The sequence below is a fragment of the Lithobates pipiens genome, unplaced genomic scaffold (assembly GCF_037356315.1).
Source record: "Lithobates pipiens isolate NorthernLeopardFrog02 unplaced genomic scaffold, aLitPip1_a1.2 Scaffold_16, whole genome shotgun sequence".
In the NCBI taxonomy this organism is placed as follows: Eukaryota; Metazoa; Chordata; class Amphibia; order Anura; family Ranidae; genus Lithobates; species Lithobates pipiens.
In genome coordinates, this window is record NW_027507748.1 from 303,508,892 (window position 1) to 303,630,808 (window position 121,917).

General features: G+C 43.9%; 1 protein-coding gene across 1 annotated transcript; it reads right to left on the bottom strand.

Annotated features, from left to right (window-relative positions):
- Nucleotides 1-38,596: 38,596 nt before the first annotated feature.
- Nucleotides 38,597-113,930, bottom strand: RSBN1 (round spermatid basic protein 1). The gene is made up of 7 exons (XM_077481562.1): nucleotides 113,438-113,930; nucleotides 77,866-78,545; nucleotides 60,832-60,969; nucleotides 56,097-56,239; nucleotides 55,462-55,629; nucleotides 55,044-55,152; nucleotides 38,597-42,185 (listed from the first exon to the last, which is right to left on the bottom strand). Exons 1-7 carry the CDS (start codon nucleotides 113,871-113,873, stop codon nucleotides 41,823-41,825), a joined length of 2,037 nt encoding a protein of 678 aa, XP_077337688.1. The 5' UTR covers nucleotides 113,874-113,930; the 3' UTR covers nucleotides 38,597-41,822.
- Between the last annotated feature and the right edge of the window lie 7,987 nt (nucleotides 113,931-121,917).

Below are 121,917 nucleotides of genomic sequence, written 5' to 3' on the forward strand. Positions count from 1 at the left end.
TATTTTGGTTATAATTAGGCAGGTTAGTAATAAGGTACTGTCTCTTTAAGAAAATTACATTAGGTTTGGGTGCTCCAATAGGAATCCAGGGAAGTCTCTGGAAGTCCCTGGGGAGATTTAAAAGGGGCTGCTGAGGGTTTTTACTTCCTCGTGCAGAGGCCGGACCCAAAGGAGAAGAAGCTCCCTCCCTCCCTGTCGCGGTATTTTTTATGTGGTTGGGTCACCCCGGATTCTGGCGGGGACGTATTTCTTTGTTAAATAAAGCTTGATTAGCATGTGTTCTGAAAACTGGGCAAAGGTTTTGCGGTATATTTATTTTCATCTGAATGTTGAAATATTATGTTTATATTAAAAATATTTGAAACCAATAAAATTACTGCGGCCAATTTTTCCCAAAATATGGTTTGTGTGTGTTTATTATTAAGTTTCAAATGTTTGTATCCGGGGAACTAAGGTTAAGAGCGAGGTGTGGCCTGCTGTTCCATTATGACTACAGTGTACTCATCTTCTGATGGCTACATCCAGCAGAATAATGCACCATGTCACAAAGCTCAAATCATCTCAAACTGGTTTCGTAAACATGACAACGAGTTCACTGTACTCCAATGGCCTCCACAGTCATCAGATCTCAATCTAATAGAGCACCTTTGGGATGTAGTGGAGCGAGAGGTTCGCATCATGGATGTGCAGCTGACGATTCTGCAGCAACTGTGTGATGCTATCATGTCAATATGGACCAAAATCTCTGAGGAAGAGATTTCCACCACCTTGTTGAATCTATGCCATGAAGAAGGCAGTTCTGAAGGCAAAAGGCGGTCCAACCCGATCCTAATAAAGTGGCCATTGAGTGTATATGAGCAGTAACAAGGGTAACTTGGCTGATCTGTAGCAGGGGAGTGGAGAAACCTACTAAATGGCAACAAAGTCTAAGAAGTTTCCAACTTGTCCCCATGCACTCAAAACAGAAAAATCTTTTTGGGCATAGAGTTGCTTTTTAGGATTAGGTGATGGTTTGCTATGATTAAACTACATTCCTTCTTCGGGTAACACAATTTGTCCATTTAGGAACATACTAAAACTTTGAAAGCTGGAATCTGCCTGTGCAATAACTCCTTCATGTTCTCTCAACAAGACCCTAAGCCCTTGTACACACGGTCGGAGAATCCGTTGGAATGTGTCCTATCGGACCGTGTCGTCAGATAATCCGACTGTGTGTGGTATGCATCGGACTGATTCCGTCGGACCCAATTTTCCAACATGTTGGAAATATTTCCTGACCAACTGGGCCGATCGGACATACTCCGATCATGTGTAGAGAATTTTGATCGGACCAAGTGCCATGCATGCGCAGATCAAATTCCTACATCAAAGCTATTGGCTACTAGCCTGAATATAGTCCCATCGTAACGAAATTACGTCATCACGTTCTGAAAGATCGGATTTTTCGCCAACTTTGTCCGACCGTGTGTATGCAACAGTTTCGGACAAGATCCGACGGACAAAATCCGACGGGCAAAATCCGACCGATTTGGTTGTGGAAATCTCCGACCGTGTGTACAGGGGCTTACAGATATATGAAATGTAGGACTCTTGATAAGCAATAGGCTATGTTAAGATTCCTGTGCACAAAAAGGGGCGAGACCATAGCGGACTCACGACAGCTCACAGCGGGGAAAAAGCAACAAAGTAATTTGATCTTCTTAAGGTAAACTTTATTGAGAGAATTCACAAAAATCTAGAGGGGAGGCCACAGGTGTTACAGAAATCTTCACCTGTGGGGCCCATTCCTCCACATTAACAAATTGTCAAATTAAAACATGACGGCTGTATAAAAAGATAGAAAAACAATGTTGTACATTAAAAACGATACAAATATCTGCTGTTGAACAGGGAAACCACCCTCCCTCCAAACCCCAGTGATGTCCTCCTATAAAATGTTGAAAAGCCAGGTTCAAAACAAAGCAACACTCTCTTAGAATATTCTCATCACCCACACGGAACCACAATACAGGGTATAGTCTAATCAAAAATGGCCAGCAAAAGGGGAAATATATCAGATTCCCAATCAGACACTCTGCAAATCAGCAGCTGGCATAGCATGTATGAGGTACACACAGTCTAATGATGGGTTATGTAGAGTCTGCTGGTGCGCAAATAAAGGATATCCTAAAATGTCAATCCACACGGCATATCAGTAATGCCGCATACACACGATCAGACTATCCTTTTTATTTCCAAAAGTCCGGTGGACTTAGAAAGAAGTTTTTACTCAAAATTGTCCACCTGACTCGGCAGTCCGGCGGACAATCCGCCCATCTGTGTGCTTTTGAAATGAACGGACTTGCCCACACACGGAGAAAAGTCAGTTCATTTTGAACGCGGATCCAGGTAGATGGGACTAGCAAAGGAGGGCAAAGTTGCCGCCTCCATCGGCGAGATTGACACCTCGCTAGCCCTGTCACCTGGTATGGACTTAAAGGGGAAGCCCTACGCCGAAAAAACATCTCCTTTATTTGCGCACCAGCAGACTCTACATAACCCATCATTAGACTGTGTGTACCTCATACATGCTATGCCAGCTGCTGATTTGCAGAGTGTCTGATTGGGAATCTGATATATTTCCCCTTTTGCTGGCCATTTTCGATTAGACTATACCCTGTATTGTGGTTCCGTGTGGGTAAAGAGAGTATTCTAAGAGAGTGTTGCTTTGCTTTGAACCCGGCTTTTCAACATTTTTTAGGAGGACATCACCGGGATTTGGAGGGAGGGGGGTTTACTTGTTCAACAGCAGATATTTGTATAGTTGTACAACGTTGTTTTTCTATCTTTTTCTACAGCTCTCATGTTTTAATTTGACAATTTGTTATTGTGGAGGAATGGGCCCCACGGGTGAAGATTTCTGTAACACCTGTGGGCCTCCCCTCTAGATTTTTGTGCATTCTCTCAATAAAGTTTACCTTAAGAAGATCAAATGACTTTGTTGCTTTTTTCCCCGCTGTGAGCAGTCGTGAGTCCGCTATGGTCTCACCCCTTCTTCTTTTTGTGCACACTAATTTATTCTGATACGTGGGAGAGGGCTCGTCATACTGACGTATTCATTTTTGATCTTCGTTAATTTCAACAATTTTTGGTAGATTGACGAGTGGATTCAAGTGTATTTTTACCTTTTTTCTATGTTAAGATTCCTGCATGTCCTTATCTTCAAAAGAGACAGCAGCTTTATTCATACTAGGTAAAAGATCTAAGTTTCCTTCATATAAGGTTTTTACTGTACCCTCAACCTACTGTATGTCTTTCTATATTTGCCTTGTTTTGTTCAGCACACCCAGAAGGAAAACAAGGTGTGTCATTGAGAGGTAACTGAAGTGCATATTGGAGAGGCTTCTAATTCATTTATAAGTGCACCTATAGTGTTGGGAAAAGAATATGCCGGAAATAGGGCAGGAAAAAAAAAAATCTCCCTCCACCTTTTTTCAGGCTATACGGGGCTCAGGATTTATTTGAAGGTGTAATGTATCTGTTGTACAAATATTTTTTTTTTATTAGTATATGCACTAGCAGGAAGACAGTCTTTTAATGATCATTGCCAAACTAGTTAATGTTTAACTAAAGGCAAAACATTATTTTTTTTTTTAGTTTTAGACAGAGTGGAGATGAATTACAACACCTGTTTTTTATTGCTACCTCTGCCCCCATTATGGAAATCCACCCTATTTGTCTTGTTTACGGTTATAATCAAAAGTGAAAGAATTGATTTACTCTTCGTAACTTCATCTTTCACATTATGCAAAAACATTGGGATAACTTTACTGTTTTTTATTTTTTTTAAAGCACAAAACTGTTTTTTTTAAACGTCACCTATGGAGATTTTTAAGCGTAAATGTTTGACGTCATTCCATGAGCGGGCACAATTTTGAAGCGTGACATGTTGGGTATTAATTTACTCCGCGTAACATTATCTTTCACAGTATAAAAAAAATTGGGCTAACTTTACTGTTTTCTTATTTTTTTTATTCAAAAAAGTGTTTTTTTTTTCCAAAAAAAAGTGCGATTGTAAGACTGATGCGCAAATACAGTTTAACAAAAAGTATTGCAATGACCACCATTTTAACTTGTAAACACCAAGTCTGAAAAATATGGCCTGGTCTTTAAGTGGCTAGGAAAAAAAATAATAATAATAAAAATGGCATAAATCTATCCCCTATTTTGTAGACACTATAGCTTTTGCGCAAGCCAATCAATATACGCTTATTGCAATTTCTTTTACCAAAAATATGTAAAAGAATACATATCGGCCTAAACTGAGGAAAAAATATGTTTTTTTTTATATTTTTGGGGGATGTTTATCATAGCAAAAAGTAAAAAAATAATGCATTTTTAAAAAAAATTGTTGCTCTTTTTTTGTTTAAGGCGCAAAAACTCAAAAATGCAGAGTTGATCAACTACCACCAAAAGAAAGCTCTATTTGGGGGAAAAAAAGAAACGTCACATAACAGTGCAATTGTCAGTTAAAGTGGCGCAGTGTTGAATTGCAAAAAATGCTTTGGTCGGGAAGAGGGTAAAATCTTCTGGGGCTGAATCGGTTAACTCATAACCTGCTCCCAATCTAGGCCTCAATCTAAGCAGTTTATGCCACTAACCCCCTATGCCCAAATTTCCAATTGTCCATTCATTTTCTGGTTCCTTTCATGTGTTGGCCAATGGGATCGTTTGTCCTCCACTCCACGATCGTTCCTACGGTCGTTCCATCGACCATGTCTTATGGCTTTATATACACTGCGCATGCGTGAAACTCCACTCTCAGCGTGTCATGATGCTGGGGTGTGACCATCTCTCTTCTGCATGTGACACACACGGCGGAACATTCGGGAGGGACAACATGGCGGATTCGGCGGATTCCAGGCTGCCCTGCGGTGGTTTAGCTCATAGGAGGCACAAAGCAACCCCCACGAGCAAGAATGAGATGGTGGAGATGGTGCGCTTCCTCGAGAAGCATGACTACGACTGCAAGCTGTGCAATTACAAAAGGCCCAACAGCCGAAAAAGGACAGTATTTTGGAGAAGGTCATCGCCGTTTTGCAGGGTGATTTTTCAGTACAACAAACAAAGGACCAAATTAGAAAATTATGGTCTGATCTTAAACACCGTGAGCAAGACCAGATGGAGTCCATATATAAGATTATCCAAAAAAGTAAGCAATATTTGTATCTAACCAATATGGTTATGTGTAAATTAGCTGTCTGTATATGTGCTTTCTCCAAGTAGCTCAAAAGAATTATATATAATGTTTTCTATAATCTTTGTCTGAATTGTTATTTTAAAGATGAAGTAAAATAGAAAGCAGATACAAACATTCTTATTTGGTTCTGTTTTTGGACATTTCTTTATTTTTGTACCTAATTTTTACCTTCTTTCAACAGGAGGGCACCAAAAAATGAGGCAACAGCTAAGTCACCAGAAGGGGGGAAGGGAGGCTTCCCTCGCTCCGGCTATAACAGGGGAGGCAACAAAGCCATCTTCCCACCAAAAACGTAAATGACAACTTCAAACACACTCATTTAGCCACCAAACAGGGGTGATTCTAGGTGGGCCAAAGGCCATGGGCTTAGGGCAGAACTTAAGGGGTAAAGGACTCTATGGCTGCTGCCTGGCTCATCAGTGCCCATTAATGCAGCCTTGCCAGTGTAGACATGACTAGAAGAAAGGCCTCGGGATCACAGTCACACAGAGTCAAGCCTGCTAGAATGATCATGATATATCCCCTATCCCATAGGAAAGGAGAGGGGTGGGGGCAAATGCAGGACTATTTCAATGTTGGCACTTATCCAGTGTTTGCCCTCTGTAAAATTACATCATCTTCGCTTTTCAATGCATTTTTCACTGTAAAAAAACCCCACAGTGCAGCATGGTGGAGTCCACTAGTCAGGAGCAAACAATGTCATCAGACCAAGTGCAAGGTTGGTCATCTAATGTAGCATAATTGATGCTAGAAACAGATGGGGCTAGGGGTGGCTTAATGAATGGTGTATTGTTTCTTTTTAGAGGAAAGTGAGTGTGGTCATCTCACCCAGGATGTTGGTTTGGAGGCATGGGAACCGAATCCTGGACCCAGCACAGACCTGTCTGTTGGGCACGGCAAATCCCCTGACGCAAGTCACACTGAGGGCCAAAGTGACCCCAAAGAGGAATAAAGTATTCGGGAGCCTCTTTTTTGCGCAAGTCAGTATTCTTGGAATCTGGCTTCAAATGTGTCTACATGTCAAGTGTTTAGTTGAACAAAGAAAGAAACTCACTCCACACATTAGCAAAGTATGTACTGCCTTAATATTAGCAGAATGAAGAGGTGGAAGGAGCTGTCATTGTCATGGATCTGCTACCTAGGGGTTAAAATAGTGCAGACTAATTTCAGTGATTGGTAACAGGCTGCCTTATTTAAACACCTCAGCAGCACTGTGTCTTTGCTGTCTGGTCTGCAGCTCATACCTGTTCCAGTGACTGCCTGTTGCTGTGATCCGATCTGTTTCCTGTGTTTGACCTGGCTTGTTTGACTACGATTGATCTCTGCTATCCTGGCCATGGTCTGCCTTGTAACCATGCTCTGCTCTACACTGCTTGATATCCTGTTGCCAAACTTTGCCTGTATCCTGACCATTCTCTGCCTGTCGTCTATATTTACATCTGATCATCTGTTACCAAACCCGGCTTGTCTGACTACGTATTCAGTGTCTTCCCAGCTTACCAACCTGCTTCCTGTTTCCTGCTGCACCAGCTGAACTGACAAGACCAAAGACGAACCAGGCACCCATACACTGCCAGGCTCTTGCGGCCACTGTTGCAACATCGGTGGCCCTTGGGCCGAGGTTGTACGAGACAGCCTTCCCACTGCACGTCAGGCTCATCCAGCAGGTACGTAACAGTCATTTTTGCTAGGTACCCAAGGTTTGGAGTCAGGGGCACCAGGGCAAAGGTTACTGAGTAGTTGCAGTGTGTACATTCCTAATAGTGTAGGTGTCTGAAGGGCAAGCAACAATAGACTGTGTAGGGAAGTATTTCCTGAACTTGAATAGGAACTTGACCATAACTCACTATGTAGGGCCTCAGCCACTACAAAGCCATCGTTCCCTTAATCCTTTTTTGTCTTCTTACTAGGTCATGATCATCCAAGATGCACAATTGGCTGAATGAGTGCAGATATGTTGCATTGTTTGAAGGAGCTGGAGCAAATAAAGGAGGCTACCACTGCTTTACAGCGAAGAATCAAAGATTGTGTAGACATGTTTGCAAAATTCTAATTTCCTCTTGCCTGTTCGGAATTTTCTTGTTCCACTTGTTGGCTCCTGTTTGCACTTTTAATATTTACCATGTTTTTCGGACTCTAGGTGCATCACACGGTCGTGTTTTCTGTATTTTACTCAGTCTAAAAATGACTGTGTGAATTACTAGCATTGAAAATGACAACATCACCTGTGCCAAATTCAACAAATATAGAAAACATGACCTTGGTTTGCATCTTGAGAAGGAGAGTTGGGAAACGCTGCCCTATGTAATGTGAATTGTAATCTTTCTGTGTTTTGAAGAATAGCAAAGCCAACATTTGAAGATGCACACAAATTGTGCCTGGACATTCTTATTTCCCTCATGATCCCATGCCTATAATGTGTGTATTTTCATACATATAGTTTGCCAAAAGCCACAAAACACACAGTGTGTCAAAATGTGCTATCTACCATCACTGGGTATCAATGGATGTGTTTTGGGGGTGCAACCCCTTCCTCATAACTATAGAAGTTGCACCCCCAAAACACGTCCATTGATATCCCATGATGGGAGCTAGCACATGTTGACACAGTGTGTGTTTTGTGGGTTTAGGAAAAAATTTTTTTGTAACCACACACATTTGTGGGATGGGATCATAAGGGTAATTTAAATGTTATGTCTCTACGTGTGCGGGACTTCCAATTTTGGCTTTTAAAAGGGGGTAAGATCACCCCATATGAGGAAAGCAACATCCACATAGTCTTGGGATACTAATGTCTCATTTGGCCTTCACTTTACCAAAATCAAACTTTGTACAGTGGGGATCGAAAGTTTGGGCACCCCAGGTAAAAATGTGTATTAATGTGCATAACGAAGCCAAGGAAAGATGGGAAAAATCTCCAAATGGCATCAAATTACAGATTAGACATTCTTATAATATATCAAAAAAGTTAGATTTTATTTCCATCATTTACACTTTCAAAATTACAGAAAACAAAAAAAAAGCGTCTGCAAAAGTTTGGGCACCCTGCAGATTTAATATCTTGTACTGCCCCCTTTGGCAAGTATCAAAGCTTGTAAACGCTTTTTGTAGCCAGCCAAGAGTCTTTCAATTCTTGTTTGAGGTATCTTTGCCCATTCTTCCTTACAAAAGTGTTCCAGTTCATGGCAAAACCTTCAGTTTACGCTTCTTGATGTAATCCCCCATGGATTTTGAGGTGTGTTTAGGATCATTATCCATTTGTAGAAGCCATCCTCTCTTTAACTTCAGCTTTTTCACAGATGGCATCAAGTTACCATTCAAAATTTGCTGACATTTTATTGAATCCATTTTTCCTTCTACTCGTGAAATGTTCCCTGTGCCACTGGCTGCAATACAACCCCAAAGCATGATTGATCCACCCCCATGCTTAACAGTTGGACAGAGGTTCTTTTCATTAAATTCTGTGCCCTTTCTTCTCCAAACGTACCTTTGCTCATTCCGGCCAAAAAGTTCTATTTTAACCTCATCGGTCCACAGAATTTGTTTCCAAAATGCCTCAGGTTTGTCTATATGTTCATTTGCAAAGTTCAAACGCTGATTTTTGTGGTGAGGACGTAGAAGAGGTTTTCTACTGATGACTCTTCCATGAAGACCATATTTGTACAAGCATCTCTTTATAGTGGAATAGTGTACCACAACTCCAGTGTCTGCCAGATCTTTCTGGAGGGATCGTGCAGTCAAACGTGGTTTTTAATTGCTTTTCTCACCATCCTGCGAGCTGTACTGTCTGATATTTTTCTTGGTTTTCCAGATCTTGCTTTAACTTCCACTGTTCCTGATGACTGCCATATCTTAATTACATTCCGAACAAGAAGATATTGACATCTGAAAACACTTTGCTATCTTCTTATAGCCTTCTCCAGCTTTGTGAGTGTCAATTATTTTCAGTTTCAGTTTTCTAGACAACTACTTAGAAGAACCCATGGTGCTGATTGTTGGGGCAAGGTCAGATGAGTCTGTCCATTTAAAACCTTGGAGATTGACATCATCTGGTCTTCACAGACGATGATTGAGAACAATCCATGACACTGTCAGGTCTCAGCTTTGCAAAGGGGGCAGTGCATGCTATAAATTCTGCAGGGTGCCCAAACTTTTGCAGATGCCATTTTTTTGTTTTCTGTAATTTTGAAAGTGTAAATGATGGAAATAAAATCTAACTTTTTTTGACATATTATAAGAATGTCTAATCTGTAATTTGATGCCATTTGGAGATTTTTCCATCTTTCCTTGGCTTCTTTATGCACATTAATACACATTTTTACCTGGGGTGCCCAAACTTTCGATCCCTGCTGTAAGTTCCTGAGTTTGGGATGTGTATCTAATGTTTTGAAACATGCCTATTTAGCCCCAAAAAAGGGAAATAATGCAAAACATACATGTAATACGCCAAGATATTGGTTTGTTTTAAAACCTTAAAACCCACATGTGAATGTGCTTGGAGTAATTTTTTTTTTACTAAACAATGTATGGCTTATTATGTCAAAGCTCAATACCAGTGTATTTGTTAAGTTGTTGTAGTTACAGTGACAATCTGCTCTAAAATGTGGCCAACTCCTACAATTTTTAGTCCTCCCAAAAAATTAAGAGAGTTGAAAAGCCATAATGTTTTTGAACTTCATGCATTCGATCCATTAAGATCAAAAACATTGTGTATGTGTGTGTGTGTAGCAGACCCACAGCAAACCATAATAGTTAGCTGAAGAAGATATTGTCACCTCATGTAGCAAATAAGGTACATTTGCACTATTGGAGAAAGTGGCCAAAATAAAGCCCATTTGTGAACATATTAGACAGATAAAAAACACAGACAACAGTAGTTCAAATGAAATATGATCTGATTTATGATCTCGAAAATATGTTAGGCATAATCAGCTACAATTTGCTGCCAAGCCACTGCTCCTCTTCCCACAAAATAATCTAGGTATTTCTGCTGTACATCTCTGGCAATTTGTGAGGGCAATCCAGCACGGACATTTTCAAGAGCCGTCAGCACGCCCACAGACGGCCGAGCTGCAGCCTCTTCAGCTGGGCCTGCCACTGCAGGGTCCACGTTACTTGGCAGTGAGGCAAGGTAGCTAGTCAAATTCCTCCTTTAAAAATTCTGTAAAATACAACAACAGCACAGGACTACATGGTTGATTTTGTAGAGTGTCAGGTTGTATGGGGTCAAAAACATCCGGAAACAACTCGATAGGATGCCAAAGGTGTTTTCAACCACTCTTTTGGCATGAGAGAGCCTGTAATTGAAGATTCTCTTCTCTGGGGTGAGGTTCCTCATGGGAAACTGTTTCATCACATGTTGCTCCAGAGTAAAGGCCTCATCTGCAACAAAAACCAAATCGAGGCCCTCAACATTCTCCTCAGCAGGTGGCAAGTTTAAGGTGCCATTCTGGAGCTGCTTGTAGAAATCTGTCTGCATAATCACTCCTCCTTTAGACTTAGTTAAGGAAAATATGCATGTAGGCCAACAAAGGAGCAGGAAAAGCTTACAGCATGCATGAGGACAAAGAGGAAATTTACAGCATATTAAAATATTGATAATTATGTAATCAACAATCAAGAGAATACATTAGCAAACATTAATACATAGAATGTGATCTCAAAGGTAAAAATGTACCCGAATATAGTGCTTCTGCAGTAACGAAAGGTGGCTATGAGTCTTTGTTCTAGAGTGATGGCTAGCCTCATGCATGTGTCTTGATTCTTAATATAGGGGGTCACCAATGCCAAAAGTTGGTGAAAGCAGTTGAAGCTCCTGCAGCAAAGGCATAAGACATAATTGGTCACGGCTAAGCAACCAATTTTTGGTCCAAGAACTCCTCCTCCTGTTCCTGGACTGTACTTGGGTCAAAGCAATAACTCGAAGCCGAATAATAGCACGTTCTCCCCTCCAATTCTGCAACATGGCTGGTTGACGAATGGCCAGTCAGAAACAAACTGAAAACCATGAACTAAAAAGCGCAAATCAACACTCACCAAATTTCTACTATCACAAAATTAGCAGAAGGAGCCCAAAGGGTGGCGCTTGACAATTGAACTTCCTCTTTATCGTCTTGTAGTACGTCTAGTATGTCACTATGTTCGTGTTTGTTGGCTGACAATTGTGTACCATTTGTATGCAAGACAAGTTCATGGCACACGCCCTTCGGACAAATGTCTGGCGCTTTGTTGGCCAACAATCCGATCATGTGTACGAGGCTTTACACTGTCTTTGTGCCCAGCAGATATGGCACCCAAACTAACACATTGTGGACAAGTTTGTTTCGCCTTTTGGTCTTTTTGGCCTTTTCTTGTGGGTATCAGATACAATTGGAGATGTGTGCAACAAACAGGATGCAGGATGTGAACAGGTTTTCCTTTTCCTACTAGAGGCATATCATAAAAGGCTTAGAAAATCCCTAATCATAGTACCTGCCAGGCAAACAAGACTTACAGGAGAGAACTTGTGAAGATATTCATGGTAAAAAGAAGCCCCAATGCTAATATGTTGTCAGAGGTCCAGTTGACAAAGCAAGTGTACACTTGCAGCCATATCAGTCCAAAAATAGTAGGATAATCAAATTTAGAGCCTAACTAAAAAAAAAAAAAAAAAACACAATTACCTATTTTCGGAAAGTGCCAGCATACAAAATAATGTGAAATTAGCTTGATTCCTTGAATAACAAAAATAAATGAAGAACCTTGCCCTAACAGTTTCCGGTACTACCTAGTGCTTTTTGAGCCTATATACAAGAGTATAAAGAGAAAAGTGGGACTTTAAATGAAGCATGTCAATTGAAAATAAAAATAATGAATACATGTGAGTAGATAAAACAATTAAGATTTAATTTATAGTCAATAACAGGGGTTATTGACTAAATTAAATCTAAATTTTATATACTCACAAGTATTCATTATTTATATTTTCAATTGACATGCTTCATTTAACCACTTAACAACCGCCCATTGCCGATTAACGGCTTCAGGGCGGTTGTTTAACTCTGAGAGGCCGTTAATTAACGGCCTCCCAGAATTCTGCTCTCGCGCGCCCCCTGGGGCGCGCACACGAGAGCATCCGTGACCGCTGGGTCCAGTGGACCCGGCGCATCACGAATCACGGTAAACGGCCGCTCATCGCGGCCGTTTACCACGTGATCGCTCCGTCAAATGACGGAGTGATCACTTGTAAACAAGCCGGCGTCATGTTATGACGCCGGTTCCTCCCTCCCCCTCTCTGTACCGATCGGTACAGCGGAGGGGGAAGAGATCGGTCTCAGCAGCGATGTGGGCTGCATCTGCAGTGCCCACATCGCTGCTCACCGAAAATTAACCCCTTGATTCCCTGCATTACTCTGCAATACCCTGCCATTACTCTGCATTACTCTGCAATACCCTGCCATTACTCTGCAACACTCTGCAATGCCCTGCAACACTCTACAATGCCCTGCAACACTCTGCAACACTCTGCAACGCCCTGCAACACTCTGCAACGCCCTGCAACACTCTGCAAAACTCCGCAACACTCCACAACACTCCGCAACACTCCGCAACACTCCGCAACACTCCGCAACACTCCGCAATACCCTGCAATACTCCGCAATGCCCTGCAACACTCCGCAATGCCCTGCAACACTTCGCAACGCCCTGCAACACTCCGCAACGCCCTGCAACACTCCGCAACGCCCTGCAACACCCTGCAACACCTTGCAACACTCTGCAACACCTTGCAACACTCCACAACACTCCGCAACACTCCGCAATACCCTGCAATACTCTGCAACACCCTGCAATACTCTGCAACACCCTGCAACACTCCGCAACACTCCGCAACACCCGCCAATACCCTTCAACACTCTGCAATGCTCTGCAACACCCGCCAATACCCTGCAACACTCTGCAACATCCGCCAATACCCTGCAATGCTCTGCAACGCAGTACTCTGCAACGCCATACTCTGAGATACCCAGCCATACTCTGAGATACCCAGCCATAGTCGGTGATACCCTGCAATACCCAGCCATAGACATCCCCCCCCCTCCCTCCGCCCTCTGGTGCTTCTACCGAATCGCTAATACGATCAAAGCCAGAATCTTTTTTTTTTTTCAGGCTTCCCAGCTTAGAGGTGAGATGCGGGGTCTTATTGACCCCACATCTCACTGTAAAGAGGACCTGTCATGCCATATTCCTATTACAAGGGATGTTTACATTCCTTGTAATAGGAATAAAAGTGATCAAAAAAATTATTTTTGGGGAAAAAAATGTCAAACTAAAATAAATAAAGTAAAATGAACAATAAAAAAAATGTTTTTTTTTAAAGCGCCCCTGTCCCCATGTGCTCGCATGCAGAAGCGAACGCATACGTAAGTCCCGCCCACATATGAAAACGGTGTTCAAACCACACATGTGAGGTATCGCTGCGAACGTTAGAGCGAGAGCAATAATTCTAGCCCTAGACCTCCTCTGTAACTCAAAACATATAACCAGTAAAAAAAAATTTAAATCGTCGCCTATGGGGATTTTTAAGTAGCGACGTTTGGCGCCATTCCACGAGCGTGTGCAATTTTGAAGAGTGACATATTAGGTATCTATTTACTCAGCGTAACTTCATCTTTCACCTTATGCAAAAATTGGGCTAACTTTACTGTTTTTTTTTTTTTTTAAGCACAAAACTGTTTTTTTTCCCAAAAAAAGCATTCGAAAAATTACTGCGCAAATACCGTGCGAGATAAAAAGTTGCAAAGACCACCATTGTATTCTCCAGGGTGTTTGCTAAAAAAACATATATAATGTTTTGGAGTTCTATGTAATTTTCTAGCAAATAAATGATGATTTTTACATGTAGGAGAGAAATGTCAGAATTGTCCTGGGTGCTCCAGAACACCTGATGGTGCTCCATGCATGTTGGGCCTCTGTATGTGGCCACACTGTGTAAAAGTCTCACACATGTGGTATCGCCGTACTCGGGAGTAATAGCAGAATGTGTTTTGGGGTGTAATTTGTGGTATGCATATGCTGTGTGTGAGAAATAACCTGATAATATGACAATTTTGTGAAAAAAAAAAAAAAGTAAAAAGAATCTTGATTTTGCAAAGAATTGTGGGAAAAAATGACAACTTCAAAAAACTCATCATGCCTCTTACTAAATACCTTGGAATGTCTTCTTTCCAAAAAGGGGTCATTTGGGGGGTATTTGTACTTTTCTGGCATGTTAGGGTCTCAAGAATTGAAATAGGCCGTCAGTACTTCAGGTGTGATCAATTTTCAGATATTGGCACCATAGCTTGTGGACTCTATAACTTTCACAAAGACCAAATAATATCCACCAATTTGTACTTATTTTTACCAAAGATATGTAGTGGTATAAATTTTGGCCAAAATTTATGAAGAAAAAATTACTAATCTGCTAAATTTTCTAACAGAAACAAAGAAAAATTCATTTTTTTACAGAATTTTCTGTATTTTTTCTTTTATAGCACAAAAAATAAAAAACCCAGCGGTGATTAAATACCACCAAAAGAAAGCTCTATTTGTGTGAAAAAAAGGACAAAAATTTCATATAGGTCCAGTGTTGCATGACTGAGTAATTATCATTCAAAATGCGAGAGCACCGAAAGCTGAAAATTGGTCTGGTTATTAAGGGTGTTTAAGTGCCCAGTGGTCAAGTGGTTAAAGTCCCACTTGCCCACTTTTTTCTTTATACAATTTACCAGGGATGGAAGCATGCCATTGCTACTTGGTACTGTGTCAGGTCACTTTTCTCAAACCTATATACAAGAGGTTTAGTGTCTGCTCTAACTGCCAAAGGGGGTTAACTGTGTATCACAATACAAAAAAAAAAATTATTTGAATAAATATATAAATAAATAAATGAAAGGAGAAGTCCAGCCAAAGCTCGTTTGGTTGTACTTCTCCTATGGATTACAGGAGTGCAATTTGTTTTGCACAGCCACTGGGCACTTAAACACCCTTAATAACCAGACCAATTTTCAGCTTTCGGTGCTCTCACATTTTGAATGACAATTACTCAGTCATGCAACACTGTACCCATATGACATTTTTGTCCTTTTTTCACACAAATAGAGCTTTCTTTTGGTGGCATTTAATCACCGCTGGGTTTTTTATTTTTTGTCCTATAAAAGAAAAAAGACCAACATTTTCTGTAAAAAAAAATAAATTTTTCTTCATTTCTGTTTTAAAATTTAGCAGATTAGTAATTTTTCTTCATAAATGTTGGCCAAAATTTATACTACTACATATCTTTGGTAAAAATAAGTACAAAGTGGTGGATATTATTTGTTTTTTGTGAAAGTTATAGAGTCCACAAGCTATGGTGCCTATATCTGAAAATTGATCACACCCGAAGTAATGATGGCCTATCTCATTTCTTGAGACCCTAACATGCCAGAAAAGTACAAATACCCCCCAAATGACCCCTTTTTGGAAAGAAGACATTCCAAGGTATTTAGTAAGAGGCATGGTGAGGTTTTTGAAGTTGTCATTTTTTCCTACAATTCTTTGCAATATCAAGATTTTTTTTCCTTTTTTTTCCACAAAATTTTCATATTATCAGGTTATTTCTCACACACAGCATATGCATACCACAAATTACACCCCAAAACACATTCTGCTATTACCCCCGAGTATGGTGATACCACATGTGTGAGACTTTTACATAGCACGGCCACATACAGACGCCCAACATGCAGGGAGCACCATCAGGCGTTTTGGAGCACCCAGGACATTTCAGACATTTATCCCCTACATCATCATTTATTTGCTAGAAAATTACATAAAAACCCAAAACATTATATATGGTTTTTTTTTAGCAAAGACCCTAGTGAATACAATGGTGGTCGTTGCAACTTTTTATCATGCACGGTATTTGCTCAGAAATTTTTTGAATGCGTTTTAAAAGAAAACAAAAAACAGTTTTGTGCTTAAAAACAAAACAAAACAGTAAAGTTAGCCCAATGTTTTTGTATAATGTGAAAGATGAAGTTACGCCGAGTAAATAGATACCTAACATGTCACCCTTCAAAATTGCACACACTCGTGGAATGGCGCCAAAACATCGCTACTTAAAAATCCCCATAGGCGACGCTTTCAATTTTTTTACAGGTTACATGTTTTGAGTTACAGAGGAGGTCTAGGGCAAAAATTATTGCTCTCGCTCCAACGTTCACAGCGATACCTCACACGTGTGGTTTGAACACCGTTTTCATATGTGGGTGGGACTTACGTATGCGTTCGCTTCTGCATGCGAGCTCATGGGGACAGGGGTGCTTTAAAAAAAAAAATATTTTTTATTGTTCATTTTACTTTATTTATTTTAGTTTGACATTTTTTTCCCCAAAAATACATTTTTTGATCACTTTTATTCCTATTACAAGGAATGTAAACATCCCTTGTAATAGGAATATGGCATGACAGGTCCTCTTTACAGTGAGATATGGGGTCAATAAGACCCCACATCTCACCTCTAGGCTGGGAAGCCTGAAATAAAAAAAATAAAAAAATGGCAGGGTATTGCAGAGTATTGGCAGGGTATTGCAGAGTACTGGCAGGGTATTGGCAGGGTATGGGCAGGGTATTGCAGAGTATTGGCAGGGTATTGCAGAGTATTGGGTATTTCAGAGTATTGGCAGGGTATGGCAGAGTATTGCAGAGTATTGGCAGGGTATTGGCAGGGTATTGCAGAGTATTGGCAGGGTATTGCAGAGTATTGGCAGTGTATTGGGTATTGCTGAGTATTGGCATGTATTGCAGAGTATTGGCATGTATTGCAGAGTATTGGCAGGGTATTGCAGAGTATTGGCAGGGTATTGCAGAGTATTGGCAGGGTATTGCAGAGTATTGGCAGGGTATTGGGTATTGCAGAGTATTGGCGTGTATTGCAGAGTATTGGCGTGTATTGCAGAGTATTGGCAGGGTATTGTAGAGTATTGGCAGGGTATTGCAGAGTATTGGCAGGGTATTGTAGAGTATTGGCAGGGTATTGTAGAGTATTGGCAGGGTATTGGCAGGGTATTGGGTATTGCAGAGTATCGGCAGGGTATTGGTGGGTATTGCAGAGTATCGCTAGGGTATTAGCGTGTATTGCAGAGTATTGGCAGGGTATTGCAGAGTATTGGCAGGGTATTGCAGAGTATTGGCAGGGCATTGCTGGGTATTGCAGAGTATTGGCAGGGAATTGAGGGGTTAAATTGCAGATGCAGCCCACAGCGCTGCTGACACCGATCTCTTCCCCCTCTGCTGTACCGATCGGTACAGAGAGGGGAGGGAGAAATCATTTGACGGAGCGATCACGTGAGAAACGGCCGCGATGGACCCGGCGGTCAGGGATGCTCTCAAGTTCACGCCCCAAGGGGCGCGCGAGAGTGAAGTTCTGGGAGGCCGTTAATGAACGGCCTCTCAGAGTTAAACAACCGCCCTGAAGCCGTTAATCGGCTATGGGCCGGTTGTTAACTGGTTAAAGTACCTTTATAGTGTTTCGGTGTGGAGGCACTACCAACTTCCAAAGCACAATTTTTCCGCGCCTGTTACTTTTGTCCAAAGTCTGCGAAAGAGACACCAGAATTTATCCCAAAAAATCTCTAATCTTGTTTTCAGTGCAAATAAATTGGGGCCTCGTCATATAGAATGGTTCCCTAAGCCGTTGTTTATAAAATAAAGTTTGCAGGGAAAGTGTAATTTTTGGGGATTTATAAATGTCATTAATGCTGCAGCAGGTTCTATACAGGGTACAGATGTGCCACTTTACAGGCAGACTAAGTGGACCCCACAGGCACTATATTTAAACACTTGCTTACTGGGCACTTAAACCCCCCTCCTGCCCAGACCAATTTTCAGCTTTCAGTGCTCTCACATTTTGAATGACAATTACTCATTTATGCAACACTGTACCCAAATAATTTTTTGTCCTTTTTTTCATACAAATAAAGCTTTCTTTTGGTGGTATTTGATCACTTCTGAGTTTTTAATTTTTTGCGCTATAAGCGGAAAAAGATCGAAAATTTGGAAAAAAATGCATTTTTCTTTGTTTCTGTGATAAAATTTTGCAAATTAGCAATTTTTCTTCATAAATTTTGGCCACAATTTATACTGCTACATATCTTTGGTAAAAATAACCCAAATTAGTGGATATTATGTGGTCTGTGTCTACAAGCTATGGTGCAAATCATAAAAAAATGATCACATCTGATGTACCGAGGCCTCATTTCTTGAGACCCTAACAAGCCAGGAAAGTACAAATGCCCCGCAAATTACCCCTTTTTGGAAAGTAGACATTTTAAGGTATTTAGTAAGAGGCATGGTGAGTTATTTGAAGTTGTAATTTTTTCCCACAATTCTTTGCAAAATTAAGATTTTATTTATTTATTTTTTTTTTTTCACAAAGTTGTCATTGTAATAGCTTATTTCTCTCACATGGAATGTGCATACCACAAATGACACCACAAAATACATTCTGCTACTCCTCATGAGTATTACTATACCACATGTGTGGGACTTTTTCACTACCTGGCCACATACAGAGGCCAAACATGCAGGGAGCACCATCAGGTGTTCAAGGAGCATAAATTACCCATCTAACTTATGGATTACCTATTACACTTTTGAAGGCCCTGTAGCACAAGGACAATGGAAACACCCACAAAATGGAAAGCTAATACCCCAACATATAATCTATGAGGCATAATGAGTCTTTTGAACGGTTCATTTTTTTCCAGAAGTTTTTGGAAAATGTGGAAAAAAATGAAAACCCATTTTTTCACACAAAGTTGTCCATTTATAAGATATTTCCAACACATAGCATTTACATTCAGCTACTCCTCCTGAGTATAACGATACCACATGTGTGAGACTTTTAGGGCTGCAACGATTAATTGATATTATCGATAATAATCGATAATGAAAATCGTTGTCAACGATTTTCATTATCGATTAGTTGGTCCGCACCTTCCGCCTGTCCGTTCGCGGAAAAAAACAAAATAAATCCTCCCCTCCTATGTCATCCGTCCTGTCTCCTCGGTGCCGCTCTCTGTGACCAGGCACGCACTCGCCGCAGCACGTCCGCGGCGCGCCTCTCCTCCTCGCTGATGTCACATGATCATTCTCACAGATCTCAGCCCTGCCCGCTGCTGCCTCGATGGAACAGAGAAGCAAGGGCGAGAATCTGTGAGGAGCACACTGAGCTGAGCTGCACACAGACATAGTGTGAAAAAAGGTAGCGGCTATAGGCTAAAAGTAGTAGTACCCAGTAAAACCACACACAGACACAACATTCAGTGCCCCATCATAATTTGCTTTCCTGGGAGGGAGAGGGGGGAAATAGAGCCACATTGGTGTTTCTGCAGGGAGGGAATAATAGTGCCCCATTGGTGTTTTTGGAGGGGGGGGATAGTGCCCCATCATTGGTGTCTCCGGGAGGAGTAGCACCCCGTCATAGGTATACCCTATGACGGGGCGCTATTCCTCCTGGGGACACCATTGATGGGGCACTATCCCCCCCCCCCCAGAAACACCAATGGGGCACTATTATCCCCCCCCCCCAGAAACACCAATGTGGAAGGAATAACGCCCCATCATTGGTGTCAGCGGGAGGAATAACGCCCCATCATTGGTGTCAGTGGGAGGAATAGCGCCCCATCATTGGTGTCCGTGGGAGGAATAGCGCCCCGTCATTGGTGTCCGTGGGAGGAATAGCGCCCCATCATTGGTGTCAGTGGGAGGAATACTGCCCCATCATTGGTGTCAGTGGGAGGAATACCGCCCCATCATTGGTGTCAGTGGGAGGAATAGTGCCCCGTCATTGGTGTCCCCGGGAGGAATAGCGCACCATCATTGGTGTCCCTGGTAGGAATAGCGCCCCGTCATGGGTGTCCCCAGGAGGAATAGCGCCCCATCATTGGTGTCAGTGGAAGGAATAGTGTGTCAGTGAGAAGAATAGGTGTCAGTGAGAGGAATAGTGCCCCATCATTAGTGTCAGTGGGAGGAATAGGTGTCAGTGAGAGGAATAGTGCCCCATCGTTGGTGTCAGTGGGAGGAATAGGTGTCAGTGAGAGGAATACTGCTACATATCTTTGGTAAAAATAATCCATCATTGGTGTCCCCGGGAGGAATAGCGCCCCATCATTGGTGTCCCTGGGAGGAATAGCGCCTCATCATTGGTGTCAGTGGGAGGAATACCGCCCCATCATTGGTGTCCCCGGGAGGAATAGCGCCCTGTCATTGGTGTCCCTGTGAAGAATAGTGACCCGTCATTGGTGTCCCCGGGAGGAATAGCGACCCGTCATTGGTGTCCCCGGGAGGAATAGCGACCCGTCATTGGTGTCCCCGGGAGGAATAACGCCCCGTCATTGCTGTCAGTGGGAGGAATAGTGCCCCGTCATTGGTGTCAGTGGGAGGAATAACCCCCCGTCATTGGTGTCAGTGGGAGGAATACCGCCCCATCATTGGTGTCCCCGGGAGGAATAGCACCCCATCATTGGTGTCAGTGGGAGGAATAACACCCCATCATTGGTGTCAGCGGGAGGAATAACGCCCCATCATTGGTGTCAGTGGGAGGAATAACGCCCCGTCATTGGTGTCCGTGGGAGGAATAGCGCCTCGTCATTGGTGTCCGTGGGAGGAATAGTGCCCCATTATTGGTGTCAGTGGGAGGAATACCGCCCCATCATTGGTGTCAGTGGGAGGAATACCGCCCCATCATTGGTGTCAGTGGCAGGAATAGTGCCCCGTCATTGGTGTCCCCGGGAGGAATAGCGCCCCATCATTGGTGTCCCTGGTAGGAATAGCGCCCCGTCATGGGTGTCCCCAGGAGGACTAGTGCCCCATCATTGGTGTTAGTGGGAGGAATAGCGTGTCAGTGAGAAGAATAGTGCCCCATCATTGGTGTCAGTGGGAGGAAAAGGTGTCAGTGAGAGGAAAAGGTGTCAGTGAAATGAATAGTGCCCCATCATTGGTGTCCCCGGGAGGAATAGTGCCCCATCATTGGTGTCCCTGGGAGGAATAGCGCCCCATCATTGGTGTCAGTGGGAGGAATGCCGCCCCATCATTGGTGTCCCCGGGAGGAATAGCGCCCCATCATTGGTGTCCCTGTGAGGAATAGTGACCCGTCATTGGTGTCCCCGGGAGACCATGAGTGGCCAAGAATATGTCACCCTATCATCCGTGCTGGCACTGGTAAAGGGGCTATTGTGGTCCAATGAAGTTGCTTCTTATGAATCATCTCCACTAAAGAGCTTCCAAGCTACTGCAACAGACCAACTTCAAAGCAGATGGAAAGGGGATCCTTGAACACGTCCCAAACACCGTAATCCTTTCCTCTGCCCTGGACCCACGATTTAGAAGACATTTTTTATCACCAAAACAGATCATAAACGTGCAGGCAAAAGTACAGACAGAGGCACTTTCTTTAAGAAGGGAGATGCTGGTGCAGCAGCAAATGACCACCACGTCGCCTGTAACTAGAGATGCTGAGCCTTCAACATCTACAGTGTCAGCATCTCATTCTCTACTTGACATACTCCTTGAGTCTGGGGGCAGCAGTGAAGAGGAGGAGGGACAACTTGAGGTGGATATTCACACACAAGTCCGAAATGAAGTTCATGCTTATTTTGCTGAGAAGCCACTTCCAAAGGAGGGAAACCCTTTGAATTGGTGGAAGGGTAACCAAGATAAATATCCTACTTTGGCAAAACTTGCAAAATCCTTCTTGTGCATCCCAGGCACCTCCACTCCATCGGAGCACCTCTTTTCTGCTGCAGGCAACATCGTTTGTGAAAACAGAGCCAGCCTTAGCCCTGCGCATGTTAACATGTTAACTTTTTTACATTCAAATGCAAAGTTTCTTGAACAGTTATAATTCTCCTCTTTTCAGAATGTTTTTGTACTGCTGCAAAGTTGTGTAATATTAATGTTAAACGTTTTTTATTCTGCAGTTTGAGTGTAACACTCAGTTTTTTCATTATTACTTTTAAATAAAGGAAAAAATTTAACATTGCGTTTCTTTTGTGATTTTATCCGATTAATCGATAAAATAATCGGCCGATTAATCGATTATGAAAATAATCGTTAGTTGCAGCCCTAGAGACTTTTACACAGCCTGACCACATACAGAGGCCTAACATTGAAGTAGCACCTTCAGGCGTTCTAGGAGCATAAATTACACATTTCATTTCTCAACCACCTATTACACTTTTGAAGGCCCTGGAACACCAGGACAATGGAAATGCCCAGAAAATGACCCCATTTTGGAAAGCTAACACCCCAATGTATAATCTATGAGGCATAATGAGTCTTTTTTTTTTTTACACAAAGTTGTCCATTTATAAGATATTTCCAACACATAGCATTTACATAGCAAAAATAACACCCCAAAATACATTCTACTACTCCTCCTGAGTTTGGCAATACCACATTTGTTAGACCTTTAGACAGCCTGGCCACATACAGAGGCCCAACATGCAAGGAACACCGTCAGGTAATTCCAGGGACACATAGCATGCACATACCAAGAATGACACCCCCAAATACCTTATGCTGAGCAAAGGGTAAACAAAAGATTACCTGTGGTTTTAGTAGCGCCATTGTCCACAGGAGGATAGCGCTGGTCCAGGCAGCGACTGGGTCAGCAACAGCGAACACAATTTTTCAGGAAGCAGGCAGGGATACTGTCCATAAACAGTCCAGGGTCAGTGCAGAGAGATTATCAGCAGTGCCAAAAATATTGGTCCTGGTAGTAGGCAGGTTCATGCGGTGTGGTCAGTGCGACAGACAGAGGCATGACGGCAGTAAGTCCTACAGGCAACAGGCAGAAGTAGGGCCTCGTTCAGGACAGAATGGGGACAGGGGTAGAGGCTTCTGCCACCCAAATCTCTTTGAAGCCACAGAGTCTCCAAACCCTAATCTAGGAATGAGAAAACAAAAAAATTGTTTTCTTCATCCAGAAAAACTATTCTGGAGCCCCTCACATATCTGAGACCCTGCGTTGAATACCATTAGTACAGTTGCAGGATACAAGATCAGTCCAAGAGGCAGGCAAATATCATGGTCAAACAGTCCAAGGACAGTTCTAGATCAGGCAGAGGTATGTACAGAATCGTTAGGCAGAAGCATGGTCGAATAACAGTCCAGGGTCAGTTCCAGAACAGGTAGCGGTATGTACAGAATCAGCAGGCATTAGCGTGGTTGAAAAACAAGCCAGCAATAGATGTCGTCCCAGCAATGTAGATCCGCGCTGTAGCCGTCATTCGGCTATAGCGCGGATCTCAGGAGGTTAAAGGAATTTTTCATTTTTTTGGTTTCACTTTAAGCATTAGTAAATCACTGCTCACTTTAAAAATTATATTTTTTTACAAACATTTTTTTCATCAATACAGGTCCCCCAGGGCAGTACCCAGATCCCTATACCCTGTATGCCCAATAACTTGCATATAAGCCTTTAAAATGGGCACTTTTGATTTTTTTCCAGTTCGGGTCGCATAGACTTCAATGGGATTCCTTATTCGGTTCCGAACTTTTGCAGTGTTTGAAAGTTCTGCCGTGAAGCAAACAGGGGGGGGGGCTAACTGTAAGCCATAATTATCAAAATTAAAATAAAGAAATGCTTGGACTATATCACTCTGTGTGTAAAGAATCTATATAATATACGAGTTTCACTTTTAAATTGAATTACTCAAATAAATTAACTTTTTGATGATATTCAAATTTTTTTGAGAAGCACCTGTATATTATGCAGCAAACCAATACCTCCAGGGGTAACACTTGAATGTGCAAAGGATGTATATCATCTTGTGTTGATATAAATTCACATCAATAATCTTTTTGGTGAGATTCCCTCCAGAAGATTAAATTTATTGATTTGTACAATTTACCTATCTGTGTTTCTTATTTGGTTCACAATATATTAATTGCATATTACAAATACAAAATTGTTGGATCTCCATGATATAAACTTTGGAGACTGTTCATCTAATAGTTTCTTGAAACGATTGATGCCCCCCGACCCCCCCCCGCTGAGACTACCGCCTGTAGAAGGGAATTACACATCCTTGCTGCTCTTATAGTAAAGAACCCCCTGTTGTAGTTTAAGGTTAAACGTCTTTTCTTCTAATTTTAATGAGTGGGCACGAGTCTTGCTAAACTCCCTTCTGTGAAAAAGTTTTATCCCTATTGTGAGGTCACCAGTATGGTATTTGTATATTGAAATCATATCCCCTCTTAAAGAGGAAGTAAACCCTAATGGGTTTAGTTCCTCTTTCATTCCCTGCAAAGGCAAAGCATAATGGACTACTTCGGCGACGCCGCAATGACGTCACTCCCGTGCATGCACACGGGAGCCGACACGCGCGGCATCTTCGTCATGGACGATGCCGCTCTCAGTGCGCCTGCGCGCCGCTGTCTACGGCGCATGGGCTGTAGACAGCGGTGCCTGTCTTCGGGCAAATATCTCCTAAACTGTATAGGTTTAGGAGATATTTCTTGGACCTACAGGTAAGCCTTAATCATTGTCATTGCATGCCATTGCTGAACCAATCAGGTGGAAGATGCTTTCAGGAGATCGTCTAGGTAACCTACGATCACGATCCCGCGTTGTCGCAGCAACGCCAAAACAGGAGCCAATACCTTGGTAAAGACTCAGTGATGCCAAACCAAAAGGGAGAGCCACAAACTGGTAGTGGGCTTCCCCGACTGCAAATCGCAGAAACTTCTAATGCTGGAGGCATATGGGTATGTGCAGGTACGTATCCAGGATGCCAGGGAGTCCCCTTGATGGAGTGCAGCAACTACTGAGCGAACTTATTCCATTCTGAACCTTTGTACTTTCACAAAGTAATTGAGGGCTTTTAGATCCAAGATTGGATGTACCCCTTCCTTCTTGGGGACTACAAACAGGTTTGAGTAGAACCCCTGGAAATGTTCCGATTCCGGAACAGGTACTATCGCCCCACGACTCAGCAGGTCCCTTACTGCCCCCAAGAGGGCCTCCCGGCGAACCGGGAGTACGGGTATGCTGGAAGGGAAGAATCTGTTTTGAGGCCAAGAGATGAACTTGATCTGGTAGCCAGAGGAAATCAGATTGCAGACCCATTGGTCGGACAGCTGCAAACTCCCGAAGGCGACCCCCCCACCCGTGTTGCGAGTGGGGGCAAACCTTCATGCGGTAGCACTTTTGCTCACAGGCTTGTTAGGCTTGCGGTTCCAGGGATACTTTGGTCCTTCAGTGGTCGTCCTGTCGGGCTGGGGGCATTTGGTCGAAGCTCCGGGAGGACGGAAAAGCCATTTGTGAGTGGAAAATGAGGGCCCTTGCCTACGGTGTGGTTCCTTAGCCTTCCTGGCCTGTGGGAGTAGAGTACTGCGACACAAGTGCGGATGCCAGTACTGGTCGCATGGTTGACCCCACAATCGTAAACAAAAAACAAGCCACTGCCTCGGCCTTCCTATCCGTGGGGTCCTTAAATGCGGGAGTCCCCTCTACCGAGATCGTGGTTACTTTGTTTAACCTGGATACCGGGGGGGTCTATGACCAGAGGAGCCAACCATTTTTTGAGAAGGCTTTCCCCCTTTAAAGGGGTAACACACCGCCATGTATTTGGGGACCGAAAAGGTCCGTTGTGGTCGACCCCATTCCTTGTAAATGAACTTATCAAAATAAGTCAGATACGGGAACACCTTAGGTGAACGGGGTGGCTTACAGGACCCAAAAGGGACCACTACATCAGCAGAGGGATCTACTGGTGCCTGAATCTGCAGGGTATCATGCGCAGCTGTGATAAGTGCTCCAACAAGCGCTTTGTCACGCACGTACCCGGACAGGGACAGGGACTCATCCTCACTGTCAGAACGGTCCTGGTCATCTGAAACGACAGAGCAGCCTCAGCAGGGCCCGTGTCTGCGTCAGAGCTCTCCCCAGAGGACTGGGGGGGGGGGGCAGGGGCAGCTTTTTAGCACCTTTGTGCCCACGCACTGCCTCCATCTTGGCAACAAACAAATTGAGGACCACTGACAAATCTTCCAGGGACACTGCACATTCTGCAGGCGATCCGGTTGCAATTGCGTGGATTTTGGGGGAAGAAACACCAGTTTCCCAAGTTCGTCTTTCAGGACAGCCACCTTAGAGAGACCCTGGCTCCTCCCCTCTCAGGAAACACCGCCTTCAATTTCAAGATTTAAGCCTCGTCCTCCCTCTGTTCCTCAGTTATGGTGTTTCCTCTGGCGGGGAGACACCGCTAAGGAACCTTAGCTAAATCAGTTGGCGAAACTGAGGCTACGTATCTGAGCTCTGACTCCGTTCGGCAGTCCGACTCTGTCGTACTGACCCTCTTACATGTACTCTATCTTCGCTTGGTGAAAGCAGGAAGTTTTAGAGGTTCACCCGTTCGTTCACCCAGGCGGGTGTTACGACGGGTTCGGCAGTCTGGGCGGCCAGAGAGCTGGTTTTTGACTGACCGTCTTTTACATGTACCCTAATCTTCGCTTGGGGAAAGCAGGAAGTTTTAGAGGTTCTCCTGTTCGTTCGCCCAGGAGGGTGCTGCAACAGGGTAGGCAGTCCGGTCGGCTGGGGAGCTGGACCCTCGTACTGACCTTTTTTTTTACACGCACTCTAAACTTCGCTTGGGGAAAGCAGGAAGTTTGGGGCGGTCCATCCCTTCGTTTGCCCAGGGGGGCGCTGCAACGAGACGTCCAAGGTCCCCCTGTGTTAGCAGTCGGCTTGGAGCTGGAGGCCGGACCGGATGACGGGCGATGTCAGTTCCGGTGGGGGCGGACTTCTTCGTTGTATCCGCGTCTTCCGGTTCCGGACGCGGCACGTGAAAGGGGACCAAGCGTTCGGCTGGTGCAGCCTCTCTTTCTAAAGTTGTACAGGCAGCTGTAGGAGGCACGTTCGCACCACTCTTCCTCAACAGGAGAATGTCTGAAGCAGAGGCTCCAAGAGCTCCTGGAGATAACAGCACCAGCCACTCAAAGGTAAGGGGAACCCTGGGGAGGTGTTCCCTTACATTATAACCAGTAGCTCCACTGGTGTTTTTTCCCCCTTGGTGGTCGGGGGGAAGGGCAGTGCGTCTGGGATCCTGGTGGTGGTTGATCCTGGGGGGGGCACTCCCGGTGGTCCTCTATGTAGCGCTGGTGTTTCTTTTTCTTTTTTAATTTTATGCTGCTCTCTCTTTTATTTCTGTCTTTCAGAAAGCCACAAGCAAGTCCCCCCATGGTTCTAGGAAGAAGTGTCCTTCATGTAGAGCCTCTATGGGGGATTCCTGGTCCAAGGCACTTTGCAGAGAGTGTATTGAGGGATTGGTTAGAGAGCAGGCAGCAGAACAGGGGGCAGATCTGGCAGCTTCTGTGAAGGAACTCTCTAATACTTTCCAGTCCTTCCAGACACTTTTTTCTAGTTTACAGTGGCCTCAGCCCCAGAGCACTCCTACACCAGCGCAGCAGAGTGTACCATCCAGCCCTGTGGATGTTCCTCCTGCAGGTGGAGAGAATCCAGGGGGTGCCAGAGAGGAAGCTGAGGAAGAGGTTGACAGTGTCGGCTCAGACTCCCAAGGGGAATCTGATGATGAGGGGTTGGATGGGGAATCCAGTAGAACCTCACGGTATAAGCTTTCCCTGGAGGAAGTGGATGAGCTCTTAGGAGCTATTCATACCACTTTAGGCATACAAGAGGAAAAGAAGGCATTGTCACTCCATATCAGATGTACAAGGGCATGGGGGAACAGAAAAAACGGGTGTTCCCGGTGCATGACATCTTGATCGATGCCATCAAGAAGGAATGGCAGGATCCTGAGAGGAAACCTTTCTTTTCTGGGGCATTAAAACGAAGGTTTCCTTTTTCAGAAGAGGAGGCTCTCGTCTGGAATAAATCTCCCAGATTAGATGCTGCTTTCTCCCAGGTGTCCAGACACACTGATCTGGCCTTCGAGGACATGGGGGTACTTTCAAACCCTATGGATCGAAGGATGGATTCACTCCTAAAGAAAGCCTGGGATTCTTCACAGGGGAATCTTAAACCGGCCATGGCAGCCACAGTGGTGGCTCGTAATATGGAGTATTGGCTTACCCAAATTAATGCGCACATTGAAGCAGGGACGGCAAAGGAGACCATTCTATCCTCCTTTCCCATGCTGCTTAAGGGGATAGCATACATTGCGGATGCTTCAGCTGAATCCGTGCGAATGTCTGCAAGGTCCTCGGCTCTGACCAACTCAGCTAGGAGGGTTTTATGGCTGAAGACCTGGCAGGGGGACAATGTGTCAAAAGCAAAGCTTTGTGGGATCCCCTTTACAGGAGACTTGTTGTTTGGGCCAGGTCTTGAAGCAGTGCTTGATCGCACGGCGGATAAGAAAAAGGCCTTTCCCGTTAAGAGGAAAATTGGGGAGCAGTCAAAGAAAAAGACTCTTCCTCAGAAGAAGTTTGAAGCCCCTAGAACTAGTCGGCAGAGGAAAAGTTGGGGGCTCAAGGGCAAAGGGCGCGGGGGAGCAATTTTTCGCCCTCCTGAACAGCCCAAAGTCTCAGTGACAGGGTCACAGTGGGAGGAAGGTTGGGGGCCTTCCTCCCACAGTGGGAGATGATCACCTCCAATCAGTTCGTGTTGGGGGTCATCAGAAGAGGTTACCGTTTGGAGTTTTCAGAACTCCCCCCTCTGAGACTCCTCGTCACCGAGCTGCCACAATGTGCAGAAAAATCGTCTGCCCTTCTTTCCTCTCTGCAGGAGTTAGAGGAACAAGAAGTGGTAGTACGGGTCCCAGCAGGAGAGACAGGCAGGGGCTTCTATTCCCACGTGTTTGTGGTTCGCAAGCCTTCGGGAAAGTTCAGGCTTATCCTGAACCTGAAGCCTCTGAATGTCTCAGTCACCTACAAAAGGTTTCGGATGGATTCAGTTTACTCGGTGAAAGCACTTCTTTCACCAAACTGTTTCATGGCATCAATAGATTTAAAAGATGCATACCTGCATATTCCCATCGCAGAGACCCACCAGCATTTCCTCAGACTGGCAGTAAGAACCGCGGTAGGGGTTCTACACCTACAGTTCAAGGCTCTTCCCTTCGGGCTATCCTCTTCCCCCTGGATCTTCACCAAAGTAATGGCAGAAGTTCTGGCCTTTCTGCGTCTCAGGGGAATCTCGGTGATCGCGTATCTCGACGATCTTCTCCTGTTTGCCCCTTCTCCGACACAGTTGACTCGAGATTTACAGACAACAAGAGACCTGTTAGTAAACTTGGGTTGGCTTCTGAACCTGGAGAAGTCCAACTTAGATCCTTCCCAGAGGGTCACCTTCCTGGGATATGTGTTGGACTCAACAGTACAGAAAAAATTCAAAAGGTAGACAAGGCACTGTTGTTTCTCCAGGGCAGCCACCAGATCTCAGTAAGGAGGGTCATGTCGGCATTGGGTTTGCTGACGTCCACGCTCCCGGCGGTCCAGTGGGCGGGATTACATTACCGTCCCCTGCAATTATTTATACTGAAGGTTTGGGATCACAGCCAGGGGTCCCTGGATTCTTTGGTGTCGGTTCCGGACCAGGTAAAGAGGTCCCTCTGGTGGTGGAGAAAGGGAGCAAATTTGTCCCAGGGCCTAGAGTGGGTTTTACCAATATCCAGGGTGGTCACAACCGATGCAAGCAGCTCAGGTTGGGGTGCACACCTAGACTCCCGCCTGATACAGGGTACCTGGGAGAGGAGGGAGTCGAAGAGATCCTCGAATTGGAGGGAGCTGAGGGCAGTAGATCTGGCTCTCAGGACCTTTCAGAGAGAACTCAGGGGGCATCACGTAAAAGTCAGGTCGGACAATTCCTCAGTGGTAGCCTACATCAACAGACAGGGGGCACCAGGAGCGAATCCTTATGGACCCTAACAAAAGCCATCCTCGGGTGGGCCGAAGCAAATGTCCTGTCCCTGTCAGCAGTCCACTTGAAGGGGGAGCAAAATCAGGTGGCAGATTTCCTCAGCAGGAGAACATTGAGAGAAGGCAACTGGGTTCTCAAACAGGAGGTTTTCGAAATGATCACCCAGAGGTGGGGGATTCCTTCGATAGACCTCTTTGCCTCGAGGGAAAACGCGAAGGTAGCCAGCTTCTTTTCTATAAACAAGGGGGACGGGGCGTTGGCGGTGGACGCACTAGCACAGAATTGGGGTTTCTCCAGGTGCTATGCTTTCCCCCCTCCCGTACTGATTCCGGCAGTGTTAAGGAAGTTTCAGGTGGAGAACACTACCCTTATTCTAATCGCACCTCACTGGCCCAAGAGGCCGTGGTTCTCCATTCTGAAAGGCCTGTCTGTAGAACCCCCCTGGATTCTCCCAGTCCAGGAGGATCTCCTTTCTCAGGGTCCAATCTGCTGTCCTCAGGTAGAGCGGTGGAACCTTGCAGCTTGGCTTCTGAGGAAGAACTGTTGAAGGGCAAGGGCTTCTCAGATCGCTTAGTAGCCACGCTCCTAAACTGCAGGAAAAAGGAAACCAGGACCATTTACTTAAAGGTATGGAGGCGGTTCAATAGCTGGTGCTCAGAGAGCTCCTTCAATGTGCACAGCTCTGTAGCCGTTCTAGAGTTCCTACAGGCTGGGGCAGATAAAGGTTTAGCCCTTGGAACTCTGAAGGGTCAGGTATCCGCTTTAAGCGTGTTTTTAGAAAGGCAGCTAGCTTCAGACCCTTGGATAATGAGATTCTTCAAAGCCCTAAGTAGACCTGTTTCAAATTCCCCCTTCCCAGTTTGGGATCTTTCTTTAGTTTTACAATTTCTCACAGGAGAACCTTTTGAGCCATTGGAATGTTGCTCATTAAAACTGATCACTCTCAAAACTGTGTTTTTGGTGGCGATCACTACAGCAAGGAGAGTGAGTGAACTCGAAGCCCTTTCTGTTAGGGCACCTTTTTTTCAGGCTTTTCCGGACCGTTTGGTTTTTAAGACGGATCCGGCCTTTTTGCCTAAGGTAGCCTCTAGTTTTCATAGAGCCCAGGAGATTGTGCTACCTACTTTCTGTTCAAATCCAGTAAGAGAACAGGAACACATCTTTCATAGATTGGATGTTAGAAGATGTGTCCTTCATTATTTAGATTGCACAAGTCAGTTCAGGAAGTCTGATTCACTTTTTGTGTTATTTTCAGGGGCTAGGAAGGGTTCCAGAGCCTCTAGACGTACGATAGCCAGATGGTTAAGGTTAGCCATTGGGCAGGCTTATGTGGCAGGGGGGGTTAGAACCCCCAGTTGGGATTAGAGCACACTCAACCAGGGCAGTGGCAACTTCTCAGGCAGAGTGGGCTGGTGCATCTCCTGAACAGATCTGTAGAGCTGCAACATGGTCCAGTTTTGCTACGTTCGTGAAACACTATAGACTGGATCTTCTGTCAGCCAAAGACCAGGCCTTTGGTCGTAAAGTGCTGCAAGCAGTGGTCCCACCCTAAGGTAATGTGCTCGCTTATCCTCTCTAAGGTGGCTGTCCTGAAAGACGAACTTGGGAAAAACGGAGTTACGTACCGGTAACATCCTTTTCCGGGAGTCTTTCAGGACAGCCCCGGTTCCCACCCAGGTTTTTGGAGATCGTCGGGAACTCGTCACACGAGACCGTCAGGTAAGATTGAAAGTTTGTTTGTTTGACGTGTTCTTGTGTCTCCCCAGTTGGCCGGAGGTACTCTGGAAGAACTGAGGAACAGAGGGAGGACGAGGCTTAAATCTTGAAATTGAAGGCGGTGTTTCCTGAGAGGGGAGGAGCCAGGGTCTCTCTAAGGTGGCTGTCCTGAAAGACTCCCGGAAAAGGATGTTACCGGTACGTAACTCTGTTTTTCTGAAGCCATGATGACCCTACCCTGTCTGCCACCTGACGGGGACTTAGGACAGTGATGGTCCCACCCTCCTAACTGCTGCTGGCAGAGGGGATATTTCCCGCAGCACTCACCACCCTGACTGGTTCTGCGCTGTCCAGCTAGTAGCGCCTGTGTTCCTTGTCAGCTCCCAGGTGCATAGGAGATCACACCGTGTCATCCAGAGCTGCTGCTTATGGCATCTTGTATAAGGACATAAAACACAGGGAAACTGGCCGCCGGACTACAGGAAAGCAAGCTGCTCCTAGAAACTGACCAAAAAATGTGCTCAGGCTTCATGAAAATGGCTGCCGAGTGTCCAGTATAAAGGACAAAAACACAGGGAAATGGCCGCATGCTGCTCCTTGCCCTCACCTAAGATGGACACTGAAATACCATGAGGGACAGTGACAGAGAATGGCGGTGAACAGACACAGCCTCATCAGACACCCTCAGGGAGAGAAAAACACACATCAGGGCACAGCCAGCCAGCGCAGCCCCCGCCCCCCAGGTGAGAACCCCCCCGTAGAGTCCCTGCACATGACACACACACCGCTCAGCAGCCACATGCAGCATCCCCCACAGGGAGGGGGGATATAGGGACGGAGAGAAGAGAGTAAGGTGAGGGACCCCCGAATCGACCTCCCAGGGAATGGCCAGCTGTTCAGCCCCACCGAGGCAGGGAGAGCTGTACTTACCAGTCCTGCAGAGCTGGGAGATGTTCCATCACAGGTTCACTCTCCGATCAGTACGGGGTGGCTGCTGGCCACGGTAGTAGGTCATATGTGTGCCCCGGAGCATTAAAGCTCATGACCATCTCTGGAGCTGAGGTATGTCGTGGCTGACCCAGCACTTAGCTCTGGTCTGCACACACTCGCTGGCCAGGCTGGGGAGACTACAAGAATAAGGGTATCCAGCCTATCACCCAGCCAGCTGTTGATAGCAGATCACAGGACCTTTAGTCTTGAACAAAAAGCAAAGCTTCTGCAGAAAAAAAAACTCGGACCGATGGGCCCGCAGGGTTCCTAGGTCCTTCTACTTCACTAGGCAAAGGGACCGCCCCTTGGGCAGAACTTAAAGTTCTGTGTTTTTCATAACATTTTATGTCTAGTCTTCTCCTAAAGGTGGTATAACAACCCAATGGCTAAGAGAGGAGCTGTGTCAGTCGTGAATATAAAAGAAATTATGATTTTTACATGTAGGGGAGGAGTGCCAAAATAGGCCCGGTAAGGAAGCGGTTAAAACCAGATCAAGGAACCACTTGCGTCCTACTAAACACTGATCAGAAACAAATGCCATCACTGCTTGGCAGATCCGTTCTTCTATCCAAGTGTTTCTTGGAATATTGGCCACCACACTTGCCTCCAGCTGGTCATTTTTCACTTGGCACCACTCAGTGGCTATAGTAGGGTTGATGGTGGTGGTCTTTGGCTTGTTGTCCTGGTAACCTGCTACAGAACAGATATCGCAAACAAGAAACCCCCATGTGCAGTGCTACTTTCAAAAAAGGAACCGCTTGGTAATTTGGGATCAGTTCTGCACCACGCCTCCAAGAAAAACCTCAGCCCCTATTTTGCATAAAAATTACTACAAGCACTTATATGAATACAGGAAATATACCTTTAACTTAGCTGTGAAATAACACCAGGAAAAAGAAACAAGACCGTTTAGTGGAAAATTCTATGTATTGGTAGGGGTCAGAAAGAATGGCGGTTTCACCATAAATGAGCATACAGATGGTAGGTTCTAACAGTCTCCTAGACAAAATAATCACTATGCCTAAGTACCGTAACTTATAATAGAGTTCTGTACCACTGGCCCAGAATCAACCCATAAATCTGCAGTCAGAAAAAGTGCAAACAAGCATTAACTACAATGTGAATAACAAATAGTTGAGAGCGAGCTTTAGAATGGCTCGGATATGGCGCAATGTCCACTAATATCATAAGCAATAGGTAAAGGTCTCTGTGTAGCAACTATAAAGCGGCAGTCTTTTGTACTAACACTTCAGCTGGCTAGCGTTGGGGCCTAGTTGTAGTGCACATAAAAACGGTCCCAGTCGAGCCTGCTGGCAGCGATAAGGCTACTAGATGGCTGTATTGTCAGCTCCTAAAAGGGATTAGATAATAAATCCCCACAGCACCAGCTCACCATCCAGTCAAACACAGCGATTAGTCCACTCCCTACTCTGCACTCAGGTGATGATCTGTTGGCATACCTAAACTCGGCACTTGAAATCTCTCTCAAGGCACCAATATGCAGTAGTGATGGACCACACTGGGACAGTGATGTGCACTCTCTGGTCTCCCTGCTGGCAAGAAAAGTTATGTTCTGTACAGCCTGAGAAAATGCAGCTCTTTCCCCTCCTCCTGGCAATCTCTCTTGTGAATGTAGTTTAAAAGCTTTTGGTTACACAGTAGAGTCCCTGGAATGGGCACAATTAGCTGTGAACGCTAGCAGCCTCCCATTGCTTTCAATCGGACATCCTACCTGCAGGAACCCCCACCGGGGTTCTCTCCTGTAATAGCTGGCAGTGTACATTCACACCTGTGGTGAATACATGCCTAATAAATCCCTAGTTTTTACAGTAATGATCAGATACAGGATGACCTGGTCTTACCTGCCCATGTTGCTGGTTCCTATATAGGGTGGGAATACCCTTGAAGGGCCTTCCGGGGCAGCATTTTCTAGGGATAGACCACAGACTGGACCCCGTAAGCTTGCTACACAAGTTAAACAAAGTGCCCAGGTGAGCGCCCATGCAAAATCCAGTGCCCAAATTAACATTCCAGGCCGTCCCCACTGCATGGGGACCAGAAAATTTTACAGAAAGTGCACTGCTTCTATTGTTTTAGAATAAAATTAAGTTGATTGAAGAATCTGAAGATAAAATAAACTAGTTAAGCAAAGAGTGATTTCCCTTTAAGGTGATGACCTCTCCTCCCTTAAGGGCACTAAAAGAAAACTGACTCTGGGAGTGGGGTATATAGGGGAGGGCATGTCCTCAAAAGTCTTGTCAGTGTCCAATCATCTGAAGGCACTAAAAACCCAAGGTATACGGTTACTTGGCCTGTGTCCTGTACGATTAAGAAATATATTTTTAACTTCTACTGGGAAAGAGGTAAAGCAGTGGTCATCAACCCTGTCCTCAGGGCCCACTAGTAGGCCAGATTTGCAAGATAACTGAGATAGATCACAGGTGATATCATTAGTCTGCATCTTCCCAAGGTAATACATAAAACCTGGTCTTTTAGTGGGCCCTGAGGACAGGGTTGATGACCACAGAGGTAGAGAACCAAACAGCGAAAAAGAAGGTTATGGGAAACCCAAAATGTTAGAGCAGTCACAGGAGCCAAGGCCAAATCCTCCACCGAGACATCTTTTCAGGTGGCCACTGCCTAAAGGCCCATATACATGATCAGACTTTTTGACAACAAACATGCAAATTAGCTGTTTGAAGGTAACATCCGACCGTGTGTACGCTCCATCGGACATACTTTTTCAGTTTTCAGATTTTTGTTGGCTGTGCGAACGGACAAACTTTCTGGCAACAAAAGTCTGATGGAGCAAAGTCTGATCGTGTGTACAGAAAACCATAGGACTTTTGTACAAAGTACAAACACGCATGCTCAGAACCAATGCAAAAAGATCAGACAACAATACAGAAGTTGACCAAAGGCGGCGGTAAAGAGCAGAAAAAAAAAACCACATGATTTAGTGAAAGTTGGCTGAAAAAGTCCTGCCATGTGTATGCAATACAAGTTCTCGGCCGACGCCCTTTCTACAAAAATCCACGGGAAAGTTTGTAGAAAATCCTATCGTGAGGCTTTAGACTGGAGTTGCTTTTTAGATGGATTTTCTCTCTCCTAGTAAAGCAAGTAAAAAGGAAATCTTTGCCAGCAGAACACAACAAAAAAAATAAAAAATAAATTAACCAAGGTTTTATTCCACCCCTATTTTTTTTTTATTTTTTTTTAGTTTTGCATGTAGCAACATATATACTTTAAAAAATGTAAATCCTGGGTGAACAATGCAGGAAAACCTCTGAGAAGACTTATTTTTCTCTAAGGCCCCTTTCACACTGAGGAGTTTTTCATCTGGCCCCTTTCACTCCAGTGTGTTAGCAGGACAGTAAAAAAAAAAAGTCCTGCTAGCCGCATCTTTAGAGCAGTGAAGGAGCAGTGTATTCACCGCTCCTAAACCCGCTCCTACCCACTGAAATCAATGGGGCAGCACGGCTATACCGCCGGCAAAGAGCCGCTGCAGTGGTGCTCTGCGAGTGGTTTTAATACCTTTTCAGCCACTAGCGTGGGTTAAAACCGCCCTGCTAGCAGCCGAACACCAGCACTAAAATGACGGTAAATCGGCGTTAAAAATATCGCCGATTTACTGCTGACGCCACTTCAGTGTGAAATGGGCCTTATAGAATAGATACATTGTTAAAACGTGTGAATCCCGAGTGAAAGTTGTGTGAAAACCATGGGGAGGTTATTATATATTGTGCACTATAAATGCATTTGCTCAAGATCTGAGAGGAAGATTTTAAAATGAGGGGAAGTTATGCTGGTTTCTATCATCCAATCATGTACATGTAAAAATGCTGTTTTTATTTAACTTGGATGTGAAGGAGTATTCTTTGCAAAGTTGAAGGGTAAAAAAAAGATATTATAAGTTATATTGTTATTGGATATGTGTACTAACCACTCCCCAGAAACAATTTCTTGCTTGTGTGATTGGCTCACCAATTTTCCCAGAAGTCTGCCTAAGATATAAGGCATCCCCTGCAACAAAAATGTACTTTTTGGCAAGATATTGCCAATAGGAGATCACATCTAAAGGGATGCAGGCCAAACAGCTTTCCTCATTAGTGCCCTGCAGCTGCCACAGCTGACTAATATTATGAAACCACTCCTATTAGATCCACTTAGCACAAACTGACATGGATTTCTTCAGAACAAAAAGGTAGTAATCAGCCGCAAATGTTATTATAGTCCTTTCTATGTACATAGATCACCCAGGGCGAACTACGCTTTAAGCTTTACCTCATTTATAAAAAACTCTGGAGCACGTGCACAGTACATTTGCCTTCTGTAAATCAACCCCATAGTATGCTTGTTAGCAGTTAGGAACAGAATGAGACCCAAATAAAGACCTAAATGTCTTGTTGTGATCTTTGATAAATTACTTCTCAATATACTAGGGTTGCACCGATACCAATACTAGTATTGGTGCCAATACCGAGTATTTGCAAAGAGTATTTTACTTGTGCAAAAGCTCCCAATGCCTGGATGCTCAGGGATGATCGGTGTGGCAAGTTCTGTCCAGACCCCTGACATCTCGCGCCAAAGCCCCCCCCCCACAGGGTAGGAATAAAAAAAAAAACAAAAAAAAACATTGTAATGTTTTAAAGTAAAATTCTATAAATAAAATAAAGCAAAAAAAAACAAAACGCTGACACCAACTGCCCACCAGCCCCCCCACCCCCAAAAGAAAGCATTGTAAAAAAATAATAATAATTAAAAAAAAAAGTATTGGTAATCGGTATTAGCGAGTACTTGAAAAAAGTATGGTTACTTGTACTTGCTCTTAAAAAAAAAAAAAAAAGTATTGGTGCAGCTATATGGATCACCGATAGCTTGCTTTACAATTGTTTATTGCCTGTTAATGCTATGTAAATAATTAAAATGTCCATAGTCCTAAGGACAAAAAAAAATATACAAACGCTGTCGGGGTATGTAAACATGTAAGCCCAACTGTAGTTTGCTTTAAAAGCTTAGTCCAAGGGTGGCAGAACAGGCTACTTACCAAGGCTGCTTGTTTCAGCAGGCTCCCTCAGCTTATGAGACCGGTCAAGCACAGCTTCCTCTGTAAACCATTCATGCATGTGGATGCACCTTCAGAGCCATCACATATAATACCTTGTACTATATGATGAGACCAAGGCTCCACACAGACCTGGGCTTTGGGAAAAAGGAGGATATTACCAAAGCAGGGAGAAAGGGCTGCAACACTTTTTTTTTAACTTTAAAAGTCCAACTTAATGCTCCCCTCTCTTCAGGCCTGCCACTTCCCCAATCAAACCTTTGGTCTCCAATTCTCTACACCTTTTTCAGACGTCTTCTGCCAGGTACATGCGACACTGTGGTTCTCTTATTCTGTATTGGTCTCAAAGCAGTGGATGGTCCTGGATGATGTAGAGCAGACTGCCTTTTCAATCAGTACATTGCTAAGTGTCATGCTGGAGCAGAACTAGGACATTCTGCATTCATAGCTTCCCCTCCCCCATCTTCCAGGTTGCAGACCCTGGCTTTCTTTCAACCCAGAAGACTGCGGACACCTTGTGGGAAAGAAGTACTGCACAGGGCAGCCCAGGATTCAAGACAAGTATTGCAGAGCTGCTTTGTAAACCTCAATTTAGCCTGGAGATGGGTTTTAAGTCTGCACTCTGTTTGCAGCCAATCAAGTAATAAAAAGGTCTGTTTATGAACAGCACATGCATAGGAGAAAACAAAAAGACAGACACCAAAAGTATTTACAATAATCCATTTAATTCTAAAATGAAAATAAAGATCATTTAAGAACCATATGCTTAAAATCTATTTGGCTTTATCTTGTATACAATCATATCAACTTTCCAGCGAATGCCACCGGCAACTTAAAATGATACAGCTCACTTGCATTGTATTGCAAGAGGGTTTTGACATGTATGCTTACAATTCTGAGTTTATTTCTCAGCCCTTGCAAAACAGCTGGAAGTTCGATTCAAGATTCCTAAGCATTTGGAATTTTAAGTGCATACAGCAGGCTAATTTATCAGAAAGATCATGGTATTTGTAGTGGTTCATAGTTCTTAAGCAGTGAAACAGAAGTGGGAGTCATTTAAAAAAAAAAAAACACAAGAGTAGCGCTAAAATCTGGGTAGTTCTTGCACTTTTTATTGCATTTTAGTTTAGTTTGTATTTATGCAATACAAGTAGTTTGTTTCTTTTTAATATCCTGAAAGGTCTTTCTGTATAGAGACATTAATATGTGCTTGGTTTTTAACAGGGTATCTGTTAACAGATTTAAAATTCCTCCCCATTTGAGGGAATCCTATTGGTTTAATCTCCCAAAACCTGACAAGGTCAAACAATATTTATTACATCATTTAAAATAATCTGTTACCAACTTGAAATTCCTCTGCACTGTGTGCACAAGGAGACTAACCCAAACCCAGAGTTAGATTTGTCAGATTTCAGAAACCTAGAGATAACATTACCCTACTGCATTACATAATGTCACACGGGTGACTCAATGGAGCCAAAGTGGACCCACTGCATTACATGATAACAATACAAATGACTCCGTGAAGCTAAAGACCCCTCCACATTACATAATGTCATGCCGATGACTCTTGAGCCAAACTGTTGGCACTGCTTACATAATGCCAGAGTTGACCCACTGTATTACATATTGCCAATACAAACTCTGTCAAAATACAGAGGAATTATAGACTACTAGCAGATGGTAATAGCGGTACCCAAGTGTCTTTTCAGACACACCGCGTAGTTTTACTTTCATATCTGTGCACTGCAAACTCTTCATAGCTAACCAGATTATGAACAAGCAATATCACAACTGCAGTGTATTCACAAGCAGAGTGCCGACATTCTAGCATTAAAAATAAAAATTCTCTCCAAGTTTAACAAGCAATAATTCTGAATTTAAAGGTTACCCCATATGTAAATAAAACGAAGGACAATTTGTCAACATGTTACTCAAAGTAACTAATCACTCCTTTACTTTCTAGACAAGGTTTAAAATTAAAAGAGACTTAATATGTATAAGGCAATACTGACACTTCCTTCACTTTTATACATATGGGCTTAATGCCAGTTTTGGGGGAGGTCAGGGATTGTTTAGAATGGTCTAGGAGGAATAGAATAATGCCTCATGGTCTCCCATTACTCAGACCTTCTATTTGAATTGCTCAAGCAATATGGTCTCAGTAAGGCTGAGTTCACACTGGCATTAAGAGCAGGCATTTGAAAGGCCCCTCAAACGCCTATGCACAAGATACAATAGACGGCACATAGTGCTGTTCACACTAAGCATAGCGTTGCTTCAAAATTAAAGCCTCATGTCGGAATTTGAAGCCTTTCAATGCTTCCCATTCAAGTCTATGGTAACGCCTCACAAATGCTTTGGCAAGCAGTTGCGGGGTGTTAAGATTTAATTTACTGTAATGGTATAAGCATTTGTGGAGCAATTTTAATGCTCGTCAAACACTTCAAAACTGCCAATAGGGCGTTTGGGGAGCATTTTTAACTCCTCCTTAATGCCTGTCTAATGCCCATTGACACCTGTCTGATGCCCATGTGCACGCAATAGGAACGTTTGTTGAGCGTTAAAAATTTAGTCAAGTGTTAACAAGCCCTAAGAATTATATAAGACCCAAATTTAAATAAATTTGTGTGATTCAAACCACCCATTTCCTGAGGACTGTGTAAAACTGCAGACATCACAGTTTATTGGTTAGTAGACATTGCCAATTCTAAATACATGGAAATGTTGGCCATAAAGTAGACAATTTCTTCTTAGCCACTAATCTGCACACATTCACACTTACCATACAACAATCTTTTAATTAAAAAAAAAAATGCTTAAAATATTATGGAATAATTTTGTCAATTAAGAAGCATAACATTAAAGCAAGTCCAAAAACCATTTCTATCTTGGCTACAGTCATCATGTCACTAATGACATTTAAATAACTATTAAAATTTACATCAATATAGTAAAAAATCTGATAAATCTCCTATTTAACTTCAGCACATGAACGGATTTACCTGACTTTGAATGAAAAACACTGCACTGAGCAAATTGTTGCTTCAAGCAGGATTAAGTAAATCCTGGTTTGAAAATATTCATTCAAATTAAACAAGAGAAAAAAAAAAAAAAAAGGGAGTGAATGCCGTAAGTGCTGGAAATCTGCTAGTGTGTCCTTGATTCATTTGATGATCATCATAAATTAAAAACGGCAGGCATATAAAAATAAATACATACAAAAATAAAAAGTAAAATACAGGATTATGGCTTTGTGCCAACCAGTATTTTCCTAGAGGGGGAACAAAAAAAAAAAAAAAAAAAAGCTGGGACAGTTACATGTGTTGGAAACTATAGTACCAAATAAAATCTGCATAAAAAATAAACATATACAAAGCAAGCCTGTAACTCTGGCAAGCAGTCTAGTGGATGTTGCCGGTGTACAAAATCAAATCAGTCATAGTTCATGGAAATTCAAACGAGTTGTGCCATTTACAAAGAAAAAAAAAAAAAAAATACACACACATAGGAAACAAGTGCTCAATCAATAGTCCATCTTCTCACAACTCATGAATTCAGTCTCACCGCAAATTTGGAAGGAAACCATGTACATCCAAGTCTTATGAAAGTAATATAGCCATAGAATAAATGATAGGTAAAAGTGCTTCTCATTTAAGCCCATGCCTTTGAAAAGAAGATTGAAAGACTTGCCATTGCGACTCTCCAAGGTTATAACCTTTACAAAGGGAACATTGCTCTTCTCAACATCAAGCCTTCTCACTTATGGTTTTGCTGCTGTTCGTATTGAAAGTTATGAAACCGGTATGGAGTATTTGGAAATTACAGGAATGAAGTCAGTCCGTTATAAAACTATAACTTCACATCAAAATTTAAAAAATAGGCTTAAGAAACAAAATAGAATACAAAATAAAATTTTCCAAATATCATATCTACAAATCTGACTGGTGAGTGTTAAGGGTTTGTGTGGAAGGAGTTGGTGCTACAAAAGGTCCTTGTGTTAGAGAGAGGGGAGTCTCCTCTGGCTCTATTTTTATACTGGTGGATTGAGTTTCTGGAAGAGCCTCAGTGGAGTTGTGGTCTGTTTCTGCAGGCTGTCCCCCTTCCTTATTGTAGCTGTACTGCTTCAGCCTTATGTGCCATGCCAAACTGCACACTGCCGATACGGTTTTGAACTGGTGAATAACATTGCGAGGGATGAAGTAGATGTCGTTGTCACACAACTGAATGCGTGCATACCGGATTCCCTCCCGCCGCATTTGGTTTAGCTTTGCTTCATCCACCCACTGAACACACTAAAAAAGGGGAAAACAAACAAAAAAAAAGTTATTAAAAAAACAAATATCCAAGAAAAAATAAATAAAACCACCACACACACACACGTCTAAAGCTGGATTCATATGATGCGTTTTCCATTAAAAACCATAGAAACATTAAAAATGTATGGGTCTAGACCAGGGGTCTCAAACTGGTGGCCCTCCAGCTGTTGCGAAACTACAAGTCCCATAATGCCTCTGCCTGTGGGTGTGATGCTTGTAACTGTCAGCCTTGCAAAGCCTCAAGGGACTTGTAGTTTCGCAACAGCTGGAGGGCCACCAGTTTGAGACCCCTGATCTAGACACATTAACATATTCTGATAGTGAATAAAGTGCCCTGCAACAGTTACAACAATGCAAAGTACTGTATTTATTGGCGTATAACATTCACTTTTCCACCCTGAAAATTGGGTGCAAATAGTGAGTGTTATATGCCGATTGAAAGACATTTGCAATTTGGGCCACCTGGGGGGGGGGGGGGGGGGGGGGGGGGAGGGGCAGGACGAGCACAATCAGATTACATACAATGAGAATCTCCTGTTTACTCAGTAGCGTCTAATAGGAAGTCCCGTCTCCTGGGCCAGCATTGGACCACTGTTCTGTCTATCATAGAAGCCGGTCCAGGAGGCGGGACTTTGTATTAAAGCGGAGCTCCATCCTATTTTCAATGTTTTGCTCAATCAAATGCCATGAATGTGTTTTTAACTAAATGGATATATTATTTTTTTTCCTTCTGTACCTTTTTTTGGAATGTCCTTTGCTTCCTGTCTCTTATCTGCGGATATGGGCGGGTCAACTGTGGCTATTTCCTCATTTCCTTTTTACCTGCAATGACTCCTGGGAGCTCCTGTCATTATTCCCAGGAGTCATTGCCAATGCCTGCTGCGAGATCTCGCCGGATTTTGATAGAGCCGTGCAGCCGTTGTAAGCTGTTGACGGTGTCCTGTCGAATACTATCCCGTCGGAGAGTGCCGTCGTGTACTGCGCATGCGCAGTACGGATGACAAGCAGTTTGCAAAACTATCCGAAGATGAATGGCGCACCGATTACTGCACATGCTCGAGATCAGGGATACGGGCGGTGCATGCTGGACCATTAGACGCACAGTGTCCCAGAAGAGGATGTCTGTGGGCTTCACATGCCCACAGGCAAAAGGACAACCATCAGCAAAACTTTTATAACTTCGTTTTTGTGGCGAAAATGGACTGCAGAATTCTTTTTAAAATAATCAAGTGAGTTATATCTTTACATATATTAATCATTGTCATGATGCAAAAAAATAAAATAAAAAAAATAAAAATAAAATGGAGACAGTGGAACCCCGTTTTAAAGAGGCAGCCGAGTAAATAGGAGATTCTCGCTGTATGTAATCTGAAATGTAATCCCACCCCCCTCCCTGTCCCCTCCGAGGCAGCATTAATCTGATGTGAGGCTGCAGATGGGCATTGATCAGGCTGCATTCATGGCAATGGTGAGGCTGCATATGGGCACTGATCAAGCTGCATTAATGGTCAATTGTGAGGCTGCAGATGGCATTGATCAGTCTGCATATGGCATTAATCAGGCTGCATTGATGGGCACGGACTCTTATTTTGCTTCAAAGTTATTTATTTAAAATGTACGTTTTTTCCAGAAACTTCCCTCCTAAAATGAAGGTGCGTGTTATACACCGATAAATACGTTACACATCAGCAAGTATTTTGATGTGCTTCAACAGTTTTTATAGAAAAACAGGTGTGTAATTAGACTCATTTGTATACATGGAGTAAAAAAATAAAAAAAATAAAAAAATAAAAGCACTCCTGACAAGAAGTGGGGTAAATAGTAAAATTAACTCAAGCTGCGCATTGTGTCGTTCACACACAGATCGCAGCTCAGCCCCACCCCCACTCTTTCCTCACTGGCTACAATTGACCGCATGTGCAAGCCAATAAGCCGAGACAGACCTGGGACAGCCGCTTTCATGCACATTGCTGGATCCAGATGGGGCTCAGGTAATGGTGGGGGGTTGGCTTGGCCTGCATCCAGAGGGTTTTTTACCTTCATGCACAGGAAGGATGAAAAAAAAAAAAACAAAAAGGAAAAACCTTGAGCTAATAGAGCCACTTTAAGCGGGCAATACAGTAATTATTTATTTTTTCATTACTTTCTGGTGTAGTGAAGCTGGCCACGAGACAGAAAGACACTGTCTTGATTGAGATGAGGTTAAAAGATAAAAACTACCTTCTGGAGGAAGGTCTCAGGTCTTACCACCATGTGTTTGTTAAAGGCTGCCAGATTAGAAAAATGCCCAGCAGAGGTGATGGCAACAAAGAATGCAACTTATTTTATTAATAAGTGTGGAAAGAGGAATGTCCCTAAAATGTTCAAAAGGCATTCTTTGAAGAACCAACAGAACCAAATCCAAAATGCCACCAGTGGGTGCATAGAGTAGCTACATGCGACAAGGTACACAATGTCTTTGGAATAGAATCTCAAGGGCCAATATCTGCCCTTTGATGGTTCAGGCTGATTAAAAAAAAAAATATATATCCCTTTCTTTGCATAAGGCAAAGTATGCTTTTCACGTGCAGTGGTAGCCTCCCTAACTTTTACCAGTATGAGAATTACAGAATCAAAGAGGCTTTGACAACCATGTCAAGTCAGTGACTGAAGCAAGGTGATAAACAGCCTTTGGGCTCTTGATGAAGTCTGAAGAGCCGACAGGATATTTTCAAACAATTTGATCCCATACCAGGCTGAGGCACCTGGCTGCCAACTATCCATGCCTGGTATGGGAACAGCCAGCAAGACTTGAATGTGACATTGACAAACAGAACGTTTTCGCTATCTTTTGCAAAACAGGGTTTCTGGTGCCTTCCTGATGGTTGATATACGGCATTACCATGGTGTAGTCCAACTAAGTCTGAACAAGGTGAACCCTCGTCACTGTAGAGATGACCAGAGTTCCAGAGTGTTGATCAGAAGACAGGATTAGCATGACGTTCAAGACAAAGGCCCTCCTCTTCAGCCCTACAGGATCCCAAAGCATTGGAAGGAAGGATTTTCCCCCAACCCCAGAGCTGTATTCCTGAGCTACCAGACCAAAGATAACTTTATTCTCTGTGTCAGGCGTATCCATTTGTTTAAAAAGCGAACAGACTTATCCTACAATGACAGAACATTGAGTTTTAGCATCAGAGCAAACCAGGCCTTGGGCTTCCTCAGCTAGAACAAATGAGTACCGTATATTTTCGAGTATAGGCCGACCCGAATATAAGCCGAGGCCCCCAATTTACCCCCAAAAAACTGGGAAACTTATTGACTCGTGTATAAGCCGAGGTGAGACATGCCTGTCCATCCCTGTGTGTCTGTCCATCCCTGTGTGTGTGTCCGTCCATCCATCCATCCCTGTGTGTGTGTCCGTCCGTCCATCCATCCCTGTGTGTGTGTCCGTCCGTCCATCCATCCCTGTGTGTGTGTCCGTCCGTCCATCCATCCCTGTGTGTGTGTGTCCGTCCGTCCATCCATCCCTGTGTGTGTGTGTCCGTCCGTCCATCCATCCCTGTGTGTGTGTGTCCGTCCGTCCATCCATCCCTGTGTGTGTGTGTCCGTCCGTCCATCCATCCCTGTGTGTGTGTCTCCGTCCGTCCATCCATCCCTGTGTGTGTGTCCGTCCGTCCATCCATCCCTGTGTGTGTGTCCGTCCGTCCATCCATCCCTGTGTGTGTCCGTCCATCCATCCCTGTGTGTGTGTCCGTCCGTGCAGCCTTGTGTGTCCAGCCTACCTGTGTCCCGTGCCTCCTCCGTCCCGTGCCTCCTCCGTCCCGTGCCTCCTCCGTCCCGTGCCTCCGTCCTTCTGCCATGCTTCGTCGGCGCCTCGGCGGCCATTCCTCTGTTCAAAAGCCGCGCCTCCGTCTGTGATAGGCGGAACACTCAATTTCCCAGCAGTCTGTGTTCCGCCTATCACGGACATCCTCTCATCCTCGTCCGTAGTATGAGGATGAGCGGATGTCCGTGATAGGCGGACCACTGACTGCTGGGAAATGGAGTGGTCCGCCTATCACAGACGGAGGCGCGGCTTTTGAATACTAGAATGTCCGCCGTCTGTCTGCTCGACATGCTGATCGGGCAGGCAGATGGCGATGACTCGAGTATAAGCCGAGGGGGGCACTTTCAGCCTCAAAAAAGAGGCTGAAAATCTCGGCTTATACTCGAGTATATACGGTATGTTATTCCCAACAATTTGTTTTTAATGAGGGTGTCAACCTAATAATTGTGGGCCGTCAGCATATGGCCCAAACTCTCTACAAAAAAATTAAAATAAAAATAAAATAAAAAAGTATGACGAGAAGCCAGATCCTTTAATACACATCTAATCCACTCTCCTAAAGTCTGACAGTCCTTAAATTCATTGCAGGTTGCAACGTAGGGCCCGATAAAGAAACAAGGATCTTGAAAGTTTACCAAACGTTTGTCAATAGAATGTTTAAACACTGCTGCATCCGCAACAGAAATAGTTAGTGTTTTACACTGAAGCGTGACACTGCCGGAACAGTGGGTATAGCCAACTTATTGTTAAAGACCTCCTCAAGGAGTCTGTAAAACATTGGCAGGAGCAAATAGTTTATTCCTAGATAAGACTGAGGAAGGGGCCACAGACAACAGAGCTAAGGAAAAATCTAAGGAGTGTATCAAGAACTTAAGCACAGGGCAACTGTCCAAGCTGTTGGTAACAGGTCCATGAGGAGGAGTGGACACTGCAGGTGTTAGTGGACCTTGAACGAGAGAGACTTGATACATAGGGATGGCTTCCCTTGGGCTTGGAATCATAGATGGATCGAAATTCGGGTGATTCAGTAGGGATAGGCCAAATGTTGATTAGTGTATAAACATCCCCGTTCAGACATCTATCAGGAAAACGTCTCGTATTAGTGGGCGTAGCCTCTGATCAGTGTATTCTGACAGTGGAGACCCCTGCCTTAGTACAATGTCCCAGCGAGGATTCCCCCATCTTGCTTGTGTGCAAAGGGAAGCCAATTTTTCAGTCCTGCGATGTGGCATACCAGAGCTCCCTGCCAGCTGTTGACATATTTTGGCAGCCTGCTTTAAGGTATCAATTATCAGCCACTTTTATTGGCTGGGCCAAGATGACATCACTCCTGCGTGTGCCCAGGAGTTCAGTGAGCTTAGAATTGCCAAATTTGTACATGCACAGCTCACTGTACAAAGGTGGATAGGCAGACAACAGTAATGCAGAAGAGACCAATTGATTAAAAATCCTGCCTGTTTGCCCATTTCTTTAATTTCTCCCATGAAGTTTCACTTATATTTTAGAACACCAGGTAAAACTTGGGTACTTCAGAACCAGCTGCTGAGAACATGAGGGGCTCAAATGGCTAGTTAGTTTGTAAGAACGTAGCTTACCTGTAAAATCCTTTTCTTGGAGTACATCATGGAACACAGAGCCACAGTAATTACTATTCTGCAACCCCAGTGTCATATGCTTGGATATGAATGAGGCCAGATAGCTTAACTCGCTTTCCTATCAAAGCACAACAAAGTCCTTCAACATTCTTAACTTTATTTGTGAAATAACAGCAGGGAGCTTGTAGATGTTGCAGGGTGTTGAGAGAGCTCCTCTGTGTGGAGTGCTTATCCAGGGAAGGAGGTAAAAAAAAAGGAGTACTTATTGCAAGGTTTGCTAGCTTGTACTTACAGAGCCTTCCATGAGAGAAAAAGAGCAGAGGACTGGCTAAACAGGAAAAGGAACAGGGAGAAACTAAGGAATTTAGACAGGGAGGGTGGGCTAATCCATTCTCTCCATCAGAGAATTGAAAGGTTACTATGGCAACCAGATCAGAAAAGTAAACACTGCAAAAAGAGACAGGGCAAACTAGGGACACTTGTTCCATGATAATTACTGTATGGGTTATAGGGCACCTTCATGTGATGGACACTGGCACACCCTAGACAGGAAGTTAAATTCCCCATATAACCCCTCCCCTTACCAGGAGTACCTCAGTTTTGTAGCAAAGCAATACACGTGTAACCAGAAAGAGGGGAGGGACCTCTGTGTCCCGTGATGTACTCCAAGAAAAGGATTTTACAGGTAAGCTGTTACAAAAATCCTATTTTCTTTATCATGCATCACGGGACACAGAGCCACAGTAATTACTGTATGGGATGTCCCAGAGCAATGCCACCTGAGGGGAGGGGACACAAGTAGAGTGCAATCAGACCTAAGGACCTATACTGCCACCTGCAGTACACTGCGCCCAAAGGAGATATCCTCATGCCTTCTTTACATCCACCTGATAGAATCTGGTGAATGTATGGACTGAAGACCAAGTTGCGGCCTTACAGATTTGAGTAATGGAGGCTTGGTGATGCACTGCCCATGAAGCACTAACAGCCCTGGTGGAGTGTGCTTTGATTTGAAAAGGTGGAACCTTCCTCTTCAAGCAATCAGCCTGAATAATTACTTGCCAAATCCATTTGGCAATAGTGGATTTTGACCATGCCTGTCCTTTCCTAAGACCTTCAGACAACACAAAACAAAACATCTGTTTTCCGAAATCTGAGCATTCGCCTTCAAATAGATTTTGACTGCTCTCACTACATGCAAAGAATGTAGTCTCTTTTCTTCCTTAGAACATGGTTCTGTAAAAAAAAAAAAAATGAAGGTAAAACAATATCCTGGTTTAGGTGAAAACCTAAAACCACCTTTAGCAGAAAGCTAGGATGAGGACGCAATACTAGTCTATCCTTGTGAATGATTAAATATGACTCTTTACAAGAAAGAGCTGCCAACTCTGATACCCTTCTTGCAAAAGAAATGGCTACCAGAAAAACTAGCTTCCTTGTCAAAAGGACCAAAGGAATATGTTGTATCGGCTCAAAAGGCTGTTTCTGTAATGCCGACAGAACTAAATTCAAGTAACAAGGGTTCAGTGGTGCTTTAACCAGTGAATTAAGCCACGTTACCCCCTGTATAAAAGCATCAGACCAAAGAATACGAAGCAAGCGGACATATGAATATGGACTTATCGGTATTATGAAATAATACCGATAAGGCCGAGACCTGGCCCTTGATAGTACTTAAGGCCAGTTTCATCTCTAGCCCCATTTGCAGAAAGGCAAGAATTCTACCTATGACATACTTCCTAGGATGCCAACCCCTGGATTCACACAAGGAAACATATGCCTTCCAGACTCTATAATAAAAGGACTCTGGAAGCTGGCTTCCTTACATTAATCAAGGTAGATCTCACTGAGCCTGAAAGCCCACGATTCTTCAGAATGTGGGTTTTCAATAGTCAAACAGTTAAATTTAGCATTTGTAAAGTAGGATGGAACACTGGTCCCTGTGATAGCAGGTCTGGACATGGTGGTAGGGTCCAGGGGGCCCCCACCACCATGTTTACTATTTCTGCATACCAAGATCTTCTGGACCACAAGAACTACCGACTTCCTTTCCCGCTTGATCCTGCGAAGAAGTCGAGGTAGCAGTAGAATAGGAATGCATAAATCAGTGAGAACTGATCCCACTGGGTCACCAACGCATCTGTTCCGCATGTGAGTGGATCCCTTGTTCTTGACACAAAGTTATCAATGTTGTTATTGAACCTGGACGCAAACAGATCTACATCCGGGATCCCCCATCTTTGGCATATAGTTAGGAAGATGTCGGGGTGAAGGGGCCATTCCCCTGGGAACAACTGCTGGCGACTTAAGTAGTCCGCCTTTCAGTTCTCTACCCCTGGAATGAAGATTGCCGATATGCACGGCCCATGCTTTTCTGCCCAGGTTAGGATATGGTTTACCTCTCCCTGGGCTGCCCGACTTCTGGTGCCTCCTTGGTGATTGATATAAAGCCACTGCTGTTGCATTGTCGGATTGAATCCTGACAGGAGAATTCTGCAATCTGAATGTCCAGACCCTTAGAGATAGACACACTGCCCAAATCTCTAGAATGTTGATGGGAAAAGTCCTTTTGGTTCTGGACAATTTCCCCTGGACAGATGCCTCTTCCAGGACTGCTCCCCAACCTGAAAAGCTGGCATCTGTCGTTACCATCTTCCAGGTAACCAGTAAGGTTTCCCCTTCTGCAGATTCTCGGATATCCTCCAACTGAGGCTCTGGCTCACTTTTGGTGACAAACGCATTGGAAAATCTAGTGCTTGGACCTTCTTGTTCCAGGCCGATAGGATACTGTTTTGCAGCAGTCTCAAATTAAACTGAGCATAGGGAACTGCTTTGAATGAAGCCACCATCTTCCCCAACAATCTCATACAAAGGCAAATGGAAGGACCCTTCTTTGCCCTGACCACCTGAACCAGCTCCAGGTACTTTTCCCACTTGATATTTTTTGGATATATTTGTCCAAATCCTCCCCAAACCGCTTTTGACTGTGGAAAGGAAAACCAGCCAGGAGCTTTTAGCATGGCGCTTCAGCTGACAACCTTTTCAACCATAAGATTCTACGCATATGTACCAAGCCAAGCGTAAGGTGAGAGGTTTAAAGAATATAATCTCTATTTGCATCAATTGCAAAACACAAAGCTGCTGGCAGCTCGGCAACCTCCTGGGCCTGCTGTTTGGGGAAAACCTTAAGCACCCGTTTCAAATGGTCTCTCAAGGACTGACATACCCCAATTGCCGCCACTGCAGGTTTAGCCACTGAACCTGCCAAGGAGAAAATGTTTTTTTTTAACAGGAATTCCAATTTTTTATCAGTTGGATCCCTAAGCATTTGCGCATTGTCAACCGGACAAGTCAAACTTTTATTCACAGAGGATATAGCAGCGTCAATTGCTGGTATACACCACATCTTAGTACATTTTTCCTCCATAGAATAAAGTGTTGCAAAACATTTTAGGAGGCAAAAAATGCTGGGTGATCCCACTCAGAATACATAAGCTTTTCTAGTAAACAATGGACAAGAAAGGCACACAAGGCTTGAGGAGGCTTTAGTGAACCCAAACAGGTAGGAGGCTCTTCAAGACTCTGTTAAGGGTAGCTTAAATGTGGAGTGGACCATTTCAGTAAGATAATGCACCAGCAACTTCTCAGCATGTGAAGCCAAAGAAGGTGCTTCCCCCACTTGATCCCACGGAAGAGGAATCATCAGATTCTTCACGGTCCCCTGAGGGGGATTCATCTTCCCCCTCCCACTGTTCCTGTGTTTGAGGATCCTGGGTGGTAGAAGGGGACCTAATGCATTTTCTTCCACTGTGAAGATGCGATTAAAGCCACTAATCTTTCCTCCAATCCACTCATAGCCGAGGAGAAAACCTGCTCAGTTATATAGACAGGGGCTGAAGTGACAGAAGCAATTGCAACCCCTGATGACCCCGATGGCTCACTCTAACCAGCCTCACTAGATCTTTCGGGGGGGGGGGGGGGGGGAGGAGGTGTTGCAGAGGGAGGGTCCTTAGGGCCAGAGGGCAACCCTTTGTGCCCTTGGTTTTTGTGGCATTTGTACCATCCCCCTCTGGTCACAGTGCTGAGCACAAATGCAGAGATACTACCAAAAAAATGCACCCACTGCTGAGCAATAGTCCAGAAACTGCCACTGCTATTAAGCTCAGCCTGATGCTTAAGTAAATGTGCCCTGGGAATTCCTGTGTCACCAACACTCACATGCCACCCGTCCGCTCTGTGTCCCTCCTTCAGCTGTATGCACCTGAAAAAAGCTGCACTTTATAGCTACACAGCCTGCATTGTGGATGCCGAAGCACACAAATGCCGCTAAGAAACGCCCCCTTCCTCCAACCACCCACTGCGCCCCCCTCATCTTTTTCAAAAGTGGAATCGCATGGGGGAGAGATACCGATGTAAAACGGTGGAATGGAGGTGGGAGCAGCGCACCACCGACTGAGGAGTGAAGCTAGCCAGGTGGGGGGACATTCCAAGGAGAAACCCCCCCTTCCCACATCTTACCTGGAGCATGGGCCGGAAGAAGCGTGCAGCTTGTGACAGCGTGAGACTGACAAGAATGGAATCAAGTATGTGTTCTTGACAGCCACCGGTGGGGACTATAGGCATGACAACATTTACATTAAAGGAGAAAACACACAAGAATTTGAAAAATTCCTTAGGAATCTCCCTTATCTAGCTGCAGGGTTCTGTGGTAACAGACCCAATTTTCACCACTCATGGTGGGCTCCGTTAAAAATACCTTCAGGTATCGGGGCACCCCACAACCTTGGGCCTGTAAAGCACCCCGCCAGGAATATGGCTGAAAAAAAAACAAATACAGGATCCCAGGGTCTGGCTCTCTAAAAAGAGAAGCGTTACAGGTAAAACCTTGTTTCTTCGGACACAAGGCCCGGGTACCATTCAGCTTGGCCTGGATCCGGTTGCATAGCTTGCCCCAGCAAGGAATATTCCAGCGGAGCACAGCACATCTTTACACCTAAGACACTGGCTAAAAAACTGAGGTACTTCTGGTAAGGGGAGGGATTATATAGGGAATTTAACTTCCTGTCTAGGGTGTGCCAGTGTCAATCACCTGAAGGTGCCATATAACCCATACAGTAATTACTGTGGCTCTGTGCCCCATGATGTACAAGATAGATGGGCTCCAGGTTTCCACAGCCATGCTGCTAAAGTCAGCAAGGGTGGGAAATAGTTCCTTGGACAAAAGATTTGCGCAATATGGCAGAGTCCACAAGTCTGCTAGGAATCTGAGGTCCAAGTACCAAATATAACTTGGCTAGTACAGTGTGGTAAGAAATCACTAGAATGCTCACAATCTTGATCCCAATAAGGAGAGGGAGTGGTTTCAGAGAAGGACGACGGCATCATGTACACTGCTGCTGGTAATGATGTTTAGGAGCAGTTGAACATTTTTTTTTTTTAACTGCTCCTGAACTCTCCTCTATGTTATCTTATCAGTACATGTACACAGGGTTGTTTATAGGCAGTTGAGTTTAGAGGCTTTATTTGGAACACAAAAAAAGGGGGTTCAGAAGCTGAGTTTAGAGGTATTTTAAGTGCTAAAAACTTCTAAACGTGCCTAAATGCAGTAACTCGCGTTTAACTTACGACATTTTTCATTTTTGAACAAAAAAAAAATGCTTCTAAAAACGCAAAACGCGGCATGTAAACATGACAAAACAGATGTTTTAAACATGGGTTACTATCTGTCAAGTTAAATCGTTCAGGAGAGGTTGTAAAAATGTCCCGTGTCCATGAAGCCCAAGCGCTAACTTTTGTGCGAAACGCTACTGTCTCCTGCTCCATCTGTCAATCACTTGTCATATGAAGCTTCAGTAAAAGATAATTTCCATATATTACACAGCATGTGAGGTGAGCTGGGCTAGCACCTGGGTGTGAGATTAACCTGGAGTAGCTTTTTTGTTTCATACAGGCTCTTGGAGGAGATGGCATAGAAGTACCTTACATCTGAGTCTGCAATCATTGCAGTGATCTTTTGCATAAAATCAGACAACCACAGACAATTTCTCCTTGTATAATGTAGGGATCAGGCTGGAGGAGCCTGAAGACTCAATCAGGAGATAATGATCCAGGCTGTCGGCATTTGGTCCTTTATCAGGGACACAGCAAACCATCCCAAAGCGGTCAGTGGATTGTGATCTGGAAAGAGCTCTCAAAACAACTTACTGTGTGCTTATGCTGACATACTGCAGTATGTAAACTGTTTAAATGCTCACTAAATGGGTATTAAAACCCAACTATTGGATGGGATGGTTTTACGGCTGACTGGCACTGTAAAGTAGTAGCAAGGAAAAACCTGGTGTAAGGTTCTTGTTGGGAGTGCTGTGGCAGGATGTGGGAATCTGCATAATCATGCGAGCCCTGGCAACTGCTACAGATTGCGGGGCCTATGTCAGAATAGTACAAAGAATAGCTATTGTGCAAGCACCAGAACGCCTCCAGCGGCAGCAAGCTGGGCATGTGCACTTAGGCCTAAGTGACGCAGTGGCATTCCACTGAGCATGCTCCCAACATCTGCAAAATAGAACTAGGCTGGTTGTGCACAACAGAAGTTATAAAAATAGTTACAGCCCTGTAACAGAGTGTCTGTAACAATGAAGAGGCAAAGTACCAGTCTCTAAGCATTAACCCCTAGTGGGGAAATAGCAGGAGGACTAAAGACAGGCCCAGCTCCATGAAAAGGTGGAACAAGGCCCAATAACTTGCTGCAGTGGTGGTCTGGAGAGTACCATGTGGCAGCAAAACGGCAACTACAGAAGAGTGTCAGTACAGGACTCCATAATGTATATCACAATTCAGAGTCTTTTCCCACAGGTGGACATATTCCTCAGGGAGTCTTCAGGGACAGGATATGCTGGCAGACCTGTAAAGCACTCTGTGGCCTACATACTACACTGCAAAAATAAAAACAAATAAATATCTAGTAAAATGGGTTTACTTTGCTCAAAAGGAGATAAGACATTAGGATTAGCAAGAATCTAAAGCATGAGGGGAATGGGTTATATGTGGCTAACAACTTTTGTCTGCCAGTGCCCCATCTCCTGTATGTCAAAACCTTACCCACTTGACTTGGAATTCCTTCTGAACCTTTATGAAAGATTAAGAAAAAGGTTTTGCCTGCATTTCCACTTTATATTTTACATCAAGCGTGTAAACATCTACACCCCTAAAATCACCACCACCCCTGGGAAGCAGGAGAAGCAGCAGTAGCAATCAGTCAGGGAAAGAAACCAACTGATTTAACATCCATGAGTTTTCCTCAATTTGCATGGTCACCATTGTCCAGCTTACACATCATTTCTAAAATTTTCTCCCCACAATTTTAAGGAAAGGAACCACTTTTAGATAACAGTACTATCCATGGAAAAGCATCATGTACAGTTAAAACTTTACCTGGGATACAGGCGGCTCATGGAGATCTAGCTGTAGCCTCTGCACAACTTGAGAGAAGTCTTCTGCGTGAAAGCAGATCACATCTTTGGTTATGCGGGGTTGATCACTCCTGACAGTAAACATAGAAAAAAAAAGTCACCAAGACTGTTCTGCAAGTTTATTTCTGTTCAAGTTGATAAAATACAGATTGGGTATAAAGAAGTCTTTACCTATTCAAACAGAATATGTTCATGCAGATTCTGCAAAGTGTTTATTTTTTATAACCATTTATGCAGCATAATGGCCTGTTATTGAGCTTTGAGTCCATGTTTTTAAAACTCAGATGCTGTGTTGTAAGAACAGTTGATATTTTTTGGGATAATGAGAGTATATGCATAATATCAAAATATGCAGCTTTCAAGGTCAAAAAGGATCTTACCATTCTCCAAACTGCACAGCCTTCAAAACCCCTACAGCTGCTGTACTCTCCCAGTCAAAACCTTGGCCAACATGATCTGCATGTGCTCTTGTTCTGTCTTCAAAGAGGACCTCTCTAGGCTCACTAGTGCGAGGCAGATATTGCAAGTTCTTTATCTCATTCATCGATCTGCAACAAAAAGGAAACAAAAAAAGGACATAAGTTAAATGCAACCTACATACCTAGAAACTGAATGTAGGTCTCTGAATTAAATAAGAAAAAAAACAAAAAAAAACAAACACACACCAGTTGATATGTGCAATGAACTGTCCCCTTTTACATAATCAAATATAGGCTAGGAGATTTAAATGGAAAAATATTTGCCAGGAGCAGTAGCATTTTCCCTCAGTCTTTAGACTATTTCATGCTTTATATAAATAAATAGCGTTTCGGCAGCGTCACAACACGGTTGCATTTAACCCTTTCTTCGGCCGCCAGCGGGGGTTCAAAGCACCCCACTAGAGGCCGCTAAAACTAGCGCTAACGCACCCCTGCGCCAGCGTGAAAGTAGCCTAAATAATCTATTAATTCTACATTTAATCTAGAAAGCCCTTGAAATAACAGAATGGATGATCACCAAACACACACCCCCTTACCTTCGACGTTTAAAGGGGGATTTTGGCATATCTGCTGTGGGGATCATTTGCTCTCCTGGCCTCACCCACAGAATCGGGCCATCATCGCTTTGTGATCTGCACTGAAGTTTAAGTGTAGACATTGTCCCCCATGGCAAAGTCATCTGTAAAACACAAAGATGACATTACAAAATAGAGAATTATCACAAGCAGCTTTAAATTAAAACAGTGGTGTCAATACTTGGGACATTTTAAAAAGCTTTGACGTTTTCTACCATGTAAAATGATTCACACAAACGTTTTAAAATACTGCATGGGATGCCTAAAAAGAACATTTGCACCAAATACAATCTCATACACCATTTCATGCAAGATTACAGCCCAGGTTACCCAAGCACTAGAAGTACACCTAGTTTGGTCATTTAATTGCCAGCAATACATTTTTCTCATTTTGATTCTTTTATTGAAAAGTACTCTTCTGCACATGCTCATCTCCTTGTTGTGAATTCCCAGGCATGTCCCAAATTATTTCTCTTCTACTACACAGGCAAAGGTTTCCAATTAGCTGCTGCCAGACAACACAAACACAGCAAAATGACAACAGCAAAGTCTGCCATATGTGGTGGTCCAATGGCAAAAACAGTATATAGTTGAAGGGTTTACCTTTTCACAAAATCTCTCCATCCAGTAGAACAGTCCAGCAATTTAAAACATCACCATACAGCGCCAAGATCTTGCGGACCAAACTAGAAACTTTGTTCTGGGACACGTCCCAGAATAAAGGAGCTTCAAAGAGGCTTGTCATTGCTCAATGGGGTCACCGACTAATGAGCATTTTGCATTGCCCGCATTAGCAGTTACACTGTGGGTTGACAAATACTGTATGTTGACGGTAACCAGCAATTTAAATGAACAGATAAGGAAAAAAGTCTTAAGCAGGCCATGTGAATTTATTTCCTGCAATCCGGTAGTCTGCTTGTACCAAAGTTGTTCGATCAACTTGGTACATTCAGCCTGCCCATACATGATTTGAATCTTAGCCAGTCCCTGCTGAACCAGCTGAGATTCGAACAGACTATGGACCGGCCTTAAAAGACGATTTGCCCAAAAAAAAAAAAAGTCCAGGGACGTCTTGAACTCGCCTGCACCCGGGAGTGTCCGCAATGGCCAGTTTCTCCGGACCCCGCACATCATGGATCGGGGTAAAGGGCCAATGAGAGCCACCCTTTATCACGCGATTGCTACGTCCAATTATGGACCGATCACTTGTCAAACCAGAGCATGTCCGGTTCAGCTCCTTCCCTTTTCTCGCACTGATCGGTACAGCAGCACTGTGGGCTGGATGTTTAGTGCTCATCTGCGCCAACGCAGTGCTCATCCCAATTTGCTAAATTTTAACAGAAACTACATTTTCTGTCTTTTTAATTTATAGCGCTAAAAAAAAAAAAAAACCATTGGTGATTAAATATCATCAAAAGAAAGCTCTATTTGTATAAAAGCCCACACATTGTTTCCAGTTTTTTTTTTTTTTTTTGTTATTTTTTCCCCAGAGGGTAAAAATTTTGTGTGCCTTCTTTTTACGGTTTGAAACACTTCCTTACTTGAAGATGCTGATGGTGAAGAAACACTTTGTGATGAACCAGAAGCAGCAGAAAGTGTTTCTGGAATGAGAACTCACATTTTCATTTTGGTCCCCTTCATTTAATTACATAAAGTATTTGTATAAATGTCTTTAGGGCACTGTTGGCTTGTAAGGATGTGTTTTGTCATCCTTGCAGCATTTGGAAAATAAGATTTCTTCTTACAATATTTGCAAATTGCAGCAGAGAGGAGGAAAATCAAAATCAATTTTCTAACCAGACTATAGGTACACAATTATGCGCTGATGGTTGAGAACATTAACTGGAATTACTTAACGGTTATAAAGATAAAATAATTTGTCAGACAAATTCGCCCTCTCACTCGTCAGTTAAAGGAGTTGTAAAGGTAAATGGTTTTTTCACCTTAATGCATCTCACACTGCCGCCACCCCCAGTCCCCCGTTTTACTTACCTGACCCCTCGAAAGTCCCGCGCTCGCCCCCGCCGTCGTCCTCGCCACTCAGCCTGGCCGCTGATTGGCTGGAGTGGATGGATTGAAAGCAGCACAGCCATTGGCTCGCGCTGCTGTCAATCACATTCAATGATGCGGCGTGCCAGGGGGCAGGGCCGTGTGATACAGTGAGTGGCTATAGCCGCCGGCTATATCACGGGAGCGCGCTTGCAGGCGCTTCTCACCATGCGAGGGAGCGCGCATGAACGTGAGAAGTACCTGCGGGAGGGAGCAGAGACAGCCGCCCAGGGACCCCAGAAGACCAGGTTCAGGGCCACTTTGTGCAAAACGAGCTGCACAGTGGAGGTAAGTATAAAATGTTTGTTATTTTTTTTTTTTACTTTACAATCCCTTTAAAGCCTGAGAGAACAGAAACCATCATCCACTGTTTACCAAAAATCTCCCAACTGTAGGAGGTACAAGATGGAACTCACAAGCAAACTAAAAAATGCGACCATTTCCCCTGCAGTGCCCCCTAATAGCAGAAATTAATATTTCTCTTGTTTGAGAACTAGTGTAACTTGAATTGAATTCCAGGAATTGCATGTTTTCAGCTGAGATAACATGCAATTTAAGAATTTACATAAAGCTTCAGAAATCTTTCATGATGTATACATATATAATAGCTGCAATTTGCAAATATTGTAAGAAGAAATCTTATTTTCCAAATGCTGCAAGGATGACAAAACACATCCTTACAAGCCAACAGTGCCCTAAAGACATTTATACAAATACTTTATGTAATTAAATGAAGGGGACCAAAATGAAAATGTGAGTTCTCATTGAAAAATGAAATTTTTGTTAGAGGATGCATAAAATCTGACTTGAATCTTAGGCCAAGGCTCGACAAACCCCAGGCGGCAAGTCGCCAATGCGACCAGAAATCGCAAACTGGCGCATAAGCTGCCACCCGCCCACACACTATTGATGCCCCAGACATGCAGCAGCATTAACACTGACTGCTGTCCTCCTCCCTACTCAGCGGCGCCGCGCTAAGTAGGTGAAACTGACAAGCAATGGAGAGAGGAGGATCTGTCAGATTTCAGCCTGATGTTGGGGTGGGCAGGACTGGCCGGGGTGGGCAGGACCCAGCAGCTATCAAACACCAGCCAATGGGATCTGGGCGGACCGCTACGTGTATGTGGCCCACCCCTTTTCTTAAGCAGCCCAATCATTGGTTGGTGTTTGATAGCTGCTGAGTCCCGCCCACCCGGCCGGGCCCCACCCACCCCGATATCAAGCTCAAATCTGACATATCCGCCTCTCTGTTACTTGTCAACCTGCGCCATCTGCCAGTGCCACCTGACAGTGTCAGTGCCACCTGACAGTGCCAACCAGTGCCACCGCCAATCAGTGCCACCTACCAGTGCCAATCAGTGCCACCGCCAATCAGTGCCACCTGCCAGTGCCGAGTGTCACCGTCAATCAGTGCCACCTGCCAGTGCTGCCTGCCACCAATCAGTGCCACCTGCTAGTGCCAACCAGTGCCACCGCCAATCAATACCACCTGCAACCAACCAGTGCCACCGCCAATCAGTGCCACCTGCCACCGCCAATCAGTGCCACCTGCCAGCGCCATCTGCCAGTGCCACCGCCAATCGGTGCCACCTGACAGTGTCAGTGCCACCTGCCACCACCAATCAGTGCCACCCGCTAGTGCCACCGCCAATCAATACCACCTGCCACCACCAACCAGTGCCACCTACCAGTGCCAATCAGCGCAACCTGCCAATGCCGAGTGTCACCGTCAATCAGTGCCACCTGCCAGTGCCATCTTCCCCCTACCAGTGCCATCTGCCACTGCCAATCAGTGCCACCATCAACCAGTGCCATCTGCCACTGCCAGCCAGTGCCATCTGCCAGTGCCACCGCCAATCAATACCACCTGCATCCAACCAGTGCCACCTGCCACCACCCAGTGCCACCGCCAATCAGTGCCACCTGCCAGTGCCAATCAGTGCCACCTGCCAGTGCCATCTGCCACCGCCAACCAGTGCCACCTTCCAGTGCCAACCAGTACCACCTGCCTCCACCTACAAGTGCCACCTGCCACCACCTACAAGTGCCACCAATCAGTGCCAACCAGTGCCACTGCCAATCAGTGTCACCTGCCACTACCAGCCAGTTCCATCCGTTGCCAGCCTTACTCTTTCTGGTCAGCCCATAACCCTGATGTAACAGGGTTTAATGGAGTTATTGACTGGGTGCTCCATTGTGAGTTAGGGATAGGGGGTGAAAATAAGTGGCCTTACCCCGGGAGCTGACAATCCCTACCACTCTTAAAAAAAAAAAAAAAAACTGGCTCCTAACTTTTTTAATTGGCTCCTAAATTCAAAGCAAATTTGTCAACCCCTGTCTTAGGCAGACTTGTGGGAAAATTGGTGAGCCAATCACACAAGCAGGAAAAGTTTCTGGGGGTGGTCAGTACACACTGTACAGAACTCCAGGTATCCATATCGCAATGCATTCTCAGAAAATTACAGTGGCTGCAGAATGAAAATGAAAGGTCATATTTATTAACATTCAATTACAACATGACTTGTGTCACAACTGTATATGCTATATTTTTCTTTATTTTATATCTTTTTCCCCACGAAAGTGGCGTTACCCTTCAAAAATATAAGGCAATCGGTTAAATCAGATATGAGGTGCATGTCAAACTAACCTTTAAAAATGGAGACTCTTCCAACATGTCTAGGAACTCTGGGAAAAAATCTCCAACTTCTTCATCAACTGCTCCAACCAGGCTGATTTGTCTCATTGGACCAGCTCTGTATGTGCCACAGCAGTAGGTTCTGCTGACCTAAGAGGAATTGATAAAAAAAAAATTCTATATGAGGTTTACTGATTTGGTTATCTGTCAAGAAAAACTTTGGTTCTCAGGATATTGCTTAGTCACAATTAACACTTCTAGAGGTTTCCATATAACAGAGCAATAATTCACTTTGACTTTAGTTCCACTTTAAAAGCATTAATCAGTTGCTTACACATACCAGTGATAGCTTTTATTGTTTCTTGTATAAGAATTTCAGCTTATAAAAAAGATTGATCTACACCTTTATAGAAAATGTATCTAACCACCAGGAATCATTATTAAAAATAGGAAGACTTGCATGGTTCATAAAAACAGCCCTCCTGGTCTTTTGGAACAGCAGCATACAGATGAAATGTTGTATTAACATTAAGGACAATGACTGAGGAGGGGTTTTTGCACATTACGTTGAATACAGAACTTAACAGGCTAGAAAACGAATTCTGGAATGTTCTGGTTTTCAGGTGTCCCTTCCCACCTTCCACTCTAAGCACAGAGTTGTGACTGTAATGCCTACACACAACCGGACTTTGAGGGACTAGGTCCGACGGTCTTTCCAAATGAACGGACTTGGCCACACACAATCACACCAAAGTCCGATGGATTTGAGCGTGATGACACATGACCGGACTAGAATAAGGAAGTTCATAGCCAGTAGCCAATAGCTGCCTAGCGCCGGTTTTTGTCCGTCGGACTAGCATACACACGAATGGATTTCTCGGACCGGCGAAGTTCCAGTGGGAAAATTTTAAACCTGTTCTATTTCTAAAGTCCGCCGGATTTTGGCAAGCAAAGGTCCAAAGGAGCCCACACACCATCGAATTGTCCGACGGACTCGTTCCATCAGACCTTTGCTGTCAAAAAGTCCGGTCGTGTGTACGTGGCATAAGTCACTGGCTCTCTGCTCTGCTCTTTCAGCGCTCACTGGAGGGCTGGGTTGTAGAGAGGGCAGGAGGGACTGGCTCAGCCTTTAAGTGGATCGCCAAACCAAATGCTGGTCCAAGCATCTGGGTGAATCCCAACCATATAGTCGGACTCTTTACCGAGCCCGGACCAGCTGAGTGATGTCAGCAGGCTTTAACCCACTGTTGGCTGAAAATGGGTAACAGGAGTGCAGAACAAACTGCACTCCTGTGACCTACAGGAGTAGAGCCAAAATACCTTTGGCCATACTTCTTTGCAAATGATGTGCATACAAGGTAGCATAATAACAGAGGCTACAAAAGCAGGTTATTTATCATAAATGTCCCTTCTGTTTTAGTTGCATGGTTTCTTTAAAAAAAAAAAAAAAAAAACAACCCCATATGAACTCCAAAAGATGGGAATTGATATCTAATGCTGGCCATACAGAGAAATTCCTGCAGCGCATAGAACTCACTCACATGGGTGCGAACAGATTGTATGGCTGAATTTGCAGCGCATTTGGACCAAAATCGCGCAGGACCCTTTTTTGTCTGCACCACAAACGCATCGCATGGGTGTTCACACCCATGCTATCAGATTCCTGTCCAAATTCACAGTTCATACTGCCATATGCAAACTGATCTGGGGGTGTCATTAACTTTCTATTGACAACTGCAGCGGTTCGCATAGGGCAGTGTGAATGGCCTGCGAGTTCTATGCGATGCGGGAACTGGCACTGGAATCGTGCTGGTTCCCTGCATCGCGCTGGTGTGAACCACTAAAACTCGGTTCACATATATGCAAATTTGCTGCATTTTTAACCATGTCCAATTCCCATGACGTGAATTGGACCGATTTTTCAATAAAGCCGGTTCACACAAGCGCGGGGCAGCCGTGGTGCAGTTTTAAAAAGGGTCCTGTGTGATTTTGGGTTCAATTTAGGTGCGATTTTAGGTAAAAATCTGCACCTGAACAGAACCACACTGAAACCGCAGCTGCACATGTGTGAACCCAGCTTTAGGTCCCTTTTATGTGGGCTGGACTCAAATCAAGTGGATCTGCCTGCTCAGCGAGGAATCTGTCTGCAGATCCCCACTAAGCAGGCGGATGACAGGTCTGTGTCTGCCCGCTGATGCAGAGTGGACACAGCCCATCGATCTCTATGGGGCAGTCCAATGAAATGGATTGTCTGTCAGTTTCCATCTAACCATCATCCGATCACTGGATAGGAAACTTCCCCATCCATATGTTTTTGGGGGAACAGATCGGATCAGATGCAGGTGGGTGTAAACTGACACATGTCCACTTACATTCACTTTCCCAGTGAGAACAATGGGTAGTTCGATTGGGTCCACCTGAAAAATGGACAGGCGAACCCAATTGATCCACTTGTGTAAAAGGGGCCTTCCAGTGCATGGTAATTCAAAAGTCTATTTCCACCTCTGCAGAACAAAACACCTACTTTATATTGGTTGCATGTTCAAGAATACATATTTAAAAATTGCTGCATACACTGTACTTGGGGGAGATTTACTAAAACTGGAGCACTCCAAATCTGGTCCAGTTGTGCATGGTAGCCAATCAGCTTCTGACTTCAGTTTTTTCAATTAAGCTTTGACAATAAAACCTGGAAGCCGATTGGTTTCCATGCAGAGCTGCAAAAGACACTTTATTCCAGTTTTAGTTATGCCTCGTACACACGTTCCGATTATCGTACGACCGATCGTTCACATTTTGTTGCATACAACTAAGATCGAATACAACAGTGCAAAATGTGTGTAAGATTTTTGTCGTACGATTCTGGAACAATCTTCCGTCGTGCGTAGCTACGTATTTTAAATGATGTCAAATACGTGTGACCTGTGTGTCCTTCTGGTTTATTTTCGTGTTTCCGATCATGCGTGGCGTTTGTCGAATGACATTTATCGGACGCATACTGTACTGGCTATACGATTGTCGTACGACGGGCTGTCATCCGACCAAAGTTTTCCTGTTTGTCCCTTCGGATTTGGTTGGACGGACTGTCGCGATCGGCTGTCGAAAGCTGCGTACTAACGATCAGATTATCGCACGATCTGTCCGAAAGCGACTTTTGTGGTCCGATAATCGGAACGTGTGTACGAAGCATTACTCTCCCCAACCTGTTCCTTAAGGGGTCTTTGCAAGTTATTTTTAACAAAACAAACTGCTTATTCTTATGTATAATCCTAGTCCAAGAAATAAACTACAAAAAGGGGCAGTTGTTTAGGTATGCTGTTTGAATGGAACAAACCACAAAGCCAAAAAAAAAAAAATCTGATTCAATAGTTAGCCAGTGATTGAAGCTGTGGGTGGCCCTATTGGTACCACCCAGCTCAACAAAAGCACATTTTTTAAACTGTCCTTTTCAAAGGAACCAGATGGAAAATTGTCAGCCTAACAGTGACTGCAATCAATAGGGTGCAGCAACCACTCTGACAACCACATGTGCTAGCTGTCAGAATACAATAGTCAGCAGGGAAGATTCCCCTATTCATGCCATCCTGGAAAAGAAAAATCTATTGGGATTTCTCATGTTTAGCCTGCAGGTAAATCTATAGTGTATGGCTAGTATCTGTCAAGCTAAAGAAACAATATAATGCCCACAGAAAATGTTCCAGTGGGGATTCTAAGAAAGAACTTCTTTCCTGATTGAAAGGCAGTTTAATTTCCAATCTCAAAGATTGGGAGTAAACTTGATTAGAGCTTACTTAATCGTTAAACACTCGAAATTGCGATTCTACTGCCCCTCCGGATCTTAAAACAGCATTTCCACTATTCTGTGTAACAAGGGAAGAGAGTTCTCTGCTCACTTCTGACAGCTGACAAAAAATAAATCCAGGCAGCCTGCCAAGTTTATCTCAACATCTGAGAGAACTATAAAACAAAGTTACATTTTGTTCTAAGATTAAAAAGGGATTAACTTTGGTCTGTAAATGAGGGCAGTTTACCCTGTTAAAGCGGAGTTCCACCCAAAAGTGGAACTTCCGCTTTATTTGTCCCCCTGTGCCACATTTGGGGGGAGGGGGCCCAGAGAGGATACCCGTCGGGCCCACTATTCTGAGTCCGGGCCCCTTTGCATTACGTCAGTGGCTCGGCCCCCCCCCACCTGCCACCGGGGCCAGTAGGAGAGCGCAGCTGTACCCCACGCATGCACAGTACATTCCTGACGTGAAGCTGTAATGCTACACTGTGAGGTTCCCTTACCCTTATAGTTTTATACTTATAATTCTATCACACATATAGGCTCATCTAATGAATAAGGATGATAATTTCTTATCCTCCTCCTGACCGAAGATATAAGGTCCTTTAAAAAGAGTGGGGTAACATAATAGTCTTTTTAAGTCTATGGCAGTACATTTAGTATTGCGAGTTATACTTAGTAATTAGAAATGAGGAGTCATACGAGTGTGGGTATATATTTTTTTTACGTTTTTTAGCAATATATGTATACGTTTGTACATGTTGACCCCAGTCATTTGGAGCCAATACAACCCCCAGTCCATTATTGGGGATAACTAGATATTTTCAGCAATGAAAAGTACCAGTTACTTACCGATAACTGTCTTTCTGGGAAATCTTCCAGGACGGCACACCTGAGAGATGAGAGGCTCCTCCCTACAGGAAACACAATCAATCGACAGCTGTTTTAAGTCCCCACCCTTCCCCTTGATCCTCAGTTTGTAGAGAAGTAACTCCTGAACCAGGTTCACAAGGGAAATCATTCCTCATAGGTACTCACCTTCTAGTGTTCTAGAATTTTCCCTCCTCCAACGGGCGGGAAGTAGGCCTGCCGTCCTGGAAGATTTCCCAGAAAGACAGTTACCGGTAAGTAACTGGTACTTTTCTCAAGTCATCTTCCAGGACGGCACACCTGAGAGGATAAACAAGTACCTCAGGCCTACCTTAGGGTGGGGCCACTGCAAAACCCTCTTGGCGAACCTTGGCTCTGCAGTGAGCTTTACCTCCATTCCATACGCTCATATGCTTGATGAAGGCATCTTAGCTGGATCATGCGGCTGATCTGCAGGTCTGCTCCACAGATGTTCCTGCCTTTTCCGCTTCAGATGCAGTATCTAGGTGAAATGGGCTCTTAAAAATGGAATCAGAAAACATGTTAAACTTGTAGGTTAGCAATGTTGCCTATCTCACACATCTAACAACCATGGCCTATTATGCCTGTAGGTGCTACTTAGAACCACAAAAAAGATAAATAAGAGACCTGTGTAAGACAAGGACACTACATTAATCAATAAGAGGGCCTGTCTTAACACTATCCTGTTGAGGGAAATAAAACTGCTTCCTTTTTATCTTTATGTCAGCAAAAGACTAAAGGGAAGCCTACTTAAGGGAAATAGATTAACAGAAGCTTGAACCCTGGGTTTAAGGCATGCCCAATCTATGTCCTTACTTACGCCTGAGAGCCTTCTTCAGGAGATTAAAGTCCCTAGCAGGAGTAGACTACCCATATTGCTATGTCTAGTTTTGCTAAAAGGGCAAAATGAAGGCCATGCACCGAGCCGAAACCTATTCGATCGGGTATACATCTTTATACTTCATCCTCAGGCCCTAATACTCCTCTGAACAGAACTCTCCAAGTTCTTACTAAACAGGGCGATTCATTATCCCCTTCCTCCAGTGTCCCATAACCCTACAGGGCTTCAACCCTAGGAAATGGTTCTGGCATCCCTGAATGCAAGTGGTCAAGGTTTTCTGACATGTGGCATCTGCAGCCCGAACTCCTGGCCCCTCCATGGAAAAGAAGGCTGAAATACAAAAAGGTGATACATGCATTATTAATATCACAAATAAAATGATCATAGATTGTGGGCACGGCACAATAGATTTAGACAGAAAGGACACAAGCATAGACAACAATGTTGTGTGCCTGAGTGTGACTAGCTAAACCAATATATCAAATATGGGAAGAGACCCAAATCTGAACCTCAATGTTGACAAACAGTCCTCATAGTCTGGTTTTCTGATGTGCTGCCAAGACGTAAAAACATTAAGACTCAAGCAAACCCTAAATGCTGCGTATTTATTTAGTGCAGCTAGCTAGGTCATAACTGATATATAAATACGGAAAGGACAGGAACCCCCTTTACTGTTGTGCTTTACCTATGTACAGCAAAACAAGGCTATAAAGACAGAAAGACCCAAACTTCTATGTTGTGTATTTCTGACAAACCACCACAGTTATAAGATTAATATGAACACCAACTCCCGTGTTGTGCATTTCTGCTATGCCACAGGGAAAAAATATGGAACACAAGACATTCCTTTCTGTCATGCACTTCTGTAGTGTAGTTCAGATAGAACCAACACTGAGAAAGGACACAAGCAACCTGCAGCGTTGTGTTTTTCTGAAACAGAAAGCACCAACAAGCTTCAATCTTGAGTATTTCTGCTGTGCAACAACATAAAAGCAGACACTGAGGAAAAAGACAGACAACCTTTACAGCTGCAATCTTTCTGGTCTGCTGCAAAATAAAACAATAACGTCATGATGAGTATTCCTGCTGTGTAGCAAAACCTCAATCAGAAGGCACAGATAAGTTTAGGGTTCCCACACCCGTGCGACCCAACCTGCGACTTGGGACTGCAAGACGCATGAGAAGTCATATACTATGGCTTCCAATGGGTACCATTTGTGTCTGTGCGACACCAGCAGTCCCTGATTCCTGGATCCACAGACCTCAAGATTACACAGGTCGCAGGGAAAAAAAAAAACAAATAGCAATTTTCAGGTCGAACAAGTAAGGGGTCCCCAATGCTGTGACTCCCTGGAGGATTGCAGCCAACAAACCCCTGCTGTGTATCCCTAAGATGCAGAAAGGTAGATCCATGAGAAACACTGCTCACTGCTGTGCCTGATATACAAACGATAAGGCAGTAAATATAGGACATACAGGACACAAACATTCAATCTTTGTGTATGTCTGATGTGTAGTAATATACCAATACTGAGCAGAGAGGCCACCATCCTCAATGTGTCTCTCAGCTGAGCAGCAAAAACAAAATCAGAAAAAGACAAGCAACCTTCACTGCTGTGTCCTTTCTGATAGGCAGCCAATAAGGCAGTATATGCAAGACATAAAAGGACAGACAACCTTCAATCTTGTATATGTCTGATGTGCAACAATATAACAATTCTAAATAGAGACAGCACATCCATATTGAAGCGATTTGGCCTTGCGACTCAACATGTCAAATCGCATGGCTAAAATCAGCACAACACCACTTTGTGGTGCTACATGGATTACCAAAGGCAGTATATGTACTACACCTGGCAGGGGTTCAATTTGTATTTCTACTATGTAGCCCAACAAATTCGAACCATCAATTTTCACTGCTGCCTTTCTGATAAGGCAGTAATACAGGACACAAAACCTCACAGACCTTAATGCTGTACAAATCTGATGTGCAACAATAAAACACTATGAATAGAGATAGCACATCCATATTGAAATGATTTGTCATGCGACTCAACATGTCAAATCGCATGTTTAAACTCGGCAGCCATTGCTGTTAATAGCACTGTCTGAATCAGCACAGCGCCACGCAAATCAGGACCATCAGACTTCACTGCTGCCTTTCTGATAAATAACCAACAAGGCAGTAAAACAGGACACAAAGCCCCACAGACAGACCTCAATCTTGTGTATGTCTGATGTGCAGCAATATAACCATTATGAGCAGAGATGTCACCAGACACAATGATGTGCATTTCTGCTGTGCAACACAAAACCAGAAAGTACAGGCCACCTTCACTGTTGTATTTTTCTGATCTGTAGCCAAACAAAGCAGTACCTTTAGTATATAAAGGACAGAAAACAAGCTTCAGTGCAGTGCATTTCTGATGTACAGCAATATAGCCCTTATAAGCAGAGATGTCACAAATCTCAATGTGTATTTCTGCTGTGCCACAAAAACATCCCAGCAAGCACAAACCTTCACTACTGAGGTCTACTGGTGTGCAGCCAATGAGGAGTCATGGTCTATCCCTTTATGAAATAACCAACAGGCAATTTATTCCATAGGCATAGCCTGGGCTGTAGATACTAAACCTTCACCACCAGAGAAGGAACAGATTCTAAAATGGTTGGACACCCTACTATTAGTAGTAGTTGTTGTCCTACCTTACCTCCATAGACTGAGCAAACGCTAGCAAGCACATATCCAGGTGGTGCTGATTAGCAACTAAAGTCTCAATGAGCCCAGCCCTAGAGACCAATTTAAGACCTCTCTAGAAGAGGTGGTTACCAGTTTAGCCTGGGAGGTAAATAGCTTTCTGCAGGCTTCAAACAAGCAATTATGTAGCTCTTGCATAGGTTTGCACAGAAAATCCTCAATTAAAAGGATGTAGGAAGCGATCTATGGTGAATCGCCTTTAGATCTGCCACTGAGTGGATTGTAGCCCAAACCAATAAAAAAAGTTTCTTCTTACCTCCTACACTATAATATAACCACAGTGTAAAGGTGGAGTGGGAGGTTGGAGCTTATGAAAGTTAACTATAGCAGGCAACCCCCAAAAGGAGGATCTGTGACAAGGGAACCCCTACTGTGCCACACAGAAGCTTGGTCTCTGCCCATCCTTGAATGTTAGGTCAGTTTTTAAACATTGTGAAGCAACTTCAGATTCCTAGCAGCTGGGCTAATAGGGCCGGTAACCTAGTGCACCTGCTGACCAGGGGAGCTTCTGAATCCACCAACCACTGCCCAATTAATAACCTGTTCAGTGGTATACCTGGCCTGTAAGTAACTTTGTATCTACCAGGTCCCCTCTGTACGCTATATTCATCCCTACTAAATGTACCACAACTGGGCATGTAGGGAGAGGCTGGCAACCTACTGCTGCGATAACCACAGTGTCTCTGCTGTAAGAGGGAGCTGTGGCTGGTGGTTTTAGCAGTGGCGTCTGCGCTATTTGTATCCCAACCCCAGGTTCTGCACTGCACCAGTCAGTATATTATACACGGGGAAGGGGGAGCAATGGCCTACCTACCTCTTTCTCATCTGAGGTGGTTTAGGCACACTCGTTCCTCTGCACCACCTGTCCACCATACAGCTTCTCTGATGTAAGAGGGGCTGCAGCTGGTGTTTTTAGCAGAAGCTTAAGGGCTATTTGAATCCAGACCCCAGGTGAGATCTCAAATGCCCAGAAACCCTCTGGCTGGAATTGGGGATTTTGCAGCTAAATTCCCACGGCAAAAGGAAAGTAAAGTACTCACCGTTGTCGTCTTCCTCTTTTTGCCACAGCCAGCGGGCTTGCTTTTCCATCCTTATGGTCCACACGCAAGGAGGATAGCCGCCAAAGTGCTCCCCCCCCCCCCCCCAACTGCTGTCCCCATAGGGAGGTGCCAGGTTAGGCTGTGTCCTGCACTGTATGAGTCAGTCTATATACATGGGGGGGGGGCAATGCCTTCCATTCCTCATTCCCATCTTCATATCTGAGGTGGTTAAGGCAGACATCCACCGTAGTAAACTGGTGCCTCCTCGCTCTAGAGAAAAGGAGGATGTGGGTGCCTGCTCCTACTGACTCTCAGCCTTCTCTCCTGGGTAAGAACGCCGCTGCCATTTTCCCGAAGTTTGAAAATGACACGGGTGCTTGTTGCCACGCCCTCTCCGGCAGCCCACGCGAGCTACCGGGGACCCAGGAGTCGGGGACAAGCCCCCTGGAAAGAACCGATGGCCAGCACCCCCGTCTGAACAGCCACCTGTACAGGTAAGGAGGGGGAGACAGGATAATGGCCCCTGAAGTTCTGGGTACACCACTGTACCCAGGGTCCTTCAGCTCTCAGGGGGGGCTCTTCCAATTTCTGCTGCCCGCCCTGAGGAAAAGATAGGGGAACCCCCCAGGAAGGACAAGAATATCCTACCAGACCCAGAGGCTTCCCAGGCTTGTGGTCCGGCTCCCGGGGGAGACCACCAGCCCCAGGCTTCGGGTCATTTGGAAAAAAACAAACAGTTTCGCTGTGTAGGGAGAAACACAATCAAAAACTGAGGATCAAGGGGAAGGGTGGGGACTTAAAACAGCTGTCGATTGATTGTGTTTCCTGTAGGGAGGAGCCTCTCATCTCTCAGGTGTGCCGTCCTGGAAGATGACTTGAGAAATATTAACGTTATTGTTGGAGTTTTGGGTTTGAATATACCCAAACACCTTTGTTTAGTTTTTTCTTCTTGATGTCAACCGGTTGGTTTGTCGTATGTGTCAGGTCACACAATGTAGCTTTTTGTTTATTGTCTTGTTTCCACCTATTACTTTCTAGACTCACTTTTTGTATTTATTTTCACTTAAATATTTTATATTAATTTTTCAATGTTATTTGCATATTTACTTCTATTTTTATTTTCATTTCATTTCTATTTTCACTTTTATTTTTTCCGCTAGACTGGAAGTGAGTATAGCCGCACCTCATTCTCAGAACAAGGCTTGAATAGTGACAGCCGATTGGCCGCAAGCATGTCGAGAACAAGGCTTGGCTAGCGCTAATAAATAATCACAAAGCACATTGAACATTTATGCTTGCTCAAAAGGCTTTTGTATATATATATATATATATATATATTTTAAGTCAATAGACTAAAGTATAGAGTTAGGACATATTGGAAAATATTTAAAAGGGATATTTAACTTCTAAACACATCGTTTATATGAGTTATACACTTCCGGTTTACAACCGGAAGGGATGTCAGGCGGAAGTGTTTTTGGCATTCTAAATGACTTGGGAGGTCACCATTCCTTTATAAGCGATGCTGGGAGAGGGGATCCACACCACAGATGACAACTCCGTAGTCAAAACACATGGGTGGACTCCTTTGCAGACATCGCTTGCCTTTCATTCATGTACATGCAGTTTTGACACCTTCAAAATGTGAGTTTTTTGTATGCCTATTCATTAAAACATTTTTCGTGACAATATTACGCTATGTTGGGTTTCTATCTTTATGGTTCTATACACAATACCATTACTCCATCTCTCATTGGATATCAATGAATTTTTCGCTTAACTGACATGGCGGTGCAAGCTGAGTTTGTGGATTACCTACATCTACTGGGTTGAATTCCATATATAAGCCTACACGACTTGGGGGGCGTATGCCCAGCCAAGTCCAAGTCTTCCGGTAAGCCTCCCCCAGTTTCACGGTGGTGCTGCATGTATGAAGAGTACACTTTGAAAGTTTTTTCTCCTGCAAATTCAATATTGGATTTCACAGTTTGGGACTAATCCAGCACTGGTACATCTCTTTGAGAATAGTTTGTGAATGATTACTATCTATTTTTCACTTACAGTTATTTTACGTTTGTATGCCCACTTGTATTTATTTTTATTTAAATGCCTGAATGTGGTTTCTATGTTCATGTACCACTAGGGAATATGCTTTTCATTTATATGATTGAAGATTGATATGGTGATAAGTATAATTCTATTTTTTACTTTGGCATAGCGCTACACATATATTTTTCTTTTGTGTATGCTTTTTGTCTAGAAACTGTGTTGGCGGCTCGATCAAAGTTTCTTGTCACAGCGCAGTATACACCAAAACATTAAGGACAGTATGTGTAGCCGCTGGCTTTTAATTTTTGCAAGGGTTGGCGGACCTCTGCTTTAACCATTTAAGGACAGAGCCCGTTTTTGAGATTTGGTATTTACACGTTAAAATCTTTTTTTGCTAGAAAATTACTTTAACAAAACGCAATATATAATGTTTGGGGGGTTCTAACACCCTAGAGAATAAATGGGTGGTTGTTGAAACACTGTCACACTGGTCTTACAAGCGCACTTTTGGAAAAAATACTTTTGAATAAAAATAAATAAAACAAAACAAGACAACACTAAAATTAGCCCAATTTTTTTTCATATTGTGAAAGGATGTTATGCTGTGTACATGGATACCCAACATGTCATGCTTCAAAATGGCACCCGCTGCGGCTCCGATAAGCAGCAGGGGGCATTGGAGTGCGGCGGAGGGCCCTCTACTGCCACCGATAAAAGTAATATTGCAGCGAATCCGTCGCAGAAACCACCTTTATCTGAAACCGGACCACTCACTGAAGAGGATACTGGGGTTATGGCAGCTATCTGCTGCCATAACAACGGTATTCCTCTTTAAAGGGCAGATGTATAACGGCATGTGCCGGTCAAGAAGTGGTTAAAAACTAAACCTTTTTCTGACCCGTGTTGCTTACAAGTTAAAATCTGTATTTTTTTTGCAAAAAAAAATTCTAAGAACCCTCAAAATATTAGAGAATATACACAAAAAATAAAAATGTAAAAATAAATATATATATATATATATATATATATATATTTATTTTTTAGCAGAGACCCTAGAGAATAAAATGGCAGTTGTTGCAATATTTTAAGTCACTGTATTTGCACAGTGGTCTTTTAAAAACACAATTTTAGAAAAAATACACTTTAATAAAAAAATTAAAAAAACACCGCACAAAAACAGTAAAGTGAAAGATGTTACAAAACAAGAATCGTGATCTTTATTCTAAGCAAAAAAAATAAAATAAAATTGTGATTCTCATTTTAGCCAGAATCGTGCAGCTCTATTGAATATTATATAAATGATCACCAAAATTGGCAAGCAGTCAAGAATTCAGTTAATCCAAGCATTGTTCATGTGGACAGCCCACCACTGTAAGCCAAGTTTATACACAGACAATATACAGAGAAATTTTATACTGTTCTATTACCTACTAATCTGATCACATGCCTGCTGGGCTACAATGACTAGTACATGAAGCAAGTTTGAGCAGGGTCACCAGGAACCAGCTTTGTGAATAGCCCTGTTGGCACCCTCCCACTTAACATCCAATAGACTGAATTGAAAAAGCGGGGCAAAATGAAGCATGGTTACGGGTATTTTGACAGCCAGCTGTCAGGACACAATATCTGCAGCAGGAGATTTGTCCATCTGTGCTGTTTAGTATGGATGAAGGAAACCTGTTATATGCATTTCCCTCCTTCAGCCCGTGTGTGGTTTATGCTCAAAAGCTCCTCTCCTGAACACAACTTTATCCACTTGAGGTCCCGAAAATTTACCCCCCCCTTCATGACCAGGCCATTTTTTACGATTGGGCATGCTGTTAACTTTAAAAGGACTGCGCGGTCATGCAATGCTGTACCCAAATAAATTTTTTACTCCCCCCCAGTCAGTGCTGGAAAATAATGGTGGCCACACAAAATATTGACACTTTGGGCCCAATTGTGACATTTTCACTTAGGAGTGTACTCACTTTTTTTGCCAGCGGTTTAGAGTTATTTTGGAGAGGACAGAAAATGTACACTGTTATACAAGCTGTACGCTCTACTTTACATTGTAGCAAAGTGTCATTTCTTCAGTGTTGTCACATGAAAAGATATAATAAAATATTGACAAAAATGTGAGGGGGGGGGGGGGGGTAGTTGCTTTTGTGAGATACTGTGTATTCTACTACATAATTTTGGTAAAATTCCAAATAAGCGTATATTGGTTTGCACAAAAGTGTCTACAAACTATGGTATATATTAGAGGTGCACCAAATGGAAATTTTGGTGCCAAAACTGAAAACACAGGGTGCACTTGAAAATATAAATATATACTGTATTTTCTGGCGTATAAGACTACCTTTTACACTTAAAAAAAATGCCCAGAAATCGGGGGTCGTCTTATACGCTGGGTATACAATGCTGCCCGATGGATGTCAGCCCCCAAATGTCTGCTAATACTGTATGTGGCTTCAGCTACAAACAGTATACACCGTTGAGCCAATCCTGGCGAGCGATGTATTCTATTAATGAATACAGAGCCTGCATGGATTGGAGTACAACCTCTGTCAATCCGAGCAGGCTACATAGAGTAGCCTGCTCGGATTGGGAGAGAGAGAGAGAGAGAGAGAGAGAGAGAGAGAGAGAGAGAGAGAGAGAGAGAGAGAGAGAGAGAGAGAGAGAGAGAGAGAGAGAGAGAGAGAGAGAGAGAGAGAGAGAGAGAGAGAGAGAGAGAGAGAGAGAGAGAGAGAGCGAGAGCGAGAGCGAGAGAGAGAGCGAGAGCGAGAGCGAGAGCGAGAGCGAGAGCGAGAGCGAGAGAGCGAGAGAGAGAGAGAGAGAGAGAGAGAGAGAGCGAGAGAGCGAGAGAGCGAGAGAGCGAGAGAGCGAGAGAGGAGAGAGCGAGAGAGCGAGAGAGCGAGAGAGCGAGAGAGAGAGAGAGAGAGAGAGAGAGAGAGAGAGAGAGAGAGAGAGAGGCAAGGGATGATGATGCTACAGCCTCTACCAATCCAAGCAGGCATTGTATTCATTAAAATAATACACCGCTCACCATACTTCCCTGGGTAAATCCATTCACTGATCTCCTACTACTATACATCCTGCTGTTTGCCTTTGAGGTCCCAGGCACCCAAGAGGGACAGGTAAATCTGGGACATATGACAGGGGGGTTATTAAATGCATTTTGGTGGACAATTCCCATAGAATGTAACCCAAACGTGGTATAGGTTTGGTTAGTGAAAAAATTCTACTTTCCAGAGTTGTGGCATTCAATAGATCTGTTTGTGTTATTATTGTTTGATTTACTTTATGACATATCACAGCATGGCGGATGAGTAGTTGGCATTCTTGCTTTGTGTTTTTTAATGGTTTTAATGTTTTTTTTAATGGTGTTGCCTCAGAAGGGGGGTAGTCTTATACCGCGAGTATTGCCCAAAACCTATGTTTTCACTTGAAAAATAGGGGGTCGTCTTATACGCCCAGTCGCCTTATACGCCGGCAAATACGGTTATATATATATATATATATATATATATATAAAATTGTATTATATTCAAATTTTTATTATGAATTTTAAGTTGTGGTGCGGTTTGAGTCACAAGACCTATGAAAGACACACCATAAGCACAGCAAAATGGTGGTAAAATTGCAGCAAAATTTTTTTATTCTTTTTGTAATGTCAGCAATCAGCGACTTATAGCAAAACGGTGATAATTGCAGTATATATTCTGACACGTGACACTTTGTGGGAACCAGACACACCAATACAGTGATCAGTGCTAAAGGCACTGTCACTGTACTAATGCCACTTGCTAGGAAGGGGTTAAACACAGGGCGATTAAAGGATTAAATGTGTGCCTCAACCAGCGTTTGTGTACTATGCTTGGTGTTTTTTTACTAATAGAAGTGATGGATTTTATTCCCTGCATTCCTTTGCAGGGAAAGAAAGTCAATAATTTCCCCATCAGAATAGAGAGCTGCCTTGTTTACATAGACAGAGCTCTGTCCTGTGTCACTTTCACACAACCGGCGGGTGCTGGCAGACATCTAATGGCCAGCTCCCGCTGATCGGCTTGTGCTGTGACAAATCACAGCGGAAGTGTCGCATATGTGATCCTGCAGAGTGCGGCCACTTTGTAGCAGTAAATCTGCTCTGGGGCATCGGCAAGTGGTTGCAGCACTATACATGCATAGACATGTAGGGGAACATGGAGGAGGGTTTAGAGGTGGCAGAAGGAGGTAAAAACTTATAAACAGCTCAAACCTCTATAAAATCAGGCATTTCTGAGCTGCAGTGTGCATGAGCCCGAACTGATACAATAGATGGATTCATGAGTGACAGATTCCTGAATGCCCCATACACACAATGAGATTATCGGACGAATGATTGTCCGTTTCTTTATTGCATGCTAATCTCAGATCGAATCTGAAGAGTTTACTAAAGTCACAAAAAATCCCGCTCGACAGAAAAAAAAAATAATTCGGAAGTGATGTCATGTGCTGTAAAAAGCATTTGTATTGCATTTTCGAACGAAAGCTTTACTGATTAAACGAAAATCGTACGAGCATCCGTGCAGGTCTGACAGAATAATATCGGATGAACTGTCCTGATCGGCTCTCAAAAGCTCTGTACCAGCGATCCGATTATCGTACGATCGATTCGAAAGTGGTTTTCTGATCGTGTATACGGGGGGCATTAGGGAGTTTTTTTTTTTTAGAGTTGCAACAATGGTTGAGGAACAGGATGACAAAAAAAAAAAAAAAAAAAACCCACACACCACACACACTTTCCTGCATATCCCATATGCCAGGGAAGAGTTTGTTGTTTTCCTTATAATTTGAGCTAGGGGGCGATAGAACAAATGTACCAGAAACATCACTAAATTGATTCTAGGAACATGTAGGCTTAATGTACACGGGATGTTTTGCAACCTTTCCTGAAGGATTTAACTTGAGAGATAGTAACAAACGTTTAAAAATGTCAGTTTTGCCACGTTTACATGCTACGTTTAGCAACATTTGCTTTTAGAAGAGTTTTTTTTTCTCAAAAATTAAAAACACCTGTAAATAAAACAGCAAAATGCGAGTTATCGTGTTTTCAAGCTCTTACAGGTGTTTCAAATGCCACTGAATATCCGTCCTTAACACATTTTTTTGCTTTCCAAACTCAACTGCCTAGAAACTACTATAAACGCGACCTTGTGTACATGTACAGATAAGGTAACAGGAGAGTTCAGGAGCAGCTGGAATAAACGTCCAACTGCTCCTAAACGTCAGTTTACCAGCAGCAGTGTACATGAAGCCTTATTGTCACTTCTATTAAAGAATCACAATTTAGAACACTAACAATTGGTCAATGCATATTTCTGAACTAGTTTATTTGGTAGCTCTATGTATGCAGCTATAAAAACAAAAACAAACAAAACAAAACAAAACAAAAAACACACACACACACACACACACACACACACACCACACCCTTTGAAGCCAATCAGAACAGGATTCAAAACCCTCGTGCTTTTACCAATAGAAACATCTCTTAAATGTCTCCAGCTGCTTTCCGGCACACTGGCTACTCTCCCAGAACATGAACTATCCTGTCGACTAACCAAATAACCAGAAAGATGTGCAACACAAGCCATTCAAATTATGCACTTCACACCTTTCAACAGCAATTTAACATTTGTAAAGTATAGGCTCAACACACCTGTGCATGAAAGTTTGCAATTGTTGTTGTTTCGATGTCTTTCTTGCCAAGGATCTCCATTTTAACTGGTGTATTTGGAAAGTTAAAAGCAAAGTAGTCCAGAAAGTCTGGCAAGTAAGCAGCTGCACCATGCACTATGGCCAGGGCATAATAAGATGCATTCTTGTCATTTTCATTAAATGTCTTTTCCAGGAACTCCTCCGCAAATCTCTCCATCTCCATAGGAGACAAAAAGGAAAGTTCATCCATGTAAGCATGTAAAACTGGGGCTCCACCATTTGACTGATTCTCTTCATGCATTAGTCTGCTGAACCGAGATTCTGTTTTTAAGATACTGGTACGGATGCAGTGCTCTTGATGAGATGCAAAGGGCATCTGGACCTCCTGAGGAACTCTGTATTCTTCAGTTCCAAGGTCTGATCGGCAAAGCTGTTCATCTTTTAGGTATCTGCAGGACTCCTGTTTTGTCTCTACTCCTACACTGGCTTGGTCTAGGGCTTCCTGATTAATGCGGGTCAGTCCAGCACACAGAGTCTGGACCTCTTTGTTGTACATTTTCAGCCGCCTGACTCTTAAATCATCTCTATGCTTCTTTTTCTTCTTTTTCTTGAGCTTTTTAAGAAGGAAAGCCTTATCGTCATTTAGAATTTTCTGTGATTTGCCATTCTCATCTGGAATTTCTGTGAAAGAGGTAAAAAGCGATTAAAACACTTTACAAAAAACGGTCAAACATTCCCATAGACACACTCCTAAAACCTTGTGGACAGCCTTCCCAGAAGAGTTGAAGCTGTTATGGCGGCAAAGGGTGAGCCAACTCAATATTGAATCTTACAGGCTAACACTGGGATGCCATTAAAATTAATGTGCGTGTAAAAGGAGGTGTCCCAATACTTTTGGCAATATCGTGTAATGAATACATACACACACAATGCCTTTTTATCTCTTTCTTTGTAAATAATCACATGACCTCTGTTCTCAGTTGCTTAACCACCTGCCGACCAGCCAAAGTCATACTGCGGCAGGTCGGCACGATTCAAAGAATCACCGTAGCTGTATGACTGCCCTTTAACCGCTTCAGCCCCAAAAGGATTTACCCCCTTTCTGACCAGAGCGCTTTTTGCAATTGCGTCGCTTTAACTGACAATTGCGCAGCCGTGCAATGTTGTATCCAAACAAAATTGACGTCCTTTTCCCACAAAGCTCTCTTTTGATGGTATTTGCTCACCTCTGCATTTTTTATTTTTTGCGCTATAAACAAAAGAGCGACAAATTTTGGAGAAAAAAAACGCTTTATTTTTTACTTTTTGCTATAATAAATATCCCCCCCAAAAAAATCTAATTTTTTTTCCCTCAGTTTAGACCAATATGCATTCGATATATTTTTGGTTAAAAAAAACAAAAAAAAAACCGCAATAAGCGATTAATTGGTTTGCGCAAAAGTTATAGCGTCTACAAGATAGGGAATAGATTTATGGCATTTTTATTAGTAATTTTTTTTTGTACTAGTAATGGTGGCAATCAGCGATTTTTATCATGACTGCGATATTATGGCTGACACATCGGACAATTTTGAAACATTTTTGGGACCATTGGCATTAATATAGTGATCACTGCTATAAAATTGCATTGATTACTGTAAAAATGTCACTGGCAGTAAGGGGCTAACCACTAGGGGGCAGGGAGGTGGTTAAGTGTGTTCTGGGGCATGTTTCTAACTGTCTGAGGGATGGGCTAGCAGTGACATGACACTGATCGCTGCTCCCAACGACAGGTAGCAGACAATCAGTGTCCTGTCACTAGGCAGAATGGGGAGATGCTGTATTTACATCAGCATCTCCCCTTTCTTCAGCTCCGCAATACGATCGCGGGTATCCCCACGGACATAGAGTCCCTGGGTCCAACGAGCATGGAGCTTGCGGCAGGTGCGCACGGCAGGAAATTCAAAGTAACGAACGGGTACGTTACTTTGCCCAGCCGTGCCATTCTGCCAATGTATACAAACAGCCCGCGGTCGGCAATCGGTTAAAAAGCTATAGCAGGTGCACGCCCGCGATGTCCAGCCACGGAAGCCAGAAAAGAGGGGTGGGTGTGTGTGTGTATAAACACACAAATCCCCACTGTCAGGAGAGGAGAGACAGATCCTCTGCCCCTACTAATTAGGAACAGCGATATGTCTACTCCAGTCAGTTCCACCCCCATATAGTTAGAAACACATTAAACCCCATTAAACCAGTGACATTTATGCAGCAAGCAGCGCATGTTTATAGCACTGATCTCTGTATAAATGTCAATGGTCCCAAAAACGTGTCAAAAGTGTCAGATCTGTCCGTCACAATGATGTAGTCCCGGAAATAAAAATGTATGTATGTATGTATATATGTATATATGTATATATGTATATATATATATATATATATGTATATATATATATATATATATATATATATATATATATATATATATATATATATATATATAGCGATTTTTTTTACCAAAAATATATATTGGCCTATTTTGTTTGGGTACAGTGCTGCAAGAGCATGCGCCGTAGACAGCGATGGCTGTCTTTGGGTAAATACCTCCTAACCGTATAGGTTTAGGCGATATTTCTTGGACCTACAGGTAAGCCTTAATCTAGGCTTACCTGTAGGTCAAAGTGGTTTGTAAGGGTTTACAACCACTTTAAAAGGAGTTGTAAAGGCAGAAGTTTTTTTTATCAATGTACACAATCGGACTTCGTACAAACTTTCCTGTGGATTTTTGTACAAAGGGCGTCGGCCGAGAACGTGTATTGCATACACACGCATACACACGGCAGGACTTTTTCAGCCAACTTTCACCAAATCACATGGTTTTTCTGCTCTTTACCGCCACCTTTGGTCAACTTCTGTATTGTTCTCTGATCTTTTGCATTGGTTCTGAGCATGCATGTTTGTACTTTGTACAAAAGTCCTATGGTTTTCTGTACACACGATCAGACTTTGCTCCATCGGACTTTTGTTGCCAGAAAGTTTGTCCATTCGCACAGCCAACAAAAGTCCGATGAAAACCAAAAAAGTTTGTCCGATGGAGCGTACACACGGTTGGGTGTTGCTCCAAAACAGCTAATTTGCATGTTTGTTGTCAAAAAGTCTGATCGTGTGTATGGGCCTTAATACTTACCTGAGCCCCATCTCTGTCCACGAGTCCCTCCGTCTCTCTCCTGATTGGCTGAAAGCAGCAGCGTCACTGACTCCTGCAGGTGACAAAGTCAGTTAGCCAATCAGGAGAGGGGGGGTGGGGCTGAACAGCAGCTCCATGTCTGAATGGACAGAGCTGCTTGCTGTGGGGGGCCAGCGACAGGAGGGAGGGGCCAGGAGCTGCAAAAAGGGACCCGAGAAGAGGACGATCCAGGCTGCCCTGTGCAAAACCACTGCACATAGGAGGCAAGTAAAACATGCTCGTCATTAAAAAAAAAAAAAGAGAGACTTTACAATCACGGACTGAGCAAGCGAGAAATTTCCCTGACTGCTTCTTTGCTATCAACATGGGAGCAATAAAATGTCATCTAATTTACCTATAACAACTCTGATCCAGAAGATCTCCTAAAAGGAAAGACAGAGGTTGTTTGTGGAGCTGAAAAGAAGGGAATGACAAAGAACTGGGAATTACATTTCTTTGAAATTTGCCTAAAGAGAGGTGCCCCAAAAGCAGGTCACCATTTCAACCCCCATACAGAAGGAAAGGGAGGGGACGCTTAGGCTATACACAGACTGAAATTCAGCTGGTTCAGGAGGGACCGGTTAAGTTTTAACCAATGTGTGGTAGTCCCTGCTACATGGGATAGTGCAGCAGAAATCGATGGGATGTGCTGGAAAGTTTTCCTCCGAGGAAAAAGCCAATGAGCTGCAACCGCTGATGGTTGGGAAAGGTCAAGCTTTGGACAAACAATAATGCTGATATGACTGCAATGCCAGAGGGCTGATGTGCAACATGGGTCAGATGTATGTTCTACTTCCTATGTGGCACAACAAACTACACAAAGCATGCCCGAATGATGTTACTAAATTTGGTAGAAGCCAAAGGTTTCCACTATAAACATACCAGTAAAATAACAGCATGTAATCCAGTTTGCAAACAGCCTGAACAGGAAGAGACAGACACACTGTTAGACTTTTTTGGACACTCAAAAGCAGACCTGAAGAGCAATTCACACGTCTCTTCCACACAGGCTATTTGAGCTTCTGGAGGGGCGGGCTTGTGGAACACCAACCATTTCACAGGAAAACCAGGGGAGGCCAAAAAGATGCTGCAGATAAATGTTATTCATAAACCCCACAGTACCTGGGTAACACCAGTAGTTCTGGTGCCCAAAATTGATCAGACAACTAGATTCATGACTAGCCAACTGCCTCTGAACATCCGTTTACCAGCAGCAGTGTACTTGAGGCCTAAGGGCCAGTTCACACCTGACGCAGTTCCGTGCGCTTTTTTTCTGCACTAAAAATGCACGTATAGTGTTTTCCATGCATTCCAATGGCTCTAGTTCACACCATGCAGTCAGTTTCCATACTGACTATTGGTGCAGAAAAAACGGAACTGCATGTAACTGCATCTGGTGTGAACTGGCCCTAAGAATACTTTTTCAAGGCACTGTATATATTGCTAGATAGTAAGCTGGGGTTGGGCTTTAGTAGTTTAATGCCATTTCTGGATTGTGCCATTATGAGACAGGCAGATTGAAAGCATGACAAGACATAGTGGCCATGTGTGTGATAGCACTTACTAGGTATCAGACTGTCAGTTTATAAATGAATGGAATCTCTCTACAGATTCCATTCGGGGGGGGGGGGTCCTGTTTAGACCTCTGATATCTCACCAAAGACCACCCCCCTCAAAAAAGGGAAATGAAAAATTGTATAGATATATTCTGTAAAATATATAATATTAAACCCCCCAGGGCTGCCCGCACTCACCCCTCCACGGATACCTCAGTTTCTCCTTCCGGCCAACCCGATCTGTCCTGATTGGCCAGAAGGAGAAGCAGGAAGACGATAGCAAATATGAATTCGCTATTGTCACAAGTGGGTGGGTTTAGGTTGCAATGCTCTGTGCCCCAAGCCCAACCTTTTTCAAGCCAATTAGAGGCTCAGGCTCTAATCATGCGATGTGGCTTGGGGAAAAACAAAACAAACAAAAAAACTCATACAAACGTACAAGTCCGGGGTCCCGCAGGGGGGTGGCGCCCCTGCACCCCCTAATGGACCAGCCAATCCTGTTAAGACTCCACTCACATGGAGCGGACTGTCACGCAAATCCACCTACTCAGCGGAGGATCTGTCTGCTGATCCCCACTGAGCAGGCGGGTGACAGGTCCGTGTCCTAACAGTTGATGCACGGACACAGCCTGCTGTTCTCTATTGGGCAGTCAGATAGAAACGCACATCCGTCTGTTTTTAGCAGACTGGATCGGATGCAGGCAGGTTTAAACAGACATGTCCATTTACATCAATCTCTCCATAGAGAACAATGGGTGGTCTGATTGGGCCCGCCTGGAAAATGGACAGGCAGACCCGATCGGTGTGCTTGTGTGAAAGGGGTCCAAGGCCTTGTTCACACAGGGCATACACAGCGTACCTTTACAGGCATGTACAGAGAATCCCATTGATGTCATTTGAGATGTAGAAACTGCTCCAACAGAGGGGTTGCTCCCAATATTACATCCATGTAGGTCCACATGCATGCCCCTGAGCTCACACTATCCGAGTTCAGGGTCATGTACCCACGTGGATGTTAGATTGGGAACAGCAGCTTTGCCTGTGCAGCCGTTGCATCCCAATTAACATAAATGGTACTGTCTGTACGGGGATGCACAGAACACCTGTGCATTGCTGCGTGGGTAAACAGGGCCCTGAATGGGCATACACTTTAGTACTAAAGCATCGTTTACGGGGGCGTGTCAGAGATGATGACGGGAGCGGACGTCGTCTAGCCTCATTCCACCATCCTGATCTTTAATCCTCCGATCCCACGGCACTGGGACCCCATATACCGCCAAGGCAGCTCATCCGTGGCCCTTAGCAGCATTCTGACAGCCAGAAAAAGACCGGGACCGTGTGGAGTGCAGGGGAGAAGGCCGCGTCCATACCCTCCACCATGTCGGCTCAGAGACAGGAGATGAGTCACGAGGCGGCAGCTCCTCAGGTCCCTCCAGAAACAACCCTGACAGAGAAAATTGACCACGTATATATCAAACTGGGATTGATCAGGAGGGACATTGATGCTTTTATGGGCAGAGTGACAGAGGTGGAGCAGCGTGTGTCTGCAGCTGAGGATGTGCAGAGGGAACACACGGCTGATCTTCACTCCTTAAAAATCAGAGTCAAGTACCTAGAGTCGCATGCTTGAAGATGCAGAAAATCGCAACAGATGCAACAATCTGTGCATCATTGGGTTGCCCGAGGGGAATGACACCACCCTATTTACAGAGCAGCTGCTGTGAACACTCTTTTCTCGTGCCTCCTTCTCCCCCCAGTTTGTGGTGGAATGAGCCCACAGAATACCTACAAGGTGCTTCCCCATGCACCTTTATCGTTAAGCTACAGAACTATCGGGACCCGGATCTCACCCTGAGAGAAGCTAGGAATGTTGGGGACCTCAAGTATGAGAACGCTAAACTTCTTATATTCCCAGACTACTCCATTGAAGCACAGCGACAGAGGAAGTCATTCGACCATATGAGATCCCAACTTCGTGCCAAAAACCTGAAGTATAGTATGCAGTTTCCTGCAAGACTTCGGGTTCAAGATGGCAAAAGAGTGAGATTCTTCACATCACCTGAAGAGGCTTCTTTCTGGCTTGACACAATCCATGCAGGATGAAGCAAGTATAAACCCTACAGTTTCTTGTTGCAACTTATGCCACACAATGGGACTTTCCGGCAGACTTGGTCCAGCGGACTTCCCGGTGGACTTTTGGTGGAGGTCCGACAGACTTTCAAAATTCAGTTTTTTTTTGCCGTAGGAGGTTACCCTTAAGATCCATACCAGACCTAAGGGCCTGGTGTACAGTACCCTGTAGCCGAGAACCAGCGCAATCCATTCTCGCGGGCAGGTGCTGTAGTTGCCGTTGCATCATAGTTGGTCCGTTGGACAAGCATACAGACAAGCTGGAGCCCACACACAATCGAATTGTCTTGTGAACTCTGGTCCGCCAGAAAGTCCAATCGGGGCATTACTTTTTCATGCTGAGCACTTACATTAAGCCTTCTGGCTTTATCCGCTGTTTGAGTATACCTGCCACTTGGACACAGACTCCGGTGAACATGGTGCCCTTTCCCCTTTTCCTGCACTGACTGTTATCCTGCAAATGGGGAGAGAGTTGAAGCAGCTTCTGGCATCCTGCTCCAGAGGGTTAATCTGGATGGGATTACTTTTTACCTGTCCTCCATTCCCCCCTCTCCCCTCCTCCCCACCCCATTGCTGGGAATCATTATCCACGCCAGGAACTCATGTTTTTTTGCTTTTCCTTTTTTCCCTTTTTTCTCCTATTTTCCTGTTTGCTCTCACAAGCATGTTTTTTTGCCATCTACCTGCCTACATTAAGATTTTGTACCCCCAGCTTGCTGGGAGACTGGCACCACATATATCATCCGGATGACCCCCACCTGTTATGGGGTCAGCAAACTTATGACTAGTGAGCCTCTTACACGCGTTTCCCCCGAAACATGGTGGCTTGCCGTGTGGTTACTGGGTAGGAAAGCCACCCGAAGTTCTGGGGGGTTGGCGGGGTTGTTTTGTAATTGGTTCTGTTTTTGTTTTAATGCTCACTATGTGAATGCATATCTGTCAGTCATTTGGGCCTACAATGTTACTGCCCTTTAAGGACTACTCTCTCTATGTTATGTGGTTCTTTGCTTGTGTTCCATCCGGGTCGGGCTTATCCCCTGAATACTCTCCACTATTGATTAACTTGGCAGTGGAATGACATCACTAGCAATTATTTCATGGAACACCAGGGGCCTAAACTCTCCAGTGAATCGGTCACTGGCGTTTCAATTTTTAAAATCCCCTAACCCCCATATCTGCATTCTCCAGGAAAACCACCTAGTGGGGAGAAAGACCCTTAACCTTAAAAAACCCTGGGTTGGACATCAGTACAATTCAACATACTCCAACTTTGCCGGGGGGGGGTCACTATACTCATATGCAAATCCTTGCCATTTAAACTCCTGGGGCTGGTGCATGACCCGGATGGACGATACATTATAATGCATGCTATGGTGGAGACTCCACAAGTCGGGCCCCCTTCTTGCTAATTACGGTACAGATAATCTGCTGCTTATGGGGGATTTCAATATGACACCGAACCCTGGGCTGGATCGCCTAAAATCAGTCGGGGGATCCACCTCAGATCTCTCGGTCTGGGCAGAAACCTATGGGTTGACAGACATATGGAGATGGAGAAACCCCTCAGATAGGTCCTTTACCTGCCACTCGGCCAGCCACAGGGCTCTTTCACGTACTGATCTCATGTATGCGGGGAAGCCCTTATTACCCAGGATTCAACTGATATCTATTCTCCCGAGGGGAATATCAGACCATGCACCACTCCTCAGGTTGTCCCTAGAGGGTTCTCCCGCAGACAAGCTGTGGAGGCTGTCGAGATTTTGGATCTCGGAGCCTGGGGTAGACTCTGGGTTTCGCTTACAAATGGATACCTACTGGGCACTTAACCCAGGGTCGGCCCCGGCAGCAGTGGTATGGGATGTCTTTAAGGCGACCTCCAGGGATCACCATCAGATACTCATAGGTGGAGTCCGCAGGCAACTGAGGGCAGATCTACTTAGGGCGGAGGATAGGGCTGTCTCCCAGGAGCAGCAATAGCTCCAGCAGTCCCAGAGAATTTGAGGGCGAGAGGGGGGGGGGGGGGGGGAGAGGTAAGCTACTGGCATGGTTGGTCAGGGAGCAGTCAAGTTCCATGAGTGTACCCTCACTGCTTGATGGAGTTGGGGTCAGACAGACCTCCTAAAGGGCGATCAGTGAGGGCTTTACATCCTATTACTCTGAACTTTATTCCACTCCAGTAAACTACTCTATGGAAGACCTCCACATATACCTCTCAGACGTTGACTTTCCTATCCTGACTGATACTTACAGAGCCCAACTTGACTCTCCTATTACACTTAAAGAGGTCCAGAAGGCCATCTCCTCACTCCAGGCAGGGAAGACCGGGCCCAGATGGGTTCCCCACTGAATTCTATAAGATGTACGCCGAGGAACTAGGCCCAAGCTCCATTCTATGCTGCAGGCATCGCTGAGGGATGGGGACCTGCCGAGCTCTATGTCAGAGGCAGTAATAGTGGTTATTCCTAAACCAGGAAAGGACCCTGAACTCTGCAAATCCTACCGCCCAATTTCTTTGATAGATGTGGATGCCAAAATACTGGCAACCAGATTGAACAGTGTGATCATGGCGTTGGTCCACCCGGATCAGTCAGGATTCATGCCAGGCAGGGAAACCGATATAAATATCCGTAAGTTATTTACCCACATTGATCTGGCAGGGGAGGAGAACGCAGGCATAGTTGCCGTGCTGGACACCGAGAAGGCAAACGACACGGTCGAGTGGCTCTAGCTATGGTAGGCCCTGGAACGTTTGGATTTGGACCCAGGTTCAAATCCTACTGCCCAGGTCATAGTACCCAGGTCAGAGAGAATGGCCTGCTGTCTCCCCCCTTCAGCCTATATAGGGGCACCAGGCAGGGATGCCCTTTACCCCAGGGCTTTTTGCCCTGGCAATCATAATACACCAGGAAGAGAGGGTGGAGGGAATATGGGTTGGAGTACTACAGGAGAAAATCTCCTTGTACGCTGATGACACCCTACTGTACCTAGCCGATGCAGGCACCTCCCTAAGATCTGCACTTGAAATAATAGACCAATTCGGGAATTATTCTGGGGTCTGCATCAATTGGGGCAAGTCTGTCCTTTTTTCCCCACCACCACTCTGGTCCCAGGGCGGCCACCAACACGCCACTTCAATGGGTGGACGAATTGAAATATTTGGGGGTAACTGTTAAAAACTCCCCTCAGGCGTATATAGGAGATAACCTTTCTCCCCTTTTAGTCCAATTCAGAAGGAAATGCCAAATGTGGAAAACATTGCCACTATGCCCAGTGGGAAGGGTGAACCTGCTAAAGATGGTATATCTTCCTAAATTTGTATACTTTTTTAGGAACACACTGTGCCTGCTCCCTAAATCCTTCTTTCAAAAACTGGATTCTTTTATCTCCACCATTGTTTGGGCGGGGAGGACCCCAAGACTGGCAAAGCGGACGCTCCAGCTCCCCCTGTCTCAAGGGGGCCTGGCAATGCCTCACTTCCAGCCCTACTACTGGGCGGGAGTCCTGGTGACAGTTCATCTCCATTGGGAGGGTTAGATGCACATGCAGCCCTTGCACAACTGGTCGGATCTTCCTGGATTTCAATCTACAGAGCCTGTCAGTGTTTGTGGCCAATCCCAGTTTAGGTCAAAGACCGCAGTCTTTTTTATATTGGGCGGTATGGTGCAGCCACATATGTCCTCTAATACTTCCTAAAGTGACTGTGACCCAACCTCTGTCTGACCACAGTCTGTCTGTTGGGGGGTCATTTTCAGTGTGACTTCTCGTAAGCCATTTCACTGGATTATTGCCCCGGCTCGGTTTTTGGGACTGCGGGGTGCTCTGGGACCACCTGGGGAGAGGAAATTCGTTTTTAAAGGATCTCCATGTAGGAAGTCTTTTCCTTGTTGAACATACACTATTGGAGTGACTATATTCAATATTGGAGTAATATTGAAAACCTGGATCATCAGGGCCATCGTATTAAGCCTGTTTGATACATTAGGTATATACCTACCGGTAAGTGTGTCCACGCTTTCTGGTAAGCGGCTATTGCTTCTGGTGGTGGATTTCTCTTGTCACATCTTTATTTGGATATTCACATAAAGACCCACTTTCTTGCTTCAGTCACGTTTACATTGGATGTCACATGTTTGGACTTTATATTATTGAAAAAAAAATGTTTTCCTTTTTTAGGGTTTATCATTTTTACTAAATTATATATGTTACTATATATACACATCTTTTTTGAGTGATTTGTATACATATTTATTTCACTTTTATTTTAGAGCTGCACTTTGCTTTACAAATACTGGTGACAGTCCGGTGGTGGTTTGCCCAGCCCAGACAAAACCCTGCGGTGACTCTTGAGGTGGCCATCCTGGGATCCTATGCAGCATTGACTAATCTACCCTACAGAGGAACCAAAGCCCAACCCCAAAACGATGACTCCAATGCGCACGACTATACAGGTATGGCAGAGGGTGAGGGAAATCTACAAGACTCAGTTATTTCACCCCACACCCCTCTATGTGGTAATCCTATTCTGCCTCATCTGCACGGGTCCTAGATTCCCAACTGTGGGCGGCTAGAGGGATAATCAATGTGAGGCATATACTCTAGGATGGACCCTTCTCCTCCGAGACCCTAAAGGCTAAATGACATACCGGCCACTATGAAGTTTAGATACTACCAACTCAGACATGCAACACTGGCCCAATTCCCAAGCCCCCGACACTCCAGACTGACGTGATTGAAAGGCTGCTTATTGCTAAACTTATGGACAAACCCCTGTCCTCCCTCTATTTTTATCTCTCCATTGTACATATGATGTCCCTGACCTGACTGACAAGAGCTGGGAAGACAGTCTCTGATTACACCACAAAAATGATCTCAGCAAAAGATAGTTTCAGCCAAATCAAGTTCCTGCATAGGGCTTACTACTAGAGGTCGACCGATATGGGGTTTTTCTCTGGCCGATGCCGATATTTAGAAATCACGGTAGCCGATATATGGTGCCGATTTTTTTTTTGGGCCGACATGTTAGGCCGATTTTTTTCCCCCCTTCATCTCATAAAATCTAACGGTTAGACACCTTTCACACTGGGGCGTTTTTCCAGGCGCTTTTGGGCTAAAAATAGCACCTGTAAAGTGCCTGCAAAACAGCTCCCCTGCAGTCTGTGTGACAGCCCTAGTGCTTTCACACTGAGGCGATGCAGTGGCAGGACTTTAAAAAAAAAAAAAAGTCCTGCAAGCAGCATCTTTGGAGTGGCGTATACCGCTCCTGCACCACTCCTGCCCATTGAAATGAATGGGCACCGCTGCCAAAGAGCCTGTAACGAGATTTGGCAGTGGCGCTTAACGACACATTTAACCCCTTCCTCGGCCGCTAGCTGGATTATAAGTGCCCCACTAGCAGCCGAATAGCACCGCTAAAATGACGGTAAAGTGCGGCTAAAACTAGCAGCGTTTTACCGTCAACACCTGCCCACTCCAGTGTGAAAGCAGCCTTAAGTCATAAGTGATACAGAAAATTTTCTTACATTTAAACATACAAAACAAACCTCCAATCAGTTCACTTGTATGTATAATTAAGATTAAAAAAAATTATAGATATATATATATATATATATATATATATATATATATATATATATATATATATATATATTTTTTTTTTTTTAAAACAGGTAATCAAAAAAACTTTTTTTTTTTGTATCCAAAAGAGGGCTAACTTTACTGTTTTATTTTTTTTTTTTTTTAAATCAGTGTATTTTTTCCAAAAAAAAAAAATCGCGTTTGAAAGACCTCTGCGCAAATACCATGTGACAAAAAATATTGCAACAACCGCTATTTTATTCCCTAGGGTCTCCGCTAAGAAATTATTATATATATATATATATATATATATATATATATATATATATATATATATATTTTGGGGGTTCTACGTGATTTTCTAGCAGAAAATACAGGATTTTTACTTGTAAGCATCAAGTGTCAGAAAAGATTTAGTCTTTAGGCCTCTTTCACACGGGGCGGATCAGTAAAGATCCGCCCCGTGATGATCCGCTCGCTCAGCGGGGATCGCTCCGTTGTCCCCGCTGAGCCGGCTGCGGACAGGGCGGTCTCCGCACACTGTGCGGGGACCGCCCTGTCAGCTCTCCGCTCTCCTCTATGGGGATCGGACGAGCACGGACCGCGTGTCCGTGTTCATCCGATCCGCTCTGCAGACGGACAGAAAAATAGGATTTTCCCTGGTCTGCAGAATCGGACATTTGCGGAGGCGGACAATAGCGGGTGTCTGCGGATGCTCATCCGCAGACACCCGCTATCCCATAGGGATGAATGTATGGCCCGTATTTCATCCGCAAACGGATGGATGAAATACGGACATACCATCCGCATGTGTGAAAGGGGCCTTAAACTGAGAACTCCTAAACACAGAGCCCAGTTCATTGATAACTATAAACATTGTATCTCTTTGCTCTTTTCTTGGCAGACTGCCCAGAGAGGAAATAAGTCGCTTCACTGGTCTTCAGGCAACTAGCATTGATTCCTATTACAGAAGTCATTTGCAAGTTGCGTTGAAGATATAATCAGCCTTTAACAGCACAATCGGCCAATGCCGATTAATTAAAAAACGCCAAATATCGGCCGATATATCGGTCGACCCCTACTTACTACACCCCTGTAAGAATAGCTAACATATACCCTGGAATAAGTGCCCTCTGCTCCAGGTGTGGTTCATCTCCTGGTACGTTCTTCCATGTGGTATGGTCATCCCCGGAGCGGTGTCTGTACTGGGAAAGCATACTAGAAGTCTTGGGCACCTTTGGTGATTGGTCCCTTGGTATGGACCAGACCTTGGCACTGCTTGGGAACATGGAGAACACTGAAGCCTCAAGGCATGAAAAACTATTTCTGTTCTAGTCTCTGTATTATGGTGGAAGAGAGATTCTCCTCAAATGGAAGCAGTCCACCCCCCCATGAAGCATATGTGGAGAGCCACGATAAGTTCTGTTTTACCACTGTACAAGCTCACATACGAGAGTAGAAATTGTCCTAAAAAATTTGATAAGGTCTGGTCCTAATGGGTTGATGCACATGGATAGAGCCTTAGAGCTCACAGGGCACCTTGGGCAATTCTGTTCCTTAGAGTGATCTCCTGGTTATGGATAAGAATGTTACTCTATTATGTTCCTAGGTGGACCCCCCCTTTTTTTCTCCCTCCCCCTTTGCTCTCCCCCCCCCTCTTTTTGATTTAAGTACGGAAATATCAGGAATTTAATTGCCAACGATTACCATAATGAAGGATCCGTACCTTGAATACCACCTCAGACCTTTATGACCTTATGTACAATTGCTGTCCATGAACTGTGTCAATGTCAACTTTTTATATTTTCAATAAAAGACTTTATACTGTAAAGCATCGTTAACATGTGGCGTATTAATTTAGCAGGAATTTTGTAAGTTACGTTGTGTTTATGCGCAATATTAATGATTTTAGTGTATTTTTAGTGACGATAGTGATATGAACATTTGTGCAATTATTGCAGGGCTCAAAAAAAAAAAAAAAAAAAAAATCTGTAGCACTTTATTCTACAGGTCATGTGGTTTTAGAAAATGTCTCGTTTGAGGGATATATTCAAATTCTGAAAGCCGTAAGTGAAAAATGAAAAACCTCCAGATTTTGAGAAATGTTTGGGTACATTTGTTTTTGCACCATTTTGCAAAAAGGCGCAATTTAAAATGTACAAATATTTTTTTTATTAACTCCATACAAGTTAAGCTTTTATATTTATTAAGGATTTAGCAGGCAATTTGTTAAATTAGCTGCATTTTAATCTGTCAATAATGGTTTGTGTATTTTTTGTGAATATATTGGTTTGATAAACATTTGCGAAAATACTGTGGGGTCTATAGAGAAAAAAAAATACCCCACCACAGTAGCACCTCTTATTTTAAAAAAATTTCATCCTACAGATTTTTCGAGAAATATGGATATTTACGTACATTAGATTTTCACCATTTTGCAAAAAAGGCGCAATTAAATAACAAATATTTGTTATAACAAATATAACTTTTAATTAACTCAATGCAGGTTAAGCCTTTATATTCAGTAGGAATTGTCAAATTTGCTGAGTTATCTGCTCATAGTGTATTTTCTGCAAAAAAAAAATAAAAATCAGTAGCACCTTCCTTTTATTATACCGATCATGTGCTTTCAGAAAATATATGGTTTTGGGGGTCTGTCACAAATTGCAAAAGCTAGAAGTGAAAAAGAAAAAAAAAGAAAAAAAGAAAAGGAAAAAAAATTGCAAAAATTGTCTGGTCAGGTGTAGAAAATGGAGAACGGGTCCTGGCAGCGAAAGGAAAAGTGGAACTGCAGTCTGCTCTCAAATTGTAATAAAACATCTTTGCCATTCTGAAGCTTCCCTCCAACCACTTTGCATATTTCATATATACAGTGATTCTGTACTTGTCAAATATACTGCAGAAATCTCCCTCCACCAAGTCTGGCTGCATCCATTTGAACTGCGGGCAGCTGACACTGTTGCCTGTTCACTTCCTGAATTTACACAGAGGCACACTCCCAGCTCTGCAGCTCTCATTGGCCCTCTGACTCATCCCCCTCTCTTAATGGCAAAACTCTGATGAAAGTGAGAGAGCTTTGAATAATGTCATAAGCCTAGGGTTTTTACCAGACAAGAAATTGGAAGTGGGCTGTATAAGGTATTTACTGGCAGAAAAAATGTTTTACTATCCAAAGTTAAAACAAGGGCAGAGTATTTAATAGATGTAAAAATGACTAAAGGGTCTGCCACAACAGGCCATGTTTGCAGGTTTTTCTTTATCTTGCACAGGTGCTCAATGGTTTGGCATTTTAAGACAGCTATTTTATCTAAGAGAAATTCCCAAAACATGGTCTGTTGGGCGTACTTGAGGACTGAGGTCTAGGCAAACACTGCATGTTTCATTCTATTTTACTGTTGCCATTTTCAGTTTTATAATACTTTTGTTGCCCCATTTAACTTTTTTGTGAATGAATCAAATACTTGTATAGCGCACAATGCGAACTGAATCGCCTCTAGGAGCGGTTTGTGTTGAAACAATATCTACAAAATCATTAAAGTGGTTGTATAGTCTTTTTGTACGATAGTCTTTCCTGTACGGTTTAGGAAATATTCCCCTCGCAATGTGCCGCTGACTGCAGCAGTGCATGCGCACAGGGGACTCTGGGCTGAAAGTTCGGCAGACGCCGGACCCTGCCGGAAAGGAGTCTCCTGAACCCGGAAGGCATGCAGAGGGAACATGTCACATTTCATTTAGGGGGGGGGGGCATGACACAGGATACCTGTCTTTGATCCTGGTACCCTGTTCCTACTTCCGGGAGCCCGGCCCGCGACATCACTGCGGGGCTCCCCCCTCCTCTCCCTAGTAGGAGAGAGGAGTGGGGCCTCGCGCATGCGCACTAGGCTTCACTGCAGGGTACCCTTACCCGCAATGGCAGCACCCGACAGCTGATGGAAACCATCAGCTGCGGTGCCAACATCGCTGGACTCCAGGACAGGCAAGTGTCCTATTGTTAAAAGCCAGCAGCTACAGTATGTGTAGCTTCTGTTTTTTTATTTTTTGTGGTGGAACACCGCTTTAATAGGGAGCTACGTCTTTATATCCTTGTCTGGGCACAGCAGCAAGTGATACAGACCTTGAAAGGTGAAATTACCCATAAAGCACACAGTGGAAACTACTGTGTGTATAAAGGGTTAACCTGCTCCAGTGACTCTCAATCTGCTGTTGCTTAGATAGTTGTCCCAGAGCATGAAAAACGTCTGCGTAGGATGGGATTTGGAGTGTAAACATCACATTCTAGTTGTAGAACTTGGATCCGAGTGTGTAATTGCCACAGTAAAAAACAAGGCAATCCACTCAAAGAGCTAGAAATTATCAGGGTCATTTGGGTTAGAAAAAAAAAAAAAAAGAAGATTACCAAACAATAATAAAAACAACAACCAAAGTTGGTATCTCATATTTATCTAAGTACAGCTGAAAAAAAAAATGACATTTTTAAACACTTTGCCGTAATAGAAAGCCAAGGGTATCTGATCAATATAAAGGACACACTATACCAGGTGGCTCTGAACTCCATCTCATTATGGCCCATTTCATCCCTTTTATCACCCTAGAAAGTCATAGCCAATGCTTCTAATTAGAGCTGCACAATTAATTGTCAAGAATCGTTATCACGATCTTGACTAAAGTGTTTCACAATTCTTTCTATGCAAAGAATTCTCTTTGCTCTTCTGAAGGCACAGCTGTCAAAGAAAGGAAGATAAAAACTGGGCAATCTGCCAAGAATCAAAACATTCTTTACTGGTTGAACTTAACCTCTTCCCGCCCGCCCTATAGCCGAATGACGGCCGTGGGGCAGGCGGGTTCGTTCGGGCGGTCGTCCCTGGACGGCTTTGGGTTTACTTCCGCAATGCGCGCCCCCGGCGGCGCGCATCGCGGAAGTTTTGTATCCGCCGTGTCTCCGGGAGACAGGCGAATACAGATCGCCGTGAACGGCCAATCAAAGCGGCCGTTCACAGAGCGATCACAGCTGCCAATAGGAGATGATCTCAAATATAAACAAATGAGATCATCTCCCGTTGCCGTGTCTCTCTCTCCTCACACAGAGACAGCGTGTGAGGAGAGAGAGCGGATCTCTGAGTTGTGAACTACTGTGCTAACATCTGTCAGCCCCAGTGCCAGTGCCAGTGCAAACTGTCAGCCCAGTGCCAACTGTCAGCCCAGTGCCAACTGTCAGCCCAGTGCCAACTGTCAGCCCAGTGCCATCTGTCAGCCCACTGCCATCTGTCAGCCCACTGCCATCTGTCAGCCCACTGCCATCTGTCAGCCCACTGCCATCTGTCAGCCCACTGCCATCTGTCAGCCCACTGCCATCTGTCAGCCCACTGCCATCTGTCAGCCCAGTGCCATCTGTCAGCAGTGCCGCCAGTGCCAGCACCAGTGCCACCTACCACCTGCCAGTGCCACGTGCCACCTGCCAGCCCCAGTGCCGTCAGCCCCAGTGCCGTCAGCCTCAGTGCCGTCAGCCTCAGTGCCGTCAGCCCCAGTGCCGCCAGCCCCAGTGCCGCCAGCCCCAGTGCCGCCAGCGCCAGTGCCGCCAGTGCCAGTGCCGCCAGTGCCAGTGCCACCTGCCAGCGCCAGTGCCACCTGCCAGCGCCAGTGCCACTTGCCAGTGCCGTCAGCCCCAGTGCCGTCAGCCCCACTGCCGTCAGCCCCACTGCCGCCAGCGCCAGTGCCGCCAGCGCCAGTGCCGCCAGTGCCACCTGCCAGCGCCAGTGCCATCCGTCAGCCCCAGTGCCGTCAGCGCCAGTGCCGTCAGCGCCAGTGCCGTCAGCGCCAGTGCCGCCAGCGCCAGTGCCACCTGCCAGTGCCATCTGCCAGCCGCAGTGCCATCTGCCAGCCCCATTTGCCAGAGCAAATAGCCAGTGCCATCTGCCAGTGCCAGCCCCAGTGACATCTGCCAGCCACATCTGCCAGCCACATCTGCCAGCCACATCTGCCAGCCACATCTGTCAGCCACATCTGTCAGCCACATCTGTCAGCCAGCCACATCTGTCAGCCAGCCACATCTGTCAGCCACATCTGTCAGTCAGCCACATCTGTCAGCCACATCTGTCAGCCAGCCACATCTGTCAGCCACATCTGTCAGCCAGCCACATCTGCCAGCCAGCCACATCTGCCAGCCAGCCACATCTGCCAGCCAGCCACATCTGCCAGCCAGCCACATCTGCCAGCCAGCCACATCTGCCAGCCAGCCACATCTGTCAGCCCCATCTGTCAGCCCCATCTGTCAGCCCCATCTGTCAGCCCCATCTGTCAGCCCCATCTGTCAGCCCCATCTGTCAGCCCCATCTGTCAGCCCCATCTGCCTCCAGTGCCATCTGCCTCCAGTGCCACGTGTTGTCAGTGCCACGTGTCGTCAGTGTCACCTGTGATCAGTGCTGTCAGTGTCACCTGCCACATCAGCGTCGCCTGTCAGTGCCATTTGTGATCGATAAAAATGTCACAAAGATTGTATTCAGCTGAGGAGGCATATGATATCCTTGCAGCCGACGAGAGCAACGGGGAGGTTTCCGCTTCGGATTCCTCCTCATATTCAGATTGTGACTCTGACGTGGACTACGAGCCTGTCCTCAGCAGTGGTACCATGACAGCCTCAGAGGAGGAAGATGATAGTCCGCCCGTCAGACGAAGGCGCACTGGTGAGGAGGCGGTACCATCCACCAGCACCGCAGAGCCATCCACCGGCAACCCAGTGCCATCCACCGGCACCACAGTACCTCGGCAAAGGCCACGTACCAGTGGGGTGTCAACTCGGCCCCAAAGGGTTAGGTCCCATGCCAGCCTTCCCTATTCCCTCCAGAACCCCTTGTGGCTTCCTCCTAACTCAGGAGAAGCCAACGTTCCCCCTTTCACTGCCAACCCAGGAGTCCAGGTGGACACACAAAATTTTTCCCTGATGGACTTTTTCCACCTAATTTTTACAGAGGACTTGCTTGAATCCATTGTGGTCCAGTGCAACCTATATGCCCAACAATTTATTCAAAGTAACCCAACGTCCTCTTATGCCCGTCCCTACGAGTGGAGAGCCCTAACAGTGGAGGAGTTTAAAATTTTTTTGGGCCTCACATTTTGTATGGGACTAAACAATAAAAATGAAATACGTGCATATTGGTCAACCCGCCCCATCTATCACATGCCCATCTTTTCCTCAATAATGTCCCGGACCAGATATCTAACGATAATGAGATTCCTACACTTTAACGACAATACCCAGTGCCTTCCCCGGAATGACCCAAATTTTGATAAACTTTACAAAATTCGGCCACTAATAAATTATTTTTCTCAGATTTTCCCCCAGTTGTTTACCCCAGACCAACACATATGTGTGGATGAGTCCCTGATAAAATTTTCTGGCAGGCTGGGGCTAAAGCAATTTATTCCCTCCAAAAGGGCCCGCTATGGAGTGAAGATGTATAAGTTGTGTGACCGAGCCACAGTGTATACATATTCCTTCATGGTATACGAAGGGAAGGACACCCAGCTACATCCCCCTAATTGCCCCGAATACATCGGATCGAGTGGAAAAGTTGTTTGGGAACTCATAAACCCACTCCTGGAGAAAGGCTACCATCTGTATGTGGACAATTTTTATACCAGTTTACCCCTGTTCCGCAATCTCCATAGAAAGCAAACTCCAGCATGTGGCACCGTACGAACGAACCGGAAGGGCTTTCCTCAAAGCCTCGTCAACAAAAGGCTAAGAAAAGGCGAAGCGGCGAGCTTACGGAACGAGGAAATTTTGGCTGTGAAGTGGAGGGACAGAAGGGATGTCTATATGCTTTCTTCGATCCACAACAACACTTTTGTTGAGATCACCAGGAGGGATGGCCCAATACAAAAACCCACTTGTATCCATGAGTACAACATGTTCATGGGGGGTGTCGACTTGAACGACCAGATGCTCGAACCCTATCTTGCCATGAGAAGAACATACAAGTGGTATAAAAAAATTGCAATTTATTTCTTTAATTTGGCCATATACAATACATATGTCATTTATCGTAAGTCCACAGAAAGACCCATACCCTTCCTTGGCTACCAGGAGGAAATCACCATTGCCCTTATATACCCCAACGGCCCGCCACAAAACATTCGATCCGATGTAATTAGCAGACTCTCTGAACGCCACTTTCCTGACAAAATCCCTCCCAAACCAACAGGCCGAAGACATCAGAAAAAATGTCGGGTGTGCAGCAAACGAGGAGTGAGAAGAGACACCACTTATCATTGTGCCGAATGCCCTTCCCAACCAGGCCTCTGCATAGGTGACTGTTTCCGCCGTTACCATACTTTAGTGAATTATTAGTGAAGTATGGTAACCCTAACCCTCACTTCCTGCCATTTACCTTCAAACCCCTTATGCCTCTGCTTGCTCTGTAACTGACCCTGGCTTGTTATTCGACCACGCTTCTGCCTACTGATTTTGTACAAAGCTCTGCCTGATCTGGAACTGACCCTGGCTTGTTATTCGACCACGCTTCTGCCTACTGATTCTGTTTATGCCTCTGCCTGATCTGGAACTGACCCTGGACTATTATTCGACCATGCTTCTGCCTACTGATTCTGTACATACCTCTGCCTGATCTGGAACTGACCCTGGACTGTTTGACCATGCCTTTTGCCTGCCTCTTGGACTGATCTTGTACCCTCTGTGGACTAGTGGGATTCATAACAGGGGTCTCACATATGTGAGGGGCTCCAGAATAGATTTTTTGGATGAAGAAGACAATTTCCTTTGTTTTCTCATTCCTAGGGTCTGGAGACTCGGAGGCTTCAAAGAGATTTGGGTGGGAGAAGCCTCTACCCCTATCCCCATTCTGTCCTGAACAAGGCCCTACTTCTGCCTGCTGCCTGTAGGACCTATACCATCATGCCTCTGCCTGTCGCATGAACTGACCACACAACATGGATGGACCATGTTCCTGCCTACTACCAGGACCAATATTTTGGCAATGCTGACGATCTCTGCCTGCACTGACCTTGGACTGTATATGGACAGTATCCCTGCCTGCTGCCAATATTGACTATGGACAGTATACCTGCCTGTTGCCTGGAAAATTGTGTTCATTTTTGCTGACCAAGTCCCTGTCTGCTGCCTGGACCAGTGCTAACATCCTGTGGACAACTGTGCTGCTAAAACCACAGGTAATCTTTTGTTTACTCTTTTCTCGGCAGAATGTATTTTGGGGTGTAATTCTTGGTATGTGCATGCTATGTGTCCCTGGAACACCTGATGGTGTTCCTTGCATGTTGGGCCTCTGTATGTGGCCAAGCTGTGTAAAAGTCTCACACATTTGGTATCGTTATACTCAGGAGGAGTAGTAGAACGTATTTTGGGGTGTCATTTTTGCTATGTAAATGTTATGTGTTGGAAATATCTTATAAATTTACAACTTTGCGTAAAAAAAAATGCGTTTTCATTTTTTTTCCACATTTTCCCAAAACTTCTGGAAAAAAAATGAACCATCAAACGACTCATTATGCCTCATAGATTATACGTTGGGGTGTTAGCTTTCCAAAATGGGGTCACTTTGTGGGCATTTCCATTGTCCTGGTGCTCCAGGGCCTTCAAAACTGTAATAGGTGGTTGAGAAATAAGATGTGTAATTTATGCTCCTAGAACGCCTGATGGTGCTATTTCAATATTGGGCCTCTGTATGTGGCCAGGCTGTGTAAAAGTCTCACACATTTGGTATCGTTATACTCAGGAGGAGTAGTAGAACGTATTTTGGGGTGTCATTTTTGCTATGTATATGCTATGTGTTGGAAATATCTTATAAATGGACAACTTTGCGTAAAAAAAATGCGTTTTCATTTTTTTTCCACATTTTCCCAAAACTTCTGGACAAAAAATGAACCATTCAAACGACTCATTATGCCTCATAGATTATACGTTGGGGTGTTAGCTTTCCAAAATGGGGTCACTTTGTGGGCATTTCCTTTGTCCTGGTGCTCCAGGGCCTTCAAAACTGTAATAGGTGGTTGAGAAATGAAATGTGTAATTTATGCTCCTAGAACGCCTGATGGTGCTATTTCAATATTGGGCCTCTGTATGTGGCCAGGCTGTGTAAAAGTCTCACACATTTGGTATCGTTATACTCAGGAGGAGTAGTAGAACGTATTTTGGGGTGTCATTTTTGCTATGTACATGCTATGTGTTGGAAATATCTTATAAATGGACAACTTTGCGTAAAAAAAATGCGTTTTCATTTTTTTTCCACATTTTCCCAAAACTTCGGGAAAAAAATGAACCATTCAAACGACTCATTATGCCTCATAGATTATACGTTGGGGTGTTAGCTTTCCGAAATGGGGTCACTTTGTGGGCATTTCCATTGTCCTGGTGCTCCAGGGCCTTCAAAACTGTAATAGGTGGTTGAGAAATAAGATGTGTAATTTATGCTCCTAGAACGCCTGATGGTGCTATTTCAATATTGGGCCTCTGTATGTGGCCAGGCTGTGTAAAAGTCTCACACATTTGGTATCTTTATACTCAGGAGGAGTAGTAGAACGTATTTTGGGGTGTCATTTTTGCTATGTATATGCTATGTGTTGGAAATATCTTATAAATGGACAACTTTGCGTAAAAAAAATGCGTTTTCATTTTTTTTCCACATTTTCCCAAAACTTCTGGACAAAAAATGAACCATTCAAACGACTCATTATGCCTCATAGATTATACGTTGGGGTGTTAGCTTTCCAAAATGGGGTCACTTTGTGGGCATTTCCTTTGTCCTGGTGCTCCAGGGCCTTCAAAACTGTAATAGGTGGTTGAGAAATGAAATGTGTAATTTATGCTCCTAGAACGCCTGATGGTGCTATTTCAATATTGGGCCTCTGTATGTGGCCAGGCTGTGTAAAAGTCTCACACATTTGGTATCGTTATACTCAGGAGGAGTAGTAGAACGTATTTTGGGGTGTCATTTTTGCTATGTACATGCTATGTGTTGGAAATATCTTATAAATGGACAACTTTGCGTAAAAAAAATGCGTTTTCATTTTTTTTCCACATTTTCCCAAAACTTCGGGAAAAAAATGAACCATTCAAACGACTCATTATGCCTCATAGATTATACGTTGGGGTGTTAGCTTTCCGAAATGGGGTCACTTTGTGGGCATTTCCATTGTCCTGGTGCTCCAGGGCCTTCAAAACTGTAATAGGTGGTTGAGAAATGAAATGTGTAATTTATGCTCCTAGAACGCCTGATGGTGCTATTTCAATATTGGGCCTCTGTATGTGGTCAGGCTGTGTAAAAGTCTCACACATTTGGTATCGTTATACTCAGGAGGAGTAGTAGAACGTATTTTGGGGTGTCATTTTTGCTATGTACATGCTATGTGTTGGAAATATCTTATAAATGGACAACTTTGCGTAAAAAAAATGCGTTTTCATTTTTTTCCCACATTTTCCCAAAACTTCTGGAAAAAAATGAACCATTCAAACGACTCATTATGCCTCATAGATTATACGTTGGGGTGTTAGCTTTCCAAAATGGGGTCACTTTGTGGGCATTTCCATTGTCCTGGTGCTCCAGGGCCTTCAAAACTGTAATAGGTGGTTGAGAAATAAGATGTGTAATTTATGCTCCTATAACGCCTGATGGTGCTATTTCAATATTGGGCCTCTGTATGTGGCCAGGCTGTGTAAAAGTCTCACACATTTGGTATCGTTATACTCAGGAGGAGTAGTAGAACGTATTTTGGGGTGTCATTTGTGGTATACACATGCCACGTGAGAGAAATAACCTATTATATTGAAAATTTTGTGAGGAAAAAAAAAAAAAAAAAAAAATCTTCATTTTGCAAAGAATTGTGGGAAAAAGATGACAACATCAAAAACCTCACCATGCATCTTAGTAAATACCTTGGAATGTCTACTTTCAAAAAAGGGGTCATTTGGGGGGTATTTGTACTTTCCTGACTTGTTCGGGTCGCAAGAAATGAGATAGGCCACCAGTACATCAGGTGTGATCAATTTTGTGCGATTCGCACCACAGCTTGGAGACTCTCTAACTTTCACAAAGACCAAATAATATCCACTAATTTGGGTTATTTTTACCAAAGATATGTAGCAGTATAAATTGTGGCCAAAATTTATGAAAAAAAAAATATAATTTGCAAAATTTTATCACAGAAACAAAGAAAAATGCGTTTTTTTTCAAAATTTTTGGTCTTTTTTCTTTTATAGCGCAAAAAATAAAAACCCCAGAGGTGATCAAATACCACCAAAAGAAAGCTCTATTTGTGGGAAAAAAAGGACACAAAATTCATTTGGGTACAGTGTTGCATGACTGAGTAATTGTCGTTCAAAGTGTGAGAGCACCAAAAGCTGAAAATTGGTCTGGGCAGGAAGGTGTTTAAGTGCCCTGTAAGCAAGTGGTTAAGTATAAATAAAACATTGTAACAATTTGTCAATGGAATGGACTGCAAGTGATATTTGTTGGTTTTAAGTTAAAACATATTTATTTTTTTTGCTAGAAAATTACTTAGATTTTACATCGCAAGAATCATAAGAGAATCGTGATCTTTTTATTCTAAGCAAAAACAAAATCGTTATTCTCATTTTGGCCAGAATCGTGCACCTCTACAGCAAATCTCTGTATACATAAAAGAAGATGTTTTATTTGGAATTCTTACAAAGAAAGTAAGTGTGGTCCTGTTAAAACCAAAGGACATACAGTCAAGAGTTACATAATGAAAATGTCAAACACCAAAATATGACAGAACATAAAAGTAACCATTATCAGTGCACAGTTCTAGCATTTCAACCCACTGAGCATCAGCAAATAAGAATAATCCAAGGTATTAAAGGGCCACAAAAAAAAAAATCTATGAATGATGTGTTTACATGCTGTTTATATTCAGTTAATTTTCTGCAAAAAAAAAAATAGTTTATTTTTAAACACACACACACTATATATATATATATATATATATATATATATATATATATATATATATATATATATATATATATATATATATATATATATATACATATATATATATACATACATACAGAATACGGGATACATTTATGGACTTTTTTTTTAATTGTTTTTACTGGGAATGGCAGCGATCTGCCTTTTTTAGCAGGACTACAACATTGCGGTGGATAAATCTGACCCCAAGTGACACTTTTTGGGGATCAGCGACACCAATACCATGATCAGTGCTAAAAAAAAAAAAAAAAAAAAAAAATAATTCACTAATTACTGTATAAATTACACTGGCAGGGAAGGGGTTAACCACAGGGACGATCAAAGAGTTAACTGTATTTTCTCACAGTTACACAGGGTGGTCCTAAGCAACCAATCACCAGCTTGCTAATATGAAAAGTCACTCTCTCCCTCTGTCCAGAACTGTGCTGCCTCCCGGTCAGTCACCGCTGTGGAAACAAGTAGGACACTGCTATGGGAGGGAAGAGGTGCTAGACGTCACTGCTATAGGGAAGGTGATGTGAAGGTGGCAGAGAACACAGCTAGAGCAGTATTCTCTATCACTCTTCACATCAACACCCCTGAACCCTGCATTCTGAGCGCAGCACACTTCTTAACCCCATATCAAGGTCTATGCATCAAGGTAAAAACGCCCAACTAACTGTCCTACCATGCCCCTCCCAATTTCTAAACATTTACCTGGCTTCATGTCTTTGATCCAGAGCAGTTCCCAGGCTGTCACAGAACCCATAGGCTCCTGCTGCTGTCAAACTTCTGTGATGAGGGAACAGAGACGTGGCATTTATGGACACACGCAGTCAGCAGCTGGCATGTACAGGTGCCTCCTGTCCTCATCTAGGTAGAGGTAGCATCAGTCCAATGCCACATCTGACCCCTGTGGGTTCCAGACCGAAAACTGAATGATCAAACACCGCTGATTGCTCAGCTCTCGACCATATGGGTGGGATCTTTTCAGAGCCTAGACTGGCTCTGTGAAGTCAGCTGACAGCGGGCTTTAGTCTGCCGTCAGCTGAAAACAGGTCACAGGAGTACAGAACGAAGTGCGCTCATGTAATACATAGGAGAATTATGGCCAAAAAAGCTTTGGCTATACTCCTTTAAAGTAGAACTAAACCCATTGATTCGTTTAACCACTTTCAGACCGCCTGCCATTCATACATCAGTACTTTGAAGAGGAATATTGTTATGGCAGCAGCTAGCTGCCATAACCCCGGTTGCCTTTTCAGCGGGCATTCAGCTTTCAGATAAAAGTGGTATCTGCAGCAGATTTACCGCGAGACCACTTTTATCGGCGCTGGGAGAGGGCCCCCCTCCCGCTGTGCTCCGGTGCTGTTGGTAGTGACGGAGGCGATCAGGTCCTCTTCCATGTGTGGTATTGCAATGAGTGAGAGGGAAGATGGCCCCCCCACCCGTCTCCATACCATTGCAGGGCGGAAGCGACATCAAAACGTCACTTCCACCCACAGCTTTTAAAAAGAGACTTTCGAAATGACATTAAATTTTTACTTATTTATTGCATTTTAGTGCAAATATGAGATCTGAGGTTTTTTTGACCCCAGATTTCATATTTAAGAGGTCCTGTCATGCTTTTTTTCTATTACAAGGGATGTTTATAAAAGGTAAAATAAAAAAAAATAAAAAAATAGTAGTCATTGTGCAGAAGCGAATGCATATGTAAACAGCACCCACATATGAAAACGGTGTTCAAACCAAACATGTGAGGTATTACCATGATCGTTAGAGCGAGAGCAATGAACCAGCCCATGAAATCTGTAGAATTTTTTTTAAACGTCACCTATGGAGATTTTTAAGGTTAAAAGTTTGATGCCATTCTAAGAGCGGGTGCAATTTTGAAGCGTGACATGTTGGGTATCAATTTACTCGGTGTAACATTATCTTTCACTAATAATTTTTTATAATATTTGGGGGCTAGTAATTTTCTAGCAAAAATTACCAACCAATTAAAAATTACCAACCAATTAAAAATCAATCTTGGAAAGAGGCTTGGTCCTTACATGGTTAAATAAAAAAAAAAAAATATAGCTACATTCAAGGCATGTCATGAATGAATTCTCACATTTGCTTGTGCTCTCACCTAAATTGTCAAACCATCAATGAAACCCAAAAGTGCTCAGCTCTGAGCATTACCGGTTCAGAGCTCCCAGGTAAACAGCAAAGCAAGCACAATCATATGTGTAGTCCACTGGAGTAGAGGGCAGGGGAGACACTAGGATTGTAATAGACACATAATGGCTCCATATAGAGGACCTGTGCCCTGCCCAATGCTCCCACATAGGGTGCTTATTTTACCTTGTGACGTAAAAAAAAATTTAAGTGTTAAATAGGGATTGACCTCTTTGGGCTGACAGCACGCAGCTATGTGGCCACTGGGCGGATGGGCCTTGGCGCAGAGTGACCACATATTTGAGTACCACACACTGCAAACACAGCTGTGCTGAGAGCGTGCACCTTGTGCTCTCCCAGCACAGTTAACGCTGCTTGCGATCAGGAGGTTTTCAATCATGTGACCACCAATAACGGTGGTTACATAATCATACACCCCACCCCACTTCCTGACATCTGAAACCCCTTAAAAGAGCCAGGAGGTGCCAGGGCCAAGGAGTTAAAAAAATAAAAATATATATTTAAAAAAAAGCACCCTTGTTGCCCTGCATGCACACACTTGTGTATTATGTTAATAAGTGTAGATAGTGTGCATCGCTGCACACAGAGCAATAATTTAAATCCCTCATTCAGTTAACTCTAAACTGAGGAGCTGTAAAAAGGTGCCCATTGATAATTTGGGTATCATAATTCAGATTAGACAAGGTGGAAAGGTGAGGTGGGGGTAACCTGCCTTTTACTTAACTGAAAAAAATAAACTAAAAAAGGGAGTAGTTCTGTGAAAGGCGGCAGTGTTGAGTGAGCAAACGGGGTTCGTTTTCTGAAAGAGAAGCCACTCTGCAGGATTCAGAAGATTGCTGCGCAAATTACTACAGTGATGGTCAGTCAGTTTTCACAGCAGTCACTCGGATATAACCAATGCATACTTACATAGGATGCAGACTTCAGTCTTATGACCAATAAAGTGAAAGTAGTATAAGAAAGGCCCAGAGAAGAGGGTTTTCCAGCTAGAATTTTAAAAAGCTGAAATTGCGGATAGGTCCACAAAAAAAAAAAAAAAAAAAAGCTGTGCAAAAATACAACCCCTGCCTTCTCTTTCCTTGTGCCTTAGGTTCGATTCACATCTATGCATTAGAGCTGCACGATTCTGACTAAAATGAAAATCATTTTTTTTGCTTAGAATAAAGATCACGATTCTCGCTGCATAACATCATCGTTCACATGATACAAAATAAATTGGGCTAACTTTACTGTTTCGTTTATTAATGTGCGTTTTTCCCCAAAAAAATGCATTTAAAAGACCGCTGCACAAATACAGTGTGACACAAAATATTGCAACCACCACCATTTTATTCTCTAGAGGGTGTCTAAATATATATATATATATATATATATATATATATAAAAAAAACATGATTCTCATTCTGGCCAGAATCGTGCAGCTCTAGTTCCAAGTAATTTTCTAGCAAAAAAGACTGATTTAACATGTAAGCAACAAATGTCAGAAAAAGTTTTGGTCTTCAAGTGGTTAAACTTCCCTCATTTACAGACCGAAGTTAATTTCTTTGATCTAAAGCAGGGATAGGCAACCCGTGAAGCATGTTTTGCTGGCACTCGACTCAGAATTCCCCACACCGCACCTGCTACACATTGTAAAAGATGGGAAACATTGTTTGGTTCTCTAACTCTGCTGTAGCTGCAATCATCAGCTTTTGTAATGGGGAAGATATTGTGTGCAGTTCTGCTGGGGGGGGGTCCCTGTTTCCAAGAGGAGGAGGACTGTCTTGGACACTGCTAAAGTCAGTCACAGTCCTGCTAGCCCTGTCCACCATGTGGAGGAAGATAACTCACTTGGTTAACACTACCAACCTCAGAAAGAAGGGATTCATGGTGATTGAGAAAATTACAATAAGGTGACAGTTTGTGACATTACTGTTGCGCTTCTGGGAACTTTGTTGAAATTATTGCTGAACCTGTGTGTCCCTACTGAACACCTGCACTCTGTGTCCCTTTAAGCCACAGCCAGCATTCAGTGCAGGATGAGTATGCCAGGACAGATAGATGTGTCTCATATCTGCTTCCTTGTACCACTCTGCATATCACACATCTCATAGATGAGGAGAGGAGAAGAGGGTACAGCGGTGGAGCAGATGAGCAGGAGGGTACAGCGCTGGGTTCAAATGTGGAACAAGAAGAGCAGGAAGTTACAGTGGTGGGTTAAAATTAGATGGAGGGGGTTACAGTGGTGGGACAGACTAGCGGGGGGGGGGGGGGTTAAAGTGGTGGGACAGACTAGCAGGGGGGGTACAGTGGTGGGACAGACTAGCGGGGGAGGTACAGTGGTGGGACAGACTAGCGGGGGAGGTACAGTGGTGGGACAGACTAGCGGGGGAGGTACAGTGGTGGGACAGACTAGCGGGGGGGTACAGTGGTGGGACAGACTAGCGGGGGGGTACAGTGGTGGGACAGACTAGCGGGGGGGTACAGTACTGGGACAGACTAGCGGGGGGGTACAGTGCTGGGACAGACTAGCGGGGGGGGTACAGTGGTGGGACAGACTAGCGGGGGGGTACAGTGGTGGGACAGACTAGCGGGGGGGTACAGTGGTGGGACAGACTAGCGGGGGGGTACAGTGGTGGGACAGACTAGCGGGGGGGTACAGTGGTGGGACAGACTAGCGGGGGAGGTACAGTGGTGGGACAGACTAGCGGGGGAGGTACAGTGGTGGGACAGACTAGCGGGGGAGGTACAGTGGTGGGACAGACTAGCGGGGGAGGTACAGTGGTGGGACAGACTAGCGGGGGGGTACAGTGGTGGGACAGACTAGCGGGGGGGTACAGTGGTGGGACAGACTAGCGGGGGGGTACAGTGCTGGGACAGACTAGCGGGGGGGTACAGTGGTGGGACAGACTAGCGGGGGGGGGGGGGTACAGTGGTGGGACAGACTAGCGGGGGGGGGGGGTACAGTGGTGGGACAGACTAGCAGCGGGGGGGTACAGTGGTGGGACAGACTAGCAGCGGGGGGGTACAGTGGTGGGACAGACTAGCAGCGGGGGGGTACAGTGGTGGGACAGACTAGCAGCGGGGGGGTACAGTGGTGGGACAGACTAGCAGGGGGGGGGTACAGTGGTGGGACAGACTAGCAGGGGGGGGGTACAGTGGTGGGACAGACTAGCAGGGGGGGGGTACAGTGGTGGGACAGACTAGCAGGGGGGGGGTACAGTGGTGGGACAGACTAGCAGGGGGGGGGTACAGTGGTGGGACAGATGTACAGTGGTGGGGCAGATGTGCAGGGGATTATAGTGATGGGGCAGACAAAAAGGGGGGTACAGTGGTGAAACAGATTTGCAGGGGGCAGTGATCTGAGGTGTGAAGGTGTAGGAATTGGGGCTGATCTGAGGTGTGAGTGCAGGATGTTAATTTCTCACTTTTACAGCATTTACTCTATGCACTTGATATATAGCATGCCTTCAACATGGGGGAGTGGGTGCTTTGGGGCAGGGTGGGCTCTGGATGTTTACATTCCTTGTAATAGAAATAAAAGTGATTAAAAAAAATATATATATATTTAAAAAGGGAAAGTGTAAAAAAAAAAAAAAATTTACAAAAATAAAATTTTAAGCGTCCCCGCGAGCTCGCACGCAGAAGAAAATGCATACACAAGTGGCACCTGCATATGTAAAGAACGTTTAAACCACACATGTGAGGCTTCATTTAAATCAACTCGATTTATATCATAATTTTAAAGACCAACTGTGTTCTCTGTCCCACAGCAGCACGTCATCCTCTGACCCGCTGTCAACTCACCGACAGCCCCATTCACTTTAATGGGATGGCTGGTGATGTGGCAGTGACACAAGGTGAGGACGTGGTAGCAGCAAGTGAGTGGATGCCCGCTAACAGGCGCTGCCATGATGGTTCTGAAATGACAGGTGCTGTTCAAATGTAAGGAATTATTCTTGTTGGTAGTTAAAATCTTTAATATTTGCAAACAATATTAATGGTTTCCTATTAGAATAATAAGCTGTCAGGTTAGTAAAACAGCGATAGCAGAACCGATTCAATCATAAAGTTTGCAGTGTACATAGATTTGCAAAACAATGGGATAAATGAATATTCCTGCACATTAAGGTCAAGGAGTGCCCTAAGCCAGTCTCCAGACCTTAATCCTATAGAAAATGAAAAAGAGGGACTTTGAGTTGTCAAGACACAGCCAAGAAACCTTAACCACTTCAATACCAGGCCTATTCTGGCACTTCTCTCCTACATGTAAAAAAAAATTATATATATATATATATATATATATATATATATATATATATATATATATATATATATATATATATATATATATATATATATATATATATATATATAAAAATTTCTTAAACATTATATATGTTTTATAGCAGACACCCTAGGGAATAAAATGGCAGCCATTGCAACTTTTATCTTACACGGTATTTGCGCAATAATTTTTGGGAAAAAAAAAACCTGTTTCATTAATTAAAAAATAAATAAAACAGTAAAGTCAGCCCAATTTTTTTGTATAATGTGATGTTACGCCGAGTAACTAGATACCTAACAATGTCACGCTTTAAAATTATGCACACTCATGGAATTGTGGCAAACTTCGGTACTTAAAAATCTCCATAGGCGATGCTCTGAAAAATGTTACAGGTTACCAGTTTAGAGTTACAGAGGAGGTCCAGTGCTAGAATTGTTACACACGCTCTAACGCACGTGGCGATACCTCACATGTGTGGTTTCAACAGTGTTTACATATGTGGGGGGGGACTTACACGTGTGTTCGCTTCTGAACACTAGCTACTGAGGCGTTTTACTTTTTTTTTTTTTTACTTAATTTTTACGCTTTTTTTCTTTGAGCACTTTTATTCCTATTACAAGGCATGTAAACATCCCTCGTAATAGGAATCTATTGTGACAGGTACTCTTTATGGAGGGATGCCGGGTCAATAAGACCCCAACATCTCTCCTTCAGGCTGGAAAGCACGAGAGCAAAAAAAATTAAAAATTCACAGATCGCGACCTTGTTTACATCTGGGAACCCGGGAGTGACGTCATAGCGTCGCACCCCGGCCTCCGGTCATAGAGATGACTGGTGACCAGCTGGTCACTGGGAAGTTCTATCATCGTCATCCAGCGCTGACCATTTCTTTTTCTGGGCCACTGATGGCACGGGAGAGCCCAGAGAAGCACCAGATGGGGACTTAACCTATAAAAACGATCAAGCAGCGGAACTGCTGATATTTTTCTTATCATGCACAGAATCGCCAGCTGGAAAGATTATCTGAATGAATGATCCCTGTAGCTGCAGGCATCATTCTGATATCCCTGTACAAATCAAGGACGCCATATGACGCCCTAAGGTATTGAAGTGGTTGGATGTATGTGTTTTGGTTTTATTTGGTATCATACTAGATGGATGCAGCATCAGTCCGATTCAGAATCTGCCCCCGTACCTCAAACACTGAGAACCGATCCCTCGGTTCTCACAGCTTCCTGAGCAGAGAGCTTCTGACTGTCAGTGTCTCTCTGCTCTGTCCCTCCACGCTCACTGATGTTCTGGGCTGTGGAGGGGGCTGGAGCGGCTCACTGAGAGGATGAGCCGGGTGCTGGTCCAGGGGCCTAGGTGGATCCTGACTCTGGTCCTGATGACACCGGAGCCTGGACCAACTGACATCAGCAGAGAGGACTTCAGCCTGCTCGCTGCTGAAAACGGGTCACAGAAGTGCAAAACGCACTGCACTCCTGTGATCCACAGGAGAGGCACAGCCAAAAAAAGCTTTGGCTGTACTTCTCCTTTAGGATTTTTAGAGAAGATCTGTAAAGAAGAGTGAACTAAAATCCCTCCTGAGATGTGTGCAAACCTGGTGACCATCTACAAGAAACATCTGACCTCTGTGCTTGCCAACAAGGGTTTCTCCACCAAGTACCAACATTTTTGTTAGGGGATCAAATACTTTTTTACTCGCTGAACTGCAACTTAATGTATAACATTTGCATCACATGTTTTCTCTGTATGTTTGGTTGATATTCTGTCTCTATCATTTAAAATACACATGATAAAAATTATAGACCCTTCATTTGTACTACTTACAAAAGTTACAAACTTACAAAATCTGCAGAGGATCAACTAATTATTTTCCTCACCATTCATACACACCCATCCATCCCATTTGTGTATTTAGCTGTCTGCCTGAAGGTTTACGCTAACAGCTGCTGGCATTACCCCAATACCGTTTTTTTTTTTTAGAGCTGGCGGTGGACTCCCTCGTAAAAACAATTTTAGAGGTTAACTAGCCATTGGATTGCTTTTACAAGCAGTAGGAAGGAAAGTCCCTCCCCCACCAGTGGCTGGCTTGGGCTCTCCCATCTCTCTAGGAGACCTGAGTGACCCAGCTGGCACTTGCACCAGTTGGCTGGACCGCCGAACAAAGCCAGGATCGGCTTTGATCGGCTCTCTGCTATGGTAACCTGGAAGCGGTGACCCGACATCACTTCTGGTTTGCCCAGATGTCAACAGAGCTAATAAAAAAATAAAAAAAATAAAAACAAACACACAGCTGATCACACTAAACAAGAATTGCCATTTATCGTTTTTTTCCCTCTATTGGCACGGGAAAAGGCGCAGGTAGAGGAGAGCTAACCGGCTGCTCTCTGATGGGGGGGGGTCTGCGCTGATAAACAGCACATTGATTATCAGTGCAGACCCACCAAGGATGCCAATCAGTGCCCATTAAAAATGCCTACCAGTGCCTTCTCGTCAGTGCCATCCATCAGTGCTGCATTTTAGCACACCACTTCATCAGTGAAGAAGACGTATTTACCAAATTTTAGAACAAAAAGAAAAAATGTTTATTTTTTTCCAATTAAAAAACAAAACAAAAACCCAGTGGTGATCAAATACTACCCAAAGAAAGCTTTGTGGGAAAATATCTCTCTCTATATATCTTTTTATCTATATACGCACACTCTTTTTTTTTGGGGGGGGGGGGGTGTTCCAAATAATTTAGTAACAAAAAATATGTTAACATTTGTGTGATTGATGGACATCGCATGTGATTCGCACTGCACGCATATCAAATGCGATGTCTGAAATGCGATTTCATCCAGGCTGTATGACTGAAATTGCATTCGCACCAAAATGGTGCAGGACCCTTTTTACGGCCCACACTGGAATCAGATCATATGGGTGTTCACACCTTTGTGACCCGATTCCTACACCATTTGACAGTTAGCACTGCGATCCGATCTGGGGGTGTAATTAACGTTACATTGACACCCAAAGCAGTTCACAGATCTCAGTGTGAACCAGTGTGTGATTCAGGTGCGATGTGGGATCCGGCACTGAATCGCAGGGTTTCACACATCGTACCAGTGTGAACTGGAAATAAAGGCCTGGAGTTGAAGTGGTTAAAGACCATTTGTTCTAACATCTGGAAACACTGCCTTAGAATAATCCTGCCCCTCTCTCTCTCTACAAATGTAGCACCCCTCAGACAGACACACCCCCTTCTCACAAATAGCACCCCAAATTGATATACACATTCCTCCTTCACATATTGTATACAAACATGTTTATATACACCCCTGGCACCAAAAATACTATATAAAAACCACACTCACCCCTAATTTATACACATGAATTAAAAAAAAACCCACACAGCATCCCAATGGTATACATACACACCCCTCCAATATATATATACACACATATATATATATATACACACACACACACACACACACACACACCCCCCCTCCAATATTTTTTTATTATATATATTTATATATATATATATATATATATATAAATTATACACACACCTCCATAATAAATACATATATATTACACACACACCCCCAGCACCCTATAGGATTACACATATATAAAGAATATTATACACGCCCCCTGTGTATCTCAGCACACATGTGCACAGTCTCCACCCCTCCCCCTCTCACCTTTCTTGACAGTCCTTAAAGGGGTCTCCCCGTCGCCATTCTCCTTCTTCTTGGTGCGGTGCTTCTTCTTGCTCTTGTCCCGGGGCCTGTCCATGTGGGTGAGGGTGAGGAAGGCCGGGCTGATGGCAGGGACCGGGATAATGGTGGTGGTGTTGGTGTGTGTGAGGCCGGGGGGAGGTAGTTCCTCCTTGCCATGGTGGTGATGGTGGTGTTTGTGGTGATGATGATGGTGATGGTGGTGATGACAGCTGTGGTGGGACTCATTGGCCAGCTTCCTCTTCTTGGCCTCCTTTTCATTCGGCCCGTCCCCGCCATCCAACTCGCTCTTCTTCTTCCTCTTCTTCTCCGAACAAGGCGACCCTTCCCTCCGCTTCTTCTTACGGCCTGCCTTGGCTTTGTCCCTCTCTTCAGCAAACGTACCAAGCTGCGCGGCCATTTCCCCTAACGACGACTTTTAAATGGCCCGACCTGTGGCAGGGCGCATGAGCGCGGCGCTAAGCCTTGTGGGAGGTGTAGTATCTCCTGTTATCGCTGGCTGCGAGGCTCAGGTGAGGCGCATGCGCAGCACCCAGCCTGCTCATGGGAGTTGTAGTTGGTCGGGGAGAGCTGTAGTCCGAGGACGGAGATCGTGCCTGGGTGCACGGAGCCTCTTACGTCATCTGACGGCCCTAATTAACCATTGAGCAGCCGGTTGTTTACATTCCAAAGAAAAGCCTTCGTTTCCGGATACGTGTTGTGGCTCTGCAACGTGTGTGTGCTGTGAGGGAGTCAGTGCTGATGGCATTGCTTCGCATTGTCTGTATGGTCAATGGAAGTACACGCTACATAGACTGGTCTCTCAGAGGAAAAAGCCCATTTACTGGACTGGTTCTCATCAATCTCAATCAAAGCGTTATTCAGGGATGACATTGTTACAGCATACATCCCAATATTTTCAGATGGGAATGAGGGACACCTACTAACAAATGTATGTAGGCATAGGACACACCCCCTTAAAGGAGACTTAACAAAAAAATGGTTAATTAACTACTTGAGGTCCGGGCCATAGCCAAATGACTGCTACAGCGCTGACCTCAATTTCTGGGAGGTCGTCATAGGACGTCCTCCCCTGTGCACGCTCCCTGTTAAAGGGACATTGGTCCCAAAGAGGCACATCTGCTTCCTCTGTGCCATCTGTCGTGCCCACGAGTGTCACCTATCAATGCCCACCAGTGGTGCCAATCAATGGCACCTAGCAGTGCTGCCTATCAGTGCCCATCACTGCCGCCTCATCAGCGTACATCAATGAAGGAGAAAAATTACCTGTTTACAAAATTTTATAACAAAATATTTAAAAAAAATATATTTTTTTTAATTCTGTCTTTTTCAAAAAATTTTAACAAAAAATAAAAACCGCAGAGGTGATCAAATACCACCAAAAGAAAGCTCTATTTGGGGGTAAAAAAATATAAAGATGTCATTTGGGTAGTGTTGTATGACCACGCAATTGTCATTCAAAGTGCGACAGCGCTGAAAGCTGAAAATTGGTCTGGACAGGAGGGGGGTTTAAGTGCCCAGTAAGCAAGTGGTTAAAGCGAAGGTTCACTGACGGTATTTATTTTTTTCTAACACTAACAACATCACATATTGACAATGGCATACTTTTTTGGTGAATTTCCTCCCTAGATGTCTGGTTTCGTTGTAAATAACAAGTTATAAAAAAAAAAGCGGACAGCCGTTTTCATCTTGCTTGTGGGCAATTTGAAGCCCACAAGCATCAACTTCCTTGTTTCAGTGATGCTGAGCTACCAGCATTCCTTGCTTGTTCCCAGGCATGCTCAGTTGTAACGGCACGGAGCGTCGTAAACTTCCTGGTTGCCATCACAACAGGCGGCATTCTTAGGAAGTTCTCTCCCTGTTATGGCAAATCCCACGAGAATTTGCGGCGGGCGTCCGCACTGACTCCTGGGAACAATGACATGAGCTCCCAGGAGACAGTGCGGTGAGCCGGACGTGATGATCATACCCGCAAAATAACCACAGGGGTAATATACCGGGAAAAAAAAGAAAGGCACAAATACACAGGTACACCCTATTAAAAAAAAAAAAAAAAAAGTTCAGTTTAACATTGTATGCATTACTGTAATACAATTGAGCTAAACTTAAATTGGGTGAACCTCCACTTTAAATCCACAAGTGATTTTTTTTCTACCACTACTATTCCTTTATATTGGCTTTTAAAATGTACAAATGCAGCAATTTAGATTTTGGATGAAAAGTTTAGCACTGGGAAACACTTTAGAAAGATAAAAAGTGCATGTTTTATACAACTATAGATCAGACCAAAATGAGGGACAAATGAGGGGGACAGAGGGGACATTGCTCCAAATCAGGGACAGTTGAGGAGCTATGGTTACAGTGCCATGCAGGACCCCTGTGGCACATGCCTGATGAAGGGGTCCTGCGAGGCTCCGAAACATTGCTATTCGCCGTAACGATGTGATCGCCAAATAAAGCTTTGGACCCATTCTGGAGATCCGTGGTGTGCTGGGGATGCTCTATTTACAGTTCCAGCCAATGGTCGCTTCCTCGCCCACTTCTATACACAGCCATTTCTACAGGGACATGTACGTGGGGATGCATTTTTGCATGTGTGTTTAGATGTTTTGCTTTTTTTTTTGATTATGCATTTTCAAATTTTTTTTCCCCTCTTTTTTTGACAATTAAAAAAAATCTTCAGCTAGTGAATTCTAAAGGCTCGTACACATTTTAAGAAAATCAGGCGAACATTTTCGTCTGAGGTAGGATCAAACGTTTTTCTGTGCGTACACAACTTTCAACAGTCAATTCCGACCTTCAAAAGGGGAAAATGCCCACATTTTTCTCGTATGGGACCAGAACAAAATAGTTTTTTTTTCTCCAGCATCATACTTAGTAGGGTTGCACTGATACTAGTATCGGTACTGATACCGGGTATTTGCACAAGTATTGGTACTCATGCAAATGCACCCACACCTGTAACCGATACTTTCAGGCTCTTTGAGTGGTCAGTGGGTCTCCCCAGTGTTAAAGTCGTCCGGGAATTGGAGCTGTCAAAAAAAAAAAAAAAAAAAAAAAAAAAAAGCAGCCGGAAAGGTTTATTAACAACATTGCTCTGCTCTGAAACACTAAAATAAAAAGAAACATTGTTTTTGTATATTTCTGTTTCTTCATCTGCAGAGCAAAGGGATCAACAAATGTTCCTCTGTTTAACCCCTTAATAACCCTTAATTTACTCCCTATTCTCCTCCATTTTAATTATTTTCCTGCTTTTTTTTTCTTTTGTTCATGTCTATTTTATAATCGATAATTCTAATTTTTTTGTTTGCTTTGTTAGTGAATATTTTTACATACATATATAAACATATATTTACACATCTCACATTGAAAAAGCACTACATTAACATATTAACATATTAACATAAAATATTAACATGTGAAATGTGTAAATGTTAGTGAATATTTTTACACATATATATTAATATATAATTACACATTTCACATTGAAAAAGTGCTAAATAAAAAAAAAATCTATTTATATCATTTGTAAATAACTTTTCAATTCTTTGTACCATTGCTGACAGCTGAAGTTAAAACAAAACAGTTGTGGTAGGTATCAGTAATTGGTATCGGCCGAGTACTAAAAAAAAAAAAAAAAGTATCGGTACTTGTACTCATACTCATTGTAAAAAAAAATGGTACTGGTGAATTCCTAATACTTACTTAGGTGGATGCAGCATAGGATCCCCGGCGTCTCTGCACTGAGAACCGAGCAATCAAACACCGCTGATGGCTTGGTTCTCTCAGCTCCCCAAGCAGAGAGCTGCTGCCTGTCAATCAGCAGCTCTCTGCTCTGCTCCACCACGCTCACTGGAGCGGTGAGCTGTGGAGGGGGCGAGGAGCAGCCATCTCACTGAGACTACCATCAGTCCAAGCACCTGGTGGTTCCAGACTTTAGTGTCCTGACGCAGTGCCTGGACTGATTCCAGTGATGTCAGCAGAGAGCGGAATTCAGTCCACTCCGATGAAAACAGAAGTGTAATTAGTTTTGCACTCCTGTGACCCATAGGAGAAGCCCAGCCAAACGAGCTCAGGCTGGACTTCTCCTTTAATGTGTACCATTTTTGTATGAAAAAAAAAAAATTAAACTAAAAACTGCGCATGTTCCAAAACAATAAGCAAAAAAAATAAGCCTTTGTCATACAAGATTATTCATATATTATTTCCTTCCTCAGTTCCGACTTGCTGTGAAACAAGGAAAAATCGGATGATTGTTCACCTGATTTTCTTATAGTTTGTACCCCATTTTAAGGCTGGGTTCACGCTGCAGACAGATGTGGCTGAGAGCAGGGGTCCGGTGCGCCCCAGTTCTCCGTTTCAGGGACGAATCAGTCCTGAATTTTTGCCTTAATTCAGACCTGAAATGGACCAGAAGACACAGGACCTGTGCAATTTGCTCCGGGGATGTGTGAACCGGCTCCATTGAGAGTCAGTCACAATCTCCTGTCATGCGAATCGGATGCAGAGAAATGTACATCCAATTCACACTATCGTAAGCACAGCCTAAGTGCATTTTCATGTCTTTGCTTGCATTTAGATACAGTGTGCCACATTCTGGGGAAGGAACAAAAAATGCAGTAGGTTGGTATTTTTGTTGAAGGCACTGGAACGGACTACACTGGTATGAACTGGGGTCCATTGAAATAGATGGCAAACCCTTTTCATTCATTCTGGATTTTTAACCACTTTAATGCTGGACATTTTCACCCCTTCCTAAACCAGGCCAATTTTCAGATTACAGTGCTGTCGCACTTTGAATGACAATTATTCATTCAATACCATACCTAAATAAAATTATAATGTTTTCACACAAATAGACTCTCTTTTGGTAATATTTATTCACCACTGAAGTTTTTATTTGTTTTGCTATGTAAATGGTAAAAAGAAAAAAAATCTTAGGTTATAAAATGTTGCAAATACCAGTAAATCTTTCTTCATAAATTTAGGGCAAAATGTATTCTGCTACATTTCCTTGGTGAAAATAACCCAAATCAGTGTATATTGATTAGTCTGTAGGAAAGTTAGAAACTCCATGGTATAGATCTGAAAATCAATCAATTCTGATGTACGGACGTTCAATCTAATTGAACGTCTGTACCAAGACAGTACAAATGCGACCCAAATGACCCCCTTTTGAAAAGTAGACAGTCTGAGGTATTTAGTAAGAGGCATGGATAGTTTTTTGAAGTTATAATTTGGCCAAATTTTTGGGGAAAATTAAGAAATTAAATAAAACGTTTTATTTGTCACAATTGTTTTTGTTTACATACTGTCACCAGTGCAGTATAACATCATATGACTGGTGTGGTGGTGATAACATACTGTATCTACACACGCAAATACACATATCTTATTTTTTTCTTTGTAAATGGATGATGTGGATAATTTGGCAGAGCCATACACACAGGCCTGTTCACACCAGTGCGTTGTAAAACACCAGGAGTTGTATCAGGTTTTTAATCCACTGCATTAACATTTAAAACAATGCATAATTAATTTTGCATGCTTTTTTATCCATAGTTACCCGGAAAAAAATTGGCATGCGACTCAAAAGATGCACTTAAAAAAAAAAACCTGCCTGTTCACTATAATAGGTGTGTTTTCTAAGAACACTAAAGATGCAGCAAGCAGAACTTTTCGAAATTGCAGCACACAGATGTGATCAGCAAAAATGGACATCAGAAACACCACTCTCTGGCCTCGTGTAGAGTGTATTGTACGACCTCAGCCAGTGCTAAACTGCCGTGTTTCACCCTGCCTGTCCGGGCTTAGTACTAAGCCTGGGTAGGCAAGGTGAAATGCATTGGGTGGAATGGTCAGTGGGGTAGCACTCTGAGGCCGTAGAATGCCCTCTACAAGAGCCGGAGTGGGAGAGTGGCGTTTCGGATGCCCATTTTTTCTGTTGCTGGATGAGACTACTTGATTGCTAGCACCCCTACACCTGAGGACCAAGGGAAAGGAGGACAAACTGTTGCTTGAAACGGTGTGGCAAAGTTGTTAGGATTTAAAGTAGACTAGTTCTCATGCCCTTTTGCCTCACGGAAAGTGTGTTTTAGCAGGTCAAAAGCATACAGGATATAAGTATGATCAATAAATACATAAAAAAACAAAAAAAAAACAGGATGCACCAGCACAGAAGTAATAGGCCATTGATGGCAAAACATGGTACTCCAGATGTTTTGGAACTACATTTCCCATGATGCTCAACTACACTGCAGAGTGCATGAACATCATGAGAAATGTAGTTCCAAAACATCTGGGGTGCCAAGGTTCGCCATCACTGTACTAGGCAATTCTGGGGCGTGGAGAGGGACAGTTTGAGGTGGAGGTATTGGAAATTGTGATCATGTTTCATATTACACCCTAAATATTATGAAACATGGCCAAAAAATGTAAACTAAGCTGTTAGAGGAAACCTTCACTTAAAACGAATGCTCCCAATGGCGATTACCTTCTAAAAACAATCTAAAGCAGTGATGGTCAACTTTCTTGGTTCAGGGAGCAAAAAGTGTTCCCCCTGAAATGGGCTGTACAAACTATTCTGCAAATGTATTACTATAGAAAACTTTTAGAAGCTACAGATATGCTGCAGAAGATGGTGGGAGGCTGCAGATATGCTACCTGAGATGGTCAGACTACACATGCTATAAGAATTGTTGGAGAGTGGGGACCAGAAGTCATACTGCAGAACCAGAACAAGAGACTGCTAGAGATCACTTCCATTACATGTTTCCACATTTCTGCAGCCCTCCTAAAGCCCCAGTGGTAGAGAGTGACTAGGTGTACCGGGAGCCACACATCAAGTCAGGACCTGCTGTATGATAGTGACCGGTAGTCTTAGCCCGGATCCCCACCAGGCCATCAAATTTCACTGGAGCTTAAGCTTGATACACGCTACACAACTTTTATTGTTAGATTTACTTTAGACTTACCTTCAACTATGTAGTGCAAGGGCCTGCCTGATTGCACACAAATTGAACGTGTTTAGGTTTGACCTTGTATCATCCGATTTTGGTAAATCTAAAGAAAAAAATCTAAAGAAAACTGTATAGTGTGTATGCAGCTTTACTCATGGGGTTGGCCTCCTAAAGCCCCACTCTGGGAAAACAGCTTTCTACTACCCCTCCCTCCCACCCTTTTCTAACCCATACTCCTAGGCTTTTTCTCCTTACCTGGTGAAGCCAACTGTATTTACGCAAGTCCCCCATCCAAGTACCTCAACACTGTTGGATACAAGAGAACGCTATTCCAGTGCTGCGATGGTGCCCAAGACCACCAGACCCCTTGAACCTAGGTTCACGCTTATGCAATGTGGGAACCAATACAGTTTCGGCACTGGTTCCCACATTGCATCTCTCCCGCAGGCAGTTCACACTGCCCTCTGAACCACTACAGGTGTCAATACATTGTTAATGACACCCCCAGATCACAGTGCAAACTCGCACAGGAATCTGATCGCATAGGTGAGAACACCCATGCAATCTGATTTCAGTGCGGGGGGGGGGGGGGGAGTCCCTGCACTTTTTGTTCTGCAAATCTAATGCGAGTTCAGCCATACAACTGGCTGAACTCGCATTGCACAGACATTGCATGTGATCGGAACCTGCGGAGCCATCAATTTAACAGTTTCCCAAAACTGCTCTCAACCAAACTGTCAAGTCATCAAATGACTGCTACAGTAACTGATCTTTTGTGCAGCACCATGGCAGCTGCAGATCAAATTGAAGTTAAGATGGCAACTTTGGACTAAATTCACACTATTGTGATGTGGGAACAAGTGCAATTTCAGTGCGGGTTTAACCACTTCAGCCCCTGACCATTTTGCTGGCCAAAGACCAGACCACTTTTTGCGATTTGGCACTGTGTCATTTTAACTGACAATTGCGCGGTCGTGCGACGTGGCTTCCAAACAAAATTGACGTCCTTTTTTCCCCACAAATAGAGCTTTCTTTTGGTGGTATTTGATCACCCCTGCGTGTTTTATTTTTTGCGGTATAAACAAAAATAGAGCGACAATTTTGAAAAAACGCATTATTTTTTACTTTTTGTTATAATAAATATCCCCCAAAAATATATAAAAAAACATTTTTTTCCCCTCAGTTTAGGCCGATTATTGATTGGTTTGCACAAAAGTTATAGCGTTTACAAAACAGGGGATAGTTTTATGGCATTTTTATTAATAATTTTTTTTTTTACTAGTAATGGCAGCGATCAGCGATTTTTATTGTGACTGCGACATTATGGCGGACACATCGGACATTTTTTGACACATTTTTGGGACCATTGTCATTTATACAGCAATCACTGCTATATAAATGCAGTGATTCCTGTGTAAATGACACTGGCAGTGAAGGGGTTAACCAGAGGGTGGCAGTGGAGGGGTTAAGTGTTCATAGGGGTGT

Excerpts from the sequence above, each read along its gene's own strand:
- RSBN1 (XM_077481562.1), bottom strand. The coding sequence starts at position 113,873 with ATGGCCGCGCAGCTTGGTACGTTTGCTGAAGAGAGGGACAAAGCCAAG. Across the intron at positions 56,240-60,831 it reads AAGAGTCTCCATTTTTAAAG|ATGACTTTGCCATGGGGGAC; the intron begins GTTAGTTTGACA and ends TGTGTTTTACAG. Across the intron at positions 55,153-55,461 it reads GCTGTGCAGTTTGGAGAATG|GAGTGATCAACCCCGCATAA; the intron begins GTAAGATCCTTT and ends GTTTACTGTCAG.